Here is a 115,619-nt window from a genome sequence, read left to right as displayed (position 1 = left end):
GATTTAAGCAAATGTATACATTAAGATATCTATTGTCTGAGTCCTCCTCCTACATTATTGTATTTTTATTACTGTCCTTTTACTATGCGCATATTTTTTTTCATTTCTTTGAAAACCTATTTACTAAGTATTACTTCTCATTCCACTCCTATCAAGTGACTCTTTGCATCACATTTTCCTCGATTACTTTGCTTCATCAAAACTAAAGACCACCATTTTATTCTAAGTGGCTGCAGTGAAATTAACCCAATCTTTTTTTCTTCACCATTTTTTTTATTTATTTATTTATTCAATTTTTATACCGCCCTTCTCCCAAAGGACTCAGGGCGGTGTACAACCAAGGTAAAACAAACAATGTAATATACAATTAAAATACGAATTAAAAAACTTATTACATAATTGGCCTAAAACTTTGGAACATAAAAACTAAAACCCACTAAAAATTAATAATAAAAAATTAAAACCAATAAAATTTAAGCCAGCCCCGCGCGAATAAATAAATGTGTTTTTAATTCGCCTTGCCTCCCTTATTGCCACTAGGTAGGTCCTAGAATAGGACCTAACTAGTGTCCGATCAGCTTTGGAACGACTGGACCTCCAAGTACTCTCTAGGCATCTTCTCTGGTGTTTCATCTCCCTCAGCCCCTCAGAGAACCAAGGGGCCGGACGAGATCTGCGCCGGGTCAGAGGCCACAAAGGCACGACACGGTCCAAAGCCCCAGCTGTATTCTGCGGTGGCCCTGATCTCATCCAGGTGAGCCTGCAAGCAAGCCTTGGTTGAGTCGATTCCTGGGCTGGCCTGCGGAGATCTGTGGAGGTCTTAGTCCACCCTCCTGTTCAGGCAGGAAACCCTGCTATATCATATCAGACAATTTGTATTTGTACATTACAAATTGTCCACAGCAATGGATGAAAACAGACTGTACAATGGTGGATGAAAACAGGTCGGATCTCTTCCATTACCTGTAGTAGTCAATTTACGACCACAGTCGAGTCCAAACTATATCATTGTTGTTGTTGTTGTTTTGCAATAGCCTAACACTAACAGGATGAAAAGGCAACAGAGTTTGACCACCTTTTTCTAAAAAAAAAAACAAGAGATGACGATCCAAAAGAGTCACAGCAACCTTAACCACTCCAAATTGGAGAAAGCAGCACAAGCACAGCTAGTACTTTCAAAAGCAGCACGAGCACAGCAAATACTTCCAAAAACAGCACGAGCACAGCAAGTACTTCTGAAAGCAGCACGAGCACAGCAAATACTTCCAAAAACAGCACGAGCACAGCAAGTACTTCCGAAAGCAGCATGAGCACAGCAAATACTTCCAAAAACAGCACGAGCACAGCAAGTACTTCCGAAAGCAGCACGAGCACAGCAAATACTTCCAAAAACAGCACGAGCACAGCAAGTACTTCCGAAAGCAGCACGAGCACAGCAAATACTTCCAAAAACAGCACGAGCACAGCAAGTACTTCCGAAAGCAGAACGGGCACAGCAAGTACTTCAAATAACTCAGACATTGCAGATAATCTCCCTGACTGCTGGACATTGCAGCAGTACACCAACTTTAGGGAGAAATACTTGGGGTACTCATATCAAATGATCTAAGTGCCAAAGCCCACTGTAACAACATTGCCAAAAAGGCATTAATGGTTGCAAACCTAATCTTGCATAGCTTCTTCTCTGGTGAGAGTGGGACCCTATTCCTGTAGTTTAGAAATGGTTAAGAGCAAATCACAGTGCTGCTGATGCTTGCATGAAAATGAAAAAAGGGCAATTGAGGACACCAATAAAACTGCGATTTGGCAATACCTTAAATAAGTTTTATTGTTTTTTGTTAAGTATTTAATAGTTTTTCATTAAAATTTTAAAACTCAAGTTGTAACAATCTAGTTTTGTGTACCTCTTTTTAAATAAACTAATAATAAACTATCTTTTGGTATATGATATCTTTTTTTATACTTAAAACTCATTAGGGCAAAGAAGAGATGTTGAGTTAGCCATGCCCACCCGGTCACATGCCCACCTAGCCACGCCCCTAAGCCACACCCACAGAACTGGTTGTTAAAAGTTTTGAAAATCACCAGTGATCTGTTCATATTTGAATGATAGGACATTATGTTTGTGGCATCATTTGAATGATGGTGACCAGGATTTGGAAGAATCTGTATGTGATACAGGAAACAATTCTGCCATTTCAGGGGACAATGTTATAATATTCTTGAAACAAAGCCGGCTGGTATAGTCACTCTAATTACACATGTTTGCTTTGTATATTTAAAAAGAAATGCCTGGTCAATTAGATGTGCCACAACAATATTCCAGTGCTATCAAAGAGAGATTGAGTACAGTGATAATAATGGGTCAAGAAAATGTGACAGGGAAAACACTGATACTGTGAAGATTAATCATATTGATTAGTTGTCCCTGAAACAATTACTGTATTTAATGTCCTCTCTAAAATTTTAATTTTACCTGTAAAAGGCCTCAGAAAGCATGTCTGACGGAGTGCCGTATACAGATGAAATATGGTTTTTTATTTGTTATTTTTATAATGAACAGCAGAGAGGCTAGCATGCATCCTTGCCTTACTCCTCTATATCAGGGGTCTCCATCATTGGGAACTTTAAGACTTGAAGTGTAAGTTGAAGTTGAAGCTGAAGTTGAAGTCCACAAGTCTTAAAGTTGCCAAGGTTGGAGACTCCTGCTCTATAGGTTAGAATTTCATTGGTGTAGTTGCCTTGCATGCTGTGTTGAACTTTGATTCTAGAGTTCTTATAAAGATTGTGCCTAAGTAATTAGAGGCATCTGTCAATGGTTCTATACAGAAGCTTAGACCAGAGCCTTTCTCTGGGAACTAGTTCAAATGCAGACCTGAAATCAATAAATGCAGTATATAATGATGAACCTGGTTTGGATATGTGTTTTTCAGCCACAGGTGTTGAAAAGTAAGGCCATGTCCATGAATAGAGTGTCCAGATCTGAATCCCGCTTGCACATCTGCCAGTACATGCTCGAAGTCAATCAAATCGGCCCCCAGGGGAAGATCCTTCTCTGTGGGGCTCCTACCCTCTGGAACGAACTTCCCCCTGGTTTACGCCAAATACCTGACTTTCGGACCTTTCGCCGCGAATTGAAAAACATCTATTTATTCGCGCGGGGCTGGCTTAAATTTTATTGGGTTTTTATTGGGTTTTTAAATTTTATTATGAATTTTAATGGGTTTTTTAGTTTTCTATGTTTTTTTTTTTCATAAAAAGTTTTATTTTTACAATCATATCAAATAATTCATCCAATGTACAGTTATATACAATTAGTCGGGCTTGCCCAGTCACCACCCCCCTTTTTAACACTCTTCCCTCTTCTACCTTCTTTTACTTTCCAAACCTTCCTCTCCTTCTCTTATCTACATCCGCTCCTCCCTCCACCCTACACCTTCCTTCTCCCTCTACTATCCCTCTTCCTTCCTCTTCTCCTCTTTCCTACCTCCTACTCTCTCTTTTCTCCCTCCTCACCGTTCTAAAATGGTAACTATGCAGACCCGATCCTACATTAATTATATTTCTTCAATAATCCCTGTACATTAACCATCACTCCATCTCTACCAAACCCCCCAATTCCCTCCCCTTACCCCCACCCCCATCCCGACTTCCCAGAACAAAATGCAGGGTATCAAAACTAACAATCATAATCCAAAATAATTCCTAAATTATAATCTCTAGTCACACCACACTTAGTCACACTCTCAATTCCCTCTCCTTCAAAATATATCTAATACAAAATATTTCCTAAATTTACTCATATGCTATTCAATATTTTTTTATCTGATACTTATTTTAAATATAATCAATCCACATTTTCCATTCTAGAATATATTTTTCTAGTGTATAGTCTTTCAAGTAAGCGGAGATTTTGTCATCTCTGCCAGATTTGATACTTTGAGTGTCCATTCTTGATTGTAGGTAATTCTTCTTTCTTCCAATACTGAGCAATCAAAAGTCTTGCGACTGTTATTAAGTTCAAAATCAATTTAGTCTCTATAGCTGTATAGTCCATAATTATTCCTAGTAGAAAGAACTGCAGAGTAAACTTAATCTTCTTTTTCAAAATATTCTGCATGATCCACCATACTTTAATCCAAATGGTAATAAGTAGCATCTTCACAATCGCATCTCCAACATTTAGCAAGATCTAATATGTGTTTCTTGTAAACAGGTAATGTCATTTTTAAATTGTTTCAAATAATGAAATACTTTCCTTCTCTTCTGCGGTGAATTCAGGCCTTTAACATTCCAAGATAATAGTTTAATTGCCATTATCGGCCGAAGGAAACTTTTGGAACACCAGCCGCAGATCACATTTTACTTTAGGCCTTGCTCCTCCCATTGTTTCCGTTGAAGTAGTTGCCAGTTGTTGTTGTGCCTTCATCTCTTGTTCCTTGCGTTTAGCAGCAGCTCTTGTCAGCCTTTGTTCTTTTGAATCTAAACCCGTCGTAGGTATTTCCAACACTTGTAATAAATCTTCTTCCATCACAATCTGTTCTTGTACCTGCTTCACTTCTCTTTCCTTCACTTCAGCCTCCCTTCTTCTAGCTTCCAATGGGGGAAGACTTCCAACTTTTAATACCTCAACATAAAATTCTCTTGCTTTTCCAACCGTATTGAAACGATGTACTTTCCCTACATAATATACTATTATACCAGTTGGAATATCCCATCTATATTCAATCTGATGTTTTTTAAGTTCATTCACCAGGAAGGCAAATTCCTTCCTAGCCCTTAACATTTTTGGTGGGATTTCCTTTAATATCAAAATATCTTGACCAGCAATCTGAATCTTCTCCCCCTTATATGAAGCTTGCAAAATCTGATTTCTCACTGTTCTGTTTGTAAAATAAATAACAACATCCCTTGGCAACTTTTTTGCCTTGCTATCCAAGAATTCACACGATATATTTTATCAATTTGATAAGCCACATCTGCTGGACGAGCTGCTAATATCTCAGCAAATACTTCAGAAAAATTTCCTTAAATTCTCTTCCTTATTTTCTTTCAAACCTCGAATTCTAAGAGCAAATTCCATATTTCTATATTGTATCAAAACTATTTCATCCTCTGTTTTTCCATTTTACTTTGAAATTCATCCATTTTATTTTCTAATTTTAAATTATGTTGCTTAATTTCTTCAACCTCCTCCTCCAATAAAATCACATTCGTTGCCAAACTTTGTACTGCCATTACAAATCCTTCTTTAACTTCTTTATTTCCCACTTGAATTTCTGATATCTGCTCTTTCATTTCAGACATCTCATCAGTTATTACTTTAAATTTTTCTTCTATAAAGCCTTTTAAGTTCTCTTGTAACGCCTCTAAATTCAATGTTCTAGTCTCTGCTGTATGAGCTGGAGAGGCACCAGCTGATAAAGTTCCAGAGCTCTTTGTTACAGTAGACTTTAATTGTTTGGCTGCCATCTTCTATAAAATTATATATTTATTTATTTCCAACTTAATATTCACTTTAAATCTTCTTAACCTCTAAAAAACACAGTCTTTTAAAGCAGTATTTAAAAATCTCCCCTAGATTCTATCAGCAGGCAGCAAAGAGTTAAAGAGTAAAAGCAGCAAGTAACATGCAAATTACCAACTGCAGACGGAACGCTGAAAGTATCACTTTCGCTTTCCACTCGTTAACTTGTTAACAATTCGCCTCCATTTTTACTGTTTTCAAGCTTGTTACAAAGTATCGGGGAATCGGCTTGGCTACTTGCATAAAGTTCTCCCACTTTCGTTCTGTCCGGTATAATCCTTTATTGTCCAAAATAAATCTCGGCGTTTGGTCGTGGTGATTGGTTCCGCCAAAGCAGAAGAATCCTCGGATCTGGAGCACTTCGGGTTACTGGAGGGAACTTAACCCTTCAAACCCCTTTTTTCTCAGGGGCTTTAGGGAAATTCAACCTCTGCCCTCAGCTCACCACCTTCTCCTTCTCCCGAAGAAGGGGTTTTCCGAACCGCTGGACAGCAGATTTAAGCTGTCCTAGCGATTCCACATAATCCAGAGGTTGGTGATCGTAAAGATCACCGCCATCACCTACGGTGCCAAACCGGAAGTCAGTTTTCTATGTTTTAAAGTCTTAGGCCAATGGTGTAATAAATTTTTTAATTCGGGTTTTAATTGTATATTGTATTGTTGGTTTTATTTTGGCTGTACACCGCCCTGAGTCCTTCGGGAGAAGGGCGGTATAAAAATCGAATAAATAATAATAATAATAATAATAATAAAATCGACTAAGTTGTTGTATAAATGTATAGCATAGAGGCACATAATGGCTGGACCCTAATCCCAAGGAATTTGTACAGTGCGATCAATGAAAGTTAATAGGCAAGAATGGGAATCAACCATTCCAGATTATTTTGTACTATTTCAGGCATCATAAAATCATTGCTTGGAGTTTTACCAGGATTCTATACGTCTATTGCATTATAAAAATAAGACTTTTTTAAAAATCACCAATTGGCCAAAATACAAAAATGCATTTGTAAATAATGTATTTCTTGAGAAATGTATATTTATTCATGTGTTTTCCTCCAGGCAGCGACATGGCACAAAGATATGCCAGCATTCTTGGCACCCCTTCCTCCTATTTTCCTCAGAATAACAAATCTCTGAAGCTGTGGGGCTGAGAGACATTGACTGGTGAAAAGTCACCCAGTCAGCTTTCATGGCTAAGGTGGGACTAGAACTCACAGTCTCCCACTTTCTAGCTTGGTGCCCTAATCACTTGACCAAACTGGCTAGACCAAACTGCTAGAATCATGCTGGAATCGCAATGTTTCCAGATATAGACCAGGATTTGAAACAATCTGTGTGTGATATGTGAAACAAGTGTGCCATTTTAGTGGGCAAGGTTAGAATATTCTCAAAACTAAGCAGACTCATATAGTCATTCTAATTACAGACCAGTGCTTTGTACTTGACATTAATAAAGAAATGCCTGGTCAATTAAATGTATTGTAAGAATATTCCAGTGCCATTCAATCAAGGAGATTGAATAAGGTGATGATGGGTAAAGAATATATGACAGAGAAAACACTGATTCTGGGAAGTTGACTAGTTGCCCATGAAACTGACTAGTTGCCCATGAAACAATAAATGTATTTAATTTCCACACACTATAAAGTTTTAATTTGATCTGTAAAAGACCTCATAAGGCTTGTCTGAGAGAGTGTAATATAAAGATAAAATTTGATTTTTCCCTTCCCTAAAAGCCTTTTTTTTAGAAGAAGAAGAAGAAGGCATTTTCTTCTGTTCATACATAGATCCTGACTATCTTGCAATATTTTCAACATTCAAAATTTATTCTAAAAATCACATTATTAAGCCAGTTCTTCTTGATTCTCTTGGGTACAATAAAATATAACCTTCTGCACATCTACCACAGCCTTGGAGTGAACCCTGGGGAGCCTTGTAACCCAATCTGTAAACAAGATCTGGAGCATTATAGGAAGCTGTGGAGCTAGCTTTGAAGAGAATATTCAGCAGCTTGTACAGGAACAAGAGCAGAAGCATCCTTTCAGCCCTGGGAAAAGGGACTTGGTCTGACTCCTCCTTGATGAAATGGGTCAAATGGAGAAAGAAGGTAAAACATAAACATTCTTGTAAAATTCTATTATTATGATGAAAAGTCATTTTCATGTTCCTATGTAATTTTCTGGTCTGGTCTACCTTGTAGTTCTGACAAGCATACAGGGCATACAGTGTGATATTCTCACCTTCTCTCCCAAATATTGCATTTTACTGTTTCTTACAACTGAGTGTGGTGGTCTCTCATGAAAAAGAGTCGAACGCGCGTTCTTCCTCGGGATGGGAGCGCAGAGTCAAATCCAAAGCTCCCTTTTATAGTTCATGCAAGAGGATACATACATGTAGCATCATGATAGGTCAGCGAAGATGCATGTACAATAAAACAATATATGATTGGCTGAGGTGCTGCCTATTCAATGAGTGCTAAGCTGAGATAGATACCTGCTATGATATACCTCGGCTGGTACCAGTGTGTGTCAGGGTCTTTCCAAAGGCAGAGATTCCCTGGGGATGAGTCATAGGTAGAGACTAAAGACTTACCTTGTGGTCCAGTTGTAGTGGTCTGCCATCTAGTGGTCAGCCATCCAAACAACCTGCACGTATAATCTCTACACTGAGGCCTAGTAGGCATTCTAACACAGATTGACCAGATACTCCACAGTATACATATTGGTCTTGTGAGCGGTGGTGGGATTCAAATTTTTTTACTACCGGGTCTATGGGCGTGGCTTGGTGGACGTGGTGTGGCTTGGTGGACGTGGCATTGCTTCCAGGGGAAGATTATTGCAAAATCCCCATTTACTGCCGATCAACTGGGACAGAGAATAGATGGGAACATGGCCAGTCAGAAGTGGTATTTACCGGTTCTCCGAATTACTCAAAATTTCAGCTACCGGTTCTCCAGAACTGGTCAGAACCTGCTGAATACCACCTTTGTGTGTGAGTAATAATAACCTGTCTTGGGCAACAAGTAGACCCCTGCAGAATTTCAAACTCTCAAGACCCTTTTCAAACTAAGTTATTTTCTTTGATGACAGATACATCAAAGTAGGATTAGTAGATGTATAATAGGTTTAGTATAGTAAATAAATACATGCATAGACACAGAGATTAGAATCAATACAATAGTAAAAGCAATTTATTATTGTAATTTTTTTAATACTCAGTAGGAGTGAAGTATGTTGAGTATTATTTTCTGCCCAAAATGACATCAAACATATTTCCTTTCTTGAACTGAATATCTTTAAAGCCAGCGATTTGGAAGAGTATTCGATGCTCTGATTCTTTCCGTGCTTTTCCTTCAGACATAATCAACAATATGATGCGATACATATGACCAGGAAGCGACTCAGATATTTTTTCATCAATAATTGGATCCACTACTAAGACTCCACCACCTGTTGCAAAAGTAATTTGTTAATTCAGGAATAGGTTGTCTAGAAAAGAAGTGATGCCTTTGTGTCTTATTTTCATTCCTATGGCTGTGGCCTTTCTCCCGCTATTTTCCCCTCTTCTAAAAATGTTGTTTTGCACTCATTTTCCCTAGGCTTAATCCATGGTGTATTTTATTGTCCTGAAATATATAGAAATGTTATGCCAAGTCCCAGCTCCTTCAGCATTGCTTAACTCATAACAGATACTACTTTAGCCTATTTGCCCCATAATTGGTTCCTATGCTTTGCCTATATTTCATGACTGAAGTGTCATGGAGCTTCTAAGCAATCTTTCCTCAAGCAGACTTTGCTTGAATTCTAATGATAAGAGGCATTTCTCTATCAAGGAAGGGTAAGAAATAAACAGGTTTCATAACATAGCTTTCATGGGTACTTATGGGAGGAAATGGATTCGGCAGTATACCAATGGTTTAATATTATTTAGGGTGTGCAATCTGAAGACTAATCATCCAAATCCTTTCCAAAGTTCAATGTGACTCAAAATGCAATGATCCTATTTCTTCTGCAAATTCAGGTTTAATAACTAATACATTTTGTTTGAGTTTTGATAACTGTCAAGGTTAGTTCCAAGAGATTTAAAGTTTAGAAAAGAGTTATAGCAAATATTTTGCCTGCAAATGGATCCAATTCTAATTTTATTAACTAACACTTTTCTGTTTCTAACTCTGCTACCACTCAGTTTGGCAACCCAGTTTTGGAGAGGGGGGAAACATCTGATGTAGGTTGAAAAGAAAGGAAGCTTGGATCTCAAAGATCTGAATTTTCATTCTCGGGTCTAGCATGGTGGTTCCCTTTTGCACATGGAAGATAGGGGAAGGCCTACTGTGGCCCAGAAAAACTAAGCTCTGCCAGGCTCCCCCACAAAAAAATACCCAATCCACGTATAGTGATTCTCTCAACCTGATTTCTTAATTGTTGTACTAATCTTGCCAAACCGAAGCAGGATATTACTTATGAAGCATATATTCTGGGAACTATTGGATAGGACTGGCTTCATCCTCATTCTCTCCTACAAACTATCTGAACTAAGTTGTCTTTTACTCCTCTGGACTATGCCTCCTCCTTCCTTGGACTCTGCCCCACTACATTTCCTCACATATCAGACCAGGGATTCAAGCTTCCTTTCTGCATCCCAGTGCAAAGTTCCCTTCCATGCAGTGGTGAAATGTAAAATTTGTTACTACCAGTTCTGTGGGCGTGGCTTGGTCAGGGGTAATGTGACTGGGTGGGCATGGCCAACTTTTTTTTTTACTTTTAAAAGCATTTTTTCGGCCAAAAAAAAATGCTTTTAAAAGTAAAAAAAAACCCTATGATGCTCACACAGCTCTGCTAGGCATGTGGGAGGGGTGCAGGGATTTTTGCTACCGGTTCTCTGAACCACCCACTGCCATCATTACTGGATCAGGCAATCCGGTCCGAACTAGGAGCATTTCAACCCTGCTTCCATGCATGGAGAGAAACTGCCTGTTCTCTTTCGGCATGTGGTTTTTTCAATCTGCCCATTTAGCAATTCACACAGCTACTTAACAAGCCCAACTGGGGGAGTGAGGATTGTGGTAATTGAGCGAAGTGAAGTGGTCACGTTGTCACTCTCTTAATGACTGCAATGACCTACAACCAAAATTCTGAGCCCATTTTAAGTCATAAGTTAAGCACTATCTGTATAATGTCAAAGGTTGTTGCAAGTACATAAAAAAGCCATGAAGGACCCTGATTGGCTTGCTTGACTTCCCGTTTTTTCTCTTTCTAGGAATGCAAATAGGCCTACCTGGTTTACAGGCTGTAAATATTTTTGTAAGTAGCTGGATACACTTTTCATCATTCCAGTTAATCAAGACTCTTGATAAGATGTAAAGATCTGCTTCAGGAATTGGATCTTTAAAAAAATTTCCTGCAAAAAGAATAAATCCTTTAATAAGGTAGGAATCTATTATCACCTTGGAAATAAGAATAAATTCTTATTCTCCTTTTTACAAAGCTTGGCTCTACAATGTTAGTTAACTCTTTCAGTAGTGCTTTTTGAAATGGCAGAGATATTGTTTCAAAACACATATTACCTTCATGGAAAGTGATCTGGGAGTCATCTGAAAATGCGTTATATTTTTTAGATAATTCCACAACTTCAGGAAGGTCAAAAAGTGTCACAGTATAATTTGGGTATTTTGAAATCAATTGTTTAGCTAAGCCACCGCTACTTCCTTGAAAGAAGAAAAAATGCAAAAAAGGACCTATGTTAGAAAAAATAACCTGCATGTAAATATTTTTAACAATTTACTAGAATAGTTATGATGACTTTTAAAACCATCTTCATTGTTTTATTTTTCATTTGTCCGAGCTAATATTGTGTCATATATTATTGTGTTTTAGATAAATATATTCATTAAAGCATGATGTCTGATTCATTCTTGCTTATATTTTTATCTCTGTCCTTTTAGTATGCTCAGAAATTCCTTCATTTATTTTAAAATCTATCCTACTAGGAATTATTTCTCATTCCAATCCTTTATAGTGATTCTTTGCATCACTTTTTCCTTTATTACTTTTGCTTTATCGAAATTAAAAAGCATCCTTTTATACTAAGTGGCTAAAGTGAAATATGAGTATGAGAATTAACCCAATCTTCTTTCTTCCACCATTATTTATAGTTCCATGCAAAAGTATATATTTTCAATCAACACCACTTTTTCCATCCTGTTAGACTCTAACACCATTTTCAATAAAATGGATAACTGTTTCTTGATTGGGACAAATAATTCTAATCTAATTCTAATCTAAAAGCTCAGATGTTCAGGAAGGTAATTCTATGATTTCTGCATTATTATGGTCTTCCCAAGATGTAACTGTGAGAATTTTCCAGAAATATCTTTGGAGGCAGCTCACTTCTGTAATATGTTCTCTGGAAATTAATAGGAATACTGCACTGCCATACTAAGATACATGATAAGCAAAGCATTCTGTGTATAATGTGATCACCCAAAACACCAGGTCTTTTGTTTAAGCATCTTTTACCCTAAAAATTTCATGACAGTATTTGTTGATTTGTGGTAAATTTTGAAATGTTTTTCATACATTGTTTCTCTTTGTATGCCTTCAACTACTGTAAGTCTTAACTCTTGACAACAGCCTGGCAAAGTCCCTGCTGTTTTCTTGGCAAGTTTTCAGAGCTGGTTTGCCATTGCTCCCTTCTTAGTGCTGAGACAGAATTACTGGTCCAAAGTCACCCACCTGGGTTTATGTCTAAAGCAGGACTAGAACTCACAGTCTCCTGGTTTCTAGCCTGATGCCTTAACTACTACAGAAAGCTGGCTCTCTTTTAATAGTCTCCATCATGGCAATATCAACCCCAGACAAGGGAGGGAAAATTATGAAATTCAAATTCAAATCTTTATTGTTAGTGCACAACATATGTACAATGAGATTGGTTGAGCTCCCTCAGTGCACCCTCCCCAACACAATACAACTCACAATGAAGACAGAAAATCCTAACCCAATAAATCATAATAACAAAAAGAGTGCTTTCATCTTCAAAAATGCTTTCACCTCTTCCCAAACAGCCTAAGGACTGTTGCTAGTTACTGTGACGCATCAAATAATTCTAATAACCCACACCATTTTAAAATGAGGTATTTACAAATAAAGTACAAAACTCTGGAACAAAGAAGAACACAGGACAGGATCCTGCAATCCTGCTTTTGCAATCAGGAAATTACGGTCTTGACAGAACCTGAACTGTCTTTTCAGTCCAATTTCTTCAGAGTATCGCATAGTATCAAATTGCAAGTAAGGGGCATGATGATGACCTTCAGGTACTTACCACCCAGATCACAAATGAGCTGAAAACCAGAAAGATCAAAGGCAGAGACCACTTCTTCTCCATACAGATTCCAAGCTTCATCCATGTACTTGAAAAAGTTTTCAAGGTCTTCCTGTGATCTAGAATTGAAGATTGGACTGGCAGGTAATCAACAGAAGTACAACTACATGAAATACATTATTAACATCTGACCTTAAACTAGGATATTATTATATTATTACTAGGATATTAATAATATAATAATAATTCCTGTCCTATTGTTTCCTTTCATTATATCCAATTAATATAGTTATTGCATACTTATGCTTATATATATGCTTATATATTATATAGTTACTTTCAAGCTTATGCTTATATATACTGTTGTGACAAAATAAATAAATAAAATAAATAAAAATAAAATAAATAAATAAAATAGTACTATAATACTCTATATTATGAGGTATGCTTTCTGCAGGTTTTTGTGTCATTTTAAAGAGCAGATTCCTTAATATCTGGCCTGAAGAAAGATGGCATTAATTGTCCATTTGGGGGCTGGATTAATTATTCCCAATTCCCACAAGAGAAGTTCCTGGCCAGAACTGCTGAATATGTTGATATGTGCCTCAGACTAGCTGTATTTGAAGAATCTCAAAAATAGTCCAACATCTTTGTGGACTGGCATTTGAGCAACAAAACAGAAGTAACAGAATAACAGAGTTGGAAGGGACCTTGGAAATCCTCTAGTCCAACCTCCTATACCATTTCAGACAGATGGTTGTCCAATTTCTTAAAAACTTCCAATGTTGGAGAATTCACAACTTCTGGAGGCAAAACCACAAAACCTCTTAAATCTTTCTACAGTTTCAACATGGTATTTATATTGGGGCAACCAAAACTGGATGCAATATTCCAAGTGTGGTCTTCCCAAGGCATTATAAAATATTAACGTTTCACATGATCCTGATTCTGTCCCTCTGTTGATGCAGCCTAGAACTGCATTGACCTTTTTGGCAACTTTTTTTTAAATTTGCATTTATATCCCGCCCTTCTCCGAAGACTCAGGGCGGCTTACACTATGTCAGGCAATAGTCTTCATCCATTTGTATATTATATACAAAGTCAACTTATTACCCCCAACAATCTGGGTCCTCATTTTACCTACCTTATAAAGGATGGAAGGCTGAGTCAACCTTGGGCCTGGTGGAGCTTGAACCTGCAGTAATTGCAGGCAGCTGCTGTTAATAACAGACTGTCTTACCAGTCTGAGCCACAGAGGCCCCTGCAGCATATGCTGGTTCATATTTAAGTGACTGTCCATTCGGATTCCAAGATCCCTCTCACAGTTATTGCTATTGAGACAGCTCCCATATATTTATTTATTTATTTGCAAAAAGTTTTTATTTTTTATAAACATAATAATAAAAAAAAAACATTGTGAACAGATTGTCAGTCAGATACATCCTTAAACATATTTCAAATTTCATCCCCCATTGTATTCTATACAATATATTTTCTTCTCCTTCATTCAAATTAATAATTATTGCACATCTCTAGTAAAAATTGTGTTCAATCCCATTAAAGTTTAAATAAAGTCTAGTCCCCTTATTTAAATCCCACAAAACATCGGTAATAATTCGTTAACTTCTTAAATTTCACAAATTTAAACAAATGTAAACATATCTGTATTACTTTTAATCAGAGGTCAGACCATCTGATTACAAAATCATACAAAAACCCTTTTGTAAAGCTGCCTTGCAATCACATAGACATTTCCATCTTACTTAGGATTAGTCCTGAAATCACAAAGACTATTCCCTCTTATCAACTTCTTCTGCCTCTAAGAAACATATGCTTAAAAAATTTCCATATCATCAATTCTCAATAATAATATAAAAAACTAGCTTGAAATTGAAAGAGGTGGTTACTTCTGTTACTATTCCCTTGGAAGTTTTATCACTAAACATTTTAAATTCCTTACATATTCTTAGAAAAAGAAAAAGCAGAAAAAAAATACCCTATTAAATTCTTCAATACTCATTTCCCTCCGTCCCCATTTTAATCTGTAATCTTTCCCTTATTCCCCAAAACATCCTTAAAAATTATTCTATAATTGTCACTTGTATTCTCACATAAATATACAATTCTCTCTTAAAATCTTTAGTGTAGATCTGAAAGCAGCCATTCAGCATCCTTTCTTGAAGCGGTCGTGCAATCACACCAACCTATCCATCTTCTTGGGAATAGTCCTGAAATCACAAAGACTATTTAATTCTTGCATTCTTCCTCTGCCTCTAAATAACATATGCTTAAAAATTTCCATATCATCAATTCTCAATAATAATATAAAAAACTAGCTTGAAATTGAAAGAGGTGGTTACTTCTGTTACTATTCCCTTGGAAGTTTTATCACTAAACATTTTAAATTCCTTACATATTCTTAGAAAAAGAAAAAGCAGAAAAAAAATACCCTATTAAATTCTTCAATACTCATTTCCCTCCGTCCCCATTTTAATCTGTAATCTTTCCCTTATTCCCCAAAACATCCTTAAAAATTATTCTATAATTGTCACTTGTATTCTCACATAAATATACAATTCTCTCTTAAAATCTTTAGTGTAGATCTGAAAGCAGCCATTCAGCATCCTTTCTTGAAGCGGTCGTGCAATCACACCAACCTATCCATCTTCTTGGGAATAGTCCTGAAATCACAAAGACTATTTGATTCTTACATTCTTTCTCTGCCTCTAGAAACCACTATTTAATATAGTTGCAAGTCATAAGTAACAATATTCTTTGAAATTTCAAATCATAGAAACCAACTTTCTTGTCTAAAGTCTTATTAATCCATAGTTATCACTTGTATTCTTATTTAGATGACAAAGTTCTCTGCTTGAATCTTCAGTTTAAAGGCAGGCATCCAAAATCCTTTGATGGAGTCATAACAGCATATCAATCTTCATGGGAATAGTCCTAAAACAAAAGCTATTCAACTCTTACTTTTCTTCCTCTACCTCTAGATGTCACTCTTTAATACAGTTGAGACCACAAATAACTAAGTAGCCATTTTAGGTAGCAATTAAATTTCTTCTTGTTTCTTAAGTATGTTGAATCATGAAAATCAATTTTCTAATCAAAAATCTTTTCTTAAATGCCTCTTGAAATCACATTAAAATTGTTTTAAAATCTCAAAAAACAATTTCTTACTTTCATTTTTCTTCTATCGTTGAGTATCTTTTGAATTACAATCACAATTAACACAGTGTCCATTTTAATTTCTGAAAAACTAAACCACACCTTCCCTTTGTCTCCATTTGTTTTCCTTTTTCCACTTATACCATTCTAATAGTTTCTTTAACTTTCTTCTAGTCACAAATTTCAGGGGATAGAGGGATTTGAGATATTCCATTAAAGTCTAAAATAGAATTCCCTTTGACTTCTCTTTCTTATTTCTTTTATATCTTGAATAGTCCATCCAAACTTCCAGGGGTCTCAAAACATGCTTAATTAAGGGATGTTTATTCTCCTTTCTTGTTTAATTAATTAGGGCTCTTAATTTCCATTCCAAGCCCTCTCTTTTTGATTAAGGCTCTGGACTTCCATTCCAAGCCTTCTCCTTCAAAGTTTAGAATATCCTTAATTTATTTCCTTCCGTTTTCTGTTTCCATTAAATTTAGCCACTAGTTCCAATTTTCTTCAATGCTTGTGCATTCTTTTTTAAAAAAATATTTATTCCTCCATGAGCTGATGACAACTCACCCGACTTCGACATTCTGTTCTTTGAAAATGCTTCTTCCTCCTGCCTGATTCTTGTGGCCGTCTCCAACTTTGTAGCAGCTGATGTTGGCTGCCATTCCTCTCCTATGGGTCGGGAGAAAAAGACCGGGGCTACAGGGAGTTTGCTGCCTCCCTGATTGCTCCGGGGGCTCCCCCATTCTTCGCTGCCACTATGAGGCAGATATGGTCTGCAACGGACCCCCATTTCAAGGGAGATTTCGGCGCTTACCCCAGAGCTATTGGGGTAAGCGACCGTTCTGTCGCGACACTGGCCACGCCTCCAGTTCCATATATTTTGGACCTTCACATTTGACTTTTCTTGCCTAAGTGTAAAACCTTACTTTTCTTACCACTGAATTTGATTTTGTTAGATAGGGCTCAGTGTCACTTTGTTAAAGAATGCAATAAGATTCATTTGGCATGATCTGTTTTTGACAAACTCATTTTGGCTTTTGGTTTGTTTGTCTCTAGGTGTTTGTACATTTGTTGATTAATTATCTTTTTCAAAACCATCCCAGGTGTTGATGTCAGGCTGATAGGATTCTGGTTTCCTGGATCCATTTTTTCCCTTTTTTTGAAGATGGGAACTATATCAGCTCTTTTCCAGTTATGCAAGAGTTCTCCAGTCCCCCAGGATATTTGAAAGATATAGGTCAGTGGTTCTGAGATCACATCTGCCAGTTTATTCAGAACCTTGGGGTGTAATCCAGTGGTGGGTTGCCCCCAGTTCAGACCAGTTCTTGCGAACTGGTAATAAAACCAATGGGAGGCTGTGCCCATAAACCCTGACATCATTAGGAAGCTTCTGAACAAGCACGAGTGAAGCAAGCGCATGTGGGTGGTCCAGAGGTAGGTTCCACTTAACTTTACTACCTGTTCGCAGTGGGATCGCGCACACAGACACGCATAAACTTCCTGTGCATAAACTTCCTGATGACATCGGGATCGGTGGGCGGAGCCTACCCCCAGTTTTACTACCGGTTCACAAAAACCAGTCCAAACCGGGAGCAATCTGCCACTGGCACAGTCCCATTGCAAACTGATAGTAAAGGTAAGTAGAACCCACCCCGGTAAAATCCATCTGGTCCTAGTGACTTGAACTCATCTAGAGTAGATAGGTGTTCTCTTACTATTTTCTTGTTGATTTTGACTTGTATTTTAAAACTGCATTTTATAGTTTTGATAAGTTGGACTGGTTTTTTTTCTTTTGGGCAAGGGAAGTTGAAAGAAGCTTTTTGTTGTTATTATTTTTGACCTTTGTTGCAAGCCTTAATTCATTTTGAGCCTTAGCTTTCCTCATTTTATCTTTGCAGGTTTGGGCTCTTTGCTGATATTCTGCTTTAGTTGTGTGTTTTTACTTTTTATACTTATCCTTTTTATATTTCAGCTTACCAGAGAGTTCTTCATGCAGCGTTGCTGGTTTTTTTCGAGATCTTTTATTTTTATTTTTCATTGGAATTGTGCTTTCAAAGTTTCCCACGCTTCTTGGGTTCTTTTTTCCTTGAGGATTCTGAACCATGGAATCCTTCACAAACTCTCTCTAAATTTATTGAACTCAGCTCTGTGGAAGTCCAAAACTCTACTTTGACTTTTTTCTATTGCTTATATTTGCATCCCCCCACCCCCCGCAGGTTCCTGTAACTTCACCACCTTCTATCATTTTATCCCTTCTAGTGAGAATTAAGTCCAATATCTCTGACACTCTAGTTCCTTTCTCCACCTTTTGGGAGACAAAATTGTCTGCATGTTAGGCTTTGCGCCACTACATTGCTCCAGTGGACCCAGTCTCAGTCTTCTTGAAATCGTTGTGAGCTGCTCATCTCAACAATTTCTGGTGCTATGAATATGCAGTGCAATTGCAACCAGTGTCTCATTATGCAACATGGCAAAATACATGACAAGAATTTGGGAGTCTCACTGGATAATTAATGAAAATATCTTTGTAAGGGGCGTGCATAAGAGCACCAGCGTGCCTACCGTTCCTGTCCTAATGTTCCCCTTGATTGTATCCAATTTGTATACTTATTTCATGCTTATAATTATATATACTGTGTTTGACAAATTAAAAATAATAATAACGGACTACCCTGCAGATTCTAGTGATTCAGATGTAGTTGATCTAGCTCTAGCTATTGATTCCTGTTCTGCCTTTTGAAAAGTAATTCTTGGTCAATGAGACAGGCTGTAAGAATATCCCAATCCCAACAAAGAGAGACAGAAGACCAGAGGGGAAAAAACATCTTAAGACAGAAAGGACATACATAGTGCTATTGCTATTTTCATAAATTGGTGATAAATTGGCTGATGGACTGATTTGCAACTTACTCTTCAAATTTGTGATTATAGGTGGTACGGAATAGTGTGAGCATCATTAGAACAAAACTGGGCTTTGTTTCTGTTTGTGGCAGATTATGTGGCAAAATCTGTGTTGATGGACAGTGCTGCTAATTTAGCTTCTCTGTCTAATTAAAAAACTTTTATAAAAATATTTGCAAAGTTTCAAAAGTGAGATGTGGTAGGAAAAATAAAAGCCAAAGAACTATTTATTCCCAAATCTTTATAAAACAAAGTCATAAAAATGCTACTTTTACCTGTACAGCACTTCATACAATTCCTTTGAAGAAATGCCATATATTGATAGAATCTGAGATTTCCCATCCCTGAAGCAGATTTTTTTGTTCATTTTTTTAAAAAAAAATTGAAAGGAACAAAAATGCCATTAGTGATTATATTCTTCTTCCTCTCCAGCAACAAATAGTGCTAACATTCAAATAGTGAATTGTATTACTTGCAAAAGTTACTCTTAAAATATCACAGGCTCTAAACAGTAATAGAAACCTGTGGAGTAAGTGAACAAAATGAAAATCTTTACATCCATTTTGTTTTACTGTTTGTTTGTTTTTTCATTATTAAATAGTATGAACATCAATCAAATTCATTAATCCAATCCTTTGTGGAATATTTTTTTCATTTTGAATATTAGGCTCTTTGACTTCTGATATTTCATCAAATGAATTTTGCTTCAATAATCAACGTGTCTTTCTAAATTAACATGCTAATACAATATTATTTATTTAATCATATTAAAGATCTTAGCCCATTTTTTTACAAGTATGTCTGTGTGTATATACAGACATCTTTTCCAAAGATGCTGAGCAAGAATTAAAAACTTCACCTTTTGTAAGCAACACAGAATGATGCTTAAACAAATCCACGAGTTCAAAGCATATTAGTCATTTGACCTCATGAGAGTCAGCTAAGAAAACAGGCAAACTATATTGAGTGGTGATGATTTCAGAATAATTGCATGCATAATTGTAAAAATGATACAGGAACCCCTGAGTGAGGATTCAAATTCTTGTTATTTATGTGGGAAAGAAAGCCCACAAAGAATCCTAGTCTTTAACATGCTCATGGTGAAAATATTTTTTTACTTCACCAGTGCTCTCTTCTTACCTTACAGCTTCAGGCAAGTATTGCAGTGATCCATATATGGTATCTGAAAGAAATTTCATGGTATAATACTGAGACTTTGGGCTTGATTTAGCCAGAAAGAGATTGGCAAACTCTGTATTTCCATAAAGATCTAAAAATGAAAGCATATTATAAGACAATTGCTTCAATATACCATTGCTGAATTCCGTATATATCTGATAAGAGCAAAGCATAGGGTTCATCATAAATGATTACATTTCAATTTATTTCAGTTTGGTGAAATATTACAAATATGAGATATTTGATTTGGCATTCCAAAAAGATTTCCTGACAGTCCTGAAACAAAGTAGCTGAATTCCCATGACGTAAGATTTATAACGTAACAAATAAATAAGCAAAACTGAAAACTTTGTGTACCTACTTTATAATAAATATATCAAAAGAAAAATGGGGGGAAATGGCCACAAACTGCTAACTCCATAAAAAGGTTGCCATTTGGTCATTTTAAAACAACTGCTTCCTCCTGCTAACAGGATCACCTTTGCCATCCTTCGATTCCACTTTCAGGACCTTTAAGTCCACACAGGCCTCCAGCAGCATCTGCATCCCAATGAGACTGGTCTTCAAGCACTCGGCCACAGTTGCAGAGGACAGCAGTTCCCCTGACTCTCTCAGCAGATCGAAGATGCCCAACTGACTGGCAGTAAATATCATCTGGGAAAATGTAAAGAAATGGGCAGAGGTTCACAAAGGAAAAAGTGTTAGTACAGATTTAATTATTTGAGGGTTTCAGATCATAGAGAGAACCATATTCGCACTCCAGAGAACAATATGCTATAGAAACTAAGAATGATTGTGTATGGCAACCAAACTTGTCCACTGTACCTATTTCTGATGAGCAAGAGAAAAAATGGGCTACTAGTTCCACTCCTTTGGACAAGTACATACACTCAGTCTAGAATCATTAATAGCCTAGTCTCTCAACAGTAAGATGGATGGCATATAAATTTTATAAATATATAAATAAAAATTAAATCCAGCAACACAATGGCAGCTTGAAGTCTGTAGAGATTCTCAGTCATCCAGGTCAAGATTGTTGAAGGACTTGGAGGATTATCTGTGTCCTCAGGGTCACCTAAGTACTGCTCCTAGGTTCTTGTAGTCTTCAATTTTTCCTCTGGAAATCCATTCCTACTCCCACACCATTCAAAGGGTGTTCATCCCAAATTGCATAGCTAAAGAGATTCTCAGTCATCCAGGTCAAGATTGTCCCAAATATGCTTTTTCAGGAGCCAACTGGACTTTCTTGTTTTTTCCTTTGAAGACATTTCACTTGTCATTCAAAAAGCTTCTTTGGCTCTGAGAGGATAGTGGGGAATGGAAGGATTTATATTCCTTGCAGACAGCCTGTCAGAGTTGAAGAAACTTCTTGGATGAGAAGTCTTCAAAGAAGAAACAAGAAAGTCCAATTGCCTTCTGAAAAAGCATCTTTGGAACAATGGCAGTTTATAAGATTATTTCCCTTATGAGTGTTTGGTTTGTTTTATTTATTTATTTATTTATTTATTATTCATACTTTTATACCGCCCTATCTCCCTAAGGACTCAGGGCGGTTTACAAAAAACATATATATATACAGGGTAAAATAACTTAAAAAACTTATTACATAGGCCGAATATTTAAAATAGAGATATAAATAATAAAACCCATTTAAAACCAAATTTAAAATTTAAACATTAAAAATTTAAAATTCTAGTCCAGCCCTGCGCAAATAAATAGATGTGTCTTAAGCTCGTGTTTAGCTTATTTGTGGGGAAACAGCAGAAAGGAGCCACATTTGCATTGAAAAAAAAAACATTCAGTGATTGAGGACTGTGGAAGCATGCTTATTTTTTATTCATTGTTTTTAATTGATAAAAATAAGAAAGAAAAGGAACAAAAGACAAAGATAATAATGATGGAGATATATATACTTTGTCAAAAAAAGGGAAAAAGAGCATTTCTTACAACCAAAATTTTTTTATGATGTAATTCAATATAACTATAAATGGTTACAATTCTCTTTCTACTGATCTGCCAATATTTTTAATAATGCATATATATTTCATACATTTATATGACTTTTATTTTAACCTAGAGTATTTTGTATAATTGAGTCCCATAGTTCATTATTCTTGTCCATACAAAGTCCCGGTCTACATTCAACCTTCTCATAAGACCTTGGAGTTTTCATATCAAATGATCTAAGTGCCAAAGCCCACTGCAACTACATTACCAAAAACTCTTTAAGAGTTTTAAACTTAATCTTGCATAGCTTCTTCTCCAGAAAGATTGCACTACTAACCAGAGCATACAAAACATTTGCTAGACCAATTCTTTTTTTTTTTTTTTTTTTTTTTTTATATATAAAAAGTTTTTATTGGTCAATAAAGATTTATGCAAATACATATCAGGTATGGTAAATTTTCATTTTTCTTATACATAATAAGAATTTTACTCAGAATTTTAAACACATACAACAGCCATATGGCAAGCAGGTGAAACGAAGTAGCTAAGTTTCAATCTTACATACACAATGAGGAAGGGTCAAGAATAATCAGAATATCATACGAAAGAGAATAAGAAAAACCAACACAATACCAAATATCTTTATCACTTCCTAGTTTTGGATCTCAGAACTCTGGGTTCAGCCTGACCCAACTCCAGGGCCGCAACAGCGGCAGCCGCCTCCGCCCCATGGTCTATAACCTCCCCTTCTTCAACTCCTGGGTCATCTAAATCCAAGAGGGCTTTGTGTTCCTCCACGTAGGCCGCAGCCTCCGCAATTGTACTAATTTTTTTCGTAATGCCCTCCCGGAAAATCATCAATCCCTCTGGCATCAGCCATCTGAAGCCCACTCCCTTCTGGTACAATTTGCTTGATAAAAAGTAATATTTCTTTCTCATTTCACGTACCTGTCTGGGAATCTGCCTCAGAATGGCTATCTCCCTGCCCCTATAAGTCAGTGCCCCACTCCTATGTTTTCTAAGAATTTCATCTCTCGTCTCTCTTTTCACAAATTTGACATGAACCTCTCTAGGAACTGCATGCGTGCGTGCATATTGTGAATTAACTCTATAAACTCGATCCACGTCCCAATTCATAAAATCAACACCTCTCCCAAGAAATTCTCCCAACAGTTTAGTCACAACGTCTCTCAAGTCTTCTTGGTCCACTTCTTCCAAATTTTGAAACCTAAGGAAATAAGACATTTTATCCATCTGTAGTCCGAGCACAGCATTGCTTGTCGTCTCCCTCTTTTCTGCACCGCATCTCACCCTCCAGACCTTCCACTTTCTGCTTATTTTCTGCTGAGACTTGTTGAGTATCCTTTAAATCCTTTTGGATAGTCAGAATTTCTGCTCTTATTTCATCCAGTTTCTTGTCCATATTAGATAACTTTTCCAGAATTCTCTCCATTTCTCCAGCAGTTGGTCTCTGACCTTTTGCCATTTAAAAATTTCAAAATCCTCAGGCAGGCACAGTATCCTTATAATTTCCTCCGGATCCACCAGGGGGCACTCACAGGAGCAACGAGTCCAGAGTATAGTTAATCAACCAGGAAGCCGAAGGGAAGTGATGTCATCAAAATTCTCATAGTGAAGGCGGAAGCTGGACGCCACCATTGTTCCCCAGAGGGAGGGGGGGCCTCAAACCCTCCCTCCTAAATTTCTCCATCACCTCTTCTCTCCAGAGCTCCACAAAACCGGTAATCTTGTTATTTTAAGTTCTCCTCTCTCCAAAGTGATTCGTACTCCTTCCAGTCGCAGGGAGAAAAACCCCCGCACCGGAGTACTCCACCACATTTGCCGATATTCCTTCCTTCTTCATTCCTCAATTCTTCTCCGTTCCCTGTTCACCACCAGGCTGCTGCAATTATAAATCCAAAGCCCCGGTGTCACCGGGCACAGCGGCCCAGGCGACGACCAAAGTAATGGCCGCGGCCTGTGGCCTCCGCACCCCGCCGAGCCTAGGACGCGCCAGCATCGGTCCCCCCAGTCCTGTATATCGGCTGGGAGACCCCTGGTGAGCCGTCCGTACGGCAGGTGTCCTTTTCGGAACACCTGGCCCCTAAGGGCCTCGGCGGCGGCCGGATTCGGACACTGGAGGCAAGAGAAGCCTTCCAGACGTCCGTTGCCACCGGATACCGGAAGTCGTCTCTAAGCTAGACCAATTCTTGAACACAGCTCGCCTGTCAGGAACCCACACCTCATTTCGGACATTAATACAATTGAGTGTGTCCAGAAATATTTTACAAGAAGAGTTCTCCACTCCTCTGATTACAACAAAATACCTTATGCCACCAGACTTGAAATTCTGGGTTTAGAAAATTTAGAACTCCGCCGCCTTCGGCATGACCTGAGTATAACTCATAAAATCATCTGCTACAATGTCCTTCCTGTCGAAGACTACTTCAGTTTCAATCATAACAATACACGAGCACACAATTGATTTAAACTTAATGTGAACTGCTCCAATCTTGATTGTAGAAAATATGACTTCAGTAACAGAGTTGCTAATGCCTGGAATGCACTACCTGACTCTGTGGTCTCTTCCCCAAATCCCCAAAGCTTTAACCAAAGACTATCTATTATTGACCTTACCCCATTCCTAAGAGGTCTGTAAGGGACGTGCATAAGAGCACCAGCGTGCCTACTGTTCCTGTCCTAATGTTCCCTTTGATTCTATCCAATTCGTATGGTTATTTCATGCTTATACTTATATATACTGTTGTGTTTGACAAATAAATAAATAAAAATAAAAATAAATAAATGGCAAGTACTATAAAGCCTTCAATACATTGAATAAATGGGGCCATGCATTTATCTTTCCAATGCTGCATATTAGTCTTTTGGCCATAATAGAGGTACAGAGGTGTGGAAAATTACTTCTATCAGGCAAGTGTCTTGACTTACAGGTGCAATGATTTACAACCTTAATTCAGGGCTCAATTATGGCCATAAGGTGAGGATTAACTGTATATAATTCTGCAAAAAGTTTGTAAAATTGACATTTTATATCCTTTGAAATTTTACAAAGACATAGAATAGATTATTTTTGTATGTTTTAATACCTGATAATTTATAAGTATTACATATCTTACCTTTGAAATTATAAATGAATGCTGGTAGTGAAATAACATTTTAAAATTTTCAGTTGCTTCAGGTGAACTCATTGTGTCCTTAGGAAGTTCCAGAGCAGTCCTTTTCATATCAAAAGGTCTTAGCATTTCAGATGTTTATGGTTTGCTGCCAGAATCAGAAAGTCCGAGTTGCAAAAAATAAAGACTTAAAAGAATTGTTTCAAATAACACCAGAAAGGAAAAGAAAAGAGAGTAGGGAAATTTCATTAGATATATAATATCACGATGAAAATTACTCTATTCACAGAAACACAGGTACAGAAAATATATTTGGAATATTCTCCTTAATTCTAAGAATTTTCTTAAAAATCAAATATTCTTCAGAAGGAACTAAATCACATATATCACCGAAAATTTGCAAGCATTTAGACAATACTGTGCTTCCTTCCATGACTTCCTAACTTTGCTTCAGCTTTGTCCTTACTTGCAGGAAAGTAATGGCTCTTCTTAAAATTGTGTTCCTGTTAGTAAATGTGGATCTATCTGCAGTTGCAGTGGTACAGGACGCAGCAGTCACTGTGTCTGTCTGCGTGCCATAACTTTTATTTCTTTAATTCAGTCCATTATCTGTTTCTGTACTTTTGAGGGAATGAACTGAGATTCTTGGTTTAAAACATGCTTTATAGAAGTACCAGAGCAGTTTTTGGAAGTATTCCATAAGCTACCTTCAATACATATGTCACTCAGCCTTGAGTGTATATGTCAGGGTTCCAAGGAACACCCCCAACTAAAGAAGACTCCGAGGCTAGCAATCCCTTTTAGATCCAATTTATTAGAGATGTCATATTCTGGAAAAACCCTAATCTGAAAGTTCCTGGGTTCAATGTCAAAGACCAATCCCCTGCACCCACATATCCATCACCTGATCCAATCAATCCACCATCCGAACTGGAGACATTCCCCAGTCACTCTCATCTAGGTGTAGGCTGAACGTCCTTGATTCTCAGAGAAAGAATGTTGTTATGGCTATATATCTTCATCAACTCCTTGCAAATCCCCCCTCCCAATTTCCCAGGCACTTAAATTTGGCAGCTCCAAAGAAAAGATGACCTCCAGGGCTGACAGGATATCGAGTGATAGCTTTCTTAAATGAAGAGCAGGAACAGCTAAGGACCACAGTCTTGCAAAATAGACTGGCCATTGATTTTCTGTTATTTAAAATAGTCCTTAGCTGAAACAGATTTCCAAGTATGTGCTGCTTTAATCTGACCATTCCTTGTAAATAGATATCAATATGGAAAATTAAAGGGGCTTTACAAAGATCTAGACTGGGATCAGCAACCTTAAACTTTCCAAGAGCTATGAAGTTCCTAACCGGAAGTCTCCCGTTCAATTCTGGAGCCGGCTGGAAAACCTGCCCCTTGCCATAGAGTCTTTTCCTGGCATGCCATGCTTCCCCACCCCCACCCCAACCAGAAGCTCCTCTCAAAATTGTGGTGCTGACCAGTGACAGCAGAGGGATGAAAGAGCCACATGCGGCTCTAGAGCCATGGTTGCTGACCCCTGGTCTAGACTCCCTACCTAGTCACAAGGGAATTAACTCCATTGAGTGCCATTGTCTTTATCATTCTCTAAGCAGGCACTGACCATTAGTTGAAAAGATTCCTGTACATAGGCTTTTGGTAATAAATTGGCTTAATTGAACTTTCATAGTAGAGCCTCTCTCTCTCTCTCTCTCTCTCTCTCTCTCTCTTTCGCAGGAAATTGACCAAAATAGCATCATTTTCCCCTGTAGTCAAAGAAATAGAAAATTTTTCTCTTTTTTTTTCTTTCCTCCCTTCCTCCCTTTCACTGTTCCTTCTTTCCTTCCTTCCTTCTCCACCTCCCCAAAAAAACCTCCAACCTGTGATCCAGGATATTAGTAAAGAGTTTACTAAGCAAGAGAACAAAATTCAATTATTATATTATTTAAATAAAACAGTCCCATTTTTATACATTTGCCTTTTCAAATTACCTTTCTTCCTAAATATAGATATTCTTAAAATATAGATAAAAAGTCAAGTAAAAAATTAACAAGGGGTATTAATCAAAATACTACAACCACTTCATTATCTATAGTGCTGCTTTCTGGCAGTTGCAATCATCGTTATATTTTTCAAGCTCTTTTATTGTGCACTTTCAAAAGGTAAAGACAGACTATAAATTTCTCTGAAGCCCTTGAAAGAATTGGCCTAATACTCTACATTGTACAGCCTACAAAGAAAAATCCCAGAAAAAATGAACAGTAAATTAGTAGCTACTTACAGATAATGCACAGATCTTCACAGATACTTCTTTCTTGAATGGTTGAAGAGGAGATGTTCAGGCTAAATCTCATCTGAATACATCTCCCAAAAAAGTCAGAGAGGAGGTATATATTTGCAGAGCACAGGTGTGTCCCCCAAATATTACCTAGTCAATAGTTCTGATACTCTTACGTGGTTATTTCAGATTCAGGCGTATCACGAGTTAAAGTTACACCAATTTCCCTTGGGAAATATTTTCAGTTTAAAAAAGAAGTGTTACACAATATTGCTTTGTTACGTAATTTCTATAAAATATTTTTATGAGTTAACTTTTGTGTTTCAAAGCTGACTTCCTTCTAGAAACTCTCCTGCATTTTTTATCTATTAATTATATTTTGTTTCATATTCCTTCTAATAGCTTTTTATTTAATTTGGCTTATTTGATTCTGTAGGCAAGATGGTTTCACTTCATTCATTCAACTATTTCACTTCTAGGGTCCTAGAATTGATGTTTCTTTGCGTGACTGACTAATGGGGTGTGAAGTGGACATGGGGTGGGTACATTGACCATGGCTGCCCCATTCTGTGAATGGTTGTTGAATTCACCAGGGCTGAGTAATGAGCCCCAACTGAAAATAGTGAATCACAAATTGTTAGTGCTTCTCCTTGATGTAACCAAAGGACTTTCCTACAGCCAACAACTGCAGCAATGCTTGTTCAGAAAACAAAAGGAAAGAAATGGGAATGTTATTTATTTTTCACCAGTGCCCAATCTGTAGTCAATACAGTAAATTCTCCAATTTGAAGGCCACAGTTTACTGAGAGAGCCATTGCCTTGTTTTCTGCCTGGTGGTTCAAAGAAACTGTTATTCATTTCTTTATATAGCAATAGCACTTAGACTTATATACCGCTTCATAGTGCTTTTACAGCCCTCTCTAAGCAGTTTTACAGTCAACATATTGCCCCCAACAATCTGGGTCCTAAGTTTACTGACCTTGGAAAGATGGAAGGCTGAGTCAACCTTGAGCCTAGTGAGATTCGATCTGCCAAACTGCCGGCAGCCAATGATCAGCAGAAATAGCCTGCAGTACTGCACTCTAACCACTGCGCTACCGCAGCTCTTATAGAATATAGAAAAGAAATACAAACATGCAAAGGGATTAGTTTACATTTTGAATTTTTGTACAGGTAATCCTTGACTTACAACAGTTCATTTAGTGACCAAAATTACAATGGCACTGGAAAAATGACTTATGACTGTTTTTCACACTTACAACCGTTGCGCCATCCCCACAGTCACGAGAGGCTGGACGAGGCAAAGTGCTCCTCAATGTGAGTGACATTGAGTTGGCCACGCCCACCCAGTCACACGACTACCACGCCATGCCTACCCAGCTGATCATTAGGGCAGAGAACCAGTTGTTATATTATTGGATGGGATCACCACTGGTTGGGGGGGAATTCCAGAAGAATTCCTGGAACGCCCAGCACAAGCTGCATGTAAGTTGGAAGAGGTCAGGGGAATGCTTGGGAGTGCTGGTAGGCCTGAGGAACAGATGGTCTGGCAAAACATGAGTGCAGAAAAAACAGGGAGAGAATAGTGCAGCGCAAGCACAGGAAATTAGGTGGACTTACCTGAGTGATTTGCAACCTTCCCTGCTGTCTTTCCTATTTACTTTGCTTGTGGGAAAGCTGGTAGAGAAGGTAATAAATGATTGCAAGATTTAAGCATCATAAATGCAAGCTAATTGCAAAGTACCTAAATCATGAACATTTGGCCCAGGAGGAGTGCTGTAACAACTGGAACTTTGAGGACAAGTCATGAGTACCACTCACTCAGCAGCACTGTTACAGCTTTAAACAACCGTATGAATAGTTAGTAAACATATATGCTAACTACTTGGAATTTAACATGTTCTGAACAAAGATAATTAGTCTTCCCCTAGGGAATAGTAAAAAGTAGAATCCTACAACTCCAGGTATAGAGAACTGCATATTAGAGATTTGTAATCTACTAGTTTTTGAGAAAATTATATATTCTGTCAATCAGAATATGTCACAATGTCACATCTTTGGAGCAAAAAATGATTGGACAAGCCTGGTGAGCAATTTTGTCTTGTCAAAGTGAGCTTTTCCCATCCTCATTTATTCTCTTCTCAAAACTAAAACCATCACTTCATTATTCTTTCTTAACTTATCTTTTCCATTTATCCAATCCATATTCTGTGGACTCTAAAAGAAGAACAGAATATACCTGTAATCAACAAGTCAAGACATTGATTGCAAGAACTTATTCTTCAATATTGAACAGAAATGAATCCTAGAAAATATCAGAGAATTAATTGGTACAGAACATTTCTGTCCCCAGCAATCTAAAATTAATAGAGTTATCAGTGCATGTAACATAGATGTTTGTGCGGGTAGGATTATCAACCTTGCTGTCAAGCAAAATCAAGCATTTAATAGTGAGTGCCATACCAGGTGCACTAATCAAACAGGTGGCAAGAAAGTAGGGGCAGTCAGGCACAACACAGGTTATGTAGACAGTAAACACCGGGTCAATCAAAATAGACTCAGATGTCTATACACCAATGCACAGAGTATGGGGAATAAACAGGGTGAATTAGAAATTCAAGTAAATGAGAGCAGATATGGTATTGTTGCCATTACAGAAACTTAGTGGGATGAAACCCACATATGGAACATACAGCTAGACGGATCTAAATTATTTAAAAGAAATAGACCAAATAAAAGAGGAGGTGGAGTTGCACTATATATAAGAAATAACTACATCTCTACAGAAATAGAGCACAACAATGATGAAAATTATCTTGAATGCATTGGGGTTAATATTAAAGTGGGAGGAATGACATTGCCATAGGTCTATACTATAGGTTACCCAACCAAACAGAGAAAATAAATGAACTTTTTGCTAGTCAGCTAACTGAATTTAGCTCATCATAATAGTTTGCGTGATGAGCACACATCTCAATAGGAAGCACATCACAATAGTAATGAGAAATTTTAACTACCCTGACATCAACTGGGAGACAAACTCTGCACCAAGTGGGAGATCCAACAGGTTTCTAACAAACCTAGCAGACAACTTTGTTTCCCAAAAAGCAGACAAGGGAACAAGGGGATCAGCCATGTTGGACTGAATTCTCACTAACAGAGATGAAATGATAGAAGGTGTTGAAGCAAAAGGAACCTTGGGGGCAAGTGATCATGCAATATTGGAATTCAACATTATGCAAGCACAAGTAGTAGAACAAAGTCAAACTAGAGTCTTGGACTTTAGAATAGAATAGAATAGAATAGAATAGAATAGAATAGAATAGAATAGAATAGAATAGAATAGAATAGAATAGAATAGAATTTTTATTGGCCAAGTGTGATTGGACACACAAGGAATTTGTCTTGGTGCATATGCTCTCAGTGTACATAAAAGAAAAGATACCTTCATCAAGGAACAACATTTACAACACAATTGATAGTCAATATATCAATATAAATCATAAGGATTGCCAGCAACAAAGTTACAGTCATACAGTCATAAGTGGAAAGAGATTGGTGATGGAAACTATGAGAAGATTAATAGTAGTGCAGATTCAGTAAATAGTTTGACAGAGTTGATGGAATTATTTGTTTAGCAGAGTGATGGCCTTCGGGAAAAAACTGTTCTTGTGTCTAGTTGTTCTGGTGTGCAGTGCTCTATAGCGTCGTTTTGAGGTTGGAGTTGAAACAGTTTATGTCCTGGATGTGAGGGATCTATAAATATTTTCACGGCCCTCTTCTTGATTCATGCAGTATACAGGTCCTCAATGGAAGGCAGGTTGGTAGCAATTATTTTTAAGAGAGCTAATTTCAATAAACTTAGAGAGTGTTTGGGAAGGATTCCATGGATGAGAATCCTCAAGGGGAAAACAACTCAAGAAGCTTGGGAAATTTTGAAAAGTGAGATTATAAAAGCCCAGTCTAGCACAATACCAATGTAGAAGAAAAATAACAGCTCTCAAAAAAAACCCCAGCATGGCTGCATAAAGAACTCTCTGACAAATTGAAAAGACAAGTATAAAATGTGGAAAGAGGGACAAATAACTAAAGCAGAATATCAGCAAATAGCCCGAGTCTGTAAAGAGGAAAGCTTATCTCCAGGAGATTTTAAGTTTAAAAATGAGCTAGAGCACATATTTTTCCTGCAAACAGATCCAATTCTAACGTTATTATGTAGAAAAGTATGAACTGTCTGTATCCAAATCTGCTACTATCCATAACTGCAATGCATTGAGGATCAGCAGTAATACAAGCGACTACAGGTAGTTCTCAATTCATTACCATTCAAAATTATGATAGTGTTAAACAAAGGGAGTCATGACCCATAACTAAAGTTATTAGTTTGCTTGTTATTAGTTTTCAAAATTATGATAGTGTTAAACAAAGGGAGTCATGACCCATAACTAAAGTTATTAGTTTGCTCTTAGAATCCGAGGTTTGAAAGAAAATAAGGAAGAGAATTTAAGGGAAATTTTTTCTGAAGTATTTGCTGAGATATTAGCAGCTCGTCCAGCAGATGTGGCTTATCAAATTGAAAAAATATATCGTGTGAATTCTTGGATAGCAAGGCAAAAAAAGTTGCCAAGGGATGTTGTTATTTATTTTACAAACAGAATAGTGAGAAATCAGATTTTGCAAGCTTCATATAAGGGGGAGAAGATTCAGATTGCTGGTCAAGATATCTTGATATTAAAGGAAATTCCACCAAAAATGTTAAGGGCTAGGAAGGAATTTGCCTTCCTGGTGAATGAACTTAAAAAACATCAGATTGAATATAGATGGGATATTCCAACTGGTATAATAGTATATTATGCAGGGAAAGTACATCGTTTCAATACGGTTGGAAAAGCAAGAGAATTTTATGTTGAGGTATTAAAAGTTGGAAGTCTTCCCCCATTGGAAGCTAGAAGAAGGGAGGCTGAAGTGAAGGAAAGAGAAGTGAAGCAGGTACAAGAACAGATTGTGATGGAAGAAGATTTATTACAAGTGTTGGAAATACCTACGACGGGTTTAGATTCAAAAGAACAAAGGCTGACTAGAGCTGCTGCTAAACGCAAGGAACAAGAGATGAAGGCACAACAACAACTGGCAACTACTACAATGGAAACAGTGGGAGGAGCAAGGCCTAAAGTAAAATGTGATCTGCGGCTGGTGTTCCAAAAGTTTCCTTTGGCCGATAATGGCAATTAAACTATTATCTTGGAATGTTAATGGCCTGAATTCACATGAAGAGAAGGAAAGTATTTCATTATTTGAAATAATTTAAAAATGACATTACCTGTTTACAAGAAACACATATTAGATCTTGCTAAATGTTGGAGATGCGATTGTGAAGATGCTACTTATTACCATATATGGTGGACTTGTAAAAAAGTTAAAGTATTTTGGATTAAAGGCTGGTGGATCATGCAGAATATTTTGAAAAAGAAGATTAAGTTTACTCCGCAGTTCTTTCTACTAGGAATAATTATGGACTATACAGCTATAGAGACTAAATTGATTTTGAACTTAATAACAGTCGCAAGACTTTTGATTGCTCAGTATTGGAAGAAAGAAGAATTACCTACAATCAAGAATGGACAAAACAAAACAACAAATGGACACTCAAAGTATCAAATCTGGCAGAGATGACAAAATCTCCGCTTACTTGAAAGACTATATACTAGAAAATATATTTTAGAATGGAAAATGTGGATTGATTATATTTAAAATAAGTATCAGATAAAAAAATATCGAATAGCATATGAGTAAATTTAGGAAATATTTTGTATTAGATATATTTTTGAAGGAGAGGGAATTGAGAGTGTGACTAAGTGTGGTGTGACTAAAGATTATAATTTAGGAATTATTTTGGATTATGATTGTTAGTTTTGATACCCTGCATTTTGTTCTGGGAAGTCGGGGTGGGGGTGGGGGTAAGGGGAGGGAATTGGGGGGTTTGGTAGAGATGGAGTGATGGTTAATGTACAGGGATTATTGAAGAAATATAATTAATGTAGGGTCGGGTCTGCATAGTTACCATTTTAGAACGGTGGGAGGGAGAAAAGAGAGAGTAGGAGGTAGGAAAGAGGAGAAGAGGAAGGAAGAGGGATAGTAGAGGAGAAGGAAGGTGTAGGGTGGAGGGAGGAGTGGATGTAGATAAGAGAAGGAGAGGAAGGTTTGGAAAGTAAAAGAAGGTAGAAGAGGGAAGAGTGTTAAAAAGGGTGGTGGTGACTGGGCAAGCCCGACTAATTGTATATAACTGTACATTGGATGAATTATTTGATATGATTGTAAAATAAAACTTTTATAATAAAAAAAAAAAAAAACAAAATTATGATAGTGTTAAACAAAGGGAGTCATGACCCATAACTAAAGTTATTAGTTTGCTTGTTTGCTTATTTATTAAATTTATCTATCTCATCTAGAAGTCAATCTGGGCAATTCTGGGCAAAGGTATGACTATTACATTGCTGCTGCCCCCCCCCCCCAGTCATATGATAAAAATGTTCATACTTGGCACCTGCACTTACACCTCAAGGTGCTGCTATCACATCCTGCCCACCAATCTCTCTCCCCCATCTCAGTTGCCAGCTACTCCTCCAGTAACACAAAGCTCCTAGAGGCCCTGGAGACTCTGATCTGCTCCCTGCTCACTTCTACCCAGCCACTCAGAAGGCCCAGCCTTCTCCCTGCCCCACCGTGCCCTAATCTACTACATTTGTCTTTTTGTGCACCTGCTGGCAGATGTGCCAAGCCAATGTGAGACACAGCCAAACTTATAGAAAATAGGTGTTTCTGAAGAGTAGAAACCCTACCGCATACAGCAGAAGGAACGTCTGTGTGGGGTGAAGAAAGAAAACTGGGATGCTGACGAATTGAACTTCTTTCTCTGGGCAATCAGAATCCCTTCTGTACATGGAATGAAGGTGAACTCTTATGTTAGGCCACAGAAAGAAAGTTTTTATCCTGAAGAGTTTATCTAATTAATCCAGGCCAGTTTCTTTCCACAGATGGAGAGGGGAACTTTTGCAGTCAGCTGAAAAACGGAAACTAGGATGCTGAAGATCCGAACTTACATTCTCTGGCCCAACACAATAGTTCCTTTCCACACCTGGAGGTCAGAGGAAGGCCTGCAGTAGGTCAAAACTCTTGTTTCCAAAGAAGATTATTTTTTATTATTTTATTAATTATCATGTAACTTACAACTTCTCCACTGTAAAACATATGGACTACAAATCTTGATCAAGGCAAAAAAGTTGCCAAGGGATGTTGTTATTTATTTTACAAACAGAATAGTGAGAAATCAGATTTTGCAAGCTTCATATAAGGGGGAGAAGATTCAGATTGCTGGTCAAGATATCTTGATATTAAAGGAAATTCCACCAAAATGTTAAGGGCTAGGAAGGAATTTGCCTTCCTGGTGAATGAACTTAAAAAACATCAGATTGAATATAGATGGGATATTCCAACTGGTATAATAGTATATTATGCAGGGAAAGTACATCGTTTCAATACGGTTGGAAAAGCAAGAGAATTTTATGTTGAGGTATTAAAAGTTGGAAGTCTTCCCCCATTGGAAGCTAGAAGAAGGGAGGCTGAAGTGAAGGAAAGAGAAGTGAAGCAGGTACAAGAACAGATTGTGATGGAAGAAGATTTATTACAAGTGTTGGAAATACCTACGACGGGTTTAGATTCAAAAGAACAAAGGCTGACTAGAGCTGCTGCTAAACGCAAGGAACAAGAGATGAAGGCACAACAACAACTGGCAACTACTACAATGGAAACAGTGGGAGGAGCAAGGCCTAAAGTAAAATGTGATCTGCGGCTGGTGTTCCAAAAGTTTCCTTTGGCCGATAATGGCAATTAAACTATTATCTTGGAATGTTAATGGCCTGAATTCACCGAGAAGAGAAGGAAAGTATTTCATTATTTGAAATAATTTAAAATGACATTACCTGTTTACAAGAAACACATATTACATCTTGCTAAATGTTGGAGATGCGATTGTGAAGATGCTACTTATTACCATATATGGTGGACTTGTAAAAAAGTTAAAGTATTTTGGATTAAAGGCTGGTGGATCATGCAGAATATTTTGAAAAGAAGATTAAGTTTACTCCGCAGTTCTTTCTACTAGGAATAATTATGGACTATACAGCTATAGAGACTAAATTGATTTTGAACTTAATAACAGTCGCAAGACTTTTGATTGCTCAGTATTGGAAGAAAGAAGAATTACCTACAATCAAGAATGGACAAAACAAAACAACAAATGGACACTCAAAGTATCAAATCTGGCAGAGATGACAAAAATCTCCGCTTACTTGAAAGACTATATACTAGAAAATATATTTTAGAATGGAAAATGTGGATTGATTATATTCAAAATAAGTATCAGATAAAAAAATATCGAATAGCATATGAGTAAATTTAGGAAATATTTTGTATTAGATATATTTTTGAAGGAGAGGGGAATTGAGAGTGTGACTAAGTGTGGTGTGACTAAAGATTATAATTTAGGAATTATTTTGGATTATGATTGTTAGTTTTGATACCCTGCATTTTGTTCTGGGAAGTCGGGGTGGGGGGTGGGGGGTAAGGGGGAGGGGAATTGGGGGGGGGGTTTGGTAGAGATGGAGTGATGGTTAATGTACAGGGATTATTGAAGAAATATAATTAATGTAGGGTCGGGTCTGCATAGTTACCATTTTAGAACGGTGGGGAGGGAGAAAAGAGAGAGTAGGAGGTAGGAAAGAGGAGAAGAGGAAGGAAGAGGGATAGTAGAGGAGAAGGAAGGTGTAGGGTGGAGGGAGGAGGATGTAGATAAGAGAAGGAGAGGAAGGTTTGGAAAGTAAAAGAAGGTAGAAGAGGGAAGAGTGTTAAAAAGGGTGGTGGTGACTGGGCAAGCCCGACTAATTGTATATAACTGTACATTGGATGAATTATTTGATATGATTGTAAAAATAAAACTTTTTATAATAAAAAAAAAAAAAAAAAAAAAAAAATTATGATAGTGTTAAACAAAGGGAGTCATGACCCATAACTAAAGTTATTAGTTTGCTTGTTTGCTTATTTATTAAATTTATCTATCTCATCTAGAAGTCAATCTGGGCAATTCTGGGCAAAGGTATGACTATTACATTGCTGCTGCCCCCCCCCCCCCAGTCATATGATAAAAATGTTCATACTTGGCACCTGCACTTACACCTCAAGGTGCTGCTATCACATCCTGCCCACCAATCTCTCTCCCCCATCTCAGTTGCCAGCTACTCCTCCAGTAACACAAAGCTCCTAGAGGCCCTGGAGACCCTGATCTGCTCCCTGCTCACTTCTACCCAGCCACTCAGAAGGCCCAGCCTTCTCCCTGCCCCACCGTGCCCTAATCTACTACATTTGTCTTTTTGTGCACCTGCTGGCAGATGTGCCAAGCCAATGTGAGACACAGCCAAACTTATAGAAAATAGGTGTTTCTGAAGAGTAGAAACCCTACCGCATACAGCAGAAGGAACGTCTGTGTGGGGTGAAGAAAGAAAACTGGGATGCTGACGAATTGAACTTCTTTCTCTGGGCAATCAGAATCCCTTCTGTACATGGAATGAAGGTGAACTCTTATGTTAGGCCAGAGAAAGAAAGTTTTTATCCTGAAGAGTTTATCTAATTAATCCAGGCCAGTTTCTTTCCACAGATGGAGAGGGGAACTTTTGCAGTCAGCTGAAGAACGGAAACTAGGATGCTGAAGATCCGAACTTACATTCTCTGGCCCAACACAATAGTTCCTTTCCACACCTGGAGGTCAGAGGAAGGCCTGCAGTAGGTCAAAACTCTTGTTTCCAAAGAAGATTATTTTTTATTATTTTATTAATTATCATGTAACTTACAACTTCTCCACTGTAAAAACATATGGACTACAAATCTTGATCAAGGCAAAACAATAGATGCAATCTACATAGACTTCTGCAAAGCTTTTGACTCAGTAGTGCACAATAAACTTCTCCTAAAACTAAAATCCTATGGCATCTCAGGACCCCTTCACAAATGGATATCTGCTTTTCTGTCTAACAGACAACAAGTGGTCAAAATTGGCAATGCTCTGTCAAATACTGTTCCTGTCAAGAGAGGCGTTCCTCAAGGCAGCGTCCTTGAACCAACAATCTTCATACTATACATTAATGATCTTTGTGACCATATCTCAAGTAATTGTGTTCTCTTTGCTGATGATGTCAAACTATTTAACACCACAGACAATACATCTATCATTCAAAAAGACCTTGATCATCTAACCGCTTGGTCTAAAACTTGGCAACTCCAAATCTCAACCAGCAAATGCTCAGTCTTACATATAGGAAAAAAGAACCCAAACACTAAGTACATACTAGATGGACATTACCTTACAGACGACCCCCATCCCGTTAAAGACCTTGGAGTTTTCATGTCAAATGATCTAAGTGCCAAAGCCCACTGCAACTACATAGCAAAAAAGATCTAAGAGTTGTAAACCTAATCTTGCGTAGCTTCTTTTCCAAAAACACCACACTACTAACCAGAGCATATAAAACATTTGCTAGATCAATTCTAGAATACAGCTCGCCTGTTTGGAACCCTCACCACATCTCTGACATCAATATAATTGAATGTGTCCAGAAATATTTTACAAAAAGAGTTCTCCATTCCTCTGAAAACAACAAAATACCTTATCCCACCAGACTTGAAATCCTAGGCTTAGAAAACTTGGAACTCCGTCGCCTTCAACAAGACCTAAGTTTAACTCACAGAATCATCTATTGTAATGTCCTTCCTGTTAAAGACTACTTCAGCTTTAATTGCAATAATACTAGAGCAACCAATAGATTTAAACTCAATGTCAACCACTTTAATCTACATTGCCGAAAATATGACTTCTGTAACAGAATCATCAGTGCTTGGAATACTTTACCTGACTCTGTGGTCTCTTCCCATAATCCTAAAAGCTTTAATCAAAAACTGTCTACTATTGACCTCACCCCATTCCTAAGAGGACCATAAGGGGCGTGCATAAGCGCACAAACGTGCCTACTGTTCCTGTCCTATTGTTTTTCTTTTCTTCTTCCTAGATATATATATATGCTTATACCTCCTTATATTTACTCATATATGTGTTTATATACTATATAATCTTTTTGTATGATACCTACATATATTGTTATGACAAAATAAATAAATAAATAAATAAATAAAGATATGTAATAATTCTTCCAGACTTATTTATTGTTCTACATGTATAGACAGAATCTTGCCAAACTGAAGCAGACTATTACCTACATGAATCATATACTCTGGGAACTATTAGAGAGGAGCTGGCTTCACCCTTTTCTTTCCCACAAACTATCTGAACTGAGTTCTGTGGAATGTGCTCCTTCCTTCCAGGGAATCTTTCCCACTACATTCCATCAGGCCTACCAAGCTTCCTTTCTGCAGCCCAGTGCAAAGGTCCCCTTCCTCGCATGGAGAGTAATTGCCTGCCCTCTTTTGGGTATGCAGTTTTTCACCCACACAGCTGTTTAACAAGCCCAACTGGGAGAGCCAAGATTGCAGCTGTTGAATAAATTAGTCATAATTTCTTAATGCGTTTCTTAATTACTGCAATGACCTACAACCAATCATCTAATCCCATTTTGGGTCATAAGACAAGCACTATCTGTATATTGTCAAAGATTGTTGCAAGTGCATTAAAAAGTCCTGGGGCCCTGATTGGCTTGCTTCTTTTCCCATTTCCCATTTTTCTCTTTCTGGCAATGTAAATATGGCTACCTGGCTTACAGGCTGTAAATACTTTTGTTAGAAGCTGGATACATTTTTCATCATTCCAATTAAACAGGATTCTTGATAAGATGTAAAGATCTGCTTCAGGAATTGGATCCTTTAAAAAAATCCCCTGGAATAAGAATAATTCCTTTAATAAAGTAGAAATCTATTATCACCTTGGAAAAAGAATTTCTTCTCCCCTTTATAGATTTGGCTCTAAAATGCTACCAGCTTCCCTCAGTAGTGCTTTTTGAAATTGTAGTGATATTTCAAAACAAGTATTACCTTCATGGAAAGTGATCAGAGATTCATCTGAAAATGCATTATATTTTTTAGATATTTCCACAACTTCAGGAAGGTCAAAAAGGTTCAGGGTACAATTTGGGTACTTTGAAATCAATTCCTTAGCTAAGCCACCGCTACTTCCTTGAAAAAAAGATCAAAATGCAAAAAAAAAAAAAGAGAGAGAACTATGTAAGAAAAAGATGTCCTGCATGTCAACATTTGTAACAATTTCCTAGAATATTTATTATGTCTTTTTTAACATACCACATTGTTTCTTTTATGAAGTTGGACTAAACAGGCATTATAATATTGTGATTTAAAGAAATATATTCATTAAAATATGTCATCTGATTTATTTCATGGTTATGTTTTTAATACTGTCCTTTTACTATGCTCAGAAATTCTTTCATTTATTTTAAGATCTATTCCACTGGATATTTTTTCTCAAGCCACTCCCATCCAGTGATACTTTGCATCACTTTTTCCTTCATTGTTTTGCTTTATCAAAACTAAAGAGCACCCTTTTATTCTAAATCACTGTAGCAAAAACTGAGCAGAAATCCAATCTTCCACCATTGTTTCAATTCCATGCAAATATATTTGTTTTAAATCAACTTATGGTGGGGTTTTTTTCACCTTAGACTAGGAAACCATTTTCCAAACTTAATACTGGCTACATAAAATGGATAACTGTTTCTTGATGAGGAAGATAATAATTTTAATCTAATTCTAACCTCAGAGCATGATTTTGGGTAAGGTAGTTCTACGATTTCTACATTATTATGGCCATCCCAATTGTGGAAGCATTTCACTTTTGTAATGTTTTTACTCTACATTGAGAGGGGTACTGCCCTGTCATACAAAGATACATAGCAACCAAAGTAAAAAGTATTTGTAAAAGAGCACCTAAACCCATTAGTTTCATGCCAAGCCTTTTGTTCAAAGATATTTTACCCTAAAAATTCACTGCAGTAAATGTAGGTCTGTGGTACATTCTGTAATGTTTTTCATACATTTTTTTCTCTTTCTGTGCCTTCATCTAAGTCTTGACTCCTGGCAACTGCGTGAACAAGTTCCTGTAGATTTCTTTGCAATATTTCAGAACTAGTTTACCATTGCCCCCTTCCTAGGGTTCAGAGAGAATGACTGGTCCAAAATTAATCCCACACAGGCCTGTTGGAAGAAATATCCATCTGGGTTCAGTTCCAAGTGGGGAAAAAGACACTGGAAACATGGAGACTGCTTGGAAAAATGGTTTAATGCTGAACATGATCACATGGTTTGAGTTCCTGAGCAGAAAAAGGCCGAGATGCTAAGAGTCCCTGAGTTTTATATAATCTCTGGCTTTGAACTTTCTGGGGCATAGGAAAAGTATCCTGATTGGTTGCTGTCAGAGGTCATAGCTAGCCTTGCTGGCTGATGTAATCTCCCCAGGTGCCATGTGGGGAATTTCTGTTGCTAAATGGGTCTTATTGTGTTGCAGATGATGGCCTATTGACAAAGGTGGGAGGGAGGCAGGAAGGTGGGAACTGTTTCTCCATTTCTCATCCAGGGAAATATATTCTACCTTTTTAATATTTCCCAAATATTTCATTCTTCTAGGAGCGGGATGGGTGCTAACTTCCTACAGGCCTCCAGCAGCATCTGCATCCTGGTGAGACTGTTCTTCAAGCACTCTGCCACAATCACAGATGACATCAGTTCCTCTGACTCCCTCATCAGATCGAAGACACCCAACTGACTGGCACTAAATATGATCTGGAAAAAAAAATAAAGAAATGGACAGAGGTATACAAAGGAGAAGGTGCATGTACAGATTTCAGTTTTTGAAACTTCCTGATCACACAGAGAACCATACTCACACTCCAGAGAACAATATTCTCTAGGAACCAAGCATTAGTGAGTATGGCAATCAATCTCTCTAGCTTTACTACTACTCTCTACTTTAGCTGATGAGCAAGAGAAAAAAATGGGCCCCTAGATCCATTCCTTTTCATTACCATATCCACTCATTCTGGAATGATTAGCAGCTCAGTTGCTCAACAGCAAGCTGAATGGCATATAAATCATATAAACATATAAATAAAAATTAAGTGCAGCAAAAAAATGGCAGCTCTAAGATTACTTTCGTCTTGGGGGCTTGGTTTGTTTAGCTTATTTCCCCTTTAGCTTAGGAGAAACAACTGGAAGGAGCCAAATTTGCATTGGAAAAAAACCCCTGTTCAGTAGTTGAGGATGGTGGGCACATGTTTTATTTTGTTTTTTATTTATTGCTTTTTAATTAATAAAAAAAAGAATGAAAAGGAGCATAGTCCCATAGTTACATATGTAACTACAAAAAGTAGTTTTTCTGAGCATCTTTTTGCCCAATTTTTGGGGTTTCCTAATAAAATCAAATGGGTAAGAGAAAAAGATACATTTTATTAAGTACATTCCATAGCATTCTAACTGATGTTATTATTTCCAGAGATACTAGAGTTTTAGTATATGTGGGTCCTAAAACTGTCCAACTAACTAAAGGTGCTATATACATTATGTATATTTCAAAGTTGTACTAATTAGAAAATTAACATCAATTGTTGACTTTCAATATTTAGTACAATAGTTAAGTATGGTAATATAGCTCCAGATTCAAAAAACAAAATCCTCCCTCATTAATTGATAGTTGCGTTTTCTGTTAAGAAATTCTTGGAATCAAAGAAACCTACAGAAATTTTCTAAGTAAAGAATTTATTTTCTAAGGATATTTCCGATATATAATCTGAAATTTACTCAGAAGACAAACTAATCTGTGAATAACATTCATTTTTTGTGTTCACCTTTTGCTAAATAGCATATATTTTAACTATATTAAAAGTTACTAAGTAAGTTATATCTGTTGGTAAACACGTATCGAAAAATCGAAATATTTGGTAGAAATACAGACCTTAAATGGATGGTTAACAAAATTTTCATGGATTGGTATCAACTCCAATTTGGACCAATTAATACAGTATTTTGCTAAAGGCTTCTTTTTATGGCATCATCATTGAGGTAGTAGTGTGTGGTTTAAAAATAAACAAAAGATTGTTGTCTGCAAACAAAACTAAGTTGTGTTCAGCTGAATTATGGGCTACTCTTGCAGATCTTTCAATATTACCTAATAGCAGAAGCCTAGTTTTTATAAACCCTGCTTGATTATTCTTAACAAAGAACAATATCTCTTGCTGCAATCTATTTGCCAACACTGATGTTAAAATCTTTATGTGAACAATATCATTGAGTTTGGACAGTAATTAGCACACTGAGTGTGATCTTTACATGTTTGGGGTATAAATGTAATGTAAACTACATTAAATGTTAGTGATAAACTTCATTAGTCAAATATCTCTTCATACACTTGATAAAGTTTTGGCCCCAAAAGATCTATATAAAAAATACCACTCAAGAGGGAACCTATCCTGGGCACGGAGTTTCGTCAGGCTAAAGGGGAGCTCTCACCCTTCGATCCCCTGGTTAAATTCCAGGGGATCCCGGGGAGCTCTACCCAAACCTGACCCCTCTTCCCTCCCCCTTCAGCCGGGGGAGAAAATTCCAAACCGTTTGACAGCCCATTTACGCTGTCAGGGACGGTTTGACGAAACCCAGGGCAGACGATCCCAAAGGAACGTCCGCGAAGCCTGTGTTGCCAGCGGAAGCCTCCAGAACGAGAAGCCGCGACCATCTCTGTGTCAAGATTTATTCCTAAAAGAGAATTCAACACAGACAGAACAGAGCAGGAGGACTAGCAAGAATTTGCAAGTAATAAATCTTAACTTCAGTTCTTAAATAGCTTTCCTTTGAATTAACTTTCAACTTGAGTGGATCTAAAATGGCGTTTGCAATATACAAAGGAAAGCGAAACTATAAAGAAGAGCATAACAAGCTATTTTTTTTAAAATGGAATGAACAAGAACTGTTAATGATTTTTTTCTCCTTTTACCTTTTTCTTTATCATAATGTTTAAGAAGAAAAGTTTATTGATTTTTTTTAGATTTTACAGTTTATGAATGGCTCTTAAGCAAACAGAACTAACTATTAAAATCTTGCAAACTTCCTCATTTCAAATATGGAATTTTTTCTTTTATTTTTTTTTTAATAGAGAATTTGCAAGTAATAAATCTTAACTTCAGTTCTTAAATAGCTTTCCTTTGAATTAACTTTCAACTTGAGTGGATCTAAAATGGCGTTTGCAATATACAAAGGAAAGCGAAATTATAAAGAAGAGCATAACAAGCTATTTTTTAAAATGGAATGAACAAGAATTGTTAATGATTTTTTTCTCCTTTTACCTTTTTCTTTATTACAATGTTTAAGAAGAAAAGTTTATTGGAATTTTTTTCTCTCTCTCTTTTTGGTAGATTTTACAGTTTAGGAATGATTCTTAAGCAAACAGAGCTAATTATTAAATCTTGCAAATTTCTTCATTTCAAATATGGAATTTTTTTTAATTATTATTATTACTTTTTCTTTTTTTTTTTAATAGGAACTTTTGGAGGCTTATCTTTTCTTAATAAGTTTTTAAACAAGAGATTTTTACACCAATATATTAAAGATTGGAAAGTCTTTATTGTTAGATGTTAAGTTGATTGATGAGCAGATGGTGGAAAAGGTGTAAGAAAATGTGTAAGGAAATGTGTAAGATAGAAGACAAGGGGAAGGAGAATGCTTAAGATGTGATTTTGATGGTATTTTCTTTTTTTAACATATATATAGGGTTTAATTTTTACAACTGACTTATTTTGGGTATATCATTATTTAATATATGTGAGGTATAAAGGAATGGGAAGATGGAATATTGTTTAACCCTTGGAGGATAGAAAAATTTATGGATGTAATGTTGGTATCTGGTTAAATAGAATTTAATTGTTATAATTGATATATTTTGGATATAAGTTATAATCTTAATAATGTTATTTGATAGATGTAAGGTAAACTGAAGAAATATTAATATTTGCAATGTTATTTGATTTATGTAAGTGATATTTTTGGAGATTGAAAATGTAAGGAAATGTGTAAGATAGAAGACAAGGGGAAGGAGAATGCTTAAGATGTGATTTTGATGGTATCCTTTTTTTTTTTTAATATATATATATAGGGTTTAATTTTTATAACTGACATATTTTAGGTATATCACTATTTGATATATGTGAGGTATAAAGGAATGGGAAGATGGAATATTGTTTAACCCTTGGAGGATAGAAAAATTTATGGATGTAATGTTGGTATCTGGTTAAATAGAATTTGTTATAATTGATATATTTTGGTTATAAGTTATAATTTTAATAATGTTATCTGACAGATGTATGAAATATTAATATTAGCAATGTTATTTGATTTATGTAAGTGATATTAAAGATATGAGAAGATAGAATATTGTTTACTTTTGGAGATTGGATAAAAATTTAAGATTTTAAGCTGGAAATATGAATTATATTTGGGATACTGTTTAAGGAAGAAAGGTATATTATAGAAGAATTTCTGATGAATACTGGAAGATGGAATATCGTTTTGGTCTTGATCGATGAAGATTGGAGATATATTTGGTCTTAATTGATGAAGATATTTTATTGATGAACTGGAAATATTAACTTAATTGGAAGATTCTGAAGATTTTAGGAGTGGAATGGACTGATATATAATGGACTGGAAGAAGAATGTACTTTTCTGTTTTTGGAAGGGGAGTTAAGGTCTTAGAGAGAGGAGTGACTATGGATTTGACTTATGTTGTATTTTAATTTATGATTGTTAATTTTATACCCTGTACTCTGTTCTGGGAAGTCTCGGGGGGTGGGAGGGGGGGAGGGGGGAGAGGGGGGGAGATGAAGGATCAATGTAAAGGAATGATTGAAGATATGTAATTAAGAAATAGAAATAATTTGAAATGAAAGCGGGGCTGCTCAGCTGCCATTTCAGAAGGGAATGAAGAGGGAGAGGAGGGAGTGAAGGAAGAAAGTAGGTAGGGAAGAGAGAGGTAGAAAAGGGGGAAAGGAGAGGAAGAAGAAAGGGGAAAGAGAGAGGGTTAGAAAGGGTGGAAGAGAAGAGTAGGGAAAGAGGAGAGGACGTAGAAAAGTGAAGGAGAGGAAGGATGAAGAAAGTAGAAGAAAGTAGAGAAGGGAGGAGGAAAGGTTTGTTAAGAAGGAAGTGGTAGCTGGGCAGGTCCGAATAAGTAACAAATGAAAATTTAATGACTAATGTTGAAAAAGAGACTGTATATTGAATAGGTTGTTGGAAAATGAAAATAAAACTTAAAAAAAAAAAAAAAGAGGGAACCTATCTTATTATTCTGTTTTACCACTTATGATTTTAAAAACTGTTTAATATTTACCTCAGATACAGGAGCGAATGAAAGATCTTTTTCTGTATCATCTAAAGATAGTAGATTAATTTTATTGTAAAATGCCTCTATGTACAGTACATTATCTAGTTTACTACGGGTAGTTTTTGCTTGTTTTGCAACCATTTGAACTTTCACTTGCTACAGAATGGGCATTTTATAGCCTGTAGAGCAATGCCAGGCATCATAAATTGTTGCACTGTTCCCCTGTAGTCACATGAATGCATGTTGAGGGGCTCAGATTTTTCTACTCTGGCAACATTATGAAGACACATGACTGTGCTTCACAGTGCTTTTTGCCTGTTTCTGGCAAAAAGGCCCATTCAAGTGAATGGATTTGCTTAATGAATTGGGCTTTTATTTAATAGCTGCAGTGCATACTTTACAACTATTGCATTTGTTTAATTGCAATGAAAAAGGCCGTAAATTTACTTCTGGTCAGGCGGATATCTTGACATAAAACAATAATGAACTTCATAATTCAGGGCTCAATTAGGGTCATAAAATGAGGATTAACTGGGACTTCCGGTTGATGTTGCAGCAATATTAGACATGAGGAGTGGGTCTCAGTGCTCCCACGCCGAGTTCTCCCCGTTAGAGGGCTACAAAAGGACCTAAAGCCACCCTGGAGGGGTGGTGAAGAAAAGAGGGGTGCCCTGCAGGTCGCGGAGAGCTGCAATTTCTCATCCTTGACCCAGGGTTATTTTCCCTCTCCTTCACGACGAGGAAAAGAGGCAGCCAAAAATGGCTGTTTTGAAGCTTTGACAGCCAAGGCAACAAAGAAAGTGCAGGAGTGGTGTAAATGAACAGTGAATGGAACTGGGTGAAAAGATTCCTTTTTTACCCAAAACCTAACCTTAAAAAGAAAAGAGGGGAAAAATCCAAAAGAGACTCTTAACTATTTATGAAAGCTGCAAATAAGTTGACTTGGTTTAGAAGCACTTGAATTTGGTTACTGAAACTACTTTCCATCAGCAGTATCTTCTCTGGAAGATCCAGAGAGACTACAAAAAGTAGTTATTATTTTTGTGTACCAAAGACATGCTTTGTTTTGTTTTAATTGAAAGGCACTAAAACAACCTTGAAAATTATTTTGAAAAAATAAAAAGGATGTTGTTTTTACATACTCTTTGTGATACAATATAAATTGACATTTTTTATTCTTACTATGGTATTTCATGATTAAACACAAATAGTTTTAGCCATCATAAATTCAATTTTAGTTGTTTCTAAAAACTGCAATTAAGATAAAAAATAAATTTGGAAGTAAATTGCTTTTAACTTGTGTTTTTTCAGTTCATCATACCATATCAAAAGATTTTCCCATAACCAAGGTCTCTATAGCTATTTCAAATTATTCAGATTGTATTGCTACAATAACTGAATAATCCGATGTAAACAGAAACTTGGCATCTGCTAGAGAGAGATCACGCAGAATTTATTTTGCTGATAACCTCTTTTTAAGATTCATGTTAGAATTGCAGTCAATATCTTTTCAACTATGTTTAGGAACAACTTATACAGTTTAGGAATAACTTATACAGTTAACTTTTAAAAACATAATATAAGTCTTAAAAAGATGACTCAAGAGTTCCCTTTTCAAAAAACTCATTAGATATTCTAATTACATGGGAGAGAGCCAGTTTGGTGTAATAGTTAAGAAAGCAGGTTAGAAACAAGGAGACTATTTATCCTAGTCCCATCTCGGGCATAAAGCCAGGGATTTTTCCAAGCAGATTTTTAAAAAAAATTTTTTTGTCAAGTATGTATAAGATAATAGACCACTCTGTTGCTGAAGTCGTATTTTCTGCAATCGAGTTTGGTTTACTTTAAATTTGTATCTATTGTGTGCTCATGTATTATTGTGGTTGAAGCTGAAGTAGTCATTGACAGGTAGAATGTTGTAGCAGATAATTTTGTGTACTACGCTTAGGTCAAACTGAAGGTGACCTAGTTCTAATTTGCCTAAGCCCAAAATTTCAAGCCTGGTGATATAAGGTATTCTGTTGTGAGCAGAGGAGTAGAGACTATTCTCGCGAAATATCTCTGAACTTGCTTAATTGTATTAATGTCTGATATACAGTGCGAGTTCCAGGCAGATGAGCTGTATTTGAGAATTGGTCTAGCAAAGGTTTTGTATGCCCTAGTTTGCAATACAATATTACCAGAGAAGAAGTTTCTCAAGATTAGGTTAACAACTGTTAATGGCAATGCTGTTACAGTGAGTTCTGGCACTTAGATCATTAGAGATGAGTATTCCAAGGTCCTTGATAGAGTGAGGGTCATCTATGAGGTCATATCCGCCCAGTTTGTATTTGGTGTTCTGATTTTTTTTTTTGCCAATGTGTAAGACAGAGCATTTGTTGGTTGAGATTTGTAGTTGCCAATTGTTTGACCATTCTGACACATAGTCAAGGTCTCTTTGTAGGGCAGCAGCATTGTTGGTGGTGTTGAATAGTTTGACATCATCAGCAAAGAAAACGCAGTTGCTTATACTCTGATTGCAAAGGTCATTTATGTAAAGCAGAAAGAGTGTGGGTCAGGGGTGGGTCCCACTTACGTTTACTATCGGTTCGCAATGGGAGTGTGCATACACGTTTGCTTTGCTCGCGCACGTGGTAGTGCTTCTGCGCATGTACAGATCATCCATGATGACATCTGGCTGGGTGGCCGGACCGAACCAGGAACAACCCACCACTGGTGTGGGTCCTAAAACTCTGTCTTGGGGGACACTGCTGTTAACAGGTGCAGGGTTTGATAGGGCACACCCTATTTTGACTACTTGTTGCTTACAGGAATGCAGCTATCCACTTATGCAGGAATCCGGAAATGCCATAAGATTTTAATTTTAGAAGTAGTTTGTTGTGTATCACTGAATCAAAGGCTTTACAGAAGTATATGTAAATTGCATCTATTGCTTTAATATTTTAATATCAATATTTAATATGAAATAATATTTTATATTTTATATTTTGATATTAGGAGTCAAAAACTTACTTGAGCAAGGAAAGGAAAAAGGAAAGAAGGGAAGGGAAGGGAAGGGGAGGGGAGGGGAGAGGAGAGGAGAGGAGAGGAGAGGAGAGAACATAACATATAACATAACAACAGAGTTGGAAGGGACCTTGGAGGCCTTCTAGTCCAACCCCTTGCCCAGGCAGGAAACCCTATACCATCTCAGTCAAATGGTTATCCAACATTTTCTTAAAAATTTCCAGTGTTGGAGCATTCACAACTTCTGCAGGCAAGTCGTTCCACTGATTAATTGTTCTAACTGTCAGGAAATTTCTCCTTAGTTCTAAGTTGCTTCTTTCTTTGATCAGTTTCCACCCATTGCTTCTTGTTCTACCCTCAGGTGCTTTGGAGAACAGCCCGACTCCCTCTTCTTTGTGGCAACCCCTGAGATATTGGAACACAGCTATCATGTCTCCCCTAGTCCTTCTTTTTATTAAACTAGACATACCCAGTTCCTGCAACCGTTCTTCATATGTTTTAGCCTCCAGTCCCCTAAGAGTTCTCTAAGAAGAGAAGAGAAGAGAAGAGAAGAGAAGAGAAGAGAAGAGAAGAGAAGAGAAGAGAAGAGAAGGAAAAAAAGAAAAGAAAAAAGTAATCTTTATGCCAAAAAAGCTCTTTATGCCAAGGAGTGAATGATATTCTGATGGGGTTCATAGTTTTCCTTCAGTATGACGCAGTACTGTGATGAAGTACATGGCAGCAGGAAAAGATGGAATTCCTTTTATACTTTTAACTGTGTATAAAGACTGCAAGTCAGGACAAAGTAAATCATATGGCCTTTTTTGCTGTTAAATTTGCAAGTAAATTGCTTTTTATTCTAAATAAATTTGGAAATTAATTTCTTTTTACCTCTGTCTTCTTTAATTCATCACCATATCAAAGGTTTTTCCTATACCAAGGTGTGTATAGTTATTTCAAATTATTCAGATTGCATTGCTAAAATAACTCTAAATAATCCAATGTGAACAGAAACTTGGCACTTGCTAGAGAGAGAGATCATGCAGAATAATTTTTGTTGATGATCTCTTTAATATTCATGTGAGAATTGGAGTCAAGATCTTTTCTTTTCTTTTTTAAAATAATTTTATTTATAGTTTTTTCTTTAACATATGTAAGTGCTTAGTGAACAGTGTATTGTCTGGGTCAATTTACTTTATACACAATACTAATAACAATAGTAATACTATTCAAATCAGGGGTGAAATTCTCCTGGTTCGGACTGGATTGGCCAATCCGGTAACAATGGCAGTGGGTGGTTCGAAGAATCGATAGCAAAAATCCCTCCTCCCCCATCCCCGGCCCATGCCCAGCTGAGCCACGCAACTGTCAGAGCCTTTTTTTTTACTTTTAAAAGCATTTTTAAAAACCTCTTCGGCTGAAAGGTTGTAAAAAAATGCTTTTAAAAGGCAAAAAAAGACTCTGACGATCGTAGCTGAGCTGCCTGATCATCAGAATTTTTTTTTACTTTTAAAAGCATTTTTTACAAGTTCTTCTGCTGAATAGGTTGTAAAAAATGCTTTTAAAAGTAAAAAAAAAAGATTGCGCGCCACAGCTGATCCCCCCCCCAGTGTGTGCTGTTCTACTTATCCCATGCTTCCTTTTGGCATGCACTGTGCATGTTTGCACCTCGTATTTGGTGCATGGTGTGTGCTGCACATGCATGCACAGCGCGCAATGGCATCCAGCAAACTAGTATTAAATTGGTTCAGATTTCACCACTGATTCAAATACACATTGTAATAATCTTTCAACTTCTAACATTTACATCTAGATGGTAACTATAATATTTTATATAGCAGTATACATAGTGAAATTTTCCCCATTTCTAATTTCTACCTCTATTTTCTAACTCTTACTCAAGCAAATCCTATATTAAGAAGTATTCTATATCTATCCATCATCTCTTAATCTTTTTAGTATTTCAACTTTTATTGACTTTTTGCCAAATCTCCCATGTTCTTCCCTTGGGAACTTATATCTCCTTACATCACTCATATTTAATCTAAGTATTTCATCTATCTCATCATCTCCCTCTCGCTGTTGAATCTCCAAGAAACCCATGTAGGTCTTGTTTAACTTTTCTTCTTTCGCCTCATAAAATATTCTATCGAGCAGTATTTATAATCCAAAATAGCCCACCAGATTTCCCCATGTCTCATTAAGCCACATAATCAGATGTTCAGTTTCAAGGGCAATTCCTGTTGTTTATAACCCACACTACTTTTTGAAGATCTTCAAAAAGCTTACCAGTTGCTCCCAACCAGCCAAAAAGCAAATAGATATCAAACAAAAGGCAAAAAGAAAAAGCCTTCTAGGTGTTGTTTCCTTCACTCTGTTTCTCCTTTTCTTATCAATCCTAAATTTCTGATTTTCTGTCAAGGTCTTTTCCAGTATAGGGTATTATCTTTTTTTCCACCAGAAGATAGTACCCCAGCCCAAAGTTCCAGCAATAAAACAAGTGGAACATATAATAGCTGATTTCCAAATAATCATACAGTCCATTTTCTTTATACAATTTCTTCCTGTAATCAAGCAATATTATCAACAAATTAAATTCACTTTTCATGATGTTGCAAGTACCAGTCTGGTCTTTCTGCATTTTAGAGCTTCATGGTCTCCCATTAAAATTTCATTTCTCTTTCAGGCTTATAATCTCTCTCTATGTGTTAACTCGCTGCTTTCTCAGTGCTTTAGAGAATCTTTCTTTCAGAAATTCTTTTATTTGGGGTTAGGTCAATATATATCTAATATATATTCTATATTAGAATATAGAAGTTGAAAATTACCTCACCCAGTTCCAATCCACTTTTAACAAATCGCTCCAGCTCATCTCTTTCTTCGGTTGCCCTAGCTTCAGTCCTGCCATAATGGCTATCTGTCTTCTTCATTGGTTGGGAGGGTGCCTTGGATCAAATGGAAGAGCCTCTGGTCTCCCATGATCAGCAAGGGAGAGATCCCTCTTTCTTCATCACCCCTCCAGGGTGACTTTAGCCCCTTACAGCCCCCAACAAGAAAGAATCAGCTGGGATTCATGGAGCCCTGCTATCCTTGACCTGTTGTGGTCTGTCAGCAGCCTAAGGAGCTGACAACGGAGTCGGACAGCAATGAGGCTGAGGTGAGGCCAGGGCCATCAGGAAGTGAGGTGCAGACTCCAGAGTTTCCAGAGACTGATAGTAGTGAGGCAGAGGAACAGGAGGAGCCTGTTCCTAATGCATGTATGAGAAGAGCTGCCAGAAGGCAAGAGCAGCTCAAGCAGAGAGGACAACTCAGGAGTAGGGCCAAGAAATGATTGGCCCCTCCCATAAGGCTTAAAACAGACCAGCACTGGCGTTTGAGCTTTGCCTGAAAATAACGTTGTAGCTGCATCTTCTGCTTCGTCCTCTGTTTCGTCTTCTGCTTCGTCTACGTCTTTGTTTTTGTGGCTTCTGGACATTTGCCAGGAAGGGCCTTTGGCAGTTTGCCTAATTGGACCAAGGTTTGCAAAATAACTGAGGAATTTGTGTTGGGAAGCATTTGTTTTACTTTGAGTTGAACGACGCTGGGAATGAAGTAATTCCCAGCTGTTCAAATAAAGTTTGTTTGTTTTTCCATGGACTAAGTTTATTACTACTTACTTGGGCCTGGTTCACAACATGACTGTCCCGTCATGAAGCCAAACTGGCTTGAGGTCAGTGACCACCCCACTCTGGTTATCAGGGACATTAAGCTCATTCTTGTATAGTTCTGTGTGATTTTGCCACCTCTTCTTAATCTCTTCTGCCTCTGTTAGGTCCCTGCCATTTTACCTGTAAGGTCCCTGCCATTTTGGTCCTTTACCATGCCCATCTTTGCATGAAACGTTCCCTTCATAGCTCCAATTTTCTTGAAGAGATCTCTGGTCTTCCTATTCTATTGCTCTCTTCTTGCTTGTTCATTTAAGAAGTCATTCTTATCTCTTCTAGTTATTTTTTGGAATTCTGCATTCAATTGGGTATATCTTTCTTTTTCTCCCTTGCCTTTTGCTTCCCTTCTTTCTTCAGCTATTTGCAAAGCTTCCTCAGACAGCCATTTTGCTTTCTTGCCTTTCTTTTTCTTTGGGATGGTTTTAGTTGCTACCTTTTGTACAATGTTGTGAACCTCTATCCATAGTTCTTCAGACACTCTGTCTATCAGATCTAATTCCTTAAATCTGTTTGTCAATTCTACTGTATCAGGGATATGATTTAGTTCATATCTGTGTGGCCTAGTGCTTTTCTCTACTTTCTTCAATTTAAGCCTAAATTTTGCAATGAGAAGCTCATGATCTGAGCCACAATCAGCTCCTGGTCTTGTTTTTACTGACTGTATAGAGCTTCTCAATCTTTGGTTCTAGAGCACATAGTCAATCTGATTTCTGTGTTGACCATCTGGTGATGTCCATGTGTAGAGTCATCTCTTAGGTTGTTGGAAAAGAGTGTTTGTTATGACCATCGTATTCTCTTGACAAAATTCTATCAGCCTGTGCCCTGCTTCATTTTGTACTCCAAGGCCAAATTTGCCTGTTATTCCAGTTATCTTTTGGCAGTTTTAATGAGCAAAGTTCTATTGGGCTTTTGGGAGAGGCAGTAACCCAAAATTGAGGCAGTAAAATAAGGATCATCCATACAACAGCAGATTTTGTACTGATAGAGTTTACTGCCAGCTCAAGAATGGGTGGAGTAGAGTTCAGTTTATACCACGAAACAGGTGGCCCCTTTCAAATCAGTTAATTGAGATGAGTTTGTTGTAAATCAGGGAGAGAATAGAAAACAAAGCTCCAAAGGAGAGAAAAGATCACTGAGAGGGAAAAGAAAGAAGGAATTTTGAAGTTACACTTAAGATATGCTCTGAAAGTTGAAAGCAGAAACAAGCCAAAAGAGCATGAACCAGGATTCTGGGGGCAAACCAGCTTGGCTGAATTTATGCAAGTAAGGAGAGATAAATAAGCCTTGCAGAACAAGGATAAAGAATAAAAATAAGGCTTCCAATTATGTGCTCATGTGATTTATAGAGGTTGGGGCATAACCATCAATTAACCGCCCATTTTTAGTCACCCAGAAGTGAGATGGGTGGCAAACAATTTTAAAAATAAAACAACACAACACAACACAACACAATACAATAATAAAAGCAAAACCCCTATAGTCCAGATCCACATCTGCACTAAGTGGTGGAGATAAACCTGCTATGTATGAAAGTCACTCTTAAGGATGCAGGAAAAGCATTTCTATGCACTAAATTGAAGGTTGATAAAACAGGATTTCAATTCTATGATACAGTGATTGGACAGTAGCATATTTACTTATTTGTTTCTTTTATTTGATTTCAATACATTAAGGTGGCATACGTAGCAGTCAATTTGCTCTATGACAACCCACTACAAAAGTACTTAAAAGATTAAGGGAAAAGCTGAATAAAATTCTTGGAACTCTTGAGGGTCAAGGCTAGTGAAAGCAATTATAGGAATTAGTTGTCTGCAATCGCATCAATAGTCATTCACGCATAACATGAATATGAAGAGCAGGGTAGACATAGTAGCATATAGGAGAACTCAATGAAATTGCCATCATGCCAAGCTCAATTACCACCCATAGCTGTATTGGAATGCAGCTGGAAGTTGTAAGGTAATAGAAATCCCTAATGCCAAATGTGTAGTTCTAGAAGCCCAGGTTACACAGCCTTGGAACAAACCCTGGAGAATCGTGATTGTCTTGAATTCCAATCTGCAAGCAAGATCTGGGGAATCGTAGAAAGTGGTGGATTGGGCTGGAAGAGAATATTTAGAAGCTGTTACAGAAACACCAAGACCAAGAGCATCCTTAAGGCCTGGGAAATGAGACTTGACCTGACTCCTCCTTGATTAAATGGTGTATAGGAGAGAGAAGGTAACTCATAAACAGTTTTGCAAGGTCCTTTGCATAGTAAATAGATACATCTATACACTCACAAGTTATAATACAATAGTAAATGCAACTTTATTATTATAATTTTTTAACACTCACTAGGAATGAAGCACATTGAATATTATTTTCTGGCCAAAATGACATCAAAGACATTTCCTTTCTTAAACTGAATATCTTTAAAGCCAGCTGTGTTGAGGAGCGTACGATGTTCAGATGCTTTCCGTGTTTTTCCTTCAGAGTGAAGCAACATTAAGATGCAGTACATATGAGCAGGAAAAGACCCAGATATTTCTTCATCAATAGTTGGTTCCACTACTAAGACTCCACCACCTGTTGCAAAAGTAATTTGTTAACTCAGGAATAGGTTTCTTAGGAAAAAAAACTATCCATGCATTTCATTTTCATTCCTATGGCTGTGGCCTTTCTCCAGTAGTGGGATTCAGCTGGTTCGCACCAGTTCAATAGAAACGGTAGCTAAATTTTTGCTCAGTTCTGTGAACTGGCTGAAGTGAGTGGCATGAAGCCTTGCTATGCCCGGCAAGGGGTGGTGGGAGAAAAGATGGCAAGAGGAGCCCTTTCTCTCTCTCTCTTTCTCTTTGTATGTCTCTGGGCTCACCTGGTGCCACTGTCCACCACAAAGGCTGGGAGCCACCCTGCCATCCTCCATGGGTTTCAGATGCCGCTGAGGAAAGGTGGAGGAAGGAAGAGAGAGAGACAGAGGCCTGCAGAGTCATCAGGACCTTTCCTCAGTGGCATCTCAAACCCATGGAAGATGGCAGGGGGCTTCCTGCCTGCATGGTGGACTGTGGCACAGGGTGATCTGAGAGAGAGAGAGAGAGAGAGAGAGAGGGAGGGAGGGAGGGAGGGAGGGAGGAAGGGAGAGATATGGATGAATGGACAGTTGGGTGTGTGGCTGACAGTTGGCTTCCACCGCCAGAGAGAATAGGGAAGGGAAGTAGCCAGGCTGCCACTGCCTTTCATTATGGCATGTGGAGCGAGATGGAGCTCTCTCCCCATCTCCCCCACCACACCGGGATGACAGGACTTTCTACACCTCACTTAGCCAGCCACCCCCTTTATCAATGCAATTTGGGGTGACAGGTGGGGCAAAGAAAGAAGAGTATTCCCAACTCCCGGGCCGACTGACTTCTTCCTGGCAACTCTTTCTCTCCTTTTGGTGTTGGCCATCAAAGACAAGGTTTTTGTGCCCGACCCACCACTGCCCAGATGCCGTTACTTCCCCCAAGCATGTCTTTGCCTACCTGATTACTTTTTTTAGTCCAAACTTGTTTCCCTGCACATGATGGCAAGAAACATGATTAAGAAACATGATGGTGCTGGAAATCAGGTAGGCAAAGAAATGCTTAGGGGAAGCAAGGGAATCTGGGCAGTGGTGGGTAGGGCAGGTTCTGTGGTGCGGCAGTGCAATGGAGAAATGGACAATGGAGCAACCAACATGAGGGAAGGAGGAAGCCACTTTCCCTTTTTCCCTGCTCCTCTTCCTTCCCTTGTGCAGGCCTCTCCATTGCATTGCAGTGTCCAGGATCCACTTTGATAGCAGTAGAGGGAATAATTTGCCTGGCCAAACTAACCCCACAGTCTCCCCTACACTGGGCCCAGCTATAATCGTGCTGCCAACTTAATTCCTCTCCCCTCTCACTTTTGCCCGCAGACTGAGCAACAACCCCTGCACACAGCTCCACAGGGAGGGGGGAATCCCTCCCTCCATTTCCCTCTAATTCTTCACCTTCCCATGTGAGCTCTTGAGAGCATCAAATCCTTGTTTCTATTGTAGCCCACTTCCTGCTGTCCCTTCACCATGCAACAAGTCCTTACCTTCTTTCCACAACTGGCTGCCGGGGAAGGCAAGCCAGGGCTGAGCAGTTGCCGCTGGGCTCCCCACCAGCCCACATCTCACCACCCTTGTCACAAGATGCCTGCAGCCTCCGCCTGTTTTTCGGTGCAGCTAAATGCTTCTTGCATCAAAAAAGAGACGGAGGCTGCAAACTTCTAGGAGCAACTATTACCAGAGCTGCTTCGCTTCTTGAGTGTGTCGCTGCCCTGTTCCACGCACTGGACATGCACACACACATGCAAACTGTTGCCTGCTGCACCGCTCTGCTCGGATTTGCCCAGGCAAGCCCTTTCAGCACAGCAGCAGGCAACAATGTGTGCGTGCATGGCCGGTGCATGAAACAGGGTGATGGCATTGTGTTCAAGAAGCAGAGTGGCTCCAGTAATTTTCGCTGCAAGAAGCCTAAAGCCGCCATTTCTTTTTCGGCACAAGAAGCATCCAGCTACACCAAAAAAAAGAAGAGGTGGCTGCAGGCATCTCATGACAAGTGGGGGCTGACAGGGAACCCAGTGGCGACGGATCAGCCCTGGCTTGCTTTCCCCTCTGCCTGCCACAACCCACTGTAGGAGGAAGGTAAACCCAAAGAAAGAGGTAAATAGGTAGAATAGAAATTCATTTTTCCCTACCTGGTTCTGTGGGCGTGGCTTGGTGAGGGGGTCATGTGACTGAGTACCCCTCCCCAACCAAGCCACACCCACAGAACTGGTAGGGAAAAATTTTGAATTTCACCCCTGGTCAGGTTGGCTGTCATGGGAGGCTTGTCCCACATGTGTGGCAGAGCTGAAGCACACGGATGGGCCATGCGTCCCATGACAACCAACCTGATCCTGGGCAATCCGGTTGGTAAATTATTTGAATCCCACCACTGCCTTTCTCCCATCACTTTCCCCCTCTTCTAAAGCACTGTTTTGGTCTCTTTTTCCCTAGGTTAAATCCATGGTCTATTTTAGTCTCCTAGAGTCCTAAGAGATATCAAAATATTTTGCCAATCCATAGCTAATTCTGCATTCCCTAACTCAAAGCATATACTACTTTAGCCCAATTTTAACAGATTGGAGGCCTTAGTCTGTTCCCTGCCACTTTTCTCACCCAAGGGAGATGGCTGTTGTGTCTGCACCCCCCGAGCCGGGCCTCCTGCCAGGAAGTGACTTGGATCCAGGCCTGCTGCCAGAAAGTGACTTGGAAAGTGAGGGGGAAGGGCTGTCAGGACTTACCTCAGGAGCACTGGCTTCCCTGGCTCAGCTCCAGGAGCCAGAAGCAGGCCAGGTGGAAGAGATAACGAGGCCTCCATCCCCTGACTCTTCCCCCCCCAGGCCACACCTTCAGACCCAGCTGATGGCAATCAGGCTTGGTTGGACCCTAGGTTTTGTAGGCAGGAAAGGCGAGAACAACAGAAGCAGGGGTGGGGCAGGCCTAGGAAGTGCTGAGTCATGGAGCCACACCCCACAGGATATAAAAGGCAGCAAGAGCTGCTGTGTCTCTTTGTAACAGGCAAATCCACTGATTGACTAAGAGCTGAAGTTTGTTCCCGGGTGACTCACCAGCATTGTGGAAGATAACAGAGGCACTTGGCAGCGCTGGCTATTCTGCTGCCAGAGCTGATATTGCCAGCTAATTAAGCCATCACTCAGACGGAGGCGAAGAGTGGCCCAGGAGACCAATGTGCCCTGATCTATTACTTTTACCTTTTTGTGTAGCTACTGACAGGTGAACCAAACAAATGTAAGACACAGCCAAAAAGCTAACAAATGACTATCTTTGAAGGGTAGAAAGGCTAACACAAAGGGAACTTCTGTGTGGAGTGGAGAAAAGAGTCTGGAATCCTGAAATCCAAACTTCCTTTCTCAGACCAAGCACAGTGGTTCCTTTCTGTACACAGAGTGGAAGGGAATTTCTATATTGAGCCAGAGAAAAGAAGCTTAGTTTCTGAAGAGTTTCTCCAGGCCAGTGCAGAAGATGCCTTCCGCAGATAGAGGGGACGGGAATTTTTGTAGTAGGCTGAAGAAAAGAAACTGAGATACTGAAGATCTGAGCTTCCATTCTCTGGCCCAGTGCAGTGGTTCCCTTCTGCACATGGACGGCCAGGAAAAGCCTGCAGCGGATCAGGGAAAGAAACCTGTGTCAGTCTCCAAGAAAAATATGTAATGATTCTTCCTAATAGATTTCTTTATTGTTCTACATGTATAGACAGAATCTTGCCAAACTGAAGTACACTACTATTTACATGAAGCATAAGATATGGGAACTGTTAGGGAGGAGTTGGCTTCACTTTCTCTCTTCCACAAACTATCTGAATTGAGTTATAGTTTACTCCTCTGGAATGTGCCCGCACCTTTTTGGGAATCTTCCCCACTAAATTCCACAAATCAGACCTTTGAGATTCAAGCTTCCTTTCAACAATCCAGTGCAAAGATTCCCTTCCATTCATGGAGAGGATTGCCTGCCCTCTTTTGGTATGCAGTTTTTCAGTCTGCTGTTTGATAACCCCAACTGGCAGAGCCAAGATTGCATGTGTTGAGCAAATGGTCACATGGTGACTCATTTAATGACTGCAAAGGCCTACAAAAAAACTTCTCAGCCAATTTTAGGTCACAGATTGAGCACTATCTATATTTTGTCATAGGTTGTTGCAAGTACAGCAAAAAAGCCATGGAGGGCTCTGATTGGCTTGCTTCTCTTCCCATTCAAAATGGCAGTTTTTCTCTTTCTGGCAATGCAAATATACCTACCTGGCTTACAGGCTGTAAATACTTTTGTTAGTAGCTGGATACACTTTTCATCATTCCAATTAAACAGGACTCTTGATAATATGTAAAGATCTGCTTCTGGAATTGGATCTTTAAAGAAATCTCCTGCAAAAAGAATAATTCTTTTAATAAGGTAGAAATTGAAGTCTATTATCACTTTAGAAACAAAATTTATTCTCTTTTTCACAAAGCTTGGCTCAACATTGCCACTAGATTCTTTCAATAGTGTTTTTTGAAATACAGAAATATTGATTCCAAACATATATTACCTTCATGGAAAGTGATCTGGGAGTCATCTGAGAATGCATTAAATTTTTTAGATATTTCCACAACTTCAAGAAGATCAAAAATTTTCACAGTACAATTTGGGTATTTTGAAATCAATTCTTTAGCTAAGCCACCACTACTTCCTTGAAAAAAGAACAAAATGAAAACAAAAAACTATGTAAGAAAAAATATCCTGCATGTCAACATTTTTAACAATTGACTAGAATATTTATGATTACTTTTTTTAAAACTTAGCTCATTGTTTTATTCTTCATCCATCTGGGCTAATCCGGCATATAATATTCTGATTTAAACAAATATATTCATTAAGATATCTATTGTCTGATTCCTTCTCCTACATTGTTGTATTTTTATTGCTGTCTTTTTACTATGCACATTTTTTTTCATTTCTTTGAAAACCTATTTACTAAGTATGACTTTTCATTCTACTCCTATCCAGTAACTCTTTGCATCACTTTTTCCTTCATTACTTTGCTTTATCAAAACTAAAGCCCACCATTTTATTCTAAGTGGATTAATCCAATCTTTTTTCTACACCATCGCTTATAATTCCATGCGATAGTATCTATTTTAAATCAGCTTTTGCCTTTTTCCATCCTATGAAACCATTTTCAAAACTTAATACCAGTTACATAAAAAGGGTAACTGTTTGATGGTGAGGATAATAATTCTGATCCAACATAATTTCAAAGCACAATGTTGAGAAAGGTAGTTCTATGATTTTCATATTGTTATGGTCATCCCAGGTCCAATTGTGAGAATTTTCCAAAATTTCTTTGAAAGCAGCTCAGTTTTGCAATGTGTTCACTGGAGATTGATAGGGAGTACTACTTTGCAACATTAAGATACATGGTTAGCAAAGCAAATATTATGTAAAAGAGCAGCTAAAGCCCATTGTATGCACATCAGATGTTGTGTTCAAGCATCTTTTACCGTAAAAACTCCACAACAGTAAATATAGAACTGTGATGCATTCTTTAATGATTTTCATACATTTGTGTGTGTGTGTGTGTGTGTGTGTGTGTGTGTATGCCTTCAATGAAGTCTTGAATCCTGGCGAATGGACAAGTTCCTGCTGTTTTCTTATCAAGGTTTCAGAACTGGTTTGCCACTGCCCCCTTCCTAGGACTGAGAGAGACTGGCCCAAGGTCACCCAGATGGCTTCATGCCTAATGCAGGATTAGAAGTGACAGTGTCCTGGTTTCTAGTCACTACACCACCTGGTTCTCTTTTCATATTATGCCTCATGGTAATTACTCATCCAGGCAAGAGAGGAAAAAAGAAGGAGAAGAGTGCTTTCATCTTCAAAATTTCTCCCACCTCTTTCCAAACAGTCTCAGGACTGTTACTAGTTACTTTGAAACATCCAGTAATTCCGATAAACAATTTTAAAAATAGTTATTTATAAATAAAATTCAAAACTCTAGAAAAAATAAAATCACAGGATGGTATCTTGAATTCTACTTTTGCAATTGGAGAATTACAAGATTCCCAGAGTATCGCATGGTATTAAATTGATAGTAATGTACATGATGAAGACCGTCAGATACTTACCACCCAGATCATAAATGATCTGAAAACCAGAAAGATCAAAGGCAGAGACCACTTCTTTTCCATGCAGACTCCAAGCCTCATCCATGTACCTGAAAAAGCTTTCAAAGCCTTCCTTTGATCTAGAATTGAAATTTTTACTGGCAGATGATTAACAGAGCTACAACTAAATGAAATACATGAGTAACATCTGACCATGAAGCTAGAATTGCACTCTTCATTATTCTATTCATCTTTTGCATACTCTGGTTTTAAAGAGCAGGTTGCTTAATATCTGGATTGAAGTGAAATGGCATTAGGTGTCTGTTCGGTGGAATTATTCTTATTGCCATTCAGTTTATGACCTGAGTAATTCCTGGCCAGTCTCCTGAATATACCAAAATGTGCCTGAAATTCAGCTGTTTTTGAAGAATCTCAAAAATAGCCCAAACTTCAGGAATTTTGAATTATTTCCAAGCCAGGAAATAATGATCAGATGAGTTTTGGAGCAGAAGATAATGAGAAAAAAAGACAAGATTATGACAATCCTATTCAGCACATCTTTCCACACCTTCTTCTCCTTGCAAACCATCTTCCACAATTTTCATTAACTGGTGATAAATTGCCCAGTAGACAGTTTGCAACCTAGTCTCCAAATTTGTGATTGTAGGTTGGATGAAGCATGAGCATAGTTAGAGCAAAGCTGGGCTTTGGTTCTGCTTATGGCACATTGGCCAAAATCAGTGTTGTTGGGTAGCATTGCTAATGTACTCCTTCTGTCTTATTAAAAAAAACTTTTAAGAAAGTTATAAAAATGCTACTTTTACCTGTACACAGGTCCATAAAATTCCTTTGAAGAAATGCCATATATTGATAAAATCTGAGGTTTCCCATCCCTGTAGCAAATTGTTTTTTTTTAATTGAAAGCAACAAAAGTACCATTAGTGATTACGTTTTTTTTCTTTCTTTCCAGCATCAAATAGTACATATATTCAAATAGTGAATCATATTACTTGCAAAAAATTACTATAAAAAGAGCACAGGCTCTCAACAGTACTAGAAACCAGTGAAGTGAGTGAACTGAAATTAAATCTTTATGTCTATCTAGTTTCACTACTTTTTATTATTAAATAGTATGAACATCAAATAAATTCCTTTAACCAATTCTCTTAAAAGCTTTTTTTTAAATATTAGACTCTCTGAATTCTGATATTTCATCAATTGAGTTTTGCTTCAATCATCAAAATGTCAAATGGGAAGTCAAATGCTAAGACAATTTAAATATTTTAACTGGATTAATAACCTTTAAGCAACAACATCAACATCAATAATTGCAGGTCTTTTGGAAGGACATAATACTTGGATAAAAATGCCAAATCTAAATATCTGGCTGACTGTGCAACCGATCATAATAATCCTCAAGACTTTCCCCAGATCAGTCAAAGGGTTTGGATAGCAAACTGTAAAGTATACCAAAATTTTCCCAGTCTATCTCCCTGTCCCAACATCTGGTAGAGATTTTCTGGTGGTGAGCAAGATGAAATTCTAAGAATTCAATGGCTCTACTTGTCTCAATCTATCAGTTAGGTTTGATATTCCTAAATAATAGATATGTTCTATAACCTACATTTACATACTGGGATATTTCATACTGGGATTTCATACTGGGATAAAGTATTAGTAAAATTTCTAGTAAATTGTAAAACCCCATACTTTGAATTAAAAACAACATGCACAGATATCTTATCCAAAATAATAATAATAATAATAATAATAATAATAATAATAATAACAACAACAACAACAACAACAACAACAACAACAACAACAACCTTAACCCAGCTTTTTATAGGTTAGCTTTATATGGGTCTGTCCAGGCATGCCTGTATATAGATAGACACATTCTCCAAAGGCATTGAGCAAGAATTAAAATTTGATTAAGTGGATAATTAATATGCACCACTAAAATGTCCAAAACAAATGTGTGTGTAATCAGTTCACCATCACTGCATCTGTTGAAACTCCACCTCTTGTAAGCAAGACATAACGGTGCTTAAACAAATCCACAGCTTCAAAGATTATTAGTTATTTGATCTCAGGAGAAATAGCTGAGAAAACAGGTGAATTGTATTGAATAATGATTATTTTAGAATAATTTAGTGCATAATCATAAAAATGGTACAATTTCCAAGCGAGGACTCAAATCCCAGGTACTTGTGTGGGAAAGAAAGCCCTCAGAGTGTCCTGGTCCCTAATATGCTCTTGGTGAAAAGATTTTTATTTCACCAATGATCCCTTCTTACCTTACAGCTTCAGGCAAGTATTGCAGTGATGAATATGCACATTCTGAAAAAAACTTCATAGTATAATACTGAGACTTTGGGCTTGATTTAGCCAGAAAGAGATTAGCAAACTCTGTGTTTCCATAAAGTTCTGAAAATGAAAGCATAAGACAATTGCTTCAAAACACCATTGCTGAATTCCATATGCTTTTGAGATGAGCAAAGCATAAGGTTCATTATAAATAATTACATTTCAGTTTATTTCAGTCACGAAACCCTTTTTATCTGGCATTCCAAAAAGAGTTCCTGAGATGTTGAAATAAGTCACAGGCTGGCAAAGTGGCTGAGTTCTTTGGACATAAGCATTATAATGTAACAAATTAGTGAGCAAAACTTATAACTATGAATAACCATTTTAAATTAAAAGAATAAGAAAAGAATGGCCAGAAATGCTAACTAAAAAGAATGTTACATGGTCATTTTTAAATAAATGTAACTGCTTTTCCCTGCTAATGAGATCACCTTTGCCCTCCTTCCATTCCACTTTCAGGACCTTTATCTCCACACAGGCCCCCAGCAGCATCTGCATTCCTTTGAGACTGGTCTTCAAGTGTTCTGCCACAGTCTTACAGGATAGCAGTTCCCTTGATTCTCTCAGCAGATCGAAGATACCCAACTGACTGGCAGTAAATATGATCTTGAAAGAAATGGACAGATGTACAAAAAGGAGAAGGTGTGAATACAGATTTAAGTTTTTTAGGATTTCAGATGACACATAGAACCGTACTTGCACACCAGAGAATGATAGGCTCTAGGAATCAGGAATTATTATATATGGCAACCAACCTATCCCACCTATCCCACTGCTACTGTTAATGAGTAAGAGAAAAAAAAGAGGGGCTTGTAAATCTATTTCTTTGCACCACTATCTCATCTCAGAATGGAGTGATTAACAGCCCAGAGGCACTCAACAGCAAGATGTATGGCTTATAAATAAATAAAAATTAAATGGAGCAACACAACTGCAACTAGTAAAATCGCTCTTGAGTGCTGGGTTTATTTAACTTATTTGTGGGAAAAGAGCTGGAAGGAGAAAAAAAACCTTTCCATGATTAAGGACTGTGGGAGCATTTTTTATTTTTTTATTTATTGCTTTTTAAATGATAAAAAAGAGAAAGAAAACTAACAAAAGCCAAAAATAATAATGATAGAAATATATACTTTGTCAAAAAAAGGGGGAGAAAGTATTTGTGAAATACAACCCTCCAAAAATAAGGGTTTATATGATAAGCGTTAATAAAGGTAAATATATTTCAGTAAAAATGTAAACAATTAAAATTCCATATATATTTATCTAATGCAAATATTATTTATGCATAACTTTTGAATACATTTATAAGACTATGTTTATAACCTAAATTGTATAAATTGTTTTGTTTGAATTGCTCTCATATTACATTATACTTGTCCATGCAAAATCCATGTTTTCTTCAATCTTCAATCAGTGGAAAGTACTATCAGGTCTTCAATCCATTGAAGAATTATTATTATTATTATTATTATTATTATTATTATTATTATTATTATTATTATTATTATTATTATTATTATTAGATTTTTTATACCGCCCTTCTCCCGAAGGACTCAGGGCGGTTCACAGCCAGATAAAACAGGAAAAAGTGCACAATAAAACAGTAATAAAAAAACTTATTAAATATAAGGCCAAATTAAAATCCATTTAAAACCATAAATCCCCATTTACTACATTTACTGTAGCTTTCCAATGCTGTGTATTAGGTTTTTTGCCATAATAGGGTCAGAATTTTGTCCTTTTGACAAATTCCATCTACCAGGTTTGTGCTTCAAGATAATAGTCTATGAAAGTTTTAGCTTTTGTGGTACACTCATATTTATATAATTCACTATTACTTTTGGTAAGTATAGGACTGTGAAAACGTATCATATAAAGAAGTACTATCTGTATTACATCCAGTGGTGGGATTCAAATAATTTAACAATGCCCTAATGATTTCTATGCCCTAATGATTTCTTCCAACAACCAGTTCATCAAACTGCTCAGAGAGTTAACAACCGGTTCTCCCGAAGTGGTGTGAAGTAGCTGAATCCCACCACTCATTACATCTCCAACAAAGTGCTATTTCTGACAATTTCTCACCCTATTATTTATAGTTGGGCTTCCTGATAAAGTCAAATTGACAAAGGAAAAAAGGTCAAATCTTTATTTTTTTCAGTCGCTCTAATCTATTTGCCAACACTGCTGTTAAAATCTTCGTGTCAACATCATCAATGAGATTGAACAATAATTAACACACTGACTATGATCATTATAAGCTTTTGGTATAACTGAAATATAAACCTAGTTAAATGCCAGTGATAAAGTTACCTTATCAAATATCTCTTTGTACACTTGACATAGTTTTGGCACCAAAAGATATATAAATGTTTTATACCACTCAAGAAGGTGCCCATCTTATCCTGATATTTTACCATTTTCTGTTTTTAAAATTATGTATTTAATTCTACCTCAGATAGTGGAGCAAATAAACATTTTCTGTATTGTGTAAAGATGGTATATTAATTTTATTTTAAAATCTCTCTATATTGTCCTTCAGTACATTGTCTGGTTTGCTACAGGTAGTCTTCCCTTAACAAGGGGTCATTGTACAACTATTTGAATTTATAATTCCACATAATTGGTGCTTTATACCCTGTAAAGTAACCCCAGACATCATAAATGGTTAGAATGCTCACCCTGTGGTCACATGAATGGATGTTGAGTAGTCAGGCTTCCAGAGGGACATAGTTGCTTAGTGGCTAAGATGCTGAGCTTGTTGATCGAAAGGTTGGCAGTTCAGCAGTTTGAATCCCTAGTGCCACAAAACGGGGTGAGCTCCCATTACTTGTCCCAGCTGCTGCCAATCTAGCAGTTCAAAAGCATGTAAAAAATGCAAGTAGAAAAATAGGGACTGTTAAATTCGGGCAATAACGAGGCAGGAGACCAGGATAGTGACAACAGCTCTTTACTATATGGTGAACCCAGCAGCCAGTGCTGGGAAAAACCTCTCTTTATATACAGTTTAGCCGGAGGCTTCAACCAATCAGCAACGTGCTATTTTCCCGCCAAAACTTTTAAAGATACATTACACTCCTTCCCTCCCAGAAAGCACTTTACCAATATTTACATAGAATTAACATCTTATTTTTCAACGTAATCACGCAAGTAGACTGGGCGTCTCCTGACTCTTTCGGACCTGCGCAATTCATTTTCTGGGAGTGAGTCGAGCTGACCGGAGGGACTGTTCGTTCCTCTCAGCTCCTCCTCTAGGCCATCCGGCCCTGGCCTGATTCTGGACAATGCTTCCTTTGCGCTCCGAACGAAACGTTCTGCAAGGCCGTTCGTCGCAGGGTGGAAAGGCGCCGAGAGGACATGTCGGATGCCCTCCTCTGCCAAGTACCCCTCAAACTGGGTTGCCGTGAATTGCGGGCCGTTATCGGAGACTAAAGTATCGGGCAACCCGTGGGTTACAAATAGGTGCCGTAGGACTGAAATCACGGCCTCGGCTGTCATGGATCTCATGAGAATGATTTCCAGCCATTTGGAGTAGGCATCGACTACTACCAGAAAGGTTTGGCCGTGGAAGGGGCCGGCAAAATCGATATGGATCCTAGACCAGGGCCCTGGGGTCTCTCCCATTCCCGAATCGGGGCCGTTGGGGGTAGCGGTCTGGACTCCTGGCAGGCCTGGCATTTCCCTACCCTTTCAGCAATTTCCGAGTCCATTAAGGGCCACCACACATAGCTTCTTGCTAGACCCTTCATTCTCACGATCCCTGGGTGACCTTCGTGAAGGAGATCCAATACCTTTTTCCTCAATTTCTCCGGGATCACCACTCGATCCCCCCATAGCAGGCACCCCTTGAGCCGAGAGTTCCCCACGTTTTTACAAACTCTTTAAACGCTCGCCCGCAGCGGCCAACCTCTTTGTACCCAACCAATTACAGTTCTTATTGTAATGTCCTTATACGAAGCCGAGCCACCTCTTTGGATGTGACTGGGCCAGAGTCCAAAGAGTCAATTAGCAGAACTGGTATCCCGGAGTGGGGTCTTGATAGTCTCTGGTAACGGGCATCTGCTCAGGCGTCTGCATGCCTAATTCCTTTCCTGGCGGTGTAGTAATTTGTAAGAATCGCTGCCAGGAAGATAGTCCATCGGGTCAGTCTTGGCGAAAGTGCCACAGGCGTTGGGCGATCGCCTGCCAACAGACCTAGCAAGGTCTATGGTCCGTGATGATTTCAAAATCACGACCAAATACATATTCATGGAATTTCTTTACTCCGGAGACTATAGCCAAGGCTTCCTTATCAAGCTGGCTATAATTCCTTTCAGTTGATGACATGGTTCGGGAGTAATATGCAATAGGGGCTTCTGTGCCATTTGGTAACCTGTGGCTGAGCACAGCCCCACCCCATAGGGAGATGCATCGCAGCTTAACACTAATGGCAGCGTGCCATTGTATTGGATAAGGAGGCTATCACTCGATAGGAGATTCTTTACCCTTGAATGCCCTAGCTTCCGCCTTTCCCCAAGACCATGCAGCCGTCTTTGCTAGTAATTTATGCAGCGGCTCGGCTACTGTTGCCTTATTCCTTAAGAATACCGTAGAAGTTGACCAGACCTAAGAATGCCTGTAACTCCGTTTTGTTCTTTGGAACCGGGGCCTTCCTGATGGCCCGTACCTTGCTCTCAGTGGGGTGAATCCTTCCCTGTCTATCCGTAGCCCAGGAATTCCACAGACTCAACCCCGATCTGGCATTTGTTCAGTTTAACTGTGAGACTGGCAGACTGGAAAATGCCCAAAACTTTTCGCAGCCTTACCCTAATTCCTCTAGATTCTCAGCGGATACCAGTACATCGTCAAAGTATGGTACCACCCTGGTAGTCCTGCAATAGCCGCTCCATTAGGTTCTGAAATAACCCTGGAGCCACACTAACCCCAAACTGTAACCGGGTACACTTAAAAGCCCCTCTGTGAGTCACAATTGTCTGCGCTTCGGCTGTGCTGCTATCTACGGGCAGCTGTTGATAGGCTTGGGCCAAGTCTAGCTTGGCAAAAACTTGCCCTTGCCCCATTGAGTGCAGTAAGTGCTGTACCACCGGAACGGGTAAGCACTCTTTGCAACGCTTTGTTAGCGTTGCCTTGTACTCAGCGCAAATCCGGACCGACCCGTCCGGTTTGACTGGGGTGACTATAGGGGTCTCCCACTTAGCATGGTCAACTGGCACTAGAATTCCCTGGTTTACTAGCTTGTCCAGTTCCCGGTCAATCCTGGGCTTTAGGGCAAACGGGACCCTCCTAGCCTTTAGACGGATAGAGGCAACTTGGGGGTCTAAGTTAAAAGAGATAGGGGTCCCCGTGTACTTGCCCAGGCAGTCTCTGAAAACGTCCCCAAATTCTTTCACGAGTGCGTCTTTGAGGTTGACTTCGTTTCTGAAGATTCCAGTCACTCCCATGCCCAATGCTCGGAACCAGTCCAGTCCCAACAAGCTTGGCAGGGTCCCATCGACTATGGTGATGGGCAGAGTTTTCTTGTAGTGTCCATACTCGACGTGGACGGACGTTACCCCTCGAACAGGGATGCAATTTCCTTGGTAGTCTTGTACCTTTAATTTCTGTGGTTGCAGCTTGCGCTTTGCGATGGCGGGTAAGGCTCTCACGAGATTGTCCCAGGACATGATCGTGATCGCTGAGCCGGTGTCCACCTCCAATCGGCACGGCACCCCCTCAATCTTTGCCTTTGTAAAGATTTTTTCTCTAGGCGTGTTGATGCGTGACCCACTCTCACGACAGTCTGATTCAACTTCGCGCCTTTTTTAAACTGACCACTCGCGGGCCGCTTCGCCGTTCCCGCGCTCTGATTGGCCGGTTTGAATTTTTGGCGGGAAGGTTGGGGTGCTCGACAGGCCTGTGCTATGTGCCCCTTCCTTTCGCACCGCCGACACACCACATCCTTAAATTTGCATTGTTGTCGTTGGTGTTGCCCTCCGCAACTTGCGCAGTCACCCCGATCTTCTTTCTCCGGCCTCCCGGTGTGGAAGACTCCTTCCTCTTCCTCACCGTCCGACTCAGCCTGGATCTCCTCGTTGTGGACCGGGGTTGATTTCGCACCAGCCGTTGGTGCGAGCGGCTTTTGTAGGGTTTCCGCCGCTTGGGTAGACATCTCGTGAGCCCTGGCTTCGTCCAAGGCGTTTGCCAGCGTTAAGTTGCTTTTAGACAGCAGCCGCCTCCGCAAACGGATGTCCCTGACCCCGCGGATGAGTTGCTCCAGCAATGCCTCATCCAAATCTCGGTACTCGCAATGTTTTGAGGCTTTCCTCAGGGCGGCCATGTATGCGCTGATGGACTCGCCCTCTTGCTGTCTCGCTCCCAATTGAACCGTTGCACATACTTGGATGGCGTTGGTGCATAATGGGCTTTCAATAAAGTCTGCAGAGTTTGCCACGGTACCGACTGTACGGCGTTGGCTCCGCCAGGATTCTGCGGTGTCGAAAACTTCTGGACCGCAGTGGCTCAGGAAATCGCTCGCTTCCTGTTGTCTGAAACTCCTTGAAGTTCGTTCGCCTCGAGGAAACACTCGAAACGAGCCATGTATGACCCCCATTTTTCCTTAGCTGGGTCGAATGGCGCTGGCGGTGTGTAGCCGGACATCGCTGCTTTCCGCCCCTTGTTTGCTGGGTTCGCGTCTTCCTGGTGAGTTCAGCTCTTTTCCTGGCGCTCTTAGCCTCGAAATCCCATCCTCGTCGCCAGTGTTAGATTCGGGCAATAACGAGGCAGGAGACCAGGATAGTGACAACAGCTCTTTACTATATGGTGAACCCAGCAGCCAGTGCTGGGAAAAACCTCTCTTTATATACAGTTTAGCCGGAGGCTTCAACCAATCAGCAACGTGCTATTTTCCCGCCAAAACTTTTAAAGATACATTACAGGGACCATCTTTGGTGGGAAGGTAACAGCATTCCGTGTGCCTTTGGCGTTTAGTCATGCCAGCCACATGAACATCTTTGGACAGCACTGGCTCTTCGGCTTTGAAACGGAGATGAGCACCACCTCCTAGAATCGGGAAAGACTAGCACATATGTGCGAGGGGAACCTTTACCTTTTATCTTTTTAGGTCAGGTTTTATTACTTCCAGCATTCCACAGTCACATGACTGTAATTCATACTGCTTTTTTGCCAGTTTGTGACAAAAAGGGCTGTTCAAATGAATGGATTTACTTAATGACTTGGGCATTCACTTAATAACTGTGGCATTCTTTAATAACTGTGATGTTTGCTTAACTGCCATAAAAAAGGCCCTAACTTTACTTCTGGTCATGCAGGTACTTTCACTTACAACTCTAATGACTTACAACCAGTGGTGGGATTCAGCCAGTTCGCACCACTTCGGGAGAACCGGTTGTTAACTTTCTCAGCAGTTTGGTGAACTGGTTGTTGGAAGAAATCATTAGGGCAGAGAACCGGCTGTTAAATTATTTGAATCCCACCACTGCTTACAACCATATTTTTTTTTTTTTTGTTTACATTTATACCCCGCCCTTCTCCGAAGACTCAGGGCGGCTTACAGTGTATAAGGCAATAGTCTCATTCTATTTGTATATTTTTACAAAGTCAATTTATTGCCCCCCCAACAATCTGGGTCCTCATTTTACCTACCTTATAAAGGATGGAAGGCTGAGTCAACCTTGGGCCGGGCTTGAACCTGCAGTAATTGCAGGCTTTGTGTTCTTAATAACAGGCTGTACCAGCCTGAGCTATCCGGCCCCTGAATATTTCAAGGCTCAATAATAATAATTATATATATTGCCTGTATATAATTCTGAATTTTTAACAAATTGATACTTTATAGCCATTGAGATTTTACACAGACAAAGAATATGTTTTTGTAAGTCTTAATATCTGATACATTATTTGTAAGTATTATATATCTTACCTTTGAAATTATAAATGAATGCTGGTGATGAAATAAGAGTTTTATATTTTCAGTTTCTTCAGAAGAATGCATTATGTTCTTAGGAAGTTCTACATTAGTCCTCTTCATATTAAATCAAAAATATTAAATCTTCAGTTCACTAGGCCAGCACTTTAGAATTTTATGAGTTGATGCCACAATCAGGAAGTCAAAGTTGCAAAAATAAAAAAGCCTAAAAGGAATTATTTTAAGTAAAGCAAAAGAAAAGAGGGAAGGGAAATTTCATTAAATATATGGTAATGAGAATCATCACTATTCACAGAAGCACAAGTAAGGAACTATATTTGAAATATTCACATTGATTCTAAGAATTTTCTTAAAAATAAAATTTTCTTAAGAAGAAATTTAATCACATATTTCTGAAAATTAGAAGAGTTTTAATCATAGAAATTTAGAAAAAGCTTACTTTCTTCCTTTTAGAGAGAGATTAGAATGCAGTTTTTACTGAGGAGGAAAGAACAGCTTGATAATTACAGCAATAACATGCTTTTAAAAGATGTTAAAAGATTTGAAACTCCAAAGAAGGAGTTAAAGAAGAAAATGATTTTGCAGATTTAAAACAGAATAAATATAATGTGATAATATAGCAATGTTGTTTTACAAATGGACTATACATATTTTTTCATTTAAAAATCTAGATGTATTTTTGTGAGAGAACATATTTAAACCAACAAAAGGAAAATATAAAAGAAGAAATTTTAAATTATTTAACTATTTAGAATACATTAGTCTTTTCAAATGAAATCAGTTTGCAAGACAAACTATTGCTTTTTTCTTCTTCTAGATTCCCTAGACTGCAATGATAAATGTAGCAAAGGGGGGGAAAATCTAATAAAAATATTATTCAGGAATATTTCAATGTGAACTTATGGTATTCTTCAGAGTCTTCTGATATTCCATTTAATAAAGTAAAACATGAGTTGACCTTGACTCCTTCTGAGACCATGGATATTCATGTTCTCCTCCTGGATGCAGTATTGCAGAATAATATTTTACAAGTATTGAAACAAAACTGTAATTCCACCAATTGGAAATAAATCTTCTGCAGCTTTGTCCTTGTTAGAAAAGAAAAATCTGCTATGGAGGAAAGGAAAGAATAAAATAGTTGCTCAACCTGTATCCATTTATACTGTCTAAGAGCAAAGGTGTCAAACTCGTGGCCGGCGGGCTGGATGCCCCAGGCGATGGCCATGCCCACGGCTGGTTTAGCAAAGGGGGGGGAGTCGTGATAAATCACATGACAACGCCATGACAATGCTCATCCCATCCACATTTATCTGACCCCAATTACACTAAATGTATTATATTAGTACTTAGTTGTCAACTTTAAGGTAATTATGTGGTATGTCCTGTAATTCAGTACAGCTCATCTCAGAGAGTTATTGTTGTACAGAAAATAGGAGGAGAAAGGTGCATTATATGAGGACCCAGATTGTTGGGGGCAATATGCTGACTCTGTAAACCACTTAGAGGAAGCTGCAAAGCACTGTGCAGCGGTATATAAGTCTAAGTGCTATTGCTATTATGTATGTTCATTGCCCTGAGTTACTTTGTACTTGAGTAATAAAGAGGGGGAAAAGATTCTGATAAATAAATAAAATCAGAGATGTCAGAGAAGCAATTTAATGCACTAATGAAGGAACTGGCAAGATAGCCTTTCCATGATAATGTGAATTTCCTCATTGAAATTCAGACAGACGCATATTTATTTCTTCATATTGTTGTATTTCTATTTCATCTCTCCTCAAGACAGCATAGATACCACTTTCTTCCCCCAGCTCTTCCCACAACAACCCCATGAATCTAAGTCTCCTCAGTCATGTTATTGCATGTTCATTTCCAAAAACTTTGTCAGCCTTCTTCAGTTCCTTTTCATTTCTTCCCATCCCAGTTGAGACACTGCCATTTTCTTGGATGGTCACAGTTCCTTTTCTCTGTCCTTTGGACTCCAAAGAAGAGTTGCAAAAAAAGCCTTCTATGGAGACACAGCTGTTAAAGTTACAGGTAAACTCTATATCTTCAGAAGAGATTGGGTTCATTTTTCAAATATTTTTGTGGTAAGAGATTCTCCCTTAATGTAGCTTACTGCGTTGATCTTTTGTTAAAATATAGGTTCAAAAGTATATATTGTGGTTACCTGGGACAAACTAGTCGCAAAATTTGTCTCAGGATGTCTAGCTCTTCTGGTTGGCATTAGGTCTTTTCAGTAATTGTTTCCAAAAAAGTGTAGGGAAATAAATCCAACCCCTTTGAGTGCCATTGGCCCTTATTTTTTTTCTAAGCAGGAGTCGATCATTAGTTGAAAAGATTCCTGTGCCCAGGCTTTTAACAATAAGGTAAAGATAAAGATTCCCCTTGCACATATGTGCTGGTCATTCTCGATTCTAGGGGGCAGTGCTCATATCTGTTTCAAAGCCAAAGAGTCAGCGCTGTCCAAAGATGTCTCCATGGTCATGTGGCCGGCATTACTAAATGCCAAAGGCGCACGGAATGCTGTTACCTTCCCACCAAAGGTGGTCCCAATTTTTCTACTTGCATTTTTTACATGCTTTCAAATTGCTAGGTTGGCAGAAGCTGGGACAAGCAATGGGAGCTCACTCCGTTATGTGGCATTAGGGATTCGAACTGCTGAACTGCTGACCTTTCGATCGACAAGCTCAGCATCTTAGCCACTGAGCCACCCCATCCCTGTATGCTTTTAACCAAAAATCAGTTTAATTAAAACTTATGTTTTGACTTGCTCTTTCAGGCCTGACACTTACCTTATTACAAGTTCACTGACAATTATAAAACAGTGAAGGGTGGACCTCCTCTCTTTTTCTTTCTCTCTTCCTCATGGAATTGACTGAAATTGTATCACCTTCTCTGTCTAGCCCAAGAAACAGAAAACTCATCTCTTTTCCTTCTTTCCTTCCTCCTTCCTTCCTTCCCCCTCCCCCCAAAAATTCAGGCCTACGTTCCATTGGAAGGGGGCTTACTAATCAAGAGAAAATAAAAGAAGAAATAAAGAATTGAATTATTACGTATTTACATAAACCAGTCCCATTTTTTTAGTTTTTCCTTTTCAAATTTTCTTTCTTTCCTAAACTATAGATATTCTTAAAATATTGATAAAATGCAAGGGAAGAATTAATGACAGATATTAATCAGAAAACTACCACCACATAATTATCTATAGTCATTCTTTTAGGCAGATGAAATCATCGTTATACTTTTCAAGTGCTTTTATTGTGCACTTTAAAAAAGTAAAGACTCCTTCAGTCTTATTTCAAAGGTGCAATTATTATAAATTTCTCTGAAGCCTTTGGGAAAACTGGTCTAATATTCAATACAGAAAAAGTCCAGGAAAAACTGGATAGTAAATTAGTAGCTTCTTACATGTAATGCAGGCAGTTCTTCACAGGTACTTCTTATTTTAGTGGTTGAAGTCTTATCCACGTGATAGTGAAAGTTACAAGTTGAGGTTACAAGTCAGTTTTTCATTGATAATTTTGTGAGATGCTCAGGCTAAATCTCATCTGTACACAACTCCCAAAAAAGTCAGAGAGGGGGTATATATTTGCAAAGCATAGGTGTGTCCCCCGAATGTTTTTTTTTTTTATTGAAAGAGTTTTTAAAAAAACAAAAACATTTTTCCCCCTTTTTTCCCCCTCCCTCCCAAAAAAAAACAAAACACCCCCCTCCCTCCCCTACCCCCCGGCTTCCCGGGTCAATCACAAGGTAAAGTTATACATAAACCAAACATAGAATAAGATTTTCCCTTCCAATCCAAATAACCACATCCAAAGCTTTTCGTCTCCCAACCCCCTCCCCATTACATAAAATAACTTTCTAATTATTCAAAGGCAATCTGATATTTCTTAATCTGATATCTATTTTGTAGATAATCAATCCATTTTTTCCATTCAATTAAATATCTTTCCTGCGTATTGTCTTTTAAAAACGCTGAGATTTTAGCCATCTCAGCCAAATTAATAACTTTCAATATCCATTCTTCTATTGTAGGTATCTCTTCTTTCTTCCAGTATTGTCCAATCAACAGTCTTGCTGCTGTTATTAAGTTCAAAATCAATTTAGTCTCAATCCCTGTACAATCCATTATAATTCCCAAAAGGAAAAATTGTGGCAGGAACTTTATCTTCTTCTTCAGTACATTTTGAATAATCCACCAAATTCTTATCCAAAAGACCTTAATTTTCTTGCAGGTCCACCAAATATGAAAATATGTAGCATCATCACAATCACACCTCCAACATTTCGCTTGGATATTAGGATACATACATGATAATTTATAAATTATCATGTTATCTAATCATCCCGAATGTTATCTAATCAATCTGCCAGAACACTTCTAATCCTCTTACCTTGTCATCACAGATTCAGGAATGGCATGACTTCAAGTAACCCTAATCTCCCATGGGAAATGCTTTCAGTTTAAATAAAAAGCGTTGCAAAATATTGCTTTGTTTCCAGAGTTCTGCAGGCTATTTTTTATACATTAACTTTCATGTTTATAAGCTGGCTTCCTTCTAGCAATTGCCTGGCATTTTGTCCTCTATCAATTATGTTTTGTTTCATATTATTTTTGATACTGATTGTTTCCTAGTATGATCTGATTGCTTATTTGTACACTATGACTATTATTAAGTGTTGTATCTTATGATTCTTGATGAATGTATCTTGTCTTTTTAAGTACACTTAGAGCATATGCACCAAAGACAAATTCCTTGTCTGTCCAATCACACTTGGCCAATAAAAAATTCTATTCTATTCTATTCTATTCTATTCTATTCTATTCACCAGCATCTATTATGTCTGCTTATTTAATTTGGATGATTTGACTGTGTAGACAAGATCTTTTCAATTTACTTCATTCATTCATTCCCCAGTCTCTGACTATTTCACTTCTAGGCTCCTAGAACTGATGTTTCTTTCTGTGACTGACTAATGGAGTGTGAGGTGGATGTGAGATGGGTACATTGACTATGGCTGTCCCATTTTGGGGATGGTTGTTGAATTCTCCAGAGCTGAGTTCGTGGCCAGATCTTATCCCCAACAGACAGAATGAGCTTTTCCTTGATCTAACCCAGGACTTTCCTATGGCCTAAGCAATGCTTGATCAGAAAATTAAAGGAAAGAAATGGGGATGTTATTTATATTTGCACCAATGCCCAGCCAGTAGTCAATACAGTAAATTCTCCAGTTTGAAAGCCATAGATTCCTAAGGAGGTTTTACTGAGAGAGAGGTTATTTTTGAGTGTAGATTAAAAGAGTTATAGAAAAAAAGAAAAAATGGTGCATCATGTTCCTTCAGCTTGTCAGACACCCACTGAAAGGACACCGTGGAGCTAGCATAGTCCATTCTCATTTCTTTCAGTTACACCAAGATTCAAACTGTCCTGTCACCTTTTAATACTTTTTCAAAGGAGCTGCAGATATCAGACCCTAAACTGAACAAGAAGAAAGAGACAAAGTGAAATGAAGTCAAGGTCCTCTGTCAGGTGCTGATATGAATAAAAAGGATATTTGCTTTAGAAGCACTTGCATTGGTTACTGAAGCTCCTTTCCATTAGCAGCATCTTCTCCAGAGATCCAGAGGGACTACAAAAGAGTGACTATTATTCTTGTGTATACCAACACCAAGCTTTACTTTGTTTTAATTTAAAGGCACCAAAACAATCTTGAAACTTATTTTGAAAAAATAAAATACATTCGCACATACTTTGTGATACAATATAAATTGACTTATTTTTTATTCTTATTATGATATTTCATGATTAGACACAAATAGTTTTACCCAGCATTTATACCATAAATTCAGTTTTAGCTGTCTCTAAAAATGGCAAGGGAGATGTGGTGGCTCAGTGGCTAATACATTGTATTTGTCGATCGAAAGATCAGCAGTTCAGTGGTTCGAATCCCTAGTGCCACGTAACGGGGTGAGCTCCTGTTACTTGTCCCAGCTTCTGCCAACCTAGCAGTTCGAAAACATGTTAAAAATGCAAGTAGAAAAAAAATAGGGACCACCTTTGGTGGGAAGGTAACAGCATTCTATGCACCTTTGGCATTTAGTCATGCCAGCCACATGACCACGGAGACATCTTCAGACAGTGCTGGCTTTTCAGCTTTGAAACCGAGATGAGCACTGCCCCCTAGAGTCGGGAACAACTAGCACATATGTGCGAGGGGAACTTTTGCCTTTACCTTAAAAACTTCAAATTAAGATAATAATTTGCTGTTTGTTTTCCAAATCCACATTCTAACAAAACCTTGTTAAGTATATACTTAGTAATCACACACACACATACATGTATGTATGTATGAATGTATCCAATATTTCCTCTATTGCTGGGCAGTATTCACAAACCGCAACAGAAAGCTACAATAAAAAATAGGAGATCAATTCCTTTCTCTTATATACCTTGAATATTACAAGATTGTCTAATAATTTTCCAAATCCAAATTAAATATAAAAGAAGATAGATGCCATATTTGATGAGTTTCTTTGTATGCATACCAAAAATACTATTAGTAGATATTCCAACAGGACTAGGATAATAAATTTTAATCAAAATAAAATAAAATAAAATAGAAAGTAAATTGCTTTTTATCTCTTATTTTATTTATTTTATTTATTAGATTTATATACCGCCCTTCTCCTGAAGGAGTCAGGGCGGTTCACAGCCAATAAAAATACAAAGAATACATATAACACAGGTTAAAAACAGTATAAAAAACAATTTTATTAATTGTTCATCACCATATCAAAAGCTTTTCCTATATCCAAGGCTACTATAGTTATTTCATATTATACAGAATATACTGCATTACATTAATTCTAAATACTCCAATGTTAACAGAAACTTGGCATCTGTTAAAGAGAAAGAGAATATACAGAAATTATTTTTGTTGATAAGATCTTCTTTAATCCTCCTGTGAGAATTTCAGCCTTTTCCAAAGGCTCGTTACATATTCTATTTATATAGGAGAGAGCCAGTTTGGTGTAATAGTTAAGTCATCAAGGTTAGAAACTGAAAGACCTTAAGTCCTAGTCCCATCTAAGGCACAAATCCAGGGGCTTCTCCAGGCAGATGCCAGGAGTCAAAATCTTACAAAGTAAAAGAAAGGGGAGAGGAGGAGAGGGACAAGGAAAATCAAACTCTGTATGTTTTTATATTATTATTATTATTATTATTATTTATTAGATTTTTATACCACCCTTCTCCCGAAGGACCCCGGGCGGTGTACAGCCAAAATAAAAACAGTAACAAAATACAATTAAAATAAACAATTAAAAAAACTTATTATAAAATTGGCCAAAATTTAAAACATATTAAAATTTAAAACCCATTAAAATACATCCAAAAATTTAAAATTTAAAATTTAAGCCAACCCCGCGCGAGTAAATAAATACGTCTTCAGCTCGCGGCGAAAGGTCCAAAGGTCGGGCAATTGGCGCAAGCCAGGGGGAAGTTCGTTCCAGAGAGTAGGAGCCCCCACAGAGAAGGTTCTTCCCCTGGGGGCCGCCAGCCGACATTGCTTGGAAGTCCCTCTCTGTGTGAGCGTACGGGTCAGTGGGAGGCATGAGGTAACAGCAGGCAGTCCCGTAAGTACCCAGGCCCTAAGCCATGGAGCGCTTTAAAGGTAGTAACCAACACCTTAAAGTGCACCCGAAAGGCCACAGACAGCCAGTGCAGTCTGCGCAGGAGTGGTGTTACATGGGCGCCGCGTACGGCTCCCTCTATAACCTGCATTCTGGACTAACTGAAGCCTCCGAGTGCACTTCAAGGGGAGCCCCATGTAGAGAGCATTGCAATAATCCAAGCGAGAGGTAACAAGAATATGAGTGACCATGCATAAGGCATCCCAGTCGAGGAAGGGGCGCAACTGGCGAACCAGGCGAACCTAGTGAAAAACTCTCCTGGAGACGGCCGTCAAATGATCTTCAAACGACAGCCGTCCATCCAGGAGAACACTCAAGTTGCGCACCCTTTCCACTGGGGCCAATGACTCACCCCCAACAGTCAGCTGCAACTGCAGCTGACTGTACCGGGGTGCCGGCATCCACAACCACTCCGTCTTGGAGGGATTGAGCTTGAGCCTGTTTCTCCCCATCCAGACCCGTACGGCTTCCAAGCACCGGGACAGCACTTCAACAGCTTCGTTGGGGTGGCCTGGGGTGGAAAAGTACAGCTGCGTATCATCAGCGTACAGTTGGTATCTCACCCCAAAGCCACTGATGATCTCGCCCAGCGGCTTCATATAGATGTTGAACAGGAGAGGCGAGAGAATCGACCCCTGCGGCACCCACAAGTGAGGCGCCTCGCGGTCGATCTCTGCCCCCCTGTCAACACCGTCTGCGACCGGTCAGAGAGATAGGAGGAGAACCACCGATAAACAGTGCCTCCCACTCCCAACCCCTCCAACCGGTGCAGCAGGATACCATGGTCGATGGTATCAAAAGCCGCTGAGAGATCTAATAGGACCAGGGCGAGGAACAACCCCTGTCTCTGGCCCTCCAGAGATCATCCACTAACGCGACCAAAGCTGTCTCCGTTCTATATCCGGGCCGGAAGCCGGACTGGAACGGATCTAGATAGACAGCTTCATCCAGGTATCGGGGAAGCTGCCATGCCACCACACTCTCTACAACCTTTGCAACAAAGCGAAGGTTGGAGACTGGACGATAATTTCCCAAAATAGCTGGGTCCAGGGAAGGCTTCTTGAGGAGGGGTCTCACCACCGCTTCTTTCAAGGCGGCAGGAAAGACCCCTTCCTGCAAAGAAGCATTAATGATCCGCCGGAGCCAGCCTCGTGTCACCTCCTGTGTGGCCAGCACCAACCAGGAAGGGCACGGGTCCAATAAACACATGGTGGCATGTAGCCTCCACAACAACCTGTCCACGTCCTCGAGAGCTATATGAAATCAGTTGGGCCAGGGGTCTTCCCAAATTTCAAAGAGTAAATTGTATCAAATGCCTCCTGCAACATTATATTGAATGGATATGAAATATGGAGTCTTTTTTTTAATATGTCAACCTGCTCAACTAAATACCTGCGTGCACTAGAAATCAATATAAAAATATTTAAAAGTAGTATTAATTACTTATATCTCTTTGATGTCACGTATTCTAATTCTGGACATTTCCTGTCAAAAATGCCATCCTCTCTCTAAGATGAAAGCTAAAAGATAATACAGTAGATGGTGAAATTGCAGACCAGATATTGTCATGAAAGTGAAGTCAAAATTCCAAACATTACACTTCATATTCCTGACTATTAGAAGACTCAGAATAAGTTCCTATTAGAAATCCTCAAGCTGAATGTTTTTTTACAATTAAACCTCCAGATATAACATCTAAGAAAGGGATGTCCAATTGTACTTTGATAACTTCAGGCAAGGTGATATTATACAGTCATATCATTATATAATCAAAGTCAGTAGATACTGTATAGTACATTGAAATAATTTTCTTTCAACAGGCATGAAGCAACTTTAACAACTTTATTTTCTGGTCAAAATGACATCAAATATATTTCCTTTCTTTAGCTGTATATCTTTGAAGCCAGCTGTGCTGAGGAATGAATGATATTCTGATCGGGTCCGTAATTTTCCTTCAGTATGAAGCAGCACTATGATGGAGTACATGGCAATAGGAAAAGGCAGAGTCTTGTCTTTATCTAATGTTGGTTCCACAATTAATACTCCACCACCTGTCAAAATGTAATTAATTATAGTTTAGGAATAATAATAATAATATACACTTCAGATGTGACTGTTACAATTACAACAGCATAACTACTTGAGTGGTGGGTTGCTACCAGTTCAGATCAGACGAACTGGTAGCAGCAGCGGTGGGAGGCTCCGCCCACCCACCTGGACACTTCTGCGCATACGTCACATGTGTGCGCGAGCAAACCGGTAGCAAACTAAATTGAAACCCACTACTGAACTACTTGACTACTAAGACCAATAATGTAAATGACATAAGTTTAATTAGAGTGTTATTAAGTTATATAGAGGAAGGCCACTTTATAAGCAAGGTACTTTTGTATGCTGGATATGATTTATACAGTATCCTAAGGCAGCCATGAATTCATTGCAGGTGTATCCTCACTTTTGAAGACACTTATGAAGATACCCCCAAAGCTCTGGCCACTCTCACAATCTTCTCCCTTCCCTTCAATATTGTCAGCTACCTTGTACTTTCTTTGACTGGGAAGATGCAGGATGGCTCCTCCTAGTCTAGCTACCAGGTGCATCCCCTACTCAAAGAGAACATCCCCCTAAAACACGAACAGTGGACAATTTCTTCAAGATCTAAGTTAAGTTTTTCAATAGATGAATGTGTTGGGATGCTTGTCTTCATCCTATGATTTCCTTCACTGGAAAAAATGCAGCTTGTATATAGTACTCTTAATCCAAAGAGATTCAGGGTAGGGAAAATAAGACAGATGATGTTCTAAATTTCATAAAAGGGGAAGTACAGTGAGATATTCTGATCAGTGGTGGGATTCAGACCCCCCAAGGCAAGTCATATTCACAAGTATTAGGTCATGTCCACAAGTACAAACAAAGCCAAGACTTCTATAAATATTTCCAAAGTTTGCTTTCAAAACGTGGCAACATTCAAGAGCTGAATTGTGCATTTATTTTGCTGTCAAATTCTACCTCCACTTCAAGCAGGCATCCTGTGTTCATTTACCTGGCTACAGAATAGACAAAACATTCCTCTAATAGAACTCTGGAAGGAAATGTGCAAGACCTAAAGTGATAGTAAAGAAAGTACAAATACGGTCTTTAAAAAAGAGTGACATCTAAAGAATGAAACTTTGATTTTGGATTTTACCGAGTAGATTGATAGATCATTACAGAAATGGCTTGTTCATATTATTACAAAAAAGCAAAAAGTTGTGATTTGATGTTAATGCCTTATTAACTAAGACTAAGTCAGAAGTCAGTACTTCTTTCTTTCTTTTTTCTTATCTTTTCTCATTTCTCTTCCCCCTTTCCCCCTACTGCTTTTCTGTTTACTTTTGCATTTTGTATTTTACAATATTTTATAACAATAAAAACGTTAAACTGGAAAAAGAAAAAGAGTGACATCTCACAACCCATTTTCCCCTAAAACCCCACCCTTCCTCCCACCATTTCTCCTCTTTGCTTAAAACACTCCAGGTGGTGATACCTTCCTAGGCTTAGTCCGCAATCCATCTAATATATTGAAAAAATCTTCCCTAAAAGATATAAGAGTATTTTATTAAACAATAGGAACTTCCTTATTCACTTACAGGACATACAATGTTAGCACAAAGATTACAAAATCTCTTCCCATTCTTAACCTAAAGTTTATGGGGGGAAATTGTCAATCTTTAAGAAATCTCTCATCAACTGTCATCAACATATTCTCAATGATAAATTGGGGTAAGGTATATTGTGCTTACCATCCTGAAATGCTTAAAAAAAACTATACAAATTGAATAAACAAATAACACAAAAATATTTTCCATAATATAGAATGTAGGGAATGATAACCTGAAGAGTAACCTGAAGAGTTGCTGATACTAATGTAGACAGTGCAATATGAGAAGGATACTAGTACACTTTATGACTTCCTATCTCAAGGGCACCCTCATTTTTGCCGGCAAATTAAATGACCATGGAAAGCTTTCATTGATTGAATCAGAATAGAGCTGGAAAGGACCTTGGACTTCTTCTAATCCAACCCTCTGCTTAAGTAGGAGAACCTCTACCATTTCAGACAAGTGATTGTCCAGTCTCTTCTTTAAAACCTCCAGTGATGAAACATCCACAACACCTGAAGCAGTGGTGGGATTCAGCCAGTTCGCACCACTTCGGGAGAACCAGTTGTTAACTTTCTGAGAAGTTTGTCAAACTGAATAAATCATTAAGGCAGAGAACCAGTTGTTAAATTACGTGAATCCCACCACTGACCTGAAGGGATGCTGTTCTACTTATTAATTGTTCTCACTGTTAGGAAGTTTCTCCTTAATTCCAGGTTCCTTCTCTTTTTGATTAGTTTGTTCTCTTGTTGATTAGTTTCCATCCTTTGTTTCTTGTCTTGCCGTCTGGTCCTTTGGAAAATAAGTTGACCTCCTCTTCTTTGTGGCAACCCCTCAAATACTGGAATACTGCTATCATGTCACTTCTGGTTCTTCTTTTCTCTAGACTAACCATACCCAATTCCTGCAACCATACTTCATATGTTTTGGTCTCCAGGCCAATCATCTTAATTGCTCTTCTCTGCATTTCCCCCTCCCCAAGTCTCAACATCTCTTTAGTAATCTGGTGAGCAAAACTGGATGCAGTATTCCAAGTATTATATTACTAAGAGTTTATAAAGCAGTACTAATACTTCACATGATTTTGATTCTATGCAATCAAAGATTGTGTTAGCTTTTTTGGCTGCCGCTGCACACTGCTACTTCATATTTAAGTGATCTTCCACTAGGACTCCAAGGTCCTTCTCACAGTTATTGTTTTTGAGCTAGGTTTTGCCTAATATGTACTTGAACCTTTGGTTTTTCCTGCTTAGGTGTAAAATCTTGCTTTTCTCCACATTAAATTCATGTTGTTGGGTAGAGCCCATTGTTCAAGTCTGTCAAGATCTTTCTGGATCCCTGTTTTCTGGGGTGTTGGCTATTCCTGCCAGCTTAGTGTCATCGACAAATTTGATGAGTTCCCATTCTATTCCTCATCTAAGTAATTTATGAAGATATAGAAGAATACTGGACCTAAATACTTCCCTCCATATAGATCAGTGGTGGGTTTCAAAAAATTTCACTACCAATTCAATGGGCATGGCTAGGTTGGGGGCATGTGACTGAGTGGGCATGGCAAATTTGACATTACTCACGCCCATGCCCACTCAGTCACATGACCTCCCCACCTAGCCATACCCACATGAAAAGGTAGGAAAATTTTTGGAATTTCCACCTCCAGCCCTCCCTTTGCCAGTCGCCTCCATTTCCCCTCCTTTAGTGGCCCTGGCCCTAGCCCTGCTTCCTCCACCACCACCACATCTTTGTTCAGGCTGCTTATCTTCTGCAGTGGCTGGTCCAGAGTCCGGAAGACAAGCTGACTGGAGTTTTCAGTGGCCCCCAGCCAGCTGCTGCTGCTGGAAAGCAGCTTGTAAAGAAGCCTCCCAGGCCGCCAAAAAGTACTGGAGGTCTCAGAAAAAACTGCTGCCGTCGCCACCATGTTCTTCGCACATGCGCATCCCATTGGACTTGCAAGCCAAAAGAACATGGCGGTGATGAACATGGCAGGTGGGGGGAGTGAGTGGCAACTGGGGGACCAGTTTGGGGGCATAGCCAGCTGGCCATCGCTACCAGTTTGGCGACCTTGGCCAAATTTCCTCCAACAGTTCCCACAAACTGGTGCAAACCAGCTGAATACTACCTCTGATATAGATGTAGTACCATTAAGGACTACTTGTTGAGTACAGTTTGTCAGCCAGTTACAAATCCATTTGGTGGTGACGCTATCTATCCCATATTTTTCTCCCTTACAAAGAAGTAGGTTGTGGTTTATTTTGTTGAATGCTTTATTGAAATCTAAGTATATTATGTCCACAGCATTTTTCTGATCTACTAATTTTAGTTACTTTGTGAAAGAATGAAATAAGATTGGTTTGTGTTTTTAACAAACCCATGCTGACTTCTAGTTAAACAGATCTGGTTTTTTATTATCTTTTTCAGAATCTTCCCAGGTATTGATGTCAGATTGATTGGTACATAATTTCCTGGATCTGTTTCTTCTCCCCTTTTTTTTTTGAAAATGTGAACCACATCAGCTCTTTTCAAGTCCTCAGGTAGTTCCCTGGTGCTCCAGGATCTTTGATACAATGGTTCTGAAATAATATCTGCCAGCTTCTTCAGAACTCTGGGATGTAATTCGTCAGGTCCCAGTGATTTAAATTCATCAAGATCAGAATGTATTCTCTTACCATTTTCTTGCTTATTTTAATTTTTATTTATAGTCTGTCTTCTACAGTTATGTTTTTGGGAGGTTGGGCTATAGTTTTTTTTTACGTGAAGACTGATGCAAACAATGAGTTAAGCAGCTCTGCTTTCTCTCTATTGCCTGCTACTTCATTGCCATCTTCTCTCTTTAGTGGACCAATTGTTCCCTTGACTTTTTTCTTGTTATTTATATGTTGAAAGAAGGTCTTTTTTATCTTTGACATTTGTTGCAAGTCTTAATTCATTCTGTGCCTTAGCTTTCCTGACTTCATTTTTGTAGATTCAGGCTATGTGCTGGTATTCTGCTTTAGTTATGTTTCACTCTTTCCATTTTTTGTACTTATCCTTTTTGTATTTCAGTTTATCAGGGAGATATTTGTGCAACATACTGGTTTCTTCTTGGATTTCTTGTTTTTATTTTTCAGTGGTATTGTGTTGACATGAGCTTTTATGATCATATTTTTCAGAGTTTCCTAAGCTTCTTGACTTGTTTTCCCCTTTAATATTTTGACCTAAGGAATCTCTCCTAGGCTCCCTCTGAGTTTGTTAAATTCAGCTCTTTTAAAGTTTCAGGACTGATTAGATTATGTTCTATTGCTTGTGTTTGCCTTATATTGAATTCTAATATTACCTGGTCAACCTTGTCCAAAGTTCTGGCAACATCAACCCTCTCTATCACTTATTCTGTTAGTAAGAATTAGGTCCAGTATAATAGGACTGGTTCCAATGATTGGAACCAGTCCTCTAGTTCCCTCCTCTACCTTTTGAATCACAAAGTTGTCGGCTAGGTTAGTTAGGAATCTCTTCAATCTCCCACTTGCTGCAGAGTTTGTCTCCCAGTTAATATCAGGATAGCTAGTCTCCCTGTGGTGTGTTTCCTATATACATTTGTTAATTAGTTAATAAAAAGTTCATCTATTTCTTCTGCTTGGTTGGGTGAACTGTAGTATATACCTATAGCAATGTCATTCTTTTTTCCTTTTATCCATATGCATTCTAGAAGGTTTTCATCCTTGGTTTTGTACAGTTCATTAGAGATATAATGAACTTTTACATATAATGCATGTACTAGTAATATCATGGACTAGTGCTTCAAGTTCACTCTGTTTGTTCCCTAAACTTTGAGCATTAGTATATAGGCATTTGAGTCCTTATAGCTGAACTTGCATATATTTCTTATATCTCTTACTTCACCAGTGAAATGCACTTACCTTCACTACCAGTCAGAAATGTGTGTGTGCCTCTTCTGCGCATGCATAGAAGGTCAAAAACAGGATGTAATGATGTCCTGGTGGGTGGGCGGAGCTTCTCACCACTGGTCCTATCGGTTCGCGTGAGCCAGATAGATCCAGCCAGATTTCACCACTGTCCTACTTTGTAACTTGTAACCTTCCCATCACTCTCTTCTTCATTATGTGGTTGGTTATGTTGAGGTTTATGTTTGGAATTAAGTCTCAAAGATCCTAAAGATTGTCCTAGAGATTCTAAAGATTGATCAAAAATCCCTCCCGTCATTTTTAGTTTACTTTAAAGCTCTCCTTAAGGATTGAGCCAGTTGTTTACCAAAAACATTCTTCCCAGTTTTTGTGAAGTAAAGCCCATCCCTTGCCAGAAGCCCTTCATGAAGGTAATGACCATGGTCTAGGAATCGAACGTTCTCTTGGCGGCACTAACCTTGAGCTAGTGGTTCATTTCTAAATTCCTTTGTTCTCTCAACAGTATAGGTATGCAAAATAGTATACAAAAGTATAGAGGATTGGCTCTATATCTATGGCTCTATGACTGCCATAGTGTGCCATTTTCATAAATACAGCAACATAGGTACATACCAGGCTTACAGACATTAGACACTTTGTTTAGCAATTGCAGGCACTTTTCATCATTCCAGTCAAACAGGATCCTGGCAAAAATGTATAAATCTGCTTCAGGAATTGGATCTTTAAAAAAATCCCCTGAAATTAAATAATTAAAATCATTTAAAAATATCATCATCCTGGAAGAATACGTTGGTCTCCCTATCTACCATTTAAAGCAAAATAAATTCTTCCATCTCATCATGTTCTGATGTTGGCAGAAATGCTAGAATAAACTCCAGTTTACCTCCATGGAAAGTAATCTGCGGTGCTTCTGAGAACTCATGATACTTCTTTGATGTTTCCACTACTTCAGGGAGGTCAAAAAGTGTCACAGTACAATTTGGATAGATCGCAATCAGTTCCTTAGATAAGGCACCACAGCTTCCTTGAAAAAGGACAATTTTTTTTAAAAAAGAACTATATAAAATTAAATTTTAAAATCTGTATTTCAAACGGTTTTTCGGTTTTACTGTTTTAAGATTCTTCAGCTACCTCTGTTACTTCCAACATCAAAGTCCACTTTCTAGTTTCCATACAGCAATAAACAGAAATACAAGATATATTTTAATAAATATATTATCTAAATACTTTCTCTCCTTCATTTTTGTAAAATGCTTCTCTTTAGTCTTTTTCAATGGGCTAGATATTCCATTTTTCAAAAACCTATCCTATTAGCTATTATTTCTCCTTCCTTTTCCTGTGGCTTCCCTTTTCATAGAAATCCAAACCGTCTTTTTTCAGTGGACCTAATGAAATTGAAACATGGTTAAAATTAATCCATCCTGCTGCCACTGCTTGCAGCCTAATACAAGATTAGCTTTCTTAAAGCTAATCCTCTATTTTTATTCTCTTAAATTACATTAGCATTCCCCCAAGCAAATTGGCTTACCTAGAATTAAAAAAATAACTTTTTGGTGATAAAATCAGCAATTGTTGACCAGTATATGGGAATAAACAATGTATGGGAAGGCTATACAAAAACTCCCATACAGTTATGGTAATTCTGTGTTTCAAGTTTGAGTCTCCAAGGATGAAGTCTCAGTTGAAGCACTTGATCTTTACAACAAATGTACTGGTGATTGACAGTGTCTAGTAATATTGCATTAACATACTGTGCACATAAATGTATTATATATGTGAATAGGCACTCAAAGTCCAGTGGTCTTTAAACGGTGCATTCTGCATCCTCAAGGCATTACCAGGGCAAATGCAATTCGGTGTCACTTTCTATCCTTAGCCAACTTTGTTCCAGACTTCAGATTTTTGTTTTGTTTTTCCACATTCATACACTTCGATAATATCAATCCAGGCAAGAGAGGGGGAAAACAGGGGGGGGAGGTGAAGGGCATCCAGGAATAGTTAGTTAAGCCCTGTAAAACTTAAAATTGCCAGTAATTGTTAGTAAATCTTTTTAAGACAGAGAAGCTATGAAAACAGATTTGGCAAAGTGGACTTTTAATCTCTGAAAGAATTCTGCTCTTTCAATCCTGAAGACATAATATTTGTGAAATCATGTAAGAAGTCATAGGACCCACCCACCCTCCAAATCTTCAAATGATAGAAAGTCAAATGTCTAAGAATTTGTGATACTTACCACCTATATCACAAATGAATTCAAATTCAGAAAGATCAAATGCAGTAAATACTTCTCTTCCATGCAAACTCCAAGCCTCATTCATATACCTGAAGAAGACTTCGATCCTTTCTTCTGACCTAGAATTGAAATTTACACAATAAACTTATTTTTTTACATAGAAAAGAACACCTCTATACCAATGTAATCTGTAATTTACCAAGAAGAATCCAAGGATTATGAAGTCTTGATGTTCTACATCAACTTCAAAAAGTTAATATTTGATATTAACTTTTTTGAAATTAACTTGATAATACGTGATAAGGGAAATCAATTCTATTTCACTAGACTACCAGAAACAAAAGCAGTCTCCATGCTAGCTCTGACTGAAGATTTCACATGTTCAGATCAAAAACCAGTTAGACAGTGTCGTGAATGTTGCTTGCACACAGGTTTCAGACTTTCTTATAATCCACATCCCTGGGAGTAAGAGATGTCTGTCAGTCACCTACAGCAGTGGCCCCCAACCTTTTGGGCACCAGGGAGAAATGTTTTTCCACAGACTGGAGGGGGCATGGTTTTGCATGCTGCCTGCATCCTGTGGATGGGCCTTCGCTTGTTTGCATGGCTTGGTTGCTGGCATGCCGCAGACCGGGGGTTGGAGACCCCTAACCTACAGGGTAAGATTAGCCCACTCTGATATTGATATAGAAAAAAATTGCTATTAAAAATTGATATAGAAAAAAATGTTTTCATTAAAAGGGGAATTGGGGGGAAATGGACAGAGAGAGGCTGGACAACGATACTTCCATTATTTCCAGCAGCCTCTGAACTCTGGAAATCTCCAAGAAGCTGGAAACATCCAGGAAAGTGAAACACAGGTTCATTTGCTTCAGGAAACATTTATTTATGCACATAGAAATTGTGCTATGTAGGAATTTGCACTAAATGTTTTACTTCTCTTTTATGGTTGGTTGCACAGTAAGCCAGACGTTTAGAGTTTTATTGTTATTATTTATTTATTTAAATTTATTGGCCACTCCTCTCAGAGGACTTTGGGTAGCAAGAATAATGTTTTTTTTTCTTTTGATAAGTCTTATGTTTAAATTTCTTTGTACAAGTTATGAACGTAATTATATTATTACATATAATATAATAAATATTACATAACAGATATGATATATGACATGATATATAATAAGTATTATATAACATACATAAAATATAATATTTATGCAAGAGAGATATGTCTGCCATATGTCATGGTTTCTCTCTGATGATTAACAAGTCAAAATAATGTTAATAATACAGCCTTTTGTTTAGAATCTAGATTTGGTGAACAGAAAAAGATATAATATCATAAATACCATAACTATTATACTATACCATACCATACCATACCATACCATACCATACCATACCATACCATACCATACCATACCATACCATATCATTCTATACAAACATTATATTATACAATACATTATATTATATTATACTATATTATACTATACTTTGTTATGTTATATTAGTATAAATATAATATATTTGTTATATTGTAATATATTATATCTTCTGTTCACCAAATCTCTAGATTCTAAATAGAAGGCTATATTATTAACATTATATTAACAAATCTATTAACAATCACTCATGCCCTAGTCACTTCCCATCTTGACTATTGCAATGAGCTCTACATGGGGCTGCCCTTGAAGAGTATCCGGAAGCTCCAGTTGGTGCAAAATGCAGTAGCCCGCATGGTTTTGTGCAGCCCTAATGTGCACATGTATCTTCTTTCTTGCGGGAGCTGCATTAGCTGCAGATTTACTTCCAGGTGCAATTCAAGGTGCTGATTGTCACCTTTAGAGTCCTTCATGGCTTGGGACCAGATTATCTGAGTGACCGCCTCTTGCTGATCACATCTACCCAACCCATCAGAGTGGGGAGGCAGGGAATGTTGCGGGGAGATCCTCTAGGGAGATACACCTGGTGGTACACAGAAGTGCCTTTTCCATGGTGGCTCCCTCTCTCTGGAACATCATTCTCCCAGAAATTAGAATGGCCCCCACCCTAGCAATCTTCTGGAAGGTACTGAAGACCTGGTTCTGCCAGCGGGCACGGGGAATCCAGAGTGAAATGGAGCCCATTAAATGGCTTGTGTGATGTGCTGTCACTAGGGCGGGGATGGGCGGTTATTATATTATTATATTATACCATATCATATTATATTATAAATTTATTTGATTCTTTTTTATTGGTTTCATTGTTTTGAGTGAGGTTTTATATTTTGTAAGCCGCCTTGAGTTGCCATGTGTGAATAGGCAGCAATATAAATTTAATAAATAAATAAATTATTTTAACTTGTTAGTTATCAGAGAGAAAACATGAAACGTGGCAGACATATCTCTCTTGCATACAGACATTAGAACATCAGTAAGAACCCTCTGGAAGTCAGATAGTGCCAGCAAGAACTACCAAACCACTATCCTAAGGCAAGAGGTGATACCAAACTGGAAAAATCAGGCAGCTTCTTGGGGCTTCTAGTCTTTCATAGGTAGCTCTAGTTTCAGATCCCACATGTCCACACTACAAAGGAATTCTTAGACAGTTATAGTACCCAAGTGACATCACAAAGAGTTTGAAGAGAGAAGAAAAAAACAAAGAGAAATCATTGATAGTCTAAATAGTAATCATTTTTCACAAAGTTGGACAAGGAAGATTTGATAGACATATGTATTTATTGCCCGTTCTTTGGAAAATAAAACATTGAGAAATATTAGATTTACTGGTAAAAAGCCTCAAATAAATTGTTTGAGGAAAAACCAATTATTGATGAAATCTGATTCTTTCCTTCCCTGAAAAGATATTTTAGAAGCAAATGGTTAGGCAGCACAAGTAGAGTAACTATCACATTCTTTCCCCCATCATCAAATACTGAGTATATTATGCAGGTCCCAATATTATTTTCAAAAGTCATTTCAAATAGCTTAATCTCTAAATGGTTGATCACTTGAAGCAATGCAATGCAATCCTATACACAGCTAAGCAGAAATTACTTTTGTTGTGCAGTGCAATCCTATACACATCTAATCAGAAATCAGTTTCATTTATTTTTTTTAAAGTACCTATACCCATATAACATTTAAAACAGAAAAACTGTTTTATTCAAGACAGCATTCTTTTTTACTCTTTATCCTTAATGTTTTATCTTTCAAGTGAATAATATATCTCAAGGGATTATTTCTGCTAAATTGATTTAAAAGTTTGTTCAAGAGAAAAAAAGGTACTCTCATTTTCACTGTTAACTGTTTCTTGAAATAGAGCAAATCTCTGATCTAAAAATTTAGATTGACACACAAGGGCTTCATAAGGCTCCTCCCCCAAGGAGGTACTCTGCCTAGAACAGTGAGAAGTTCTGATTCAGAGTTTAACTAGAATGAGACTTGGTGATCTCTGTATCAAAACAAATTGACAAACTCAAATGATTTCAGACAATTTTAATCAGCTTTTTAGGTATGTAAAGGTGTGCTTTTTCACATTAATTTAGAAAGCCAAACTGCACCAAACCACAGAATGGGACAACTTGCCATGGCCAACTCACTGCGGCCAAGTTGCCGTAGGACAACTCACTGCAGGGCAATTCAACAAATACAAAAGTGACATTAATTTTGAGGGAACCAAAAATTATTGGATTAAAATAAAGGGTTGGTTAGAAGAAATGACCCAACAACACATTGACTTAAAACCGGAGTTGTTCTTATTGGGTATTCTACCAGAGAAAATCAGTAAAGAAAATATTTATTTGATTATACATGTAGTAATAGCAACAAGAATTGTTTTTGCAGAAAATTGGAAAGCAGAAAAAATACCCCTGGAAGGAGAAAGTATTAAAAAAAATTAGACTGTGCAGAAATGAATAGATTCAAAGAAAGAGAGGATTCAGCATATTTTAAGATATGGGACAATTTTACCATTGGTTAGAAAAAAGATATAGATAAGCAACAGATAATTTTGTAAGAAAATGGTATAATTAGAATATTGTACTTGTGAAAAAATGATAATAGATTAAACTGAAGTGAAGAAAGAAGAAACAACAAAAAGATGGAGCAAGATGTCACACGGAAGGAATGACTGATGTACTAAATGTTCGTTTGTTTATAAAATAAAAAACTTTTTTAAAAAAACAATTTTGATGGAACCATGGCCAATAATTATAAAAGAAAGAAAGAAATACAAGAGTTACAATAATTTTGACATTAGTTGTCACTAATAATAAAAGTAATTGAATGAAATGATTAATACAGTGTTGAATTGTCCCATGGTGAGTTGCTCTATGGCGAGTTGGCTGTGGCAAGTTGGCCATGGTGAGTTGGCAGCAGTGAGTTGTCCTAGACCCTCAGATCAATTTTCAGAAGTGTGATTTCAATTGGATCAACTAATAATCACATCCCTACTTCTGTCTGTTTCTTTCTTTGTATGATTGATTTTTTCTACAGTAAACAACTAAAATATATATATATAGTTTCACTAAAAGTTGCAACACTGAATTGAAGGATAAGCAATAGTGTAACACAGGGGTGAAATGCTCCTGGTTCGGACCGGCTCGCGCGATCCAGTAGCGATGGCAGCTGCTGGTTCGGAGGACCGGTAGCAAAAATCCCTGGCCCTGCCCCCCTGCCTCTGCTGAGCCGCACCATCAGTAGAGGGTTGTTGTTTTTTACTTTTAAAAGCCGGTTTTTCTTCAGCCGAAACATGCCTTTAAAAGTAAAAAAAAAGCCTTTGAGGATCCCGCCCCTCAGCTGAGATTGGCAGAACCTTTAAACTTAAAAAAAAAAATTAAAGTCTCCTCTGGCAATCTCACCTGAGTTCCTCATCAGCAGAATCTTACTTGTACTCTTACTTGTAGAAAACATGTTTTCTACAAGCAAGAGTAGAGATTCTAAGGCACTTACCTGATTACTGATGAATGCATGGCTTTTTTTCCAGCCTGAAAGCCCCAGTTTCACTTTCAGCCAGACAGAATCAATTGCTTAGCTAATCTATTTCCTCAGTGATCAACTAATGCTGGCTGGCTTTGTTGGCTGAGGAACTCTGGGATTTGAAGTCCACAATAAAATAAAATAATAATTAAGGAAATAGAATTAACAAAATATGAAAAAGAATTGATTAGAATTATGATTATAATAGGTAGAATTATAATAGCTAGACATTGGAAACTAGATGTGATTTTTAGAATAGAAGAGTGGAATTCTGAAATGTGGAAATTAGCTTTAAATGATAAAATGACATGCGATATTAAAATTAGAAGTGGTGTGTATAAAGAAGATATTTTCTGGAAGACTTGGAAACCTTTTGTGGACTTTGCGCTTGGAACATTGGACGCTTCGGTACCTGTACCTCGAGAACGTGGATTTTGGCGATCGTGAAGATATATCCAAAGACCCAAATCTTCCTTTTTTTTTATGTATAGCACAAGGGTGTAATAATGTATTTTCTTTTTTTTGTTTGTTTGTTGCAAAAAAGTAATAAAAAAATTAAAATAAATAAAATAAAAAATAAAATAAAATAAAATAAAATAATAACAAAATATTTGTGCAGCTTTCTGAGATTTGTAGTGTATTCTATAATATTTCAGTCTAACTACACAAACACACAAAATCTCAGAAAGCTGTATGTGGCATTTTGTGTTTGTGTGTGTGTGTGTGTCAGTTGTGTTGTGTGTGTGTAAAGTGTGAAAGCTGGTTTTTGAGCTTTCTGTGGCTATTTGAAGTGTGAAGTGCAGCTGCTTTTACATTGTGTGTGAGTCAGTTGTGTTGTGTTGTGTTGTGTGTGTGTGTGTAAAGTGTGAAAGTTGGTTTTTGGTAACTCTTATTGTTTTTTATACTTTGTTTATTATTTTTATTATTTATTGTTATTGGCCACGCCCACCCAGCCATCTGACCACCAAGCCATGCCCACCAATTAAGCCACGCCCACAGAACCGGTAGGGTAAATTTTTAGATTTCACCCCTGGTGTAACATATGAACAAATGAATGAGTTAATGTTTTAGCAAATATGCTATATACATGTTGTTGTTAGTTGCAAAGTCATGTCTGACCCATCATGACCCCATGGACAATGTTCCTCCAGGCCTTCCTATCCTCTACCATCCTCTGGAGTCCATTTAAGCTCACGCCTACTGCTTCAGTGACTTCATCCAGCCACTTCATTCTCTGTCGTCCCCTTCTTCTTTTGCCCTCAATCTTTCCCAGCATTAGGCTCTTCTCCAGTGAATCCTTCCTTCTCATTAGGTGGCCAAAGCTATATACAAGTGTACTTACAAATAATTTTATTTCTTCATTCTTTTTGCTTGGAAATTTTATTGCATTTTTATATTCTCTTTTTTTTCTTTTTTCTTTTTTAAATAATTTTTTATTTCCATTTTTCAACATCATATTTATGTACAAACTATTATCCATCATTAATCATTAATTTTTATTTATTACTGATTCAGGCCTGCCCGACTGCCACTTCCTTACTACACAACCTCCCTCTCTACCCTCTACTACTTTCCCCCTTCATCCCCTTCACTTTACTACTTCCTCTCCTCCTTCTCCACTCCTCCCTTCTTCCACCCTATCTAACCTTCTTATTCCCCTCCTCCTTCTCTACTCATTCCTACCTACTTTCTTCCCTCCTTCTACTCCTCTCTCCTTTTCTTCCTGAAATGGCAGTCGAGCATCCCCAATATCATTTTAAATTTTTTAATTTCATATCTTCAAAAATTACTGTACATTAATAATCAGTCCATGTATCACTTGTTGATTCATTTCCCCCCCCTTCCCCCCCCTTCCCCCCCCCCAGACTTCCCAGAGCAAATACCGGGTATTATGACCAACAATCACAAGCTAAAGTATACAAAATATACATAACCTCCCACCTTAAAAAATTTAAAACTATAGATCCCCTCACAATAAAAATAAAAAGATAGGAAAGAATAATAAAAAAAAGAAAAGAAACAATACCAACTTCACATATTACTTCTTCTTACAGTCCATTTTTAAAATTAATCCATCTTCTCAAATTCGATTTTTGTATATTCCTTCAAATTTCATGTCCATTTCTCAAATTACAGTCCATCTTCTCGAACTCAAATTTTTATCACTTATATATTTCTTCAATTGCCATAACATTTAATGTCCATTCTTCTTACAGTCCATTTTAAAAATTAGTCCATCTTCTAAAGTTCAATTTTTTTTTCCGCCCACTTATATATTCCTTCAAATTTCATAAATCCATTTCTTAAATTACAATCCAGCTTCTCAAATTCAAATTTTCATCACTTATATATTTCTTCAATTGTCATAAGATTTAATATTCAGTCTTCCAATACTACTCCATCAATCAAATATCAAGCAAATAATCATTTAGACTACATCCACAATATAACAGTAAACAGTTAAAATCATTACATCCACATTATCTAAATTCATAAATTTCACTTTCCATCCTTCACAATTGAGTAATATCATCCCATAGATTTATACCATACAAATAGCAAATAACAAAAATCCTATAATTTATATCCTAAACAAATCAATTCCAAAAATTAACCATAATCATCCTATTCACATCTTAAACATTCCTCCCCTCTCCCATTCTATTTTCCATCATTTCCAAACCAGTTAACTTAGCATCTAACAACAAAGGATTCCCACTCTTTAAAACATTAATATAAAAATGTCTTGCTTTAATAACTGAATTAAGAAAATACTTTCTACCTCTAAAATTCACTGACAAACCCATTGGGACTTCCCATCTAAAATATATCTGATATTTCTTAAACTCATCCACCAAAAAAGCAAATTCTCTTCTGTTTCTTAACATTTTAGGAGGAATTTCCTTCATCATTTTTATATCTTGTCCCAATATCTGAAATTTATTTTTATAAAAGGCTTGCAAAATTTCATACCTAACCTTTTTAGTTGTAAAATAAATAACCACATCCCTAGGTACTCTATTTTGTCTTGCCCACCAAGAATTAACACGATAAATTCTTTCAATATTAGTCTCAAAATCTTCTGGCTCCACACCCTTTATCTGAGCAAAGGCTTGCGTAAAAATCTCCTTTAAATTTTCCTTCCTATTTTGTTTCAACCCCCTCACCCTTATAGCATATTCCATTAATCTATATTGTAATATTACTCTTTCTTCATCTGCCCTATCTACCTTTGCCTTTATATCTTCCATCTTATTATCTAAGTTCCAATTGTTTTGATTTTTTTGAATTTCTTCTATTTTCCTTTGCAACTCTAAATTAGCTTTATTAAATTCTGCAAGATCGTCCTGCATCTGAATACAAGAGCTTAATATTTGTGCAATTGCATCCTTTACCATTTTCATTTCCCTCTTCTGCTCTTCCACCACTTCCTTGAAATCCAACATCTCTTTCTCTATTTCGTCAAATTTTTGATCTATTTCTAAAAAGTGACTCTCCAAAAACTCCTGTAAAGAATTTCTTACTTCCTTTTTGATTTCTTCTTTTAATTTTTGAATCTGAGCTAAAGAAATTTCAAAGTTTTTAATGACTTTTGGCACTATTTGCTTAAAAGCCATTTTTAAAAAAGGATAGCTTAATAATAGACCAAGAAAAAAAAGAAAAAAAATTAGAAAATAAAGTTTCAAAAAACTTATCTTCTAAATCACTATAATCCCAAAGAAGAAGAAAAAATATAAATCATAAGCTTCTCATTTCTTCCATTTAGTCAGTATCTTCCTATATATCTTCTATTTCAACACGCTTTTGGCACTATTTGCTTAAAAGCCATTTTTTTAAAAAAAAATAATAACTTAATAACAGACCAAGAGAAAAGAAAAAATATTTAGAAAAAAAAATTCAAAAAACTTTTCTTCTAAATCACTATAATCCCAAAGAAAAAGAAAAGATATAAATCATAAAATTCTCATGTCTTCCGTTTAGTCAGTATGTTTCTATATATCTTCTTTCTTCTATTTCAACACTAGCCGTTAGTAAGCATTTCTACTTTCGTTTTCCGTACACACATTCCACAAAACCGCCATTTGCTTTCTTCTCTCCTATCTTCGCAGCAAATAAATCCTCAGGGGCTTACAGTCTTCTTACAAACAGGTGCTAGAACTCCAGTTTCTGCTCCGTCCATGTTACAATCCATCATAAATCAATTCCTGCCGTGGAAATTGGACGCTTCATTTGTTTGCCATAAAGGCAAATGCCTCACCCAGCCAGGAGCTTATCAGGTTATAGAAGGAGAACTTCCCGCAAGCTTTAAAAGCTTATTAGGGCATCTCAACCTCAACCTAATTGCTCATCTTTTCTTTCTTTGCCTGAAGGAAAGAATTCCAAGCTGTCGGACCCAGATTTATGATGTCCTGACATCTTACAGACTAGGGAGTTAGCAGCTAAATCATAGCTGCTTCTGCACGAAGCGGAGCCAAAACCAGAAGCCGCATTTTTATATTCTCTTAACCTCCTTTTTATTTACCCTCAGTTTATGTCTTAAGTCTTAAAAGTCTTAAATCTTTTAAAAGTCATCTTGAGAAAGCAGGATAATGAAAAATGCTATTTTGTGGTTGTGTTCAAATATGATTAAAGTAATTGGACAATTCTTTTTAAAGGAATGCAAAAACTGGAAGAATGTGAAGACTGAGGTGGAGATGAATGATGAGAGGAGTTTCGTTGTTTCATTTCCTAAAGATGGGTTTCTTTAATTTGCAAAGAACAATAGAAAAGACATAGTATACTTATGCTGAATGACAATGATGTTTCTACATATTGTAACAACTAAGTGAATAAAATATGACAATGACACATTAAGTCTTCTAGCATGGGTATAGTGACCAGACGTCCCGCTTTTGGCGGGAAAGTCCCGCTTTTTAATAATTTGTCCTGCGTCCCACGGCAATTCCAAAAAGTCCCGATCTTTTTTTTGTTTCACTCCCATTCTGAAAATGGGAGGCAGCAATGCAAGAGGAGGAGGCGGAGAAGGGGGAGTGGCGGAGAAGGGGGCGGGAGAGGGAGGAGAGACGCTGCTTGACTTCACCCGAGAGGAAGAGAAGAGCCGAGAGGAGAACCAAGGAGAGCCGAGCCTGCCTGGAAGAGCCAAGAGGAGAGCCGAGCCTGCCTGGAAAAAAGCGGAGAAGCAGCAGCCACTCCTCCTCCTTCAGGCAGGTGACAAGACTCAGCATGCATGCGCAGCCCACCACCACTCCCCGTCAATGGTGTCCCACTTTGCCATCACTGAAATCTGGTCACTTTAAGCATGGGGGGGGAAATGATTTTGAAAATTTGTTTTTATCTATATGCTTTTCTGTGATATTTGTTTAAAAAAACTAATTAATCTTCCTACCTCACTGCATCAGGCAAATATTTCATTCCTGGGTAGACAATATCAGAGAATATCTTCAGGGTATAATATTGAGACTTTAGACTTGATTTTGCCAGGTAGAGGTTGGCAAATTCTGTATTTCCATAAAGATCTTAAAATGAAAGGAAAGAGAAAGGAATATTAAGATTATTGCTAACACAAAAAAGAGAATTTAAAACTATATTACTCAATATACTATTTCTTATATTTTGAATAAAAACAAATACAATGGGTTATTAAACATGATTGTTAATGCTTCTGAATGTTAGTGTTGGCAAATATGTCTGAGAATATTATAGACACCCAAGAAAACTAATTGATCATTGAACAAATCAAACCAGAATTTTCACTTAAAGATCAAATGATCAGGCTTAAATTTTCCTACTTTGAACACATTATTAGAAGATGCTGGGAAAGGTGGAAGGAAAAAGAAGATGACCAGCAGCAAGATAGATGGATTCAGTTACAGTGGCAATGAGTAACGGACATTGGAAAATTTGCAGATTTTCCCCCTGAAGAAAATCTATATTTGTGGTCTTCAATAATTTATGGCATGTAATCACCCAAAATGTTTCAAATGACTTCAATCATGCTTTCTATTATAAAATCTCAAAAATATCTTAAAGTACCACACTTTTAAAAAAACAATTAATAGGACATCATAAAGACCAAATCATTCTTAACTAGTAGGTTATTGGGACTTGTAAATACATATAACAAAATAAATTTGTGGACAAAACCGAATCGCTATGAAGAAACAATGAAGCACATTTAAAAGAAATTAATGAAGGCTGAAAAAACAACCACCCAAAACTTCTATCCAAAATAACCACTGGAGGAAATAAAGTACTTGGAATACAGTGAGGCATAGTATTGATATGAATTGAATGGTATAGTAAACTAATGACACATGTGTAAAAGTGACAGACTACAACCAGCATTCACCAGTTCCTGACAACATATATTCTTGAAAGCATCTGTAGGAATTTAGCACCCACCCCCCTCCTAGAAGAATGAAATATTTTAGAAAATATTTAAAAAGGCAGAATATATTTCCCTGGATGAGAAATGGAGAAACATGTTTTAAAGACAAAGCAGCTCCCTGCAACTTCCTGCCACCCCCCACCTTTGTCAATGGGCCATTAAAGCCTCAACCAAGCTCACTCAATCCCCCCACCTTTGTCAATGACCATCATTTGCAACACAATAGAACAGAAACTCACCACATGGCACCTGGGAAGATTACATCAGCCAGCAAGGCTAGCTAAGACCCCCACACCCTGTGAGTCTGACAGCCAATCAGGGTACTCTTCCTGTGCCCCAGAAAGTTCAAAGCTCAGAAAAAGCATAAAGCCAGGGAGTGCACAGGATCTCAGCCCTTTTCTGTTCAGGAACTCAAGCCATGTGATCCTGACCACCATTAAACCATCTTTCCAAGCAGCCTCCATGTTTCCAGTGTCTTTGTCCCCACTTGGAACTGAACCCAGATGGATATTTCTTCCAACACATCCCTGGCTGTGAAATCTGCATGCAAATGGGGTGTGCTCTTGCTCAGTGTCTAGAAATTGCACAGGAGGCCTATGTTTTTGCAAGGCATCCACAGCCTCCAAAACCTATGTGAGAACAGGATGTGCTTTTCTGTGGTCTTTGTAGGTTGAACAAGCCATGCATATGCAGTGACTAAAGCTGCTTCACAAATGAAGACCTCATGCAACCCGCAGCAGCCTGTCTACAAAAAAAATAATAATATTATTTCTGGAAAGTAAGTCTGAGGATAAGAGGCATCAGGCTTGCTCATCTTGGGAAACAGGATCAGGTACAGAGGTGGGATCCTACCAGTTTAACAACCAATTCGCTGAGCACGTGCTTTGTACTCATGTGCAGTTTGCAGAAAATTGAACTTCCATGTTGCTGAGAGCAAGGAAAATGCACTCTGCTACCCCGATCAGCTGGGCTTCAGAAGCAGAAATAAAAGTGAATATAACGCAGGGGCGGGCAGGCCCATTTCAAAGAAAAAGAGAACCGATTCACTCACGGCTGAAAGTTAACGTTTTGCCCGAACTGGTCCAAACCGGTAGACTCCTACCACTGATCAGGTAGCATTTTTGAGTGGCCGTGGTGAGGCTAAGAGCAAAAGTCTAGTTCTGGGCTCAGGCCTCAACTTCAGGCCCATCCTTGGGGCTGCCATCTAGTGCTGCTCTTCAGAGTGACCTAGATTGGCAGCTGGGGGTGGGGAGAGAGAACTGTTTCTCTTTTGTTTGGGAGTGGGCATGTGACACATCAACCCCAAAGAATTTGCCATCTGTGATATAGATTAATATGTAATAATTATAAAGAATCTGGGACACTTTTGATTCCAACTTAGTTACCTCTGTCGTCCTTTCGTTCCATTTTCAGAAGATCTAAAGTCACGCAACAGTTCAGCAGCTTCTCCATTCCAGTGAGGCTAGTGTTTAAACGTTCAGCAATAATCGCTGAGGAGAGAGATTTACCTGACTCTCAGCAAATCAAATATTCCAAATTCACAGGAAGTAAATATTATCTGAAAAAAAATGGAGTGATTACCAACAGGAGAAAGTTTGGGAAAGGATGATCCTCCTTTAATTAATTAATTTTGTCTCCTCCAAAATATATGTAAAATATCTGGGTAGCTTATGAACAAGGATGAGTGAAAGTCAATAATTATAAAACATTTACAAAGGAATAGAGACTATTTTAATTAGATATATTTTTTAATACATCTGGAAGCCCTCTTTAGGATAGACAATGCATGCCTTTTCCAGTCCTATCCCTTCTTAATGTCCATTTGCTCATCTAGGAGGTCTGCAAGAGGAAGTCTGACTCTCTTGAACATAAGTGCAGATTCCTATGTAATTTGGGATACAGGTAATCCTCAAGTTACCACAGATAGTGACCAAAGTTACAACATAACACTCCGCCCCCAAGTACTTATGACACAGTCCCAAAGTTATGAATGTTGCAGCACTACAGCAGTTGTTCACACTTATGAGTGACCACAGAGGAACTACAACATTTCCCCTGCTTATTCCCCCACCCCACCCCAGGCTGGATCTTCACAGGAACTGGGCCACTGGAGACTCACTTACTTTGCAATGATCTAGCAAGCCATCAGTTCCTTTGCCTGCTTTGGTGCATTCATGGAAAACAGAGCCCTAAAATAGTATGAGATCACGCAAGATCAGTAAAGAGATCTCATGCTACTTATCTCCAGGTCTTCTCACCATTTGCAAAGCTTTTTGCTGCAGATCTCATCCAGGGCTCCATTCATAGAGGCCTAAAGTACTGTAGTGCAAGATCATGTGAGATCAGTAGCTTTTTGCAGCAAGACTGGAAGCTTCTGGGGGCCGTGATCTCGCACCAGATCATGGCCCCCAGAAGCTTCCATTCTCAGCGGAAAAAGAATTTGCAAGCCGATGTGTCATGCCCCCATTGGAGCTTGAATCTGTGGGGGGAAATGAGCTGGAACTTGAGCCAACAGAGATTGAGGGGGCAGCTTCACTGGCTGTGAGGGAAAATGGGGAAAGGCAGGGCCAGTCAGGCCAAGGCATGTCGGGATTAGAACAGCTTTTATACAGGGAGTAACAGTGGCATGATGAACATGAGAGACAGAACTCAGGTGATGAGCAAGGATTACCACCTCCTGATCCGAGAGCACAGAGAGTGGAGAGAAGGCGAGAACAGCACAGACTGAGCCAGCTACTCGGGAAAAGAGTGCCCCACCCATCTTCACAAGGCACACCTGGGGAATGAGGCTTAAAGAGACACTGTGGGGAGAGGCATTTGTCAGGAACAAACATTGAGTTACTCAAGTGTTGAGTACCGAGGTTTGAACTTTCTAAGAGTCCTTGCATTCTTTCTGGCTTTCTGGACTAATTACCTGGATCCTTTGCTTTGTGAACTCCTTGATTTGCCTTGCTGGATTTATTGCTGTGCAGCCTTGGTGTACACAGTGCTGGACTGGAATAGTTGCAGCCAGAGGGTGCTTGAGGTGTGTGTGGGGGTTGTCATCACTTTGCTCTGGGACTTGCCAGAAATGTGGGAGTGTTTTGGGAAATATGGAGCAAAAACAGGGCGGTTTGAACTTCCAGCTGCTTGTATTATCTTTGTGCCGTGTCCCGGGTCATCACACGATGGGAGACTTGAAGCAATGCGATTTTGCTGTTCCAAAGTCTTGTTGGCTTGCAAACACTTTTGATGCCAAGACTGCAAGCAGGCAAAGAAACCACGACAGAGAGACTGGAGAAGAGACAGGTCACTAGATCTTCACAAAGTAAGTGACCCAGTGCGGCAGGATGGGGGGGAACAATTGTGGGGGCTCCAGGGAGGGAGCATGAGGGGGAGGCCTTGGTGGTCTGAAGCATGTGGCCTGCTCCATAACTAGGTCCTCCATGGCCTTCCCCACCCTAAAATACGTCATGTACACTTAACAACTTGCACGTTTGATTAGGGAATGTGTGGGCAAAACCACACATGTTCATTTGATGTGATTCACTCCAAAGAATTCTTGGCTTACAAATGTAATTGGCAGGCTCCATTACATTCATAACTCAAGGATTACCTGTATTATTATTATTTTGAGTCCACACAGACAACTGTATTCATGTTTAAGAAAATATTAGGATACCACTTCTTTTGACTTCCCAGTGATAGAAAAGGAAAATATCTCATTTAAAAGTTATAGGTAATAAGGTCTAGGTGTTGTTTGTAGGCCTTAATGAACCAAAGTTTTAAACTAATATAATGTATTGTAGAAATTTCTAATGTTCTGACTTGTGTGCTATGTTTTTGCAAAATATGCATTTGTATGGATACATTCTATTTGATTAATAATTGAATTACTTAGTGCTGATTAGAGTGACATACCTTTCATCCATGGGTGCCCATTGCTCCCTAATTCTTCAGTCCCTGATATGTTTTAGGAACCATGATAATTTATGGCAACCAGCTTTACTTGTAGCTGTTGAGCAAAAGGTAAAAGTGCACATATAACATCTATTTTCATTGAGCAGCTATGTTTCTTTTTTAAAAAAAATCACAACTCAGTTTTCATGGCTTTTCTAGTCATGTAGTGGGTCACCAAAAAGAAAAGATAAAAGAAAAATGTTCATTGCAGGTTCTGAACAGATTTCTTTTCTTCAAAAAAGTAGAAAAGCCATTGTCCAAAATTAAAGTTTTTTCCATCAAATTTTAAAACACAATCTGTGGTATAGTACTGGGAGATTTTGTAATACCTGTAACATAATCTCTTTATTTGTCATGTTCCAATTTGATTTCCTTCAACTGCAAAATGGGTAGCTTTATAAACTGCTCTAATAAATAATAAGTTAATAATAAACAAAAAGCAACATTTCTAAAGCAAAATGAGAAAAAAGAAAAATGAAAAAAATTGATTCAGAAAGTTCAGCAAATTTTCTTGTACTTTAAAAAAAATAATTTTAGTGGAGCATAAACTGCATGATTTGGAGGTCTTTTCCATATCAATAAGACTCTGACGAAATAAAGTTGTACATTTTAATGCCATTATTTACTATTTTCACCTTACCTTTGTAACCATAAATGAATGTTGATGCTGAAATAATATTTTAATATTTTCTTTTTCCTCTGGTGAACCCATTGTTCTTCACTTCTCTGTCAAACACACAAGAAAATTATTTCATTCATTCACTCATTCATAATATTTCTATACCTTTGCAATCTAAAGAAATTCCCATTGGTTACAGTATCAAACACAAAAAAATACATAAATAAATTCATCAACCCAAGCCATACTAAAATGCCAACTTTTCAGCCCATTTTGACCACCTTCTTAAAAACCAGCAGGGAAAGCCCCACCTAGATATCCAGGGGAATCTGTTCCACAGGGATGGAAACAACAGAAAATCATTGGCTCCCAGCTCTTCCTGCCCCACAACCCCACATTTCATATAGGACGAGCACCTTCAACATCCCAACTTGTGACAGGTTTTACCTGATGTAGCACTCCCTCTAATGATTTTGCTCAGAAGCACCCTATGCAGTAAGCTTTGGTGAATAAAGGGTGATTAATCAAAGTCACCCAATGAACTTTATTCACTGAACATGAATCTCATCAGTTCCATTACAATGTATTAAAACCAAGCCCATCAACTACATGAACTATGCCAGTACACTACTACTTTCCATAGACCCTTTTCAGTTCTGCCTGCCCTGCTCCACTTAGCATATTGTCACTGTACTGATTTATCATACCTTTCTCTTCTGTCTTTCAGATTCCAGAGAAGAATTGGGAGTTTCTTCCTAGAGGCATGCTTTTATAGTCTCCATTGCTTGATAAACTGTGGTTAAAATACGCACACTCCCTATCTTCAGAAGTGGTTGGGTTGCATTTTCTTTTTAATGATTTTGAGGCAAGGGACAAAAACAATTTACTACATTTTTTCCCCCCTTGAGGTGGGGAGTGAAAAGAGGAGATAGCAATTTTCTCAGTTTCTCCTTGAAAGAGTTTATTACTTTGATACATAACTTATACAGATAACACACAAAAACCATTTTCTTTGGAGTAATGTGTTATTGCACAATAAATTCTATACATGAGAGCAGACCTTTACCTCCTTTGCTAATATGTCACTCCAACTCAAGGTCCAAAAGCAGTCAGATAGATACCCTTCTTATGATGCATCATTTCTGATGATCTTTCTAATGTTCATTTGAAGGAAATTATTTCCAGCCTTTGTTGGTTGACTTTTTTGTAATGACTCTTTTTTCTCTTGTGAACAAAAACAAAAAGCTGTGTGATATAACATAGAAGGGCAAGAAGAGCAAATTCAAGTAACTGGTCTTTCCATATGTAACAACTTTTTTCTTAGAAAAATGAACTGTCACATTCCAGTAGGAAACAATAAATATATTATTAAGTGGGATCTTCTGCTATCATTTTTTTCTGCTATCATATTTTTGCTAATTGCAAAACATTAGAAAGTCACCTTCTGCTTTATCTCATTGGCAGACATAGTCCATTCTCGGAAGATAGAACAGTATTTATAAAGATGGAAATATCAGTGGAATAATTCTTTCCTTGTATATTGAAGACAATACTGGATTTTTATCTGTTTCCATTTATGTATAGACATATTGATATACCAGCAGTATGCCAGCTTTTATATAGGAATTATAACCTACTTCTGTCTATTGATTAAGTAACATACAAAAATATAAGCTCTAGCTGGTATAAGATGAAAATAAAACAGTAATATTCAGTAATGCAAATTAATGACTGATTATAGTTAAAAATTACAATTAAATCATTGCCAACATTCCTATCAATCCCAATGGTGACGTGGAACAGATACGTTTTACAAGTTTAAGAAGTAACCTACTGTAATTTGTTTCAGGGACCAATTGCTCTAGAGCAGGGGTCTGCAAACTTGGCTCTTTTAAGACGTATGGACTTCAACTCCCAGAGTTCCTCAGCCAGCAAAGTGCCAACAATTGCACTTTAACAATTAACATTTTTACTGGAACATATACTTTAGCCTTCAATTATTTAACCTCTGTAAAAAGCCAAAAAGTGGAATATTTTTGTCAGTTTTAATATTTAACTCATTATTTTAAACGGTTACATGTCTCACCTTTGAAATTATAAATGAATGTTGGTGAAGAAGCAACATTTTAATATTTTCTATTTTTTCATGTGAAGTTATAGGAAGTTCTTGAACAAGCTCAGTTATGTTTCCTTAATACAGAAATTACCAAACAAAGGAGTATTTGATACAGTAGCCCAGTCACGAAATCAAAGTTGAGGAGGGAGGGACTCTAAAGCCACCCAGAGATACTCATTTTGAATAATAGAAGAAGGAGAGGAGAGGAGAGGAGAGGAGAGGAGAGGAGAGGAGAAGGCTTCTTGTCTTTAATTTAACACACAGTAGTGAGAATTACTTTATTTACAGAAACACCAGTACAGGAAATATATTTGCAATATTTATCCATCTAGGTTTATCTGATCCAATTTCAATCACTTGTTACAATAATATCTCCTTGTACAGCAATGTACTGTATATTGCTATATATTGGGTTTCTCTATAGACCATACCGAAGCACTCCCAAAATAGGGAGTTTTGATAGACTTCCTATTAATTAATATTTAATTTCAGTAATATTTCAATTTTCCCAAGAGACAAGGCAAGCACTCACTCTCCTGCCCTTCCAGAAATATCCGAAGACATGGATCTGCTAACTTACTTGGGGCTCATAGAAATGCAAACAGGTTAGTGCTTTGAAGGCCCTCCCCCATATTTTAACTCTGAATATTAAATAATTTATTTTTGTTTTAATCTGCTTTGTATTATAATACACCATATTTATGTCTTATTTGTACAATGCCAAGAGTCTCTCTGTAAGATGAGCAGATTCTAAATGTGATAAATAAAATAAATAAATAACCACAGCCAAACTAACCCTGGCAATAAATTATCAGTTTCACAACACTGAAGTTGTTTTTACCCTTTTATTCTGATATTACTCAAGGGCAGTTTTAATGAGCAGAGTTCTATTGGGCTTTTGGGAGAGGCAGTGACTCAAAATGGAGGCAATAAAAGTAAGATAAGCATCATCAATAAAACAGCAGATTTTGTCCTGATATAGTTTATTGCCAGGTCAAGAATGGGTAGAGAATAATTCAGCTTGTAGTAGGTTCCAGGCAGCCCCTTTCAAATATATGTTAAGTTTGTTGTAAGTAAGGAAGAGAATAGAAAACATGGCTCCAAGAGAGAAGAGATTACTGAGAGGAAAAAAGGTGAAGGAAAGCCTTTTGCGCATGCACAGAGGGTCAAAAACAGGTTACTTCCTGGTTAAAACCAGGAAATAACCACATCTGGGTGGGTAGGCGGAACCTTGTGCTGTCGCCGCTACTGGTTCACTGAACCATCACCCACCGCTGCTACTAGTTCGCCTGAACTGGAGCGAACCGGTAGCATTTCACCCCTGCATCAAGCCCACCACTCTCTCACCCTATCTCAGTTGCCCACCTATCCCTGCCCACTTCTCCCCATCCACATAGAAGGCCCAGGCCTTCTTCCTGTCCCACCCTGCCCTGGTCTACCAGTTTTGCCTTGTAGTGCAGCTGCTGACAGGTGTGTCAAGCCAATGTGAGGCACAGCCAAACAGCTAGCAAATGGATGTTTCTGAAGAGCAGAAAGACTACCACACAGAGCAGAGGGAAAGCCTTCCTTTCTCTGGCCAAGCACATTCTATACACAGAATGGAAGAAAACTCCTATCTTGGGTCAGAGAAAGGAAGCTCTAATCCTGAAGAGTTTCTCCAGGCTTCTGCAGAAGATGCCTCCCACAGGTGGAGGGAAGAGAAACATCAAATGTAGGCTGATAAAAGGAAGCTCGGATCCTAAAGACCTGAGCTTTTTATTTCTGGCCTAGCCTGATGTTTTCCTTTCACACATGGATGACAGGGAAAAGCCTACAGTGGGCAGGGAAACAAAGATCTGTCAGATTTTTTTAAAAAACCAACTTTATTTCTTTATTATTATAGGAACCTTGCCAAACTGAAGCCAGACACTACATACATGAAAAATATATTCTGGGAACTATTGGGGAGTGACTGGCTTCACCTTTTTTCTCCCCCACAAACTATCTGAACACAGTTGTCTTTCACTCATTTACATTCCATCGCATATCAGACTTTTAGGGTCCAAGCTTCTTTTCTGCAGCCCAGTGCAATGGTTCCTTTTCTTGCATGCAGAGGAACTACCTGTCCTCCTTTGGCTGCAGTTTTCAGTCTACCCACTTAAAAACCCACACAGCTGCTTAACAATCCAACTGGGAGAGCCAGTTATTGCTGTTATTGAACAAAACAGTCCTATGGTGTACTCTCATGACTGCAATGACCTACAACTCTGAATTCTGAACCCATTTGAAGTCATAAGTCAAGCACTATTTGTAACATTGCCAAAGGTATTGCAAGTACATAAAAAGCCATGGAAGACCTTGATTGTCTTGCTTCTCTTCCCATTCACAAATGGCTTTTTTTTTGTTTTTGTTTCTAGCAATGTGAATATGCCTACCTGGCTTACAGGCCATAAATACTTTTGTTAGTAGCTGGATACACTTTTCATCATTCCAGTTAAACAAGACTCTTGATAAGATGTAAAGATCTGCTTCAGGAATTGGATCTTTAAAAAAATCTCCTGCAATAAAAATAATTCTGTCAAAAATATAGGAATTGAAGTCTTATCACCTTGGAAACAGAAATTATTCTCCGTTTCACAAAGCTTGGCTCTACAATGCTACTAGATTCTTTCAATAGTGTTTTTTGAAATAGCAGAAATATTGATTCCAAACATATATTACCTTCATGGAAAGTGATCTGAGAGTCATCTGAGAATTCATTAAATCTTTTAGATTCTCAGGGGCTGCCACAGAGAAGTGGGAGTCGGGCTGCCACAGAGAAGTGGGAGTCGGGCATTCACAACTTCTGCAGGCAAGTCGTTCCACTTATTAATTGCTCTAACTGTCAGGAAATTTCTCCTTAGTTCTAAGTTGCTTCTTTCTTTGAGTAGTTTCCACCCATTGCTTCTTGTTCTACCCTCAGGTGCTTTGGAGAACAGCCCGACTCCCTCTTCTTTGTGTTCTCTTCTTGTGTTCTCTTTCCTGAGATATTGGAACACTGCTATCATGTCTCCCCTAGTCCTTCTTTTTAGGGGACTAGACCAGTGGTTCTCAACTTTATAGTGCCACGACCCCTTTAATACAATTCCCCACGATGTGGCGACCCCAACCGTAAAATTATTTTTGTTTTGAATTTATCGTGCCTGAAGCCGTATTGGCTAGCGATCTGAACTGCTTGCGATTGCCTTGAGGATGGAGGCATTAAAGCGGAGACTCCTCCCCTATTAAGTTTATTGCACCTGAAGCCAGATTAGTGATTGCAGCTGGCTTGAGAGGGAGACATCAGAGCAAAGATTTCTCTCTTTTTTAATTCATCGCGCCTGAAGCCGAATTCAGCTAGCGATTTGAAGAACCTGCAGCTGGCTTGTGGAGTCAACCATTGGAGCGCGATTCTTCGACTTGCAAGTATACTTCCCATATTTCCGATGGTCTTAGGCAACCCCCGGCAAATCGTCATTCGACCCCCAACGGGGTCGCGACCCACAGGTTGAGAACTGCTGAACTAGACATACCCAGTTCCTGCAACTGTTCTTCATATGTTTTAGCCTCCAGTCCCCTAATCATCTTTGTTGCTCTTCTCTGCACTCTTTCTAGAGTCTCAGCATCTTTTTTACATCGTGGCGATCAAAACTGAATGCAGTATTCCAAGTGTATAAAGTGGTATTAACACTTCACGTGATCTTGATTCTATCCCTCTATTTATGCAGCCCAGAACTGTGTTGGCTTTTTTAGCAGCTGCTGCACACTGCTGGCTCATATCTAAATGGTTGTCCACTAGGACTCCAAGATCCCTCTCACAGGTACTACTATTGAGCAAGGTACCACATATATGGTAGCTGTGCATTTTGGGGTTTTTTGCCTAAATGGAGAATCTTACTTTTTTCACTGTTGAATTTCATTTTGTTAGATAGCGCCCAATGTTCAAGTCTGTCAAGATCCTTCTGTATCTTGAGTCTATCTTCTGGAGTGTTGGCTATTCCTGCCAGCTTGGTGTCATCTGCAAATTTGATGAGTTCCCCATCTATCCCCTCGTCCAAGTCATTGATGAAGATGTTGAAGAGTACTGGGCCTAAAACAGAGCCTTGGGGTACTCCACTGCATACTTCCCTCCATGTGGATGTAGTTCCATTGAGGACTACACGTTGAGTGCGGTTGGTCAGCCAGTTACGAATCCATCTGGTGGTGGTGCTGTCTAACCCACATTTTTCTACTTTATCTAGTAGTAGATTGTGGTCTACTTTATCAAATGCTTTACTTTACTTCATTGTATACACATCAGGTGTTTCATTCAGCAAGTTTTTACTCTAAAAACTTCATGACAGTAAATATAAATCTGTGGTGCATTCTATAATCTTTTTCACACATTTTTCTCTTTGTATGCCTTCAACTAAATCTTGACTCCTGGTGACTGCATGGACAAGTGCCTGCAGTTTTCTTGGCAAGATTTCAGAACTGGTTTGCCATTACCCGCTTCCTAGGGCTGAAAGAGACTGACTGATCCAAAGTCACCCAGCTGGTTTTATGCCTAAGGCAGGACTACAAATCACAGTCTCTCAATTTCTAGCTTGATACCTTAACCACTGCTTGAAGCTGGCTTTCTTCATACCATGCTTCATGAAAATATCTCCCCCAGGCAATGGAAGAAATAAGAAGGAAAAGATTATTTTTATCTTCAAAAATGCTCCTACCTTTTCCAAGCAGTTGCTAATTACTGTGAAACCTCCAATAATTCTGATAAGCTAAGCCATTTTAAAATTAGGTATTTACAAATAAAGTTCAAAAATCTAGGAAAGAGAAGATCACAGGGTAGGATTCAGCAATCTTACTTTTGAATCAGGGAATTACAAAGTCTTAACATAGTCTGAGAAGTTTGTCAATCCAATTTCTCCAGAATATCTCATAGTATCAAATTACTAGTAAGGGGCATGATGAAGACCTTTAGGTACTTACCACCGAGATCATAAATGAGTTGAAAACCAGAAAGATCAAAGGCAGAGACCACTTCTTTTCCACGCCTCATTCATGTACCTGAAAAAGCTTTCAATGCCTTCCTTTGATCTAGAATTGAAAGTTGCACTGGCAGATAATTAACAGAGCCACAATTAAATAAAATACAATAATTTAAATACAATATGATTAACATCTGACCATAAAAATGTTACATAGAATTACACTCTTCATTAATCTCTTCATTCTCTGCAGGCTTTTGTGTGAACACTGTGATTTTAAAGAGCAGGTTTCTAAATATCTGGATTGAAGTTAAATGACATTTTAAATGGCCAGATAATTATTCCCACTTCCATTCAGTTTATGCTCTGAGTAATTCCTGGCCAGAACTGCTGAATATGTCAATTGAATATGGATATGAATACACACATGAATATGAGTGCTAGGTGCTTCGGGAAGAATCTAAAAAATAGCCCACATTAAGGAATCATTAATTATTTCCAAGCCAGGAAATAATGATCAGACAAGTTTTGGAGGAAAAGATAATGAGAAAAAAGACACCCCCCTCAGTATTATAAAAACAGTACTCAATGCATGTCTCCATATCTGCTTCTTCTTGCAAACCATCCAGTGTTCCTCAATTTCCATAAAGTGGTGTTAAATTTGCAATCTAGTCCCCAAATTTGAATGTAGGTTTGTTGGAATAGTGTGAGCATCATTAGAGCAAAACAGGGCTTTGGTTCTGCTTGTGGCACATTGGCCATCCATTCTTTCACAATTTCCATTAACTGATGATAAATTTCGCAGTAGACAATTTGCCACCTAGTCTCCAAATCTGTAGGTTGGATGGAACATAAGCTTAGTTAGAACAAAGTTGAGCTTTGGTTTTGCAACCTAACAGACAATCCTCACTCTGTCAAAGACCTTGGAGTACTCATCTCAAATGATCTAAGTGCCAGAGCTCACTGTAACAGCATTGCTAAAAAAGCATTAAGAGTTGTTAACCTAATCTTAACATAACATAACATAACATCAGAGTTGGAAGGGACCTTGGAGGCCTTCTAGTCCAACCCCCTGCCCAGGCAGGAAACCCTACACCATCTCAGTCAGATGGTTATCCAACATTTTCTTAAAAATTTCCAGTGTTGGAGCATTCACAACTTCTGAAGGCAAGTCGTTCCACTTATTAATTGTTCTAACTGTCAGGAAATTTCTCCTTAGTTCTAAGTTGCTTCTTTCCTTGATCAGTTTCCACCCATTGCTTCTTGTTCTACCCTCAGGTGCTCTGGAGAACAGCCCAACTCCCACTTCTCTGTGGCAGCCCCTGAGATATTGGAACACTGCTATCATGTCTCCCCTAGTCCTTCTTTTGTTAAACTAGACATACCCAGTTCCTGCAACCGTTCTTCATATGTTTTATCCTCCAGTCCCTAATCATCTTTGTTGCTCTTCTCTGCACTCTTTCTAGAGTCTCAACATCTTTTTACATCGTGGCGACCAAAACTGGATGCAATATTCCAAGTGTGGCCTTACCAAGGCATTATAAAGTGGTACTAGCACTTCACGTGATCTTGATTCTATCCTCTGTTTATGCAGCCCAGAACTGTGTTGGCTTTTTAACAGCTGCTGCACACTGCTGGCTCATATCTAAATGGTTATCCACTAGGACTCCAAGATCCCTCTCACAGGTACTACTATTGAGCAAGGTACCACATATACGGTACTGGTGCATTTTGTTTTTGGCCTAAATGTAGAACCTTACTTTTTCACTGTTGAATTTCATTTTGTTAGATAGCGCCCAATGTTCAAGTCTGTCAAGATCTTTCTGTAACTTGAGCCTATCTTCTGGAGTGTTGGCTATTCCTGCCAGCTTGGTGTCATCTGCAAATTTGATGAGTTCCCCATCTATCCCCTCGTCCAAGTCATTGATGAAGATGTTGAAGAGTACTGGGCCTAAAACAGAGCCTTGGGGGACTCCACTGCATACTTCCCTCCATGTGGATGTAGTTCCGTTGAGGACTACACGTTGAGTGCGGTTGGTCAGCCAGTTACGAATCCATCTGGTGGTGGTGCTGTCTAACCCACATTTTTCTACTTTATCTAGTAGTAGGTTATGGTCTACTTTATCAAATGCTTTACTGAAGTCCAAGTAAATTATATCAACAGCATTCCTCTGGTCTACTAATTTTGTCATTTTGTCAAAGAATGCGATAAGATTAGTCTGGCATGATCTGTTTTTGACAAACCCATGTTGGCTTTTGGTTATTACTTTGTTTGCTTCTAGGTGTTCGGTGATTCGTTGCTTGATTATCTTTTCCAGAATCTTCCCCGGTATTGAGGTCAGACTGATAGGTCTGTAGTTTCCTGGATCTGTTTTTTTTCCTTTTTTGAAGATGGGAACTACATCAGCTCTTTTCCAGTCCTCTGGCAGCTCCCCTGTGCTCCAGGATCTTGCATAGCTTCTTCTGTAATTTTGAACTGCAAACGAGGGTATACAAAATTTTTGCCAGACCAATTCCTGAATACAGTTCATCTGTCTGAACTGTATATCAGACATTAATACAATTGAACAAGTCCAGAGATATTTCACAAGAGTCCTCCACTCCTCTGCTCACAATAAAATACCTTATGCCACCAGACTCAAAATTTTGGGCTTAGACAACTTAGAACTTTGTCATTTTCAGTCTGACCTAAGCATAGTACATAAAATCATCTGCTACAATGTCTTACCAGCCAATGAATACTTCAGCTTCAACCAAAACAACACAAGAGCACACAAAAGATACAAATTCATGGTAAACTGATCCAAACTAGACTGCAGAAAATATGACTTCAGTAACAGAGTTGGCAATGCCTGGAATGCACTACCACACTCTGGTTTCTTCCCCAAATCCCCAAAACTTTAACCTTAGACTGTCTACTCACTGTAGACTGTAGATCTCACCCCATTCCTAAGAGGTCTGTAAGGGGAGTTCTTAAGCACACGAGTGCGCCTACCATCCCTGTCCTAATGTTTTCTTTTATTCGTATCCTTTACATGTATTTATAATTATGTTTACACTTATATCTGTTATAAAATACATGATTGATTGATTAAATAAATAAATAAATAAATCAGTGGTGTGGGTAACACTGCTAATGTAGACTTTCTATGAAAGTCTTTACAGAGTTGCAAAGTGAGATTTGATAAGAAAAATAAAAGCAAAACAGCTATTTATTGATCAAACTTTACAAAGGAGTTATAAAAATGCTACTTTTACCTATACAGAGGTCCATAAAATTCCTTTGAAGAAATGCCATATATTGATAGAATCTGAGGTTTCCCAGCCCTGTAGCAGATTTTTGTTTAGTTTTTTTAAAAATTGAAAACAACAAAAATACCATTAGTGGTTATATTTTTCATTTCCAGCGTCAGGTAGCACTTGCATTTAAATAATATTAAATATATTGTTTTATATTATTTGCAAAAGTTAATCTAAAAATATCACAGGCTGTAAACAGTACTAGAAACCTGTGAAGTGAGTAAATTAAATTTAAATCTTTATGTCCATACTTTTTTCATTAATAAATAGTATAAAGATCAAATAAATCCATTTAACCAATTCTCTTACAGGCTTTTCTTTTTA

At 38.1% G+C, this 115,619-nt stretch overlaps 2 protein-coding genes and 1 pseudogene across 2 annotated transcripts; all 3 read right to left on the bottom strand.

Annotated features, from left to right (window-relative positions):
- Positions 1 to 8,767: 8,767 nt before the first annotated feature.
- Positions 8,768 to 27,541, bottom strand: LOC131200088 (acetylserotonin O-methyltransferase-like). The gene is made up of 9 exons (XM_058186470.1): positions 27,469 to 27,541; positions 25,186 to 25,369; positions 20,581 to 20,755; positions 20,063 to 20,192; positions 19,198 to 19,266; positions 12,851 to 12,969; positions 11,094 to 11,234; positions 10,805 to 10,927; positions 8,768 to 8,979 (listed from the first exon to the last, which is right to left on the bottom strand). Exons 2-9 carry the CDS (start codon positions 25,309 to 25,311, stop codon positions 8,771 to 8,773), a joined length of 1,092 nt encoding a protein of 363 aa, XP_058042453.1. The 5' UTR covers positions 25,312 to 25,369; positions 27,469 to 27,541; the 3' UTR covers positions 8,768 to 8,770.
- Positions 27,542 to 54,943: 27,402 nt separating this feature from the next.
- Positions 54,944 to 71,605, bottom strand: LOC131199963 (acetylserotonin O-methyltransferase-like). The gene is made up of 8 exons (XM_058186249.1): positions 71,534 to 71,605; positions 64,047 to 64,221; positions 63,546 to 63,675; positions 62,070 to 62,138; positions 61,267 to 61,385; positions 59,694 to 59,834; positions 59,407 to 59,529; positions 54,944 to 55,152 (listed from the first exon to the last, which is right to left on the bottom strand). Exons 1-8 carry the CDS (start codon positions 71,603 to 71,605, stop codon positions 54,944 to 54,946), a joined length of 1,038 nt encoding a protein of 345 aa, XP_058042232.1.
- A 9,472-nt stretch (positions 71,606 to 81,077) lies between these two features.
- LOC131199655 (acetylserotonin O-methyltransferase-like) lies at positions 81,078 to 105,005 on the bottom strand (annotated as a pseudogene).
- Between the last annotated feature and the right edge of the window lie 10,614 nt (positions 105,006 to 115,619).

This window comes from Ahaetulla prasina, chromosome 5 (genome assembly GCF_028640845.1).
Source record: "Ahaetulla prasina isolate Xishuangbanna chromosome 5, ASM2864084v1, whole genome shotgun sequence".
Lineage (NCBI taxonomy): Eukaryota > Metazoa > Chordata > Lepidosauria > Squamata > Colubridae > Ahaetulla > Ahaetulla prasina.
The sequence above is the reverse complement of the archived record's forward strand: the minus strand, read 5'-3'. Positions and strand labels throughout refer to the sequence as shown.

Coding starts and splice junctions, on each gene's coding strand:
- LOC131200088 (XM_058186470.1), bottom strand. CDS start 25,311: ATGCTAAGACCTTTTGATATGAAAAGGACTGCTCTGGAACTTCCTAAG. Junction 12,970..19,197: donor TTGTATGAAGTGCTGTACAG/GTAAAAGTAGCA, acceptor CTTCAATTCTAG/ATCACAGGAAGACCTTGAAA. Junction 8,980..10,804: donor ATTTACAGCCTGTAAACCAG/GTAGGCCTATTT, acceptor CTTTTGCAACAG/GTGGTGGAGTCTTAGTAGTG.
- LOC131199963 (XM_058186249.1), bottom strand. CDS start 71,605: ATGCATTCTTCTGAAGAAACTGAAAATATAAAACTCTTATTTCATCAC. Junction 64,222..71,533: donor ATTCATTTATAATTTCAAAG/GTAAGATATATA, acceptor ATTTCTTTCAAG/ATCATATTTACTGCCAGTCA. Junction 55,153..59,406: donor ATTTACAGCCTGTAAGCCAG/GTAGGTATATTT, acceptor CTTTTGCAACAG/GTGGTGGAGTCTTAGTAGTG.